General features: G+C 43.9%; 7 protein-coding genes across 8 annotated transcripts in view; 5 read left to right on the plus strand and 2 right to left on the minus strand.

Moving 5' to 3' along the window:
* Positions 1-3323, plus strand: part of LOC147854023 (G-type lectin S-receptor-like serine/threonine-protein kinase SD2-5) — a 3408-nt gene extending 85 nt beyond the window's left edge. The window contains exons 1-2 of the mRNA XM_087332128.1: positions 1-1040; positions 1135-3323. The exon at positions 1-1040 is cut by the window's left edge and continues 85 nt beyond it. Of these exons, the coding sequence (XP_087188254.1) occupies positions 1-1040; positions 1135-3256 (3162 nt within the window). The 3' untranslated portion in view covers positions 3257-3323. The remainder of the gene's footprint in view (positions 1041-1134) is intronic.
* Positions 3324-42500: 39177 nt separating this feature from the next.
* On the plus strand, positions 42501-45551 carry LOC147854024 (G-type lectin S-receptor-like serine/threonine-protein kinase SD2-5). The gene is made up of 2 exons (XM_087331961.1): positions 42501-43186; positions 43289-45551. The coding sequence occupies exons 1-2, from the start codon at positions 42546-42548 to the stop codon at positions 45327-45329; spliced, it is 2682 nt and encodes an 893-aa protein (XP_087188087.1). The 5' UTR covers positions 42501-42545; the 3' UTR covers positions 45330-45551.
* A 14255-nt stretch (positions 45552-59806) lies between these two features.
* LOC147854025 (G-type lectin S-receptor-like serine/threonine-protein kinase SD2-5) lies at positions 59807-63226 on the plus strand. Of its 2 annotated transcripts, none has more exons than XM_087332126.1 (2): positions 59807-60972; positions 61092-63226. In XM_087332126.1, the coding sequence occupies exons 1-2, from the start codon at positions 59807-59809 to the stop codon at positions 63142-63144; spliced, it is 3219 nt and encodes a 1072-aa protein (XP_087188252.1). In that variant the 3' UTR covers positions 63145-63226. The 2 variants fall into 2 exon arrangements, with proteins under 2 accessions (XP_087188252.1, XP_087188253.1); XM_087332127.1 differs by having other exon boundaries at positions 60714-60972; positions 61097-63216.
* Positions 59913-90181, plus strand: LOC147854026 (uncharacterized). The gene is made up of 3 exons (XM_087332132.1): positions 59913-59966; positions 88299-89306; positions 89414-90181. Exons 2-3 carry the CDS (start codon positions 89008-89010, stop codon positions 90045-90047), a joined length of 933 nt encoding a protein of 310 aa, XP_087188258.1. The 5' UTR covers positions 59913-59966; positions 88299-89007; the 3' UTR covers positions 90048-90181.
* Positions 90034-91679, plus strand: LOC147854027 (G-type lectin S-receptor-like serine/threonine-protein kinase SD2-5). Its single transcript, XM_087332130.1, has one exon. It carries the CDS (start codon positions 90173-90175, stop codon positions 91538-91540), a length of 1368 nt encoding a protein of 455 aa, XP_087188256.1. The 5' UTR covers positions 90034-90172; the 3' UTR covers positions 91541-91679.
* Positions 91680-105465: 13786 nt separating this feature from the next.
* On the minus strand, positions 105466-108596 carry LOC147854028 (G-type lectin S-receptor-like serine/threonine-protein kinase SD2-5). The gene is made up of 2 exons (XM_087332428.1): positions 107746-108596; positions 105466-107638 (listed from the first exon to the last, which is right to left on the minus strand). Exons 1-2 carry the CDS (start codon positions 108585-108587, stop codon positions 105619-105621), a joined length of 2862 nt encoding a protein of 953 aa, XP_087188554.1. The 5' UTR covers positions 108588-108596; the 3' UTR covers positions 105466-105618.
* Positions 108597-112924: 4328 nt separating this feature from the next.
* LOC147854029 (uncharacterized) lies at positions 112925-113736 on the minus strand. The gene has a single exon (XM_087331962.1). It carries the CDS (start codon positions 113734-113736, stop codon positions 112984-112986), a length of 753 nt encoding a protein of 250 aa, XP_087188088.1. The 3' UTR covers positions 112925-112983.
* Positions 113737-144179: the final 30443 nt, after the last annotated feature.

Consider the following 144179-nt stretch of genomic DNA (forward strand, 5'->3'; position numbering starts at 1 on the left):
TCTTCTTCTTCTTCTCATTATTATTGTGCAGAGCAGCTCCTGACTTTGATCACCGCAATGTCATGCTTCCTACTTGAGGCTTTTCTAATCACAACTACTCATGTTGCGGCCGACAGCACAGACGACAATTATTACTTCCCTTCCTCGAATGTCAATGGCAATCTCTCCTCTTATTACGAAAACCCAGAATACTATGTCTCCTCTTACAGCGATTTCCAGTTCTGCAACAACCAAACGCTTCTGCAAGCTCTGAATAATGAGAAGAGGCTGTACGGGCGCACCCTCGACATCAACTCAGCCCACCGTTCGGAATACCCTTACATTCTCTACTTTCAGCTCTTCTTCGTCATACCCGCGGACGAGCTCTGCGCAAAAAATAATGGCAGTACCCCATCTTACTACCTGTCTCTCTTGGCATATAAAGGCTATGGAAAGGCGCAAGACCTGAACAAGGGGCAAGTCGTGTGGACCGCCAATGTGGACAACCCAGTCGGCGAGAACGCGTGCCTGGAGCTCAATGCGGGTGACACCAATCTCAAGCTTGTCGACTATGATCGGAACGGGCCGGATCGCATTGTGTGGCAGACCAATACATCCACCTCTGCCAATGCATCCCTCACCATTACCTTTGAGGGGAACCTGGTCCTCTTCACACACGCTACCCTTACTAATGACTCCAAGTTGACCCAAAACATACTTTGGCAATCTTATGAGCATCCCACCGACACGCTCATGGTGCTGCAAGCTCTTCGACCCGGATATAATCTCACGGCATCCAGCGATAGTAACAAAACAGCCAACTACACCCTCATGATTGGACCTGATGGAACCGTTGCCCTATATGCGAAGATCGGGTATCAATCCCTCTATAGCCATACATCTAATAATAGTGCTGTAAATTATACCAGCTATGAATATCGTTATTGGGCTTGGACTCTCAATGGTGCACCCCACACGTCTATTGGAGATACGATGGTGCTGTGCTGGTACCCTACCAACCAAAGCCATCTCCAGTTGGATATGCTTCCATCAGCGAATAGGTTAGTTGATAATGAATGATGAGTTTTGGAATGTGCGCCATATGGTTATCTATATGAATTGCTCACATATGTTTCAAATTCGCTATATATATAGATCTCACGTTTCGATCTACACCCAAATCTCTCCGGATGATTGTGGTTCACTGCCTCAAGAATGGAAAGGATTTGTATTTGAGGATAAAGGAAAGGAGGATGAAGCCAATAACTTGACAATAACATATGGCACATTCCTCAGGCTGGAAAGCGATGGAGACCTTCATGCCTACACACTCAATGACACTAGATATCCGAATAGCACCGCAGTTTGGAGGAACTTCTCCAGTCTCTTCTCGATAAATCCATGCAAATTGCCTCTCTTCTGTGGATTCTACGGTGTGTGCCAAGAAGAGTTCCAAAATTGTTCTTCGGATTGTGGAGGATCACAGACATTTGTGCTTCAGGATCCCACAAACCCTAAATCAGGCTGCAAGCTCAAGGATGATAGTGAATTGATGGAACCCAACAGTACTACTCTGTCTGATTCAACACTATATCATTCGAAGAATTTTTCCGTCATACAAGGGGCCCATTACTTCTCCAACGCTTTCCGGTCACCTGACCAGAGAAACATTTCTGCAGAAAACTGCAAGGAGAGTTGTAAGAACCTTTGCTCTTGCACGGCCGCATTCTGGGAGTCATCATCATCATCAGGTGGTTCTTGCTTCCTCATCCAAGGTCCTGTTGCCACCATTATAGTAGTGAATGCTTCTGCTACTAAAGCATTTCAGGGATTTTTAAAACTCATAGACATCTCTACTCCATCCTCATCCTCATCTCTATTCATCCGAATAGGACTACCAGTATTCGGGGTCATCACAGTTATGGCCATACTGGTAGCTGGATATCTGTGCAGGAGAAGAAGACTGCAAGCCAAGAAACTGGAACATCATAACGACATGGAAGCTGAGCTCCTGGGTGCCTCGCTTCAAGGGTCGAAGCCCCGACGGTTCACATGGAAAGAGATGCATGAAAACACGTGTGGCTTCTCGGACCATCTCGGGAGTGGTGGCTTCGGCAAAGTCTTCCGGGGGGCTATGGACGATGGCACGCCCATAGCCGTGAAGCAGCTCAACGGTGAAAGCCAACAGGGTAACAAAGAGTTCATTGCCGAGGTGTCCATTCTGGGCCGCACTCACCACCTTCACCTTGTCCGCTTGATCGGCTTCTGCCTCGAAGGTACCATGCACAAGTTCCTCGTGTACGAATACATGGAAAATGGATCCTTGGATGCTTGGATCTTCAGTAAACCCCACAAAGCTAGGTCAGAGACCGACGAGAGTAGGGAGAACAACCAGCAACCCATCCTAACTTGGGAGAGGCGGTTCGACATAGCCTTGGGTACTGCCAAAGGCTTGGCATACTTGCACGAGGAGTGTGAGGACAGGGTCATACACATGGATCTCAAGCCACAGAACATACTGCTGGGAGCCGATTTCTTCCCGAAGATTTCCGATTTCGGGCTGTCCCGAAGAGTGGTGAGAGGTGAAGAGAGCGCAGTGGTGACCATGATGAGGGGGACCCCTGGATACTTGGCGCCCGAATGGCTAACCGACGGGGCCGTGACCGAGAAGTGCGATGTGTACAGCTACGGAATCCTGCTCCTCGAGATCGTGAGCGGGAGAAGAGTGAGAGATTGGAGAGCATTGAGGCAGAAGCTGGACATGAGCCGGAATCTGCACGAGGGATTGAGGGAGCTCGTGGACGAGAGGCTCATGAGCTATGGCGTGGGTGTGGCGAAGAAGAAGATGTACGATGAGAAACAAGCCATGAGGATGGTGGAGGTAGCCATGATGTGCTTGCGAACCAATCCTGGGAGCCGGCCGAGCATGAGCAGAGTAGTGCACATGTTGGAAGGGAAGATGGAAGCCATTGCCGTGCATGATGGCCCCAATAGTGAGGATTATCAAGAGATGGGGCTCTTAATTCCTAGCAAGAAGATGAAGGATGGAGTAGAGCTAGAGCAAGAGCAGCAGTACAAGCATCATTTCTCGGAAATCCAATGGCCCAATGAGTCTTGGGGATCGGGATCCGGCACCACCTCCACTACTACGATGGGCAGGACGAGAAAATCGATATTCAGTGGCAAGACATCGTACAAGTATACGGAGATCTCAAAGTCGGAGGAATACATGGATTCACTACATGGGGGTCATACGTACAGAATGAGCAAACAATAAGATGTAAAAAAACGTGTGTCATTATTATATCATGTGCCATTCAATAAGAAAGCTTTCTTTCGTATCTTGTCTTCGCTAATCTCCAGCCATTCGCTAATCTCTTTCTTTCGTATCTTGTCTTCCAGAACTCGTGATTTGCGATCCAATATTTTTGTTACAATCCTCGTGAAATCCTCTAGAGTTGTTCCCACAATGAACACCTGAACATATGGAGCCAAACATTGTCTCCTGCGAAATTAACACGCTTTCATGCCCCAATGCTTCAACTTTTTATCTAAAGATTTCAGGAGGAGCCTTGTTCCATCATGAGGAATAAAAGATCCAATCAAAACCTTTCTTTAAATACACATAATTCAATGTGAAATGAATATAAAAAAAATTAAATAACAATCCTGGAAAACTCAATTATCTTTAATGAAGTTTGAGCCCGTCACCTTATTACTTAACAAAGTACATAGCTCTTGCCACTTAAAGATAACTTTATTGCCTTAACTAGAATTGGGCTTTAAGTACTTTTCTTTCTTCATACGTGATGTGGAAGGAATGAAGGAACAAAAGTTTCCAATAAGTTAAGGTTATGATTAAGGCCATAATTAGATGGCGATGACAAGAGATAAGTATCAAACTAAAATTTTGAGCTTGCTCATGTGACAATAGCTAATCACTTAAACAATAAGGACAAGGGTTTGAACCTTCTTATACAGGGCAATAAAAAGCAGAAAAGTTACAAGGCATCAATCGGAGACTCATAACGTCCACTTCAGGAATTGTTTTTTACCATTTCCTTATTCTTTATGTCTCTCACCCATGCAATGCAGTTTATCCTTATAAAAATTCTCTCTTACAAAAAATCACATTCACACATGTACACAAGCAGAATTATATTTAAGCACAACCATTCCCATCCATACACAAATACATATAGACACAAATACACCCATACAAGCTATAGCACATGTAAAATACAAACACTTACTTACATAGTTATATACAAATATACCTACATATTGACACCAATCTTCATATAGTTATATGAGCATATATGCAAACCTATACACATATGCACATCACCATCAACAAGAACACATCTAGATGCAATTGTAAGTACCTTTTAGGTTACCAACTTTTTGACGTGACGCGGAGGGTTTGAGAGTTGTAAAAGAGAGAAAGGGAGCAAAAGGGATGCCAAAAAACTTGAATGCATCTTAACACGTTCTCATTCACAAGTGGAGGGATAAGAAATATTTGGTTTGATTTTGAGGCTTTTTTGGCTATTTCACAAAATATCTTGATGTGTGTATAAGTTTATAACATGTTCTCACAAACTTGATGAAAAAGCTAAAAATTTCACCATTTGGTAAAATTGAAAATATCAAATGTTTGCCAAACCCTCCCGTTTTTTAAATTCCTTTATTTTCCCCTCTATTTTCTTCTTCATTTTTTCTTCTCTATCCTCATCTTTTTTCTCCCTCTTCTTTAACGTCTAACTTCTTCTAACTTCCAACGTGGCTTTTTGTGTCCGTAGGCTTGCTCTGTTCCTTCTTAACATACATATCCACCTCATGGAGTCTTTCTTCGTCAAGCTCATTACCAAAACTGAGTGATTTTGTTTTTACTCTTCATAGATGATGTTCGTTCCGAAGTTTCCTGAGCAGCCTCTATCTTCTCTTTCTCAAGCTTTGAAACATGCTTCACTAGGATCTGATCTAAGCTCTCGATCAGCATTTCCTTCAGCTGCGTCTTAAAAGAAACACATGGTTCTGGCTCGTCAAGACACTGTCTTCTTGCCTTTGAAGCTTCAATCCCTCGTTGAAGCTTAGAGACATGTTTCACCAGAATGCTGCCTGGATCACTGGCTGTTAACAGAGGATGGAGCACTATCCACGGATTCTTCTTGCTCTAAGCTTTGATCCTTTCGTAGTGCACTTAGACCACATGTCGCTACGATATGTGCAAGTGAAACCTGATGATCAACACTTAGATTTACAAACCTTTCGAGCATCATTGAAGCTATGGTTCGGATCACTGATCTCTTCTTCTTTTGTGTTGTTTTGAGAGGTCCCTAGTGACAGAGTAGTGATCATCTGGTTCCGTGTGATTGATTTGTGGGTGATTCTCATCGGTCAAGGGTTCTCCTACCACAGGGATCGGAGTACTTTGGCAGCTGCTATTGTTTCTTGATCTTGTCATGGTTAGGACAGAATTGAATACAAAGTTAGATATAGAGAAACACCATAGCTAACACAGAGAGAGTAGGGATAGGAAACAAAGGCAGAGACAGATTGGGAGGCAAGAGAGAGAGGGAGGAACTCCTCCTCAAGGGGGGTCTCCAGGAGGAGGGAGTGCGTATTGGGTTGGGGTGGAACGAAGAACGTCTCCCGGAGACGGACACACATAGAGAAAGAGAGGGAAAGTGAAACACAACGTTGAGGTGTAACTTTTCTATTCCTTCCTCTTCTTTTCATCCTCAGTGGGTTGGGTTTATATAGTACAATATCTTTAGGTTACACGACAATACAAAAAGCCAAATGGGGGTAGTTACACCTACTTACCCCATTCTCTCATATTTGTACATGCACACAAAAAGCTAAATGTGCATGTGTACACACTCTTTCTCACACTCACATATTACACATTTCTTGTTTATACAAATTACACCCTTATACATTACACTATTAACCCCCTTGTACATCTATACGAGTAACAAAGGTTTTGAAAGATTTAACATGTCGGAAGCAAAACCTTAATGCACTTCGATGTGCTTGGTCCAAGCATGGAAGTCAGAATTTTTCGCCAACTAGATACTACTAAGGTTATCATACCTCCACCCGCAAATCCTTCAATGGCCGCTTCAGCCAGATGGCTTTGCATGTTGTGACAACCACTCCTCGGTATTCGACCTCAGTCTTCGATAGTGCCACTATCAGCTACTTTTTACTGCTCCAAGCAATCGCCACACTCCCCAAGGAGAACACATAACCTGATGTCGATCGTCGATAATCGGCATTTCCTACCCAGTTGGCATCCGTGTAGCCAACAAGTTGTTTGATAACATCTACTTGATATCGCAACCCTCTATCCTTCGTGTAGCTCCCATATTTCAAGATTTGATGCGCAAACTGAAGCTGGTCGGTTGTCGATTGTGACATAGATTGACTAATCAGACTGACTGGATAGCTGAGGTTTGGCTAGGTGATGGTTAAATATGAAAGGCTTCCGACAATCAGCTAGAACCGTGTCGCGTCACAAGTCGACCCCGACTCGAGACGAAGCTCACATTCTTGTCAAGAGGAGTCGAGACGGATTTACAATCCACCATGCCAAGTTTGAAGAGCATAATTTAGCACTTAATGTCGTTGGTTGATCAATATGCCTTTGGGGGTGCAGATAACTTTGATCCCGAGGAAGTAATGAAGGTCTCCTAGATCATTCATCTCGAATGATGCCACCAATTGAGACTTGATGTGGTTGATTTCCTCTAGGTCTATTTTCCAATTCTACTTCGGTTCTTGTTTGACTAATTGAAATGTCAAAGCAAGATCCAACTATTCAGATTATTCGTATTGAAGATGGTTGTCAAAGCACTGGCTAGAGTGATCCAACTATTCCCACAAATTATGATGTGATGGTAGAGGAGAAGAGAGGAAGAGTTGGATCGTGAACGAGTTTTGAAGAGGGCTGATTTTCGTTGTCCATCCAAAAAGAAAAATTTGGACATACAAAGGGCTGAATCAAAACCTATACAGGCGTCCAGGAAGTCATCTCCAGCATTCCGAATGTGGACTGAATTGGAATAAGAGGTAGATGCTTTCTCTTTCATTGAAGATTATGTTCTAAAGCCACATATCTCGGTTCCATTGGGAGACTTGTTGGCAGTCTCCAAATAGGAAGTATAGGATGATTTATTGCAGAAGGTGTGAAGGAAGAGAATTCCAGTTGATACAACGATGTCTGCAAAAAGGAGGCAGGATGGAAAGAAGGATCTACACAAGTGTTGAAGCATGAATATAATATTCCGAGGAGCCACTTTACTCGGAATCACTGGGCTCAGGCAACTACGACAACGAAAGTATGACTTGGTGGTTTATCGGATGCAGTCATGGCTTTGATTAATAGTGGCTTGGAGATAAACCTCATATCCTTGGAGGTTTACAAGAAAGGAGGGTGATTGATGACCTCTGATCATTGTTAACCGTGGGACAAAAAGGAGATTATAGTGTGAAACGAATCTTGAGGAACGAGTAGGTAAAGTAGATGAAATATCAAACTGAGAATGGGAAAGGTAATGAATTACGTGCAGTCGAGAATGACGGTCGAAAACGAAGACGGACTGGAGTGCACCAAGCAAGAAACAGAAGTTATAAAACAAGGAGCGGAATCAACGAGAAAGGAAGTTAGAAAGGGAGATACCCTGTTCCTAGAAAGAATTTTTGCTATCTATCTGATTGTAACTCCGGCCGTAAGTCGTGTTGTAAGCCGTGTAACCATTGCATATATTAATATATATCTCATTGTGGGTCTAATCTGTTGGAGTATCTACCTGTGTAATTTGGAATTGCTATCTTAATTTCAAGTATAATTTACATGGCTGGTTGTGGTCGACTATTTCTGTAGGTCGGATTGCCGTGCAATCCCTTGTTCTTGCTCACCACTTCGTACCACGATCCCTTGACCCGATTACCTTAGAAGTAATTGAAGGTGTTACCTAAGAGAGAGAGAGAGAGAGAGAGAGAGAGAGAGAGAGAGAGAGAGAGAGATAACACAATTTGGCACGCCTGACTCACGCTATTGTGCATCACAGCGAACAACGTCACTGGAAATGCCCAGCCACCCTTACGACGCCCAACTATCTCACGCGCTCTCGACTCCCATCCCGCCATGCGGAGCCAACTGAGGAAACCACTAACTTCGTGCTCACACAACAATCATTGCTAGAGCCCCTAGAGTTGCACCACTCACCATCAGTGGTCCCAAATACACAATCACACATAGGCCGCGACCTCGTCACTCCTCCAAGTCCTCCTGAAGTTACCCAAACTGAGTTCAACCCCTTTTTTGGCGCTACCAGAAGACCCGGACTTCGACACCATGCCTTACCCATATCCACGTTACACGGGTGGCCCCGATGAAGAAGCTCACATCCGCTCTTTTTAATCCACTTGGTAAGCCAACCATTCGATGGAGCGTCTTACCGCTATAGAGATTGGCACCTCCAAGATCGTCGAGTTCACACTCTCGCTTGATGCTCTTGCCGCATGGTGGTATTCTCACCACGATCGTAGGGAGTCTACAACATTCCAGGACATCCGCAACTGTTCCTTGAATTATTCCATCACGAGATCCCAAAGCGCGAACTGCTCTGGCAGTTCTATATGATTGCCTAGGAACCTAACGAAACGGTTTCCCAGTTCACACTCTGGTTTCAAGATCTCTATCGACAACTCGTAGAAGATGTGTCGGCAAATCATTTGAAAGATACATTCCTTGTCAGCTTCCGGGAACCTCTACGGACAACACAGGCCCTCACGGAGTTTTCACAACAAACCATTGAGTAGTTGGTCACTCACGTTTTAGCTTTAGATAGGGCCCACCTTAACAATTCCTTCTCAATGGGCACTCTCCAAAACAACTTGCCGACACACGAAGAAACCTAGTTTCGGCAACTGTTGTCAGGAATATTACTACTACTGACAGGGAATTAGTACTAAAAGATGAGGATTAGTACTAAGAAGGGTGCAGATCTCTCGGGAGAGAGAGAGAGAGAGAGAGAGAGAGAGAACGATGATAACAAAGATATATATACTATATGAGGAGAATATACAAGAATAGCTAGGAGGCTTAAGACTGGCATTGAACCGATTTGGTTCTTAATAATGCCATGTGCCTCTTTTTATAGTGGCTTAGGAATACTCTTGACATTTCTAGAATGTTCCAGAGAAATCTAGAATATACATGGATTTCTTAAATGAATAAATAAATAGAAATAATGATCTTCGTATTACAATGTATAGCTTAATGGTAAGGCTTCAACCTATGTGACACAAGGTTATGGGTTCAAATCCTTTTGAAGCTATACCATGCTCTATCATGACACTATCGGGATTTGGCTTGTCGGGATATCACTGATGAAAGTCCGTAAAACAAACAGAGCATTTACAACATTCTCAACTCGTTCCCAAGTATGCTTGCTTGGACTATAGCCTAGCCAATCGACCAAATATCGCTTAAAGCTTGTTGCGAACAATCTTGGAATCGAGGATGGCAACTACTTTGTACTCTGGTCCTGATTCAAGCTCGATCGGGGGTGGAGGTGGTGTAATACGATTCGGAATAGTGTTGTCTTGATACGGTTTGAGAAGAGAACTATGAAAAACCGGATGTATCCATAGTTGCAGAGGTAGATCGAGACGAAAAGTGACATCATTAATTTTTCCGATAATACTTAAAGGACCTAATCATCGATAATCCAATTTATCACATGGTTGAGTAGTTTTGATGTGTCGTCGTAATAGCCATACCCGATCTCCAATATTAAAACTGGATGGAAGCCGATGACAATCCACATAATCCTTCTGTGTTTGTTGAGCTTGTTGTAAATGAGGAGATAAGTCTGCATGTATCTTGTGTAGCCGTTCCAAACGATCCTCAGCATAAGGATTTGTGGGTAACTCCAGAGTTTTGAATACACACCATCGAGGATGATAGCTTGTATAAGCATAAAATGGTGTAACCCTAGTCGATGAGTGGACAAAGTTATTATACAAATTCGGGAAAGTGGAGAATATCTGCCCAGTCATTTTGTTGATAGCTTAGAAAACAACGAAGATATTGTTCAAGCGTTTGATTTGTTCGTTCTGCTTGTCTGTCTGTTTGCGGGTGGTAGCCAGAGGAGAGGTTACAAGTGACCTTGAGCATTTTGAAAAGATTCTTCCAAAATTTCGAGAAAAATTGGGGTCCACGGTTGCTGATGCCATGATGCCGACATACCTCACGCATGATAGTTTCGACATTCTCTTCACTAGTGATTTCCTTAGTACAAGGCAGAAAATGTGCCATCTTCGTATATTGATCTACTACTGTTAAGATCACATCCAATCCCTTTGAAACTGGAAGATCTGTGATGGAATCTAGAGAAATGGATTGCCACGACTTTCTCGGAATTGGTAATGGTTCTTGTTTAGAATCAAGCTCAACCTAATCTAGTGTGTGAACACACCCATGAGAGTCCTTGTGCACTCAAAGGTCAAAAGTCACCACTCTTATCTACACATTAACTATGTGTCATAGAATCATATTCTATGACACATAACTAATGAGTTTCCACATTCCCCATGACCCATGAGCTTTGGTAGTTAATGAAGAGAAAGAAAGAAAGAAAGAAAGATATATTAACTTCTTCTAAGGCCAAATTTGGCCCATGAGACAATTGGTTTACAACAAAAATGAGTGTTTATCCAATCATCAAAACTAAAATAAAAGAAAATAGCTTAAGCTAAGAGAGTTCTAGTAGTGTACAAAACTTTGCACTAAGCCTAATCTCATTTCCACCCAAGTCTCTCAAAAAGAAGGGGGAGGTCAAAAGTTTTTGGTGTGGGTGTGACCCATGGTCCCGATGCATAGAGTGCCCTAGCCATGGCTTCTAGGCGGTGTAGTTCACGTTCCCTTATTTTCTTTATTGCTTCTACATCTCGTCGAGTTGCTTTGAAACCCGACATCCAAGGGCGTTTGGTTCTTCTTTGATTTTTTGCTTCATCAAGGAAAAGCCCGAGTGGTGTAGGTGTGTCGACATTCATTGTCTCCCCATGTTCCTGAAAAACTTCATTTGTTACATGTTGGTAAACATTAGCAACATTATTATCAATGTTTTGTAACTTATTCTCTCTGTGTTGTTTCAATTCTAAGATGTATATTCCTAATTTCTTTATATCTAGTGTATCTAATAGTTTAGGGAGGGTGGGAGAGGAACCAAGTATGTCTTGGTATTTTGCCCTTATCTTGACATAGGTGGGGCATTTGCATGTAAAATGGTACTCATCCTCTACCTCTATGTGGCATAACCTACATATCCTTTCCTCCCTAGGGACTGTCAGGAATAGTACTAAAACAGAGATGGAATTAGTACTAAGAAGAGTAGTACTATTAGTACTATTAGTACTAAGAGGACGGGACTGCGTAAGATTCCCGAGAGAGAGGAAGTGAGAAGAGGAGAGAGAGAGAGAAATAGGATGATGACAGCAGCTCTTATATTATATGAAAAATAAGTACAAATCGACTAAGAGGCTTAAGACTGGTGTTGAACCAATTTGGTTCAACATAATGCTTAGTGCCTTCTTTTATAGTGTTCTCAGGAATAATCCTGAAGCTTCTAGAATGTTCCAGAGAAATCTGGAATATACATTACTTTCTTATAATAAAACATAAATGAAAATAATATTCTATGAATTACAACAGATGGTGAGATGGTTAAGAGCTCGACCCATATACCATAAGGTCATGGGTTCGAGTCTTGCCATCTCATGACACTATCTCCCCCTTAAAGACGACGAGTGGAACGAGTCAGCGCTACTTGCGGACCGGGTTTGTCCGGATACTTTCGGTGGAAATCAGCAAGAAGATCTTGTGCATTGGCAACATTCTCGACGGGTTCCCAAGTACGTTCACTCGGACTATAACCGAGCCAATCGACCAAGTAATAGAGTTTGTTGCGAACAAGTTTGGAATCGAGGATGGCAGCAACTTCATACTCCGGGCCGGCGTCCAACTCCAGTGGGGGCGGCGGTGGTGTCACACGATCGGGAATGGTGTTTGCTTTATAAGGTTCAAGAAGAGAACAATGGAAAACCGGATGTATCTGAAGCTGCGGAGGGAGATCAAGGCGGAAGGTGACATCATTAATCTTCCCCGTAATACGGAAAGGACCGAGTCGTCGATAATCCAACTTGTCGCACGGTCGAGTAGTCTTGATGTGACGACGTAAGAGCCATACTCGATCTCCGATGGCAAAAGAGGAGGGAATCCGATGACGATCCGCATAAGTCTTCTGTGTGTGTTGAGCATGACGAAGGTGAGTAGAGAGATCCATCTGGATCTTGCGTAGCCTCTCCAAATGATCCTCGGCACGAGGGTTGGTAGGTAGCTCCGGAGTGTCGATCACCGACCAGCGAGGATGGAAACCGGTATAAGCGAAAAATGGGGAGACCCGAGTCGAGGAGTGAATAGCATTATTATACGCAAACTCCGCAAAGTGGAGAATCTCGGCCCAATCGTCCTGTTGATAACTCAGGAAACACCGGAGATATTGCTCCAGCGTTTGGTTTGTTCGTTCCGCCTGTCCGTCGGTTTGAGGATGGTAGCCGGAGGAGAGGTTGCAGGAGACCTTGAGCATCTTGAAGAGATGCTGCCAAAATTTGGAGACAAATTGCGGGCCTCGGTCACTGATAATACTGTCTGGGAGGCCATGATGCCGAAAAACCTCACGCATAACAAGAGCGGCGGTTTCCTCGCTAGTGATGGCTTTAGTACATGGCACAAAATGTGCCATCTTCGTATATCGATCGACGACGGTTAGGATAGCATCGAACCCTTTCGAGACCGGCAGATCTGTGATAAAATCAAGACAAATAGACTGCCATGGCTTACTTGGAATTGGTAAAGGTTCCAACAAGCCATATGGATGGTGTCGTGGCATCTTTGCTCGGCAGCAAGCATCACAGGTCCGAACGTAGTCGTCGACAAAACGGCGCATGTGGGGCCACCAAAAAGATCGCTGCACTAGCTCCAACGTCTTAGTACTACCGAAATGTCCCGCCGTATGGGTGTCGTGACAATGTTGGACAATTTGAAGGCGACAGGAGCAATCGGGGACATATACGCGCTTTTTAAAGAATAACAAGCCATCATGATATTCGAATTGTCGGTAGTCAATACCTGGTTGTTGAGACTGAGAACAGGATGCCCGAGAAGTATCAATGTGCGCCAGGATGTCTTGAGCAAAACTATCCGTCTTCAAGGTTGCACGTATGTCATCGGTAATCCGTGAATCCATCGGGGTGTGAAAAATCCGCGTCGTGTGCAATCGTGTTGGTCCCAAGATTACTTGCTTTTGATTATCAAATGTTGCTTCACCAGGACGAGGTGCAAGATATGAACGTCGTGATAGTGCATCTGCTTTTCCTTGCTGCTTCCCCGGTCGATATGTGATTTTGAAGTCGAAACGCGTGAGGAATTGCGCCCACCGAGCTTGCCGTCGATTTAGTATGCGAGCGTTCTGAAAATAAGCAAGATTTTTATGATCGCTGAAGACAATGACCTGATGTGGAGAGCCCTCTAAGAAATGCCGCCATTGTATAAATGAATCCACGATGGCTAATAACTCCTTGTCATGTATTTCGTAGTTGATTTCTGCGACATTGAATTTGCGCGAATGAAAAGCCACCGGATGCAACTCTTCTTTATCACCTTGTTGAGAAAGGATGCTACCGAGGGCGAAATCTGATGCGTCGGCCTCCATGATGAATGGTTTGCTTGTATCCACATGAGCTAGAATCGGTGCTGATGTAAAGGCTTTCTTAAGATGCCGAAAAGCCATATCTGCTTCAATGGACCAAAGAAATGCTTGGCCCTTCTTCGTAAGTTGTGTGAGAGGTAAAATAATCTTCGAGTAATCCTGTATAAACTTACGGTAGAAGTTAGCAAAACCTAGAAAACATTGTACATCTCGTACCGACCGTGGAATTTGCCACTCTAGTACAGTTTGGATCTTAGCTGGATCCATGGCGATGCCCTTTGAGGAGATGACGTAGCCTAGAAATTCCACTTGCTTGCAGTCAAAGCTACATTTTTCTAGCTTGGCATAAAGACCATTCTCGCGGAGTCGCTTTAGTACTAATAGTACATGAGAGTCATGCTCTTCCTGGGTCTTCGAATAAATCAACAGATCATCCAGATAAATGATCAAACAGATATCCAAGAGGTCTCTGAATATATCATTTGCCATGTGTTGGAAGACTGCGGGTGCATTGGTTAGGCCAAACGGCATAACAGTATACTCAAAATGCCCATACCGCGTGCGAAAAGCGGTCTTCCACTCATCTCCCGGTCGGATCCGCACGAGATTATACGCTCCGCGTAGGTCGATTTTAGTAAAAAACTTGGCACCATTAACTCGCTCTAAAAGACTTGATATAAGAGGAAGTGCATACCTATTCCGGATGGTGACTTTATTTAATCCGCGGTAATCAACGACAAGACGAAGTGAGCCATCTTTCTTCTTGACAAAGAAGATGGGTGCACCGGCCGGAGATTTCGAATGACGGATGAACCCGCTTGCCAAGTTCTCCTCTATGTAGGCTCGAAGGACTTCTAACTCGGTGGGTGACAGGTTGTAAATTGGTCCCCATGGTGGCTCGGTTCCTGGTTGTAAATCGATGGGACAGTCATAGGGACGGTGATGAGGAAGGGTACCGGCTTTTACCTTGTCAAATACATCGGCATAAGGATGATATTTTGCCGGAAGTTGTACTGAGGAGTCCTTCTTAATAGTGTTGGAAGGATGTACTGATATGGAAAATAGGAACATTGCCTCCTTGGGTCCTTCTTCGCGTAGTTGATGGAGTGAAATGGTCGAAACTCGGCGAGTTGATTCTTGGGGTGGTCGATATCGGACTTCTCTTGTTCTCCAATCTATGGCTGGATTATGTAACTCAAGCCAAGGTAATCCTAGGACAATGGGATGCTCTGGACTACTAATTATATTAAATGATATTATACACACAAAACTACCTAGGACAACTTGAATGGGTTCTGATTCTTCTACAATATTCCCGGAAGCAATGGGACGACCATCAATGACCACTACAGATGCGGGACAAGGAAGTTTTCTTAAGGATATCTGAGAAGCTTGGGCAAAATTTCGATCCATGAAACAGGAATTAGCTCCGGAATCTAAAAGTGCTAGGACGGGTACTGGGGGAGTACTTTTAGTACTAACAATGACTTGGGCTAGGAACACATTGCTAACTTGCTTGGAAGGAATGGAACCACTAATGGGCTGTACAGATCTAGGGCTGTTGTCCAACCAAATGGCTCCTATTTTGGCTGGACTCAATCGTTTAACTCTTCATCTAATTGACTAAGGATTTCAAATTTATTTGAGATACTTGGGCTATTAGTACTATGAATACTATCTGACACTCTATTAGTACTATTACTACTATCAGACACTCCGAAGGGAAGAATTGACTCAGGTTTAGTACAGGCAACAATTTGATTTACCTGTCTTCTTGGCCTATGGGGACAATTGATGGCGATATGTCCTGGTCCACCGCAATAAAGGCATAATCGATTGGCACGTCGTCGTTGCTTTTCTTCTTCCGATAACGGGCCGCGTCGACGCATGGTATCGATCTCCATCGGTGTCGAAGTATTTGCTTGAGGTATGTCTCGTGCAAACGGTTTAGCCGCGACTGCGGCGTAAGTGGGCTCTGGCCTAGAGCGTGGTATCTGTAATTGACGTTCTGAACGCCGTTCAAAAAGGCGGTTGTCACATCGAACTGCTCGACTGATTGCCTCCGTAAGAGACTTTGGTTCTTCGGGGAAAGTTAGAAGTAGATCTTTGACATCGTTTCGCAAGCCATAGCGAAACTGTTCCATTAGTGCTTGATCATCCCAGGGTATATCTGAAGCAAGTAGGCGGAAATCCGCCGCGTAGGCAGAGGCTGGACGATCGCCTTGACGCAATCGCCGGATCTTGTTGATCGCCGTCCTGATGCTGTCGGTGTCTCCAAAGCAGGCTTTAAACTCACCAATAAAATCTTCAAAGTTATTAAGCAAGGGCGATTGTTTTTCTAGAAGCGGAGCGAACCATGCCAAGGCTGAGCCGCTAAGTAGCGTGCCTATTAGGCCGACTCGAGATGCATCAGTGGGATATCGGGAAGGATGCATCTGGATGACTAAGCGTACCTGATTAAGGAATCCCCGAAATTGCGAACGCGTTCCATCAAATTACACAGGAAGTCCAATCTTGGGCTCTTTATGAAATCCTTGGGGACTGGATCCTTGTTGTTGCAACGCTGCTTCGAGTTGTTGTACCCGTAACGCTAACTCCCCATGTTGTTGTTGCGTTTGTTGTTTTTCTAGAGCGATTTGTTGCAGATCCCCTATCAGCCGTTGGTTTTCTTGTTCCAAGGCAACAAACTTTTCTTTTAGGCACTGTAGCTCGGAGAAAACGGATTGGTATTCTTGGGCGCTAACAGTAGCCATAGTATAGGGGAAAGGGTAGGAAGATGAGGGAGAGTGACAAGTAGGCTAGAGGAAGAAATTGGTTCAAACTGTCAGGAATAGTACTAAAACAGAGATGGAATTAGTACTAAGAAGAGTAGTACTATTAGTACTATTAGTACTAAGAGGACGGGACTGCGTAAGACTCCCGAGAGAGAGGAAGTGAGAAGAGGAGAGAGAGAGAGAAATAGGATGATGACAGCAGCTCTTATATTATATGAAAAATAAGTACAAATCGACTAAGAGGCTTAAGACTGGTGTTGAACCAATTTGGTTCAACATAATGCTTAGTGCCTTCTTTTATAGTGTTCTCAGGAATAATCCTGAAGCTTCTAGAATGTTCCAAAGAAATCTGGAATATACATTACTTTCTTATAATAAAACATAAATGAAAATAATATTCTATGAATTACAACAGATGGTGAGATGGTTAAGAGCTCGACCCATATACCATAAGGTCATGGGTTCGAGTCTTGCCATCTCATGACAGGGACTCCGTTAGTACGTCCATTCTCAATCTCAAGTTGGTGAGATGATATTCTAAGTTGACCAATGGCAAACATTAGTGCATGTGGTAAGAATACATCTAGATATCTTGGTTGCGTGATAAAACCTAACTTAGAGAACTGCATAAAGTGTTCCTTATAGTACGACATTTTAGATGGGAGTGGCTCTAGTGGGGTGATCCATTTATACTGAGTATAAATTTTCCATATTTCTTGGCGTATTACTTTATTACGGTCCTCATGAGAGATTAAAGTGTTATCAGTCGTGTGGTCGTACTTAAGGGGGGGGAGGTTATTAATGTCTAGACCGTTGGCAAGAAGCGAACTCACCATCATGCCATACCATCAGCTAGTATAGTTGGACTCATACAATGCTCGAGAAGCCTTAAAGGCTTGATGGGATATTCTATCAAGTGGTTGGTTATGTATCTTGTGGATAAAGACTACAAGTTGAAAAAGTGCTTCTACTAACATAGGGGGTAGAGTGAACTCAACCCTAATAATGTCATGTGGGACCGATGATTTGCTTCGGAGTTGGCGTGATAACATCATCACCAATGGTCTCTCTAATTGTGTCCACATGAAAGATGGTAGTCCTGGAGCCCAAACCGTTGATGCATACATGAGAGAGGGAGTCACTAATGAGTCAAGGAGCCACCCTTTAGTTCGTGGCTCTTGGAAGTATGCTTGGTGGCATTGTCTCTCGAGGAGTGAGAGGGATGCATGTCCTCTTGTAAGTCTATCCTTTGCTGCTTGTGTCATCGAAAATTTACCTGAGCGGGCACTGAAAGTGACTCCGAGAGAGAGAGTGACTATATAAAGCACTCTCCTCCTACTTTGTAATTAGTTCGGTTAATCTCCTTTGTAATATATATCTTTTTGAGTATTCTATTGTCTCTCCAATCTATCTATCTTGTGTTTCTCTCTCTCTCTCTCTCTCTCTCTCATACACACACTCACAACACATATCGCTAATCTATTCCGCTGCACAAGAATCACCATCGATTCTTTCCATGGTATCAGAGCGGTTTGGTAGTTCGATCTATAGCCCATTCACATGTGTTGAGCTCTACGCCGACGTTCAAGAAGAACCGGCTCATCGCAATCGTAGTGCGACTACATAGCTCGTATTCAAGAGAGAAGAAGAAGGAAGAAATCTACATCGAACACCATGAATACTCAAATCGGGAGCACTCTCCCTAGCGAGAAGTTGGACCGAAACAACTTCGCATATTGGGAGTACAAGATGCACCAATACCTTGTCGGTCAAGGTTATTGGGGCTACATCAAAGGAGCACAAGATAACTGGCCCAATCCGAAAGACGCCGACTACGCAACATGGGAGCAAGTGGCGAGTTGAGTAATGTATTTCTTGGCGACATGTGTACACGAGCACATGCTCAGCTACATTCGAGAAGCCGAGACGCCGAAGGAAGCGTGGGAGAATCTACGAAAGATTTTCGCCACCAACACAACCGCGAGGAAGCTTCAACTCCGCCAAGAGTTGAACAACATCCAACAAAGGGATATGTCCATCACAAGCTACACCTTGAAGATCAAGGAGCTTTGTGATGCACTTGGCTCAATAAGCGTCAATGTGGAGGATGACGAAATGGTGCAAATATGCCTCGTCGGCCTTGCACCATGGTTCAGTACGATGCGGACCACCGTACTAGCACGGGAGAATCCGCCCTCCTTCGTCGATCTTTAATCCATGTTATTGGTCGATGAGAATCATGTTCAAACAAAGAGCAACGCCTTGGAAGGCCACATGCTCTACACGCATTCAAATGGAAGAAGAGGACGTGCCCAAGCAAGAGGTCAATTCGGCCAAGGACGAGGCGACGAATGAGGTCCGACTTATGACAAGAACTCCCAATTTTGTCAACAAGATGGAAGCCATTGAGGAACCTTTAGAAGAAGGGGGAGCTCCCATTCCGGTCTGAGTTGACAAAACTCAATCGAATGCAGATATTGCGGAAATATCGGCCACCACGAAGAAGAGTGCCGAAAGAAGATGCGTGAGTCGGCTTCCTCAAGCCGACAACTCACAAATTACGCCACCAATTGTGATTATGAAGACCTTGGCGGAATGTTCGTGATGAGACATAGAGCAAATTCTATGTCGGGCTCTACTTCGACTAATGCCTCCAATCCAGAAGATGTATGGTTTGTCAACTCTGGTGCTTCGAACCATATGACATCCCATCAAGAATGGTTCTAAGACTTGCGGGAGACGGATCGACCTAGTTATGTCGAGACTAGAGATGACACCATTCATTGTATTTGATTTATTGGCAATGTCCCATTTGGGAAAGACGGCGAACAAACTTGCATAAAAAATGTCTTATATGTACCCACCATGACGAATAATTTGGTCTCCGTCGGCCAAATTGTGGAGCAAGGGATGCAAATTTGATTCAACCAAGGTGGTTGCTTCATCGAGAAGGAAGGTTGACTCATCGCTCGGGGTCGAAGGGAAGGTCGAATGTTTATCCTCAAGTCAAACGAGGTGAAATCGGTCATGTATGCAAAGGGCCTCAAATTTGACACCGACATAGAGCTATGGCATAAAAGAATCGGCCATATCAATCTCAACAAACTCAAGGCGATGCAATCGAAAGGAGTCGTCATTGGGCTCCCGACCTTCAAAGAAAAAGAGATTGAAGGAGTATGTGAAGCATGCCGATTCGGCAAGCAACATCAACACTTGTTCCCGAAGGACATGAACGTGAGCAAAAGCCTATTGGATGTAGTCCACTCGAATGTGTCGGGACAGGCACAGACGGGTACGTTTGGAGGATGTCGGTACTATGTTACCTTCATCGACGAATTCTCTAGATACACATGGATCTTTCCCATGAGGATGATGAGCAAAGTGTTTACACACTTCCAAAAATTCAAAAGTGAAGTCGAAAAGACAACTGGGCGCCATGTACGATGTCTTCGATCAGACGGAGGAAAGGAATACTTCTCCGATGCATTCACGGCATACCTTCAAAAAAAAGGAATTCGGCAAGAACTCACTTGCCGACAGACACCGCATTAGAACGGTGTAGCCGAACGAAAGAATCGGCACATCCTCGAGGTAGCACGAGCCATGCTCAACGAGAAGCATATGCCTAAGTCATATTGGGTAGAAGCTGCAAATACCGATGTCTACCTCATGAACCGGTGCACAACATCTGGAGTACACGAGGTCACCTCGCACGAGAAATACCATGGGAAGAAGTCGAATCTGTCACATGTTCGGATATTCGGTTCCATTGCATATGTGCTCATCCCCGACGAGAAGTGGAAAAAGCTCGACCCGAAGTCAGAGAAATGTATCCTCGTAGGATACTCACTAGAGCAAAAGGGGTATAAGTGCTATAACCCCTCTACTTGGAAGGTTCGTGTAAGCCAAGATGTAGTCTTTGACGAATCACCATCATGGTACGAACCCGAGCCGACTATGCTCGAATCATCTACCAACGACCTCGACAACACAGACGATGATCAACTAAGGTCTATAATGGAGGAAAGTCCTATCTCAACTAGATTGAGCGGACTGCAAGAGCCTCCAAGCAATGAAAACACATGTTAGCGAAGTCCAAAGATGGACAAAGGGAAGACCAAAATGCTGTAATATGAAGACGACGGCAATGAATCGACTCACCCACTCGATAGTGAGTTCGATGGCTTTGATATGCCTCTTTTGAGGTCACCCAGAGTTAAGAAGGCACTTACATCGGTAAATGAAAACCTTCGTCGCTCCACCCGTGAGAAGAATCCTGTTAGCCGATTCGGCTACAACGATGATATGGCATACCACTATTCCTTTATGATGAAGGTGGCATCAGTTCAAGAACCGGAGAGCTTTACCGAAGCTGCTAAAGATCTGTGATGGGTCAAAGCGATGAATGAGGAGATGCTAGCTCTCAGCAAAAACAAGACATGGGATCTGTTGGGAGACAAGTCCCTCCGGATGGGAAGGGAGAAGAACAATGCCGACGAACAAACTCGACCTCGGCCGAAACGGTATGAGGAGTACCCGGCTACGGAGAGCCGGATGATACAGGCCCGGTATGAACCGGATGAGGAATACCCGGCTACGGAGAGCCGGAAGGTGCAGGCCCGGTATGAACCGGATGAGGAGTACCCGGCTACGGAGAGCCGGATGTCGGATGAGGAGTACCTGGCTACGGAGAGCCGGATGGTGCTGACCCGGTATGAACCGAAGGAAGAGACATATTCGTAAATATGTTTCTGAGAGCCCATTGTGGCTATATTTGTAAATAGCCGAAAAGTCATATTAGTATAAATATGACTTAGGGCAAAACTAATTATGTGGTTGTTGTTACTTTTCTTGTTGGTGCAAGAAGAAGAGAGAGCACGTAATAGTGTACAGAGAGAGAGAGAGAGAGAAAGAGATCGTTGCCTCTGTTGTAACCGCCGCCTGTGGCGAAGATCGTGAGCACGAGGTCGTTGCCTTTGTGAACTCACTGTTTTGTACATTCCAAGTTAGTGATAGTTTGCAGCCTGTGGGCTGCCGTGGTTTTTCCCTCTTTGGGTTTTCCACGTAAACCTCCTGTGTAGTGTGTGTATATCTTCCTCTCCTTTGTGAAGTGTTTTACTTCCCATTTTCTGTGTATCATTCTACGCTCGGTTGTGGCCGAGCGTCGTGCATAAGGAACGTTAGGTCCCCGACAGGATCTTGTCCCACACTCATCGCAGAAGAAGGCAATTAGCTACAAATGGATATACAAAGTGAAGTATAATGTCGACGGTTCCGTCAATAGCTACAAAGCTTGACTCATAGAAAAGGGCTACGCACAAACACATGGAGTCGACAATGAAGAGACCTTTGCCCCAGTGGCAAAGATGATGACTATGTGGACCGTGATCGCACTTGTAGTGGCGAAAGGGTGGCCCCTCCACCAGATGGACGTCAAGAACACCTTTCTTCAAGTTGAATTAGAAGAGGAGGTGTACATGGTACAACCACCTGACTTTGAATCCAACATTCATCCGAAAGACATCTGCTGACTCAAGAAGCCTCTCTACGGCTTTAAGCAAGAACCACGTGCTTGGCACTCGAAGATAACACAATGTCTTCATTGAATTGGCTTTCGAATGTCAAAATCCGACAATTCTCTCTATGTAAGAAGTGATTTCGAAAGTCCCATTGTCATGATCCTGTACGTGGATGGTCTGGTCATTGGACATCAACAAGGTCAAATCCCTCCCCTCCAACAAATTCGAGATGACGGACATGAAAGAGCTCCATTACCTCCTTGGGATCGAGGTAATTCAGACTCCAGCCGTGATTATGATCTCCCAACGACACTACATTCTCAAGTTGTTATACAAGTTCGGGATGACTAAGTGCAAATATGTGGCAACACCTCTCGACCGAAACCTCAAATTAGATGCCAGTTTTGGCACCACAGAGTGTGAGTCGACTTAGTATCCGTGTTGGCTTCTCATTAGGAGGGTGGACGCTCCACAGGGGGAATCTCCTGCTTGCTCGAGGACCGAAGATAGACTCATTGTATCCTTTGCACATCACACTCAGAGAGGGTGACCTGTTTCTGGTTGACATCCCCATGCCATAGTGATGGCATGGATGACTCGGACACCTCAGCAAGGCCGATATCACACACTTATCTAGAGCCGGATACATCCCCAAACTCTCCTTCTCGGATCATCAGTTCTGCGAGCATTGACAATACGGCAAACAAACAGCTGCGACACACCCGTCATCTGCCCCAAGAGAATCGAGTCCTCTCGACTTGGCCCACTCAGACGTCTGTGGTCCTATGCCATATCAGTCTCTTGGCAGTGCTTTGTATTTTGTTAGCTTCATTGACGACTCAACTTGGAAGATGTGGGCTTATCCGATCAAAACCAAAGATTGAGTGTTCTCGATCTTCTTTGATTAGCTCGCTATGGTTGAGAACCAGTTCGGCAGAAAACTGAAATGCTTTCGGACCGATTATTGAGTGACAAGCTCAACATTGGGTGCGTAACACGGTACGTAACCCAGTGCGTAGATTGGGTGCGTAAAACATTACGCATAGTGTGGCCGTATCGGTGCGTAAATGAAAGGCCGTTAGTATGGTATTCCTCGTAAGGAATAATTTTGGGAGTTAGTGTAGTAGGCTCATTTATGAGCAGTCAAGTACGATCAGTACTTGTGTTAGCCTGATTGTCAGGGCTTGTATAAAAGATGCTCACCGAGCACGAAGTATGTACAGAGTGTCATTATTTTGAAACAAAACTGAGTTGTCTGCTCTATCTGTTTCTCCACCTCCTCCATCTCCATCTCTGCGTTTTTTTGTGTGTTTTACCGAACTGTGTACTCTGTGTTTCACATACGCTTCCGCACACGTATTCTTTCACATGGTATCAGAGCGCGAGGGTTGAAGTCCTCTGTAGCCGACAGAAAATCTTGCGACAAAGACAGAGTTGAGTTGTTCTTTTTGTATTCGGAAAAGATAAGACAGTGACATGGACAAAGGAATGGGAAGCTTGGTACCGACTGAGAAGCTCGATAAGAGAAACTATGCATCTTGGTCGTACAAGATGCACAAGTACCTGCTTGGTCATGGCTACTAGAGTTATGTCGAAGGAGCTAATGATACAACACCCGAATTGACACACAGGGATTTTTTGGCTTGGAAACGAGCGGCAAGCAGAGTTCTCTACTACTTTGCGTCTTGTGTGAGCGACCAACTATTGAGCTATATTCAGGATGCTAAGATGCCAAAGGACGTGTGGGCGAATCTCAAGAAGATTTTAGTTGCTACCACAATGGCCAGGAAGCTGTAGCTCAGACAGGAGCTCAACAATGTCCAGCAGAAAGATCTGTTTGTGGCCGATTACACAACTAGAATCAAGGAAATCAGCGATTCTCTCGCCTCCGTCAACGTGAACATTGAGGAAGATGAAATGGTGCAGGTTTGTCTTGGTGGGATAGCATCAAAGTTCGGAGCATTCCGAACGGCCGTCTGTATGAGGCAGAATAAGCCTTCGTTCTTTGAGCTTCAGTCAATGTTGCTCGTGGAGGAAAATCACATGGGTGCATTGACGAGCACACACGTCGACGGCAAGCTGTTGTACATGGAGGACGATAGGCCCTTGTGGTTGTGGCGGACAAGGCGGATCGGCGTGTAATGGAGGTGGCCGAAAAGAGTAGAATGGACGGCATAATTGAAATGCAAGAAGCAATTTCGAATCCTCCGGAAATAGGGGGAGTCATGGTAGCGCCGGAAGCCGGCAAGAGAAGGTCGTGACGGAATGCTGGTACTGTGGCAAGAAGGGCCACGGAGAGAGCGAGTGTTGGAAGAAATAAGCCAATTCGGACAAAACTGGATCGAGCGGAAGAGACACAGGAAGGCGTCAAAAGTCGCACTACGCTGAGGGCTCCGAACGAGCTAGAAATGGATCGGGCCTTGCCTTCGTAATGAAGCACAAGGCCAATATGATGGCTGTGAACACCTCGAAATCGAGCGAGGTGTGGTATGTCGATTCCAAAGCGTCAAATCATATGACGAGTCATGAGGAATGGTTCTCGTACTTGGAGAAGTCGGAAAAGCAAGGAGTGGTCGAAACCGGAGAAGACACTTCACATACCCTTGAACATGTCGGTGAAGTTCCCCTCAGCCACGTCGGGCAGAAAGGGAATCTCATGAATGTGTTGCACGTCCTGACAATAACCAAGAACCTGTGTCGGTCGGATAGATCGTTGACCAAGGCATGCAAGTTCGATTCACACACCTCGGCTACTTCATAGAAGAGGAAGGCAAAGTAATCGCGCAAGGGCGTCATGAAGGGAGGATGTTCATCCTTGACACTAATCAAGCCGGAACAAAGCTATTCGCGAAAGGACAGAAGGTCGAATTGGATATTGACCTGTGGCATAAGAGGTTGAACCATATTAATTTCTCGCGGCTTCGTGAAATGCAAACGAAGAACATTGTTTTCGGCTTGCCAAAATTTCGAGGCCAGAATGGCCAAGTCTGCGAAGCCTGCCAGATGGGAAAACAACACCAACTTCCATTCCCCAACCAGCGTAATTGTAGTCAAAATCCGCTCGATTTGATCCATTCAGATGTGTGGGGACCGGCACAGAACATGAGTCTCAGTGGAAGCCGTTACTTCGTAACCTTCATTGACGACTTCACTTGACACATGTGGGCATGCACGATCGCGAAGAAGAGCGAAGTTTTTGCGTGTTTCCTGAAGGTGAAGAGCCTTACTGAAAGGGAAACTAGGCGTAAGATCAAATGCCTACGGTCCGATGGCGGGACGGAGTACTTCTCCAACTGGTTCACAAGTTATTAACAAAAGGAGGGAATTCGACGGGAATTCTTGTGTAGATATATGGTAGAGCAGAACGACGTGGCCGAGCGGAAGAATCAGACAATCAAAGAAGCGGCCAATGCAATGCTCGAAGAGAAGCATATGCCAAAATTTTTTTGGGCCGAAGCCATGAGGACAACCATCTACTTGCAAAATCGGACTTCTGCTAATGGAGGAGTGTCGCCACATGAGCTGTATTTCGGAAAGAAGCCGAACTTGGCACACTTGGGGATTTTCAGCAGCATTGCGTATGTACATGTGCTGAACGAGAAGAGGAGGAAGCTGGATGCCAAAGCCAAGAAGTGTATCTTGGTCGGATATTCATACGAGCAGAAGGGGTATAAGTGCTATAACCCCCGCATGAAGGAAGTCCGCGTAAGTCAAGACGTCGTGTTCGATGAGTCCGCTTCATGGTACTTGCCCTCACCTCCAACACCTCTCGACTCCATTCCGAATTCTGAAGAAGAGGTCAGCGAGGCCGAGATTCCTTTGCGTGATGAAGAAATCGGAGCTCTGGAGGAGAATCCGATCTCATTTCGGCTAAGTGGGCCGAATGAGGGGTTAGGTTGAGGTGGCCAACCTATTGAAGAGACGGTGAGTAGTGGAGACTCGACCATATTATACTCGCGTAAAGAACTAAGGAGACGGTTTCCGCACTAGGAGAAGGGGAAGAAAAAGATGTTAGAGTATGATTTCGATAGTGCCGAATCAGATCGGAGTGTATTTGACTTCGAGCCAATCGAGAAAGAACCTCCGCGAAAGAGGTCGAAATTGGCCGAAAAGGCTGTGAAATCGGGTAATCACAAATTACGCCGAGCTACCTGCCAGAAGAACCCCATAAAGAGATGCGAGTATAATGAGTACATGGCGCACCATTATGCGTACATGACGCGAGTGGTGGAAGTGTGTGAGCCGGAGAGCTACGTCGAAGCGGCAAAAGACGCAAATTGGCGTGCCGCAATGGAGGAAGAGATGCGTGCTTTAACCGACAATAAGACTTGGGACGTAGTTGACGCACCGAAGGGTGTAAAGACGATTAGATGTAGGTGGGTATACAAGGTCAAGTACAATACCAACAACTCTGTCAACCGCTACAAGGCCCGATTAGTTGCGAAAGTCTATGTGTAGAAGCACCACGTGGATTACGATGAGACCTTCACGTCTGTCGCTAAGATGACTACTGTGCACGTTTTGCTCGCCGTAGCGGCAACAAAAGGGTGGCACTTAGATCAAATGGATGTAAAGAATGCGTTCCTGTAGGGTGATCTTGAGGAACAAGTGTACATGGTACAACACCCTGGATTTCTATCCGAACAAAACACTTTGACAGTTTGCCGACTGAAGAAGTCACTCTATGGAATTAAGCAAGCCCCGTGAGCCTGGAATGCAAAGATTACGCAACGGTTGCGTAAGATGGGGTTTACGACATCGAAATCAGACTCTTCACTATTTGTTCAGCAAAGTCAACATGGACCGGTTAGCCTTCTACTATATGTTGATGATTTAGTCATCGCCGGTGCCGACCTGGACGAAATCTGCCGTGTAAAGTCTCAACTTGTGGCATCATTCAAAATGAAGGATCTTGGAGACCTTCATTACTTCCTCGGGATCGAAGTGATCCGCGCCCCTGAAGGCATATTAGTCAGCCAGCGTCATTACGCGCTAAATATGCTCTTCAACTTCGGGATGGCAAACTGTAAGCCCATCTCAACCCCTCTGGATAGAAATGTAAAGCTTCGCCAAGATTTGGGAAAGGCGTGCGACCGAACACAGTTCCGACAGATTGTCGAAAGCCTCATTTACTTGACGATTATTAGACTGGATCTCAGTTACCCAGTCGGCTTGATTAGTCAATTTATGTTGCAGCCTACGGCCGAACACTTTTAGTGCGCGCAACGGATATTGCGATATGTCAGCGGCACGAAAGACATGGCGTTGTTGTATCGGGCAGGTGTAGCCGAACAGTTAGTTGGCTACACAGATGCCGATTGGGCCAGAAACGCCAGTGATCGTAGATCCACATCCGGATAGGCCTTCTCATTAGGAAGTGTGGCTATCTCATGGAGCAGTAAGAAGCAGCCGACAGTAGCACTGTCGAGCACGGAGGGCGAATATCGAGGGGTGGTGTCTTATCTGACGATGATATATTGCGACAACCTCAGTAGTATCCACCTTGGAAAAAACCCCGTATTGCACGCCTAGACCAAGCACATTGAGGTGCACTACCATTTTGTCCGTAAGCGGGTCCTTTCTGGTGTAGTCGAACTAGCGTATGTTCCAACGGGTCGGTAGATTTCTGACACTTTCACCAAACCTCTTGGTCTCGACAAGTTGCGGCATTTCTCGGGTGAGCTGGGGTTGTGTCACCTCGACAAGCCGAACTTGAGGGGGAGACAAGAACAAGAAAGTGAAAGGAGCAAAGGTGATTATCGCGGCGGAAGTGACCGTGATGCAACATCGAATGAAGAATTCGATTTCGGGCCGGCTGAAGAAGCCGAAGAAGAGAGCAAGGGCCGTAATCGTAGGGAAGTGCCGAGGATAGCCGAATCACGGGGGGTAAGATGTGGTCTGACATTGTCAAAGGCCTAAAGATTGAAGACAAATTGGAGACAACCAATTTAGATGTAAGTAGAATTGAATCGGAAGAGACCGATTCAATCGAAATGTTCGATTAAGATATTACGAATCGACTGAGGGCCAAGTGGAGGAAAGGGCAGCGGAAGAGGTGCCAACACCGCAACAACAAGGAAGCTGAGAAGGGCCACATGAGCAGACAAGCCAACTGGAAGGGTTGAAGAGTGCGGAATCGAACAGGTCAAGGAGTGCGAGCAAGGCGTGAAGCCAGGAGAAGCCGGAGCGAAGACTCAGAGGAGGATGAGGAACTTCAAGTTGAGCTTGAGGGGGAGTGTTGAGTGACAGGCTGAACATTGGGCGTGTAATACGGTACGTAACCCAGTGCGTAGACTGGGTGCATAAAACAATACGCATAGTGTGGCCGTATCGGTGTGTAAACCGAAAGGCCGTTAGTATGGTATTCCTCGTAAGGAATAATTTCGGGAGTTAGTGTAGTAGGCTCATTTATGAGTAGTCAAGTACGGTCAGTACTTGTGTCAGCCTATTTGTTAGGGCTTGTATAAAAGGTGCTCCCTGAGCACGAAGTATGTATAGAGTGTCATTATTTTGATACAAAACTGAGTTGTCTACTCTATCTGTCTCTCCATCTCCATCTCCATCTTTGCGTTTTTTTCTTTGTTTTACCGAACTGTCGTTCTCTGAACTGTGTACTCTGTGTTTCACATACGCTTCTGTACACATATTATTTCATACCAATAATGGGGGAGAATTCAAATAACAGGAATTCATCAAATTTTGTCGACAACGTGGCATAAGATGTGAATTTACGGCACCCCATAGTCCGGAGGATAATGGAATTGCCGAGGGGATGAATTGGACAATTCAGGAAAGGATAGTGTCCATGCTCCAACACTCCAGACGTCGGATGGCTTTTGGGTAGAGGCCCTACTTATGACAGTACACATAATCAATATGTCGTCGAGTAGGCCTCTAGGACTTTGGATCCCTCAGGAATTATGGACCGGTAGTAAGACGAATTACGACAAGCTGAGGATTTTCGAATGCGATGCGTACTCCCTTATCCTGAAAGATGATCACCGCAAACTTGCACCAAGGTCTAGGAAATGTATTTTCCTCGGTTATGGACCAGATGGCAAAATGGGATACTAACTCTGGGACCCCGAACACAGACAGATCGTCTGAAGTTCGGACGTCGTGTTCAATGAGTCGACCATGCATCAATCGGTCGAAAAACTGATCGAAGTCCGAAGGGTAATTTTCTCCGATGTGCCAACCCTTCACAAAGGCCCATCCCACAACACGTGGTCAGCTTCACATGTGGCTGAACCCTCTAACACCAACTTGACAATGTCCGCCTCAACACAACCGAATGACTCGGCTTTGGACCATCCGGCCATGACACCTGATTTGACTAGTCCAATCATACCTTGACAATCCGAGAGACTGTCACAACCCCCGGAGGGGTACTCTCTTGGTATATTCTATACAGACGTCGGAGAACCGACATCATACGAAGAAGCATCGGTGTCAGTTGACTCGGCCACTTGGCATCTGGCAATGGAGTTCGAAATGAATTCAATTTGTGCAAACAACACTTGGAACTTGGTCGAATTACTGAAGAATCGACATGCTCTTCCGTGCAAATGGGTCCATCGAATTAAGGAGACGTTCGATTCGGCCACCCTAAAATTTAAGGCCAGATTAGTACGAAAGGGTTCTCAACAGGAATACAACATCGACTTCGACAAAATCTTTTCACCAGCGGTAAAAATGACAACCCTTCGATGTATGCTCAACATAGTGACAATTGAGAATTTGGAGTTGATTCAGCTAGATGTCAAAACGACTTTCCTCAATGTTGATCTTGAGGAGGAAATTTATATGAAGCAGTCGAAAGGCTTCGTGATATCCGGCCAAGAACATCTAGTCTGCCAACTCAGGAAGAGTCTCTATAGCCTGAAACAAGCATCGCAACAGTGGTACAAGAAGTTCGACGACTTCATCTAATTGATCGACTTCTTAAAGAGTGATGAGGACCATTGTCTCTTCACGAAAACAACTCGGGATGGATCACCCATCTTCCTCATCATCTACATGGACGCATTGCGCATGTCCGGTCGCCATGCCGGAGAACTCGCCGAACTTATTCGGCAATAGTGGTTGAAGTTTGCCATGAAGGACCTTGGTCCGGCACGACACATTCTTGGTATGAAAATAAGTCGAAATCGAAATCAAAGACAATTGTTTCTGTCTCAATCCGACTACATTGGACGTGTCCTAGAATGCGCGTCAACATGCAATCGGCCAAATCTGCTTCAACCGCACTCCCAATTAGTACTTGACTGTCTCAGCAAGACTGCCCCACATCTGGTCCAGGGGGGTAAATTATGAAGTCGGTCCCATATGCGCCGACAGTTGGCTCCCTGATGTACGTGATGATCGTGACACGGCCTCACATCGCTCACGCCGTCAGAATTGTCAACAAATTTATGTACAATCCTGGCCGATCGCATTGGAATGCAGTCAAGCATGTGTTCAGATATCTGGTGGGCACAAAAGACCTTGGTATTCTATTTGGCCCGAGCAACACCTCAGGCGTAGTCGGATATACCGACTCAGACTTTGTAGGTTGCATTGTCGAGAAAATCCTTGCGGATGCGTGGAAGTTGGGCAGGACCAAGGGGGCTTGAACCAAGGAATCAAAAAGTGAGGAGGAAGAGTCTGTGGCTTACGTAAGCCTTGAGACCGCAGTTAAATGGAGAAGGTTAGTGAAATGAGAGAGAGAGTGTAAGAGGATCGCGTGTTGACACAGGCGCAAACAGAGATGTTGAGAACAACTTGAGCTGTGGGGAATAAGTTTCTATTAATCAAAACATGTGCGTAGCGCTGTGGGGAATTACAACCGGATCAGTGCCGGTGATAGAGCGTAGAGCTCTAGAGTAGTTAGATGCAAAGGTACGTAGGCACACAGAAGGTCGATCCCCCGGTCGGGAGCACTCGGTTATCTAACGCGAGTAGGGGAAGTGCCTTTTGGTGATACCTCGTAGAACTCCTCATCCCTTCTGCTGGTTGTTTCTCTTCTCCTCTCTACTTCACATCCCCCAAAATAGTCAAAGGTCACCCGTTTTATAGCACAAGGAGCGACCATTACAGAGCATTCCTAACCTGTCACTTTCCCTTCCTAGATTCTCCCCCCCTGATTCGCTCTCCTCGTAACTCTCCCTACTTACGTGATGTCTGAATCCCTATTAATCCTTTAACTACCTAGTACACCTTCTTCTACCTATGCCCAACACTTACACTATTTAAGTCACTAGGGGTGAGCACTCGTGCACCCTAGTGGTTCTGAGCATTTCACATTGTTTCCACCTATGGCCCAGAATCTTCACGACAGCGTAGACAGCCGTAAATTGACAACTGGATATTGTTTTAAACTTGACAATGGAGCAATCTCATGGAAATCGAAACTTCAGGAGTGCACTGCCACATCAACGATTGAGGCTGAATATGTAGCGGTGTCCGATGCGGTGAAAGAGGCCTTATGGCTCGATCGGTTGGCCTACATGTTTTGACAAGCCGAAATTGGCTCGGCTCCAATTCCTTACAGTGACACTCAGGATGTTGCTGCTCTATTGAAAAATCCAGTTCATCACAATGCCTCCAAGCATATCGATGTTCGATATCATTTTGTTCGGGAGTGTGTCACTTCAGGGAAAATCGTCCTTGAGAAGGTACCTACAGCCGATAATGTTGCGGATGGATTGACCAAGGGTCTCTCGGCGGATCGATTTTCGATCCCATCGCCATCATATGGGCGTAATGAAGAATCGGTCTGATTAAATCGATCACTCAGGATGTTTCTCAGACAATAAAGCTGGATAGTTCGAACTTCGGCTTCAGTCTCTCCGAACTCAGCCAATCCGGCCTTCTATTCTTCGAAGTTCACTGCCTCGAAAGAATTCTTGATTATTCGGAAACCTTGTATCAATCTATATTGTACATTCATTTCGGTTTACAGATTTAAGATGTATACGCCCATTATGGGGGAGTGTTGAATACGGGTTTCTAATGGACGTATTGACACTGTCTCCTTTGTACACACTAGGCTTAGGCTATTTATGTAAATAGTGAGAAGGGGAGTTGCCCTAAGTCAGTCAATATATAAACTAACTTTGTAACCTAGTTATGTGGTTGTTAGCTTAAGTTGCAATATACTCTTGACATTGTGCCTAACTCTCTCTCTCTCTCTCTCTCTCTCTTTGATGTACTCTTTGTGTTTCTGGTTTTTCTGCCTATGTTGCCATCAAAACTATGATCTTGCATCTATTCTTGATCTTCTCCTAGAAGAGTGTTGATCTTGTTCCGCATTAGATGCCGGCTTTCCCAACAACCATAATAGCTAAATAGTTTCCCCACTTTATACGACTTAGCTAATCAGCAAAGATGTAACAAATTAGCTACACTATGGACACAAGCATCAATTTTACTTGTCAATTTTCTCCACTCATTAGGGAGAGCTGTATTGCAATCCCCCAAACAGAATGCAGCAATGTGACAAGCATATTGAAAACAAATGATATGGTATGTGTGATGGCATGGTTGTAGGTGAACCACTAGAGTAGTAGTTTTGTCCTCTACACGTAATCTGCAAGCGTTGTAATGTGCTTGAACAATCAATATATCGTTTCTTGGTTCTCCTTCATTTGGTAAGGGACCAAGAATGTTCAGGTCCAAATCTTGCCTACTCCTTACCATCCCCTCCACAAAATGTAGTTGCTTCTTGTTGAGCAGCAAGCTCAACCGGATCCGGATCGGCTGAATAAGCCTGAGCCGGATCGGCATTCGGAAGGATGAGCCGTATCGGTGACCCGGTGAGCTGGGGAGCTGTTTAGCCAGGTCCATCAGTAATCGGAAGCCTAGTAGCAGCTAGACTACTAGGCATTTAATAGTCTCGTAGTCAGTGCCAGATGCTCGAGTGAGCATTGAAGTACGCGGTACTTCTGTCAGTCCTCTCAGGACTTGTATAAATAGTGTTGTTGAGCACGTTTCATGTACAGAGAACTACTATTGTTTTGTAAGAGATTTGAACGTTTTGCTCTCTCTCTCTCTCTCTGTCTCTCCCGAGTACTCTTTGTATTCTGTGTACTATTCTCTCTCTCTCTGTTCCTACGCAGCCAAGTTGTTGTCTTCCGCTTCCGCACATACGCTTTCACATGGTATTAGAGAGCGAGGGTTGAAAACCTCTGCAGCTGACATTTGCTTTCGCAAGACAAACCCTACAGGTTGTGAGAATAGAACAGTAGACAGAAAGAAAAAATATGGATAGAGGTATGACGAGTTCACTTCGTACAGAGAAGCTCGACCAGAGCAACTATGCGTCCTGGTCATACAAAATGCACCAATACCTACTGGGGCATGGGTATTGGAGTTTCGTGGAAGGAATGAATGAGGTAGCACCAGAGCCGAGTATTATACTGCCTCGCGTATTGTGTGCATGACCAGGTACTCGGCTACATAAGGGATGCAAAGACGCCGAAGGAGGCCTAGGAAAACCTGCGTAAGATTTTCGCCGCAAGTACCACAACTCGTAAGTTGCAGCTCCACAAGAGCCGAACAACATCTGTCAAAAAGATATGTCAGTTACAGACTACACCACCAAAATAAAGGAGATTTGCGACGCGCTTGGGTCCATCAACGTGAAGGTGGATGAAGATGAAATAGTACAAATCTGCCTTGGTGGTCTAGCGCAAAGGTACGGGCCAATCCGGACAGCGATCTGCACCCGGGAGAAACCACCGACCTTCTTCGACTTGCAATCGATGTTGATGGTTGAAGAAAACCACGCGAGTAGGTCCAGGACCACTCAAACAGACAACCGGATGTTGTACACGGAGGCGGATAGGCCCCATGGGCGTAGGGGACGAGGTGGGTCGACACGCACTGGAGGCGGTCGGCAAGAGTAGGAAAGAAGCCATAGAGAACGGGCCGACAATAGTTCCGAGACTTCCACAAGCAGGGGGAGTCAAGGCGGCGCCGGAGGCCAGCAAGACAAAACCGCCACGGAATGCTGGTACTGTGGCAAAAAGGGCCACAGAGAAAGCGAGTGCTGGAAGAAGCGCGCCGATTTAGACAGATCTGGATCCGGCAAAACTGGTCTGGAGAACCGGCAAAGCTCGCACTACGCACAAGGATCGAAAGGATCCGGAACCAGGAAGACTGGTAAGGGGCCAGCCTTGGTGATGAAGCACGAGGAAAATTCGATGAAGAAGACCACTTCCAAATCGGAGGAAGTATGGTATTTTGATTCCGGTGCGTCGAATCACATGACGAGCCACAAAGAGTGGTTCTCCTTCCTGGAGAAACGGGAAGAACCGGGAGTTGTCGAAACCGGACACGACACTCCTCACCCAATCGTGCATATCGGAGAAGTCCCTTTGAGCCACGTCGGACAAAGGGGGAAGCTGATGAACGTATTACATGTTCCGAATATCACGAAGAACCTGGTGTCTGTTGGACAGATTGTCAACCAGGGGATGCAGGTGCGGTTTATGCACCTCGGGTGCTTCATCGAGGAAGAAGGCCAAATCATTGCGCAAGGGCGCAGAGACAGGAGGATGTTCATCCTCAACACCAATGACGTCGGCATCACGTTGTTCGCCGAAGGACAGAAGATTGAATCGGATATTGATCTCTAGCACAAGCGGATCGGCCACGTCAATTACCGGTGGCTTCAAGACTTGCAAACGAAACAAGTTTTTTTCGGTTTGCCGAAGTTTAGTGGCCGGAAGGCCCATGTATGTGAAGCCTGCCAACTCAGGAAGCAACACCGGCTTCCATTACCCACCGAACAAAACCGTAGCCGTAACAAGCTCGACCTTATTCATTCAGATGTATGGGGACCGGCACAGAACGTGAGTCTTGGCGGGAGTTGATATTATGTCTCCTTCATCGATGACTACAGCCGACACACATGGATCTACCTCATTGAGTCGAAGAGCGAAGTCTTCAAGTGTTTCCGGAACTTGCAAAGCTTGGTTGAGCGGGAAGCGGAGAGGAAGATCAAGTGCCTGCGGTCGGATGGTGGAAAAGAATATTTTTTCGGCCAATTCAATAGTTATCTGCAGCAAACGGGAATTCGACGAGAGTTCAACTGCAGATACACACCGGAATAGAACGGTGTAGCCGAGAGAAAGAACCAATCGCTTATCGACGCGGCAAGGGCGATGTTGGAGGAGAAGAGCATGCCCAAATTCTACTGGGCGGAGGCGGTACGGATGGCCGTCTATATCCAAACCGGATCGGTGACAAGGTGTTCGCACATGAGCTGTATTTCGAGCACAAGCCGAATTTGTGACACCTTCGGATATTCAGCAGCATAGCATCTGTGCATGTGCCGGATGAGAAGCGGAGGAAGTTGGATGCAAAGTCGGAGAAATGCATCCTAGTCGTTTACTCGCATGAGCAAAAGGGGTATAAATGTTATAACCCCTGGACGAAGTAGGACCGAGTTAGCCAGGATGTTGAGTTTGATGAGACGGCATCATGGTATGCCTTACCGGCTCCACTTCTGACCCCGACCCGATACCGGAGGATTAGGCTAGTGAGCCTGAACCGGTCTAGTTAGAAGATGAAGACGTCCGCACTCTAGAAGAGAGTCTGATCTCATTTCGGTTAAGTGGACCGAATGAGCGGCTGAGTCAAGATGACCAGTCGGATGAAGAACCGGCGAGTAGTGGAGACTCGGCCGTGCTCTCCCCGTGCAAGGAACCGAGGAGACGGTTCATGCGCAAGGAGAAGGGGAAGAAGAAGATGGCGGAATACAAAACCGGCAACACTGAGTCGGATCAGTGCGAATCCGACTCTGGAAAAGATGAAGGCGGATCTTCGGGAACGAAGTCCGACCTGGCCAAGAAGGACCCCAAACTGGGTAAGACCAAGTTACGCCGGTCTTCCCGCCAGAAGAACCCCATGATGCGGTACGGGTACAATGAGTACATGGCGGATCACTATGCGTACATGACCAAGGGCATGAGCCGGAGAGCTATGCAGAAGCGGCAAAGGACGCACATTGGCGTGCCGCTATGGAGGAAGAGATGCGGGCACTTGATGCCAACGACACATGGGACCTAGTTGACCCTCCCCGACGCTGTAAACCGATTGGATGTAAGTGGGTGTACAAGATAAAGTACAATGGTGACGGTTCGGTTATCCGGTACAAGGCCCGACTAGTGGTAAAGGAATATGCGCAGACCCACGGAATCGACTACAACGAGACCTTTGCTCCGGTAGAGAAGATGACGACGGTTCGTGTGGTGCTAGCGGTTGCTGCGGCAAGGGGGTGGCATCTTCACCAAATGGACGCGAAGAATGCATTTCTTCAAGGCGATCTTGAAGAGGAGGCCTTTATGACCCAACCCCCCGGTTTTCAGTCGAAGATGAACAAGTCGGCGGTATGCTGGCTGAAGAAGTCACTTTATGGCCTGAAGCAAGCCCCCCGAGCTTGGAATGGGAAGATTACACACCGGTTGCGTAAGATGGGGTTTGCGGCCTCCAAGTCCGACTCTTCGTTGTTCATCCGGCAAGGTTCGGACGGTCCAATTTGCATCTTGTTGTATGTTGATGATCTAGTCATCACCGAACCCAGACTCGATGAAATCAGTCGAGTCAAGTCCTAGCTGTCGGACGCATTTGAGATGAAGGACCTGGGGGACCTTCACTATTTCCTTGGGATTGAGGTGATCCGAACCCCCGATGGCATATTGCTCTCACAAAGACACTATGTGTTGAATATGCTATACAAGATCGGCATGACAGAATGCCGATCTGTCTCAACACCCCTGGACCGGAACCAGAAGCTCTGTCCCAACTCCGGACCGGCCTGCGATGAGAAACGGTTCCGACAAATTGTCATAAGCCTTATATATTTGACCATCACCCGAGCCGACATCAGGTATCCGGTTGGTGTGATTAGGCAATTCATGCAGAAGCCGACCGTACAGCATCTTTAGTGCGCGCACTGAATACTCCAATATGTGAGCGACACGAAGGACCGGGGACTATTATACCAGCGAGGTATAACCGAAGAGCTAGTCGGTTACACGGATGCTGACTGGGCTGGTGATGCATCAGATCGCCGATCAACTTCCGGTTACATGTTTTCCCTAAGTAGCGCGGTTGTTGCGTGGAGCAGCAAAAAGCAGCCAACAGTGGCTCTGTCGAGCACTGAGGCTGAGTATCGGGGTGCTACTGTTGCCACTTGTGAAGCCATTTGGCTTCGGCGACTACTGCAAGACCTACGGATCGGGGTACCAACCCTGATCCTGATCTACTGCGACAATATGAGCAGCATGCAGCTTGCCAAGAACCCCGTATTCCATGCTCGCACAAAGCACATCACTACCACTTCGTGCGTGAGAGTGTCCTGAGCGGTGAAGTCGAACTTCGGTATGTTCATACGGATTGGCGAGTTGCCGACATCTTCACCAAACCGCTCGGATCGGACAAGTTGCAGCACTTCACCGAAATTCTTGGTGTTCAGCATCTCGACGTGCCACACTTGAGGGGGAGAACGGGCAAAGGCAAAGAGACTACTGATTGCGCCGGTGAGGGAAGAACCGACAAAGGGGGAGACAAGAAGAAGAAAGGAGCCAAGTTGACAAAGGAAGTTGACACATCTGAACAAGTCGGAACAAGCGGTAGCGGAGGTAGAGTCAAGAAGGATAGGGCCGACCGGAAGAAGAAGGCCAAGACCCGGACATGGTCCGATGTGGTGAAGGGCCTGGAACTAGAAGATGAATCGGGAGCGACCGATCGGAGAAGAGCTGGAACGAATTGGAGACAGCCAATTCGGTTCTACAGAAGGATTCAGAAGAACCCGATCAATTCAAGGCCAAGAGGACGAGAAGGTAGTGAAAGTCGACGCCAACACGAAGGAATCGGCAAATCGGCAAGAGCCAAAGTCACAACAGGGCGGGAGTTGAATTGGGTCTATTGAGCAGACAAGCCGATCAAGGAGGTCGAGGTGCGCAAGAACAGAAGGGTTGCGGCAAACGGGACCGGACCGGATGAGGAGCACGAGCGAGGCGGAGTGACGCCAGAAGGAGCTAGGTGGAAGGACCGACTACAATACAGACTGACACTACGATCCGACCTCAAGTTGAGCTTCAGGGGGAGTGTTGAGCGGCAAGCTCAACCGGATCCGGATCGGCTAAATAAGCCTGAGCTGGATCTGCATCTGGAAGGATGAGCCGGATCGGTGAGCCAGTGAGCTGGGGAGCCGGTTAGCCGGATCCATCAGTAACCGGAAGCCTAGTAGCAACTAGACTACTAGGGAGTTAATAGTCTCGTAGTCAGTGCCAGACGCTCGAGTGAGCATTGAAGTACGCGGTACTTCTGTCAGTCCTCTCAGGACTTGTTTAAATAGTGTTGTTGAGCACGTTTCATGTACAGAGAACTATTAATGTTTTGTAACAGATTTGAACGTTCTGCTCTCTCTCTCTCTCTCTCTTTGCTGCTACGCAGCCAAGCTGTTGTCTTACGCTTCCACACATACGCTTTCACACTTCTTAAGGCAACTAATTACCTATTCTTGAAGGGAGTATTGTTCCTTCAATGTAGATGAGAAATTTACCGATTTAAATTCCTTAATGAGGAAGATACAACAACTTAGCTCAAGTATCTTTAACTTACTTGTAGCTTGTCCAAATTGTAATCAACGACAATATTTACACTTAGAATGTCCAGGTTCTTTGAAAGAACCTGGATCTCTATCTGCAGTTGAATTTTCCGTTAGGGATCCAACGGACCCTCAATTTCAAGCTCATGTTGAGCAACTTTGTTCTAGATAATGCCTAATTAGCATATTATAATGTACAAGGTATTTATAACAATTGGGAGTCAACACTTGCATCATCAATTCCCTTGCGATTTTTTGTTGCATGCTCCATCTTCTGACATCTTTCTACCAATGCTTCACCATAAATTGCCCAAGCTACCCTGTACATTTCCGGGTTTCGAGATTCTTTCGCTGATTTGCAATACTCATATGCAAAAGCTTCGACAAATGCAACAGACAACTCGTTGTTGGCCGGGATCTCTTGGTGTACTTTCTAGTGTAGCCTCATGCAATCGTCGTATAGGTCTGGTTGTATATGCTTGAGCTTGACCTTGCCTTTCATTCTAGGCACTTTCTAGACTAACAACCAGTCTACATCACTAATTAATTTGTCTGTTAGAACATCAAGGTCAATACCCTCGAGCGACAGACCATATACGTCCTCCTTTGTCTCGCAAAATTTTGCGAACTTAAGCACTCTAGGATACGAAGGAACGAACCACTTGAAATAGAAAATCAGTAATCAGAATTGGTGCAAAAACAAAATTTGTAACGTGAATTTGTGCAAAATTACAATACTTTGCAATAGTAATCTGATATTTATAATCTGTCCTTTTCAACAATAATCAGAAATCAACCACTTAAAAAATCAAAAACCCTAATAAGAATTTGTAACACATTGTGACAATAATCAGAAATTTGTAATAAGAAATTGTAATCTAAAGTCAACCTCTTAAGGAAAACACAAACCCTAATCATCACTATGTATGAAATCAATCCTAATACGAAATTTTGTCAATCAAAGACACACGTACTACTACATCCCGATCTTCGAGACATCCTTGTTTTAGGACTCCAATGACTTCTCCCTATTCGATTTTGGGGAAAGATGAACAAGCACGAAAGTTATAGACAATTATCATAAAGTAAAAAACAAAATTGAGCTAATGTGTAACTGATACATACCTGGATGAGGATCGAATTGGTGGTGTGTTGTAGCTCTGAAGGTGCAATGTCAATCTCAGAGTTTTTATGCTACTGCGAGAGCTTCATCTAAGTTCGTGCTCAGAGTGCTCCATCTGTTTGGATTTTGAACACAAACTCAAGACTAACAGGAAATTAATGACATTCAAGTCTGCCTTAGATGAGGGCACTGTTCCCCAAGTTCCACTATGTCAGAAACCAAAGTTCAAATATTTGAGTATTCTCATAAATTAAATGACATGTATTCAACTAATAAAACATAGAATTTCATAAATGATCCTTATGATTTCCCATAAAAAACTAGCTCAACAAATAGCTAAATAGCTATGGCCATAGTTGTAGCTAATTAGCTATAATAGTGTTTCCACTCGCATGCTTTTACCTAAATTTCTTTGACACGACAACGCTGCTTACCCTTGTGCTATATAATTTAGCAATAGATGAGCTCACAATTATTGTATGATAATTTGATACTTGATTCTTATCACTGGCTTTAAATCTTGGTTTAATCCAATTCATAAGCCAATCATTTCTAAAACCTTGTTTTATAGCTTGCTCTATAAATGTTAGTATCCAATGACGAGTATGTGGCCTTGTCCAAATTGAAAGCTCACTTGAGACATAGGTTATATTTGCAGCTTTCACACTCGCCGTCTTCTTTATTCCCTTATTGACATCATCGATATCGATACATTTATGCATGGTGTTTTCAACGTTAGACGAGGAGAAGGTTGGAAGAGAAGAATGTTCAAGGGCAAGGTTCGATGTTTCATGATAGGCTCACCAAATTTTGTTGCATTTGTTGCAAACGTTGTCGTGAAGATTTTCGGCGATAGTGTGAAACTTGTAAGGAACATACGAAATCGAGTGTGGTTCTTCTCACGAAATATAACACAATAATATTAAAGATACTATTTTAAATAAGTTTAATATCTTGGCATAAAAAGATGGAGGTCTTGAAGAGCTTCAGAATGTACTTTACTACGTAGAAAACAGACATGTAAGTGTCAAGTTATGTGGGTATGAAGTTTGCAAAGAAGAAGAGAAAAATATGTGATATCCCACACAGACAGGACAAATGAGGATCCCACCGTATATAAGGTAGAGCAAAATATATTATCTTTGTGTTTATGTGTGGAGCATAGAAAGGTTAGGTTATATGACTTAACGAATGGATGTAGCCAAATGCATATAACTATGTGTTTTGGACGAATCCGGCGACCGACGGAGCCGGCGAGACGACGACCGGACAGAGAAACGCCTTGTAAAAATACATTAATAATAATAATAATAAACATATATGTATATATATTCAAAAGGGATGCAAGTAAAGATTTGATCCATACACCTCCACATTGAGAGTCTATAGACTTACCACTAAGTTATGTCATTTCTTTAGAAATGTTTTTCCTATCATTATAGTTTTATTTTATATGTAAATTCTCATATTAGAGCTTGATTGAGTGAGATGTGATGCATGGACGCCAAATGGCAAACATGCATCACATGCATTCCATGCATTGTATGCATGTCTTGTACCCTCACATGCATCATATGCATGGGAGCATCTATAAAAGGATGGATGAAAAAGAAAAAAAGGGTTGTGTATGATTCAAGAATTTAAGAAGAAGAAAAATTTGTTCTCCAATTGATGATGTATCTTGTCTCTCAAACCTAAAGTTAAAAGTTCGATCTTATCTCTCTCTCACCATATCAATCTCTCTCAACCTAAAGTAAAGCGTTTAAATCTCATATTAATCTTAATCTCTCTCAATCTAAAGTCAAGCGTTCTATCTTATCTCAATCTCTCTCCCTCAATCTATCTTAAATCCTTTCTTGCTAAAGCTAGTGCGTGCTTCGAGTCCTTCCGGTCCAGAACCCCAGTGGTTCCACCTCACGATCTGCACATAGTGAAGGATCTTCATGACAACGTTATCTCGAATCATCAAGATTTAAATAAAGGGAAGATAGTAGAAGTAAGAGATGGTTGAGGGCTTATGTGGAATAGAGGAACAAGAAGATGAATTGGTGAGTATTTTGAATAATTGATTGTACAATGAGTGTCAACTCGCTTTCCAATCGGTTAGGTGGACTTTGTTCATGTATCAATTGGGTCATCCATAGTTGTTAAAAAAGGTGTATTCTACTTTTATAAGTACATTTTAGAATACTCTAAAAAGTATTCTACACGTATTCTTCAGTTTAGAGCTGCCATTTATAATTTTTCACATTGTTTAAGAATTTGACTTATTGAACATTTTAAAAATGTTTAAAATTTTAAAAATTATTCTTTCCAAGAAAAGCTTTAAAATTTAAGAAGTATTTAACATATTTTACACACCGTAGAATATACGTATTTCCAAGTATTCTGCACATATTCTACCAAAATGCCATGAAAGAAGCATCCAAAATTTAATAGTGACAACCTGGATTCAGAGGTATCGTTCTTTAGAGTTTTTGTCTTTAATTTGGGGGAAATAGTTTTCAAGCATCTTGACCAGATGATTTGGTAGGTAGAATGTCATCTATCCAATGTCTTTATATGTTTTGGGCTAATCATTTTAATCTGTGGAAAAGCAAGTCCTTCGTCTCCTCCCCAAATATTATTCATTCGATCCGTCTAGATAGACACAGACCATTGACTGGGGGTGCTTACACTGCACTCAACCATGGAAACTAAGCATTCGTCTTCTTCTTCTCATTATTATTGTGCAGAGCAGCTGCTGACATTGATCACCGCCATGGCATGCTTATCGCAATGGTCGCCTACAATCCTTACCGCAATGTGACACAGGGTTCGAAAGTCGTGTGGATGGCCAATGCGGGCAACCCGGTGGGCGACAACGCCTGCCTTCACCTCTCTCCCAATGATACCAATCTCAAGCTCGTGGATTATGACAGGAACGGATCCATCGTGTGGCAGACGAATACGTCCGGTCATATCGATGCATTCCTGACCATCACGTATGAGGGAAACATGGTCCTCTTCACTAACGCTACTCTTCCAACCGACTCTACACTCCAACAGCACATACTGTGGCAATCTTTCGACCATCCCACCGACACGCTCATGGTGCTGCAAGCCCTTCGGCCCGGCATGAATCTCTCTGCCTCCGCCATGGAATCAGGCAATAGCACCAAAACGGCCAGCCACACGCTAGCCATGGAGAACGGAACCCTTACACTCTACACCAAGATTCAATACCAAGCCTTCAATAACCATACCTCTACAAGTACTGCAGATTACAGCGGATATGGATCTCCTTATTTGGTTTGGTCCCTCAATGCTACACAGGAAATGGATCATGCAGCAGCGGCGGCATTGTGCTGGTATCAGGAGCAATACAGCAGTCTCCAATTGGATATTGTTCCATCCGAAATCAACGGGTTAGTCTAACATGTTATTTATTCCTTCCCAGAAAGATTCCACATATTAAAAGTTACAGCTAGAATCTTGCTCACATAAAGATTTGCATTTGATGTTTAATCAACCTCATACAGTTCGGACCTAATTTCAAAATACAACCAAATTTCGCCAGATGCTTGTGGCAGGCAAGCTAGACAATCCACACAAACCATATTCGCTAACAGTTTCAACCTAACATTTGCGACATTCCTCAGGCTGGAGAGTGATGGAGACCTTCATGTATACACAAATACTACTCAATTCGCCAGTCTCTCCGAAAGCAGCTCTATAAATCCATGCCAATTCCCTCTCTTCTGCGGATTCTATGGTGTGTGTGACAAAGAAAAGCAGAATTGCACACAGAATTGTGGTGGGTCGAATGAATTAGAGCTTCAGGATTCCAAGAAGAACGCCAAATTAGGCTGCAAGTTCAAGGAGGGCGATGGCAGATGGGAACCGTACCCTTCTTCTTGTGGCGATGGATGGACTAACCATAATCTGAAACCGAATGCTTCAATCATAGCAGGGGCCAGCTACTTCTCCAATGCTTTCCTCCCTCCCAACCACACAGGAATCCATGCTCAAGACTGCTGGGGAAAGCATTGTAAGGACAACTGCTCTTGCACTGCCGCCTTCTGGGAGTCCAAACCCAATGGTTCTGGTTCTTGTTTCCTCATCCAGGGTCCCGTCGCTACCATCATACTCAACGCTTCTGCAACTGAGAACGAATTCATGGGATACTTGAAATTCATGGAGAACGCAACACCACCTTCTCTAACCAAACCCATCGAAATAGGCGTCTCAGTAGGTGTCTTTGTGCTTATCATCGCCTTATTCTTGGGTGGAGGATATATCCATAGGAGACGAAGATTAAAAGCCAGACAACTGGAAGATTATGAGATTGAAAATGAGCTCCTCGTCGTCTCACTTCTGGGCTCGAAGCCCCAACGATTCACATGGAAGGAGATGCACGAATACACGTGTGGTTTCTCGGATACTCTCGGGGGTGGTGGTTTTGGCAATGTCTTCCGAGGGGTTATGGACGATGGCACGCCCATAGCTGTGAAGCAACTCATCGATGGAAGTCACCAGGGTAGAAAAGAGTTCATGACCGAGGTCTCAATTCTGGGCCGAACTCACCATCTTCAACTTGTTCGCTTGCTTGGCTTCTGCCTGGAAGGTGCCACGCACAAGCTCCTCGTGTATGAATACATGGAAAATGGTTCTTTGGATGCTTGGATCTTCAGTAGAACACCCAAATGTACTCCAGAATCCCAGGAGACTAAGGCTGATAAAAAGTGCAGACCGATCTTGTCGTGGGAGTGCAGGTTCAACATAGCCGTGGGTACTGCAAAAGGCTTAGCCTACTTGCACGAAGAGTGTGAGGACAGAATCATACACATGCATCTAAAGCCACAGAATATACTCTTGGGAGCCGATTTCTTCGCCAAGATATCGGATTTCGGGATGTCCCGGAGGGTGGTACGCGACCAACAGAGTGCGGTGGTGATGATGATGAGGGGAACCCCCGGGTACTTGGCGCCCGAGTGGCTAACTGAGGGGGCCATCACTGAGAAGTGTGATGTGTACAGCTACGGGATTATGTTGCTGGAGATTGTGAGTGGGAGTAGAGTGAGAGATTGGAGGGCATTCAGGCGGAGGCTGGAGATGAGACCGAATGGTGGCGAGGGTGTGATGGAGCTGGTGGATGAGAGACTCATGAACTACGGAATGGGTGCGAAGATATATGATGAGGAGCAAGCTATGAGGATGGTGGATGTGGCCATGTTGTGTGTGCAAAACAATCCGAGGAGGCGGCCAAGCATGAGTAGTGTGGTGCAGATGCTAGAAGGGAAGGTGGGGGTCATACCCCATGCCCCCATTCATTACTATGAACAGATGGGGCTCTTTCCAAGTGAGAAGATCATGACGAGGAGGAAGCTTGAGCTAGAAGAGCTAGAGCTAGAGCAGGACAGCCATCAATGGGCCGCCTATGGAGAGTCTTGGAAATCCGGAGGCAACTCGACAGTGACGAGTAAGTCGAGGGAATCGATTTTGGGTAGCAAGACATCATATAAATATATGGAAATGTCGAGGTCAGAGGAATACATGGACACTCGCTAGCTCACTCATCATTTATGTCAAAAGAACAAGAAGAAAAACATATGATTCTGATGGACTATTCAATAACACTCCTGGTATTTGTCATGTGTAATAATAATTGTAAAAAGCTTGTTCCAATATTTTATCCATCAAAACGCTTTGATCTATTTGCACCCTCTAAGAAACATTGAATTGAATCTCCTTCCTCTTGTACAAAGCGTTTGTATACAGAAGTATTCTAACTATTTTTTGCCTTTCAATATAAGCGTGTGTGGCACTTTCAATATCAACGACTTTGTGTCTTCTTTATCCCTTTCCACTACCACCGTCATCAACCCTTTTGGACAACGCTTGGGATGGTGGTATAGCCAAGAGTCTGCACGCACGTGTATTAGATCAGGGATTCATTGAAATCAATGGAATTCATTATATTAAAGATCAAGTGTAAGACTAAAACAAAGGGAAATTTTTTGTGTTAACTCTAGAGGTTTAATCCAAATGGACACCCTAATGTGAAAGGGGATAATGTCTTTGTAAAAGAACCATAAAAGTAACTTTTGGACCTCTTTTGTTTGTCTTCTTGAACCTTGATTCCTCTCTTCTTCTTGTAATCTATGTTAGAGCTAGTTCTCCTCTTTCTCATACTTTTTTATCAGGTGCCACTCTCTTATATATGTGTTGTAGGCATCTATTGCTAGAGCTTACTAACCCATTCATGAGATTCTTAGTATTAACATTAATATTAACAAGACATGAATGAGTGTTTGTGAGATTAGGGTAAACCAAGTCCGTATCCTTGAACTTATGATAATAGCATAGGGATACAACTTCGTCGGTATAAAGACTTGCACTTGCGCTCTCTGAGATCACCCTCTTACACATATTACACAAACACAAACACATTTCTTGACATTCACATATACTATTACACTAAAAAACTGATATGAACACTCACAAAACCACATACAAACACAATAATATATACACATGTATATATATTTAGACATGACTACATACACTTACTGACATAAAATAATAAGTAAAACAATAAACGCGTATACATATATATACATACATGTATCATATTATATGAACATTTGTTTTCACTTGAACAACTAAACACACATTTGCACATAAGCATTATACCCATGTACGTGTGCACATAAATGAAAAATAAAACAAGCTAGTGTATAAATGGGCTCTAAAATCCATAATAAGGGCTATCATTCACCTAAACCCCACATTCTCAAGAAGGGTGGAACTGCGAGTGCTCCAAGTGGGATTTTATTCACCCCCAACCATTTTTCAAGAATGCCATTGTCTCTAGTTCAAGTTCTTAGTGGTTCAACTCAACATTCACACACGCACACACACAAATTTTAGCGACATCTCTGGTAGTCTATCAAGGAAAGAATCATAGGAGAAGATGAATGGAGTACAAAATGGAGAATTTTTTGATGATGATCGAGCATGTGCTTCAGGAAAGACCCTATACGAGAAAAGTCCGTTAGTCTATAGAGAGAATGGTGGTGGTGTCTCTTGCTATTTAGTTGCATTTAAGGAAGAAATGTACATGCAATGTATACTTGAAGGAAGACAATTGGCAAGCTTCGTAACAATGGTGACGAAAAGAATCCAAAATTGAATTCTTAAAATACATGCTGGAAGATGGCACTGTCAGAGTGCATGCTAACCTATAAAAAGGGCATGAGTCCTGTATAAAGTCTTGTGTAGATTGAACGTTAATATATAAGAGTTTATGTATACAATACCCTTTTTGCTATTGATCAATGTTTCTTAATTCGTAACAAGTTTTGAATAGTTGTGATTATAAGCCGATTAGCACTATAGCCGAACCAAACTGTTTGTGTTTTGATTGACTCAGTTGTAGTGATCTATGTGTGATTAGAAAATACTATTTGTTAAGTGTGATTTGTATGTTATTCCCATCCCTCCTACCATGATCTTTGCTAAAGGGTACTCAATGATTGAGTATTTGACCCGTGCTTTCTAGGGAGTAGTAGTGTAAAAAATATTGAATGGTGAACTCAATCAATAGACAAAGAACAATTTTTATTAAAAAACCAGGGATAACCCAATATTACATCAGTGGGTCAAAGATTCAATACATAGAAATCTACTTGTTCTACATAAGTATCAATCTAAATAGGCAATGCATGAATCGCCTCGTTGATGTATTGAAGTCTTTGATCAAAACCAAATGCACTTTATAAGCGAGATCACTTATGGTGGGTTGGATTCCAAATATCTAAACGAAACGATCATTCACAGAGTTATGTGAGCTTCCCGAATCAAATAAGAACTGTATTAGAGATCCATTGATATACCCGTATGCATGTAGTAAATTATTAGGTCCCAATACATAGTGAGGGAAAGAACATTTATAACTACTTAAATGATGTGTATAGACCTCAAGGACATCAATAATTTGACCTTTATGGTTTGCACCTTTTGTTTTGTTGTCATGCTCTTTGCATTGGAGCTTCCAACATTGCTCTTTTGTGTGACCCTTCTTTCTTTGCAAAACACGCAAAAAGGATTTTGTCGCATAAAATCGTGATCCATGAATTCATTGGGTATCTTGCATTTCCAAGCAAATTGTGACTGCTAAGTTCCGAACACTTCGGGTTTGTGATGATCCTTCTTCAAAGTGCATTGATAATGAAGGACTATTTCAACAGCCTCTTTGAAGGATTTTGGGTCCTTATCAAGCACCATCCAATGATAGTCCAAATTGGGGAAGCCACTAACAAAACAAGCTATTAATTAATTGTCACCTTCTAGTTCCTATTTTTGAATTTGGGTATGGTGAACATAATCTTCCGGTGAGGAAAATTCCATCTAGAGAGGTTCATTAATGCTTGTGCTACCTCGGTGCGATATGGAGGTTGCAGAAATTGACCCTTGAAGACCTTAACAAAGTCTATCCAAGTATCTGGCAAATTCCCCATAGTGCGGAGCCCACGCCCCCAGGCAATGGCCTTATCCCCTAGTTCTTGACCGACATATTCAATGTTCGTACTATTTATCGTAGGATAGAGCTCAAAATGAGACTCCCTTAAGCCAAGCCATGTGTAGATTGCTTCTTCGGTTCTAACCTTTTTTGCTTAGACATGTAAATGGCTAAGTTGATGAAAAACAATGGTTCACCTTGATGCTCAGTTGGTTTATTAGTATCGCATTGCATATTAATAAACCATGTTTCTAGAGCACTACAAGATTCTCATAGTTTGGAAATCTCGTTAAGGAAATTTTGTATTTTTAAAAAATACGACTCAAGTGGGATTTCCTTAAGAGTATTTCCTTGAATTGCCTCCACTTGGGAGGAAGTCATCGGGTCATTATTATGAGCCATAAGAATATAATGCCAGGCACAGAAATAGGATAGGGTTAGATAAATAGCTATAACATTATTTCATGATGTAAAACTATCACAAGCAAAAATTAACAGATATCATTATCTCATGTCTATACCCCTTTGGACATATGAGATGAAGTTCAAGATCAGGTAACTATGATAACACAAAGGTGTTTTAAAAACCATGGGGGTGACAAATGGATGTCTTTCCGTGATCTTTATACCGATTTTTACATGGAAGCTCCTCGAGGCTCGACCATATTTGTTCACGTCATGAATAGTTTATACACGAAAAAGGTTAACATGAAACTGTCTTTGTGCCCACCCATGTGGTTTCAGCTATTTAAGTCCTATTATGAGTACCCCGAAGTGCACTTAGACCTAAAGTCTAAACATGTTTTATAGTAATAAGCATCCATAATGTCGTTGAGAATCAAACTTAACTTCCCTAATGTGGGAACACCTTAGGAATACCCAAGTGTGTGAACTTCCCTAACTAATGTGTCATAGAAGTTAAGTCCTATGACATATATGTAATTGTAGGTAGGTAATTCCCCAACTTTTTCTCAGGAGGCAGTTGCAATGAGAGAACATAGAGAGAAGGTGACTACATAAGCACCTTCTCATCCTCTTTGTATTTGTTGGAGCATTTTGCTATTCTTGTTAATACAGTTTTACTATTCTTTGTATACTCTATGTTGTCTCTCTCTCTGTCTCTCTCTTTCTCTCTCTACTACACACACACACACACACACACACACACACACACACACACACACACACATCTCTTCCACTGCATAGAATCACACCTGATTCTTTACATGGTATCAGAGCGATTGGTAGCTTGATCCAAGTCCATCTGCGTGTGTTGTGCCTATATCGATGTTCACGAAGAACCAACTGATCACTGTAGTAGAGATCATGCATAGTTTGTATCGTAGAGAAGAAGAAGAAGAAAACTCGCTCCAAACAAGTTTACAATCATGAATACTCAGATGGGAAATGCTCTTCCTACTAAGAAACTCAATACAATGTTTATCCTAGGATGGACTTAGCCACAAACACAAGGTATCCCTTTCTGGAATATGTATCCAAAGGGGTGGTCGGAGAGATGGATTTAACGTTCCTCGCTTATGCACTTATCTGGTTACGACCGGAATACATGTATCGTATTTGACACTCAATTACACACGTAAGATAAGAAGATATAGGCAAAGACGGAAAGTACACAAGATAGACAACAAGATAGACAATCAACAACTATATTACTCGCATTCCTTCTGTAATTCTTACATCAATCCGGATCCACAATTTGGCCCAGTGAGACAAAATTCTCCGTGATCGTCGGTACATGCAAGGCGCTTTTGATACAAGTTTGTTCGCCATCTTTCCCGAATGGGACATTGCCGACATGCGGAATGGAGTAAGTGGTATCTTCTCTAGTCTCGACATACCTGGGTTGATCTTGCTTTCATAGGTCTTAGAACTATTCTTGATGAAACATCATATGGTTTGACACGCCAAAGTCGACAAACCACACGTCTTCGGAATTAGAGGTTTGGTCGAGCCGGGGGCCGACATAGAGTTCGCTCTATATCTCATTATGAACAATCAACCATAGTTGTCCTATTCAGAGTTAGTGGCATAATTTGTGATTTGCCAGCTTCTTTCAACACTCCTCTTCTTCTTTCAACACTCCTCTTCATGGTGGCCGATTTTGCCACAATATCCGCATTTGATGAGGTTGTTTTGGTGGCTTGGTTCGGCATGGAAGCTCCCACTTCTTTCAAACATTCCTCTTGAGTTTCCATTGTCTTCTAGATAACGGGAGTTGTTTTCATAGATCAAACCTCGTTCGCCTTGTCCTTGGCCGAATCAGCCTCTTCTTGCACAGTCACGCCCTCTTCCTCCATCTGAGTGTGAGTAGAGCACATGGCCTTCAAAGGTGTTGCTCTTGGTTCGAACATGGTTTTCTTCAACCAACAACATTGATTGAAGATCGAAGAAAGTGGAAGGATTCTCTCTTGCTAGGATGCCGGTTCTCATCGCGTTGAACCGTGGTGGGAGGCCGCCTACAAATATTTGCACCATCTCATCATCCTCCACATTCACGGTTATTGAGCCAAGTGAATCATAAAGTTCCTTGATCTTAAATGTGTAGCTTGTGATACATATGTCAACTCTTGGCGGAGTTGAAGCTTTCATGTCATCGTATTAGCGGCGAATATTTTCTTGCGATTCTCCCAAGCTTCTTTCAGTGTCTTGGCTTCTCAAATGTAGCTACACATGTGGTCATGGACACACGTCGCCAAGCAATACGTCATTCGGCATACGTTGGGTTGGTTTTATTTTCTTGTGCTCCTTTGATGTAGCTCCAATAACCTTGGCTAACAAAGTAAATTGGTGCATCTTGTATTCACAAGATGAAAAGTTGTTTCGGTCCAACATCTCATGAGTGTTCATGATGTCAATAAAGATTTTCTTCTTCTTCTTCTTCCTTAGATACAAGCTAGGTAGCAGCACTACGATAACGATGAGCCAATTCTTCTTGAACGTCGACGTAGAACACAACACACGTGGATGGGCTAGATCGAACTACCAACATGCTCTGATACCCTGTGAATAATTAACTAGAGTAATTATGTTATGCAGAATAGATTAGATGTGTGTTTGTGAGTGTGACGAAGAGAGACAAGATAGATAGGAGATAATGGCTGAAATGTATATGAACAAGGAATAAGAAAATAAACTAGTAACAACCAAGTAAAAAGGAAGGAGGGGAGTGTTTTATATAAAGTCGCCCTCTATCTATATTCTCTCTCTATGTTCTCTGTCTAAAACACCCACTCTCTCTTCTAGCAACTATAGAACCTCATGTGTCATGGGGAATGTGGGAAGTCATTAGTTATGTGACATAGAATATGATCATGACACATAATTAATGTTAGAAGGTAACGGTGACCTTTGACTCTTGAGTGTACATATATTCTCAAAAAAGATATGCTCACACAATAGAATTAGGTTCAATTTGATTCTCACAAATTCGATAAAATGTTGTCGAAATCTTTTACATATCGTTGTAGAAAATATACATTCAAGAGTTATTTGCATCAATGTGATCACTCCTTTCCTAAGAATCACAACTATAGCTAATATACCATTATGACTCTTTCTCCTCATTTTCAATGTACCAATCAAAGAATTGTCTTCATCTAAAACCAAATGATGTATCCAAATTATGTGCACTAAATCTTGTTCTCCTTTAATTTGACACACCATCTAGACTTGGTAATTTCTCTTTTATTATGTCTATCGTTGTTTTCCTTAAACCTCCAACTTTTGTCAATGTAACATCATACACAATGATATCCCCCTAAGTTCAGCTTGTTTTGCCATCCTTGGTCCTAGATAAAATTTTCTTTGTTGTCAATGGACCACCACGAGGATATTGTGTAGACAATGTAAACGATATTTGCAACTTCCAATTACCATTAGTACAATTCCATACAATGTAACGAATTCATGTTTAAAGTTTTTTTTTTGGGAATAAACACTTTAAACATGAACTCTATTTTATTTTTCCCCCCACCAAAAAATCTTTAAACATGAATTCATTACATTGTATCGAATTGTGATGAAAACTCCTATTTTTAATATCAACTTTATATAATGTATCGAGTTCATGTTTAACTTTTTTTTTACCCCACAAAAAAAGAACTTTAAACATGAATTCGATACATTGTATTGAATTATACTAAAATCTCTGTTTTTAACATCAACTTGATACATTATATTGAATTGTTCTGAAATCTCTATTTCTAACATCAACTCGATATATTGTATCACATTCTACAACGAAGTCTTTGTTTTAAATTGAAATTCGATACAATGTATCAAGTTGGACCACAACATTATAGTTTTAAATTGAAACTTGATACAAAGTATCGAGCTGGAAAAAAAAAACTTTAAACATAAACTCGATACAAAGTATCGAGTTGTACTGCAAAAATTTCTGTTTTAAATGGAAACTTGATACAAAGTATCGAGTTCAAATACTTTGTATACTTTGTATCGAGTTGGTTATTAAAATTATTGTTTTTTGAGGCAACTAAATACTTTGTATCTAGTTACACAAGGATAACAACTTTTTATACTATTTTAAATGAAAGCAAGATACTTTGTATTGACTTTTTGTAAAACACATCTCCCTCATCATGTGCATGTGGTACTTTATAAAGATAAAAGAATAAATTGTGTACTTTCACAAATAATCTCTATTTTTGTGATGAATTGCTAGTTTTTTCCAAGATTTTCTATCAGAATCGCTTTCTCTCAGTGTTTTTACTACACTATTTAGTGTTTGTTTCACATATTATTTGCCAAAAATTCATTAATTTTTGGCACGTTTCACATCTTCGAGCCCCTTTTTGGCATTTAAAACCATTTTTTGGAGTTAATCTATTTTTAAACATATAAGTTATTAGAAATTACTTGTTGACTCATATAATTGAGTTTCTCTGTATTTTTCGATCTTGCCACTACAAGGTGAACTGAAAATTAGGATGAGCATACAACCAAGAAAATACGTTTGAAATATCAAGACTCGCCTTTAGAATCTACTCAATATCAAGAAGCCAGAGAGCAACAAAATATTTTTCAACAATGATATACCGAGACATTGATAGTAAGAAACCAAGAGAAGTTAAAGATATTCATGATTTTCCTACATCATTTCTTGCACATCTTCAAAGAGCTCGGAAAGAAAAGGACCAACGTTTAATGAAGACATATGGTGTAGACGATGATGCCACTTTTACAAAATATAGCCACAAAAAGGATATTACCCGAGATTTATACTATAATGTCTATTGTGGTGATGTGGTTGAGATGATACACATATTGCTCACGAAGGAATACATATTATTGATTGATGACATACCATACTGATTTCGCATGGTTGGATTAATTTCAAACAACTTAAGAAGATGGTGAAAGATTTCACACAATTGATAACAACATCCTTATGGAGAATTGTCATATTCTATAGCATGGACCAAGGATACTCTGTAGCACAAGCCTTGAGATCTCGTTGCCATGGGATAGAAAATGTTGGTTGGTAAGGAATATTGATCTTACATGGAGAATTTTGATTTGCCCATCAATACATTCTAGTTAATATTGATATTTCTCATTTGAAATGTTCTCCAACGAAGGAGATTGGATACTAGATTTGTTGTCCGGCTCAGGAAATTTATTATTATAACTTTGTTTCCTATGCCTTTAGAAATCAATATAGTTTATGTTTCGATAAAGCAATTAATAGGTTCTAGATCTGCATCTCCATTGAAGCTATTCAAAAATACTGTTGCACTTGAAAATAATGATGAGCAAATGAGTTTCATTAACATGAGGATTAAAGTTTTAACGTTTTCAACCTACATCTCATCAACTTGTTCCTCCATTAGTTGGTGAACCTAGGGAGCTTATTGATTTGACAACTAACTAGTAGAGGACTTAACCATTGCTAGCTTATGTAGATTAGAATCTACTACTGCATAAATTTTGGAGGAGAGTTCTCAAAAAGAAGAAGAGAAGACCAATGTGGATACCCTGATAACTATGTGATATGTTCCAATTGTATATTAATGTTCACGTCTAGGTTTGACAGTTTTGATAGTTTATGAATATTGTCTACATTTTTGGTGTGAATTTATGGATGTTGATGAGCATTAAATTTATATATGTTGATGACATTAACCATTATGATTTTCTTTAAGTTAACGACATTTCATATTTGCAAACCATCAATTTTGAAACATTTATAGTAAAACTATTCAATTTTAGAATTATGATACTAGTGTATCAAGTTTCTCAAAATTGCCTAAAATTGCTTGATTATAAAAGTAATCTACAAGTGGAATGCGCGATCCTTCCACTTGTGAACACGAACGTGTTTATAAGTAAACATAAAAAAATTAATAATAATAAGGTAAATGGCCTAATGGTTAAGGGCCAAGATTATGGATTGTGGAAGAAAAATTGAAACCTTTGAAGCCTCACATGTGTATATGTGGGAATTATCTACCTTTTTTGCATTTTAATGAAGAGTGGGGTAGGTGTGTATTTAGTATAGAGGGCGGGTATCCCATCTCAGTTTAAAAAGGGAGGATTGGGCTTATTTTGGGGTTCGATTATTGTGTTGGTTTTGGTTATTTTGGGAGAGCTTGTGAGCTACTTCTTCTTCTACTACTTTCTCTTGGATTGTAGGATTTGGATAGTCTCTTTACCCACTCTAGGGTTTTCTTCTCTCCCCTTCCTTTTAGAGTTTTTGGAGGTGTTATGTGTTAGAGTGGATAGTGGGCCACTTCTCTTCTCCTTCTACTTAGTTATTTTGTGGGGGTTGGGCTAGTTCGTGAAAAAGGGATCTCACAATGGGGAATATTTTTGAAAAGATTTGTTGAGCGCTAGTTGGAATCCATATGCGCCCATTGATAGTCTCAATCCAAAAAGTTTTCACTTGGCGTAAAAGGTCTCAATCCCTAGGATCAAAAGTAATCCTCCCTTCTTTATATTCTCGATTAGCCCTCATACATTTATCCTCTTGTGTAGAAAAGATTGTTCAAACTACCATGGGTTAAGTTATGATTATATACACAATTGACCCTTGTTTAGTAACTCCATCAAGGAAAAATACCAAAAAGACATTGGCACTGAAATACATATGAAACTCTAAACTGGTATGCACACATAATGGTGTTGTGAAGAAATTGCTTCACAATCAGAAAATAAACTTGAATATTGTATTGAGTAAGATTTGAGAGACTTGAACCCATAACCTTACACACCAAGTACTAAGTATATACCATTAGAATAAGTTATATTCTATAATTAAATTTTTATTATCATACTTACAACATGAGCTTAGAGGAGCATGATGGCTATCATGCATCACATGTAACGCATGTGCGCCACATGGCAATCATGCATCACATGCACCCTCATATCATCATATGCATGATAGAACCTATAAAGAGAGGCAAGGAATCAAGATAAAATAAAAAAATTATAGATCTACGATCCTTTTTTGAACACCTTTAACCTTAGTCCCTATGACCTCGCCGTATGAACCACAACTACCCTGACAACATAGGTGAGGGTAGGTCACTAATATTTAAATAATTGAAGGATATGTTCACTAATGTAGCAAGGGACTAATGTGATTGGATAGAAGGAATGATAGGTTTATGCACAATCATGACCTTGAAATGAATGCAAAGTCTTTTAGAAAGGCACATCCATTCAAGGGGCCTGGGAAGAGGTAAAAATATTATGCATAGCTACCCTCATAGAAGAATACATTAGAAGGTTTCCATCTTAAGACATCGGTGATGAGGGCTAGGCTTTTGTCACTACAATCATGTTATCTCTTCCATCGTATTAGTCATCCTAATATCCGTCAGTACGAAACGTCGGTGGTAGGTTGGCTATGCCTTGATCATAGCTCGGGGGTGGTTGGATGGAACTAGTTCTTCTATCCAATATATTTACCTTTCTTTTACTTTAATTGGTCTATTGTTTATTAATAGACTCTTAACAATGGTATGAGAGCGTTTACAAACAAATTGTTTTGTGTTTTTTGATGTTTTTTGTGTGAGGGATGAGGATTTAACATGGCTAGTCATGCTCTTCTCAACATTAAAACAACATTCCAAGCCCGATATTTTTTCTTTCTCAAACTCTCTCTTCTTTCCTATGATGCGTTATTCTTGGTCGACTGAAATTTGTATAACGATTTCTTTACTTCTTTATACTTTGCATTTACATGTCATGTTTTGTATTGTGTATGATGATACCTAGAATAATAATTATTGTTATGCATGGGGTCAAGTGTGTTTGCACTAATTGCACATGCTCAACTAATGGCCCTTTTGCTTATTGCGTTGTGTATGCCACTCTTCTATCTATTGAGCCAATTCTATAGGATGTAATGGTCTTGACGAGGTGCATGTAGACTACCATGAGGCTTCTTATCTTAGGGCATGCTTAATGTTTCATACACCTATTTTATTATTATTATTATTTTCTAATTACTCAATTCCACTTTCTTAAGCTTTTCTTGTAATTGCCATCTACCCATCCAGACTAAACTCTCTTTCATTTTGACCCTTAATTTTCATGTTTCATCTACACTACTCACGTGTGTTTACCTAGGGTGTAACAATTCGTGTAGACTATTTTATTTGTATTTAGTGGGCATCATACCACTTTTTAAACACATTTTCCAAATTGTCATCTAGGTGAACTCAAGTAATCGAGCCTTAGAACTCGATTCAAAAAACATGAGTTCACCTATAATGTTTTTTCCCATATAATTGAGTATTCCATCATTGTGCACAAAAACACCACCATTCGTATCAATTTGTGTACATAATTATGTACATCACCATCAAATATATGGATGGATATCTGCATACATCTTATCCTGAATTGATTTATGGCATATTTTTTAGTAGCTACCACATGGTATTTTAAAAATATTTTTCGTCATTTCTTGTCTCAGATAGGTAGTGACTTATTTTTACCTCCTTATTCATAAAAAACATTTTTGTTTAACTCTCATAACTACAATATTACATGAGAGCTCACTTGTTTTTGCATGTAATACGCTTTCTCGATGATACCCATACATGATGGGTTTGCAATTTAAAATAAGGCTAACTAGAAAATTATGTTGATGCTAGAACCATGGTTGAGCTTCAGGGAGCCACAATGATTATTCTATATAAAGATCCGGGAAAAACATCTAAGTAGTTATGTTTTCCCCCATGGTTTATAAAACTTCATAATGTTATCATAGTTATCGGATCTCGAATCACATATTGTATGTTTACCAGAGCCAAACCTGGACCTCCAAGCCAACATTTTTTTTGCAGCTTTTGATGGTTCTCCTTGACTTTGCTCCATTCTCGGCACCCGAGTTTTGATGCCGCCGACAATGGGGAAGAGTTCAAATCTGAAGATTTCGTTAGATTTTGCCGACAACGTGGCATACAACGTCAATATACCGTACGCTGAATCGAACTATTCAAGAAAGGATAGTTTCCATCCTCCAACACTTCGGACTATCAGACGGCTTCTGGTTGGAGGCCCTACTAACGGCAGTACACATAATCAATATGTCACTGAGTAGGCCTCTAGGACTTAAGCTACCTCAGGAATTATGGACCCGTAGTAAACCGAATTACGACAAGCTGAGGATCTTCAGGTGCAAGGCATACACACTCATACTGAAATATGATCGCCGCAAACTTGCACCAAGGTTTAAGAAATGTATTTTCCTCGATTATGGACTAGATGGTGAAATCGGATAGCGACTCTGGGACCCCCTAGCATAGACAAATCGTCCGAAGTTCGGATGTAGAGTTCAATGAGTCAGTCATGCATTAATCGGCTAAAAAGCCGATCAAAGTTTGAAGGGTAATTTTCTCGGATGTGCCAACCCTTCACGACGGCCCAATACACAACACAAGGTCGGATTCACGGGTAGCCGAAACCTCTAGTACCGACTCAATAGCGTTTGACACGACACAACCGAACCACTTGGGTTTAGACCATCCGACATCGATACCCGACGCAGCCAGTCCAATTATACGTCTAAGATCCGAGCGACTATCACAACCCCCAGAGAGATACTCTCATGGTATCTTCTCTACGGACGCCGGAGAACCGATGTCATACGAAGAAGCATCAACATCTACCGATTCGGCCACCTTGCATCTAGCAATGGAGTCTAAGATGAACTCCATTCGAGCAAACCAAACTTGGGACTTGGTCGAGCTCCCGAAGAATCGTCGGGCTCTATTGAGTCAAAGAGACGTTTGAATCGGCCACCCCAAAATTCAAGGCCAGACTAGTAGCTAAGGGTTTTTGCTAGGAATATGATGTTGATTTCGACGAAATCATTTCACCAATGGTGAAAATGACAACCCTTAGACTGATGCTCAGCGTTGTGGCAGCCGAGGACTTTGAGCTGATTTACCTAGATGTCAAAACGACATTCCTCCATGGTGACCTAGAGGAGGAAATTTGTATGAAGTAGTCAAAAGGCTTCGTGGCACTGGACCAGGAACATCTAGTCTGTCGACTCAAGAAGAGTCTATCCGGCCTAAAACAGGGACCAAGATAGTGGAATAAGAAGTTCGATGAATATTTCCTTCTAAGAAAGCATTTTCGTGACACATTACGGCCCTACATACTCATATTATTATTTTATTCTCTATCTAGATGTTGGTGGAGGAGAACACTGGACGAAGAGAAGGGTGGTAGGGAAAAATGTTTGAGGGGAAGGTTTGGGTTCACCAAATTTTGTTGCATCGGTTGCTAACGTTACACCGAATAACCAAGATTTAAATGAAGGGTAGATAGTAGAAGTAAAGTGATGGTTCAAGGTATTACGTGGAATAGAGGACGAAGAAGATGAATTGGTCATTGTTTTGAATAATTGATTGTACAATGAGTGTCAACTCACTTTCCAATAAGTTAGGTACAGTTTGTTCCTGTATCAATTGGGTCATCCACAGTTGTTAAAAAAGGCGTATTCTACTCTTAGAAATACGTTTTAGAATACTCTAAATTATTCTACACGTATTCTTCATTTTCGAGCTGCCATTTTATAAATTTTCACGTTGTCTAAGAATTTCAGGTACATATTTAACAATTCAAAAATGTTTAAAGTTTTTTAAAATTATTTTTTCTGAAAAGAAAACTTTAAAATTCAAGAAGTATTTTACACATGTAGAATATTCAAAGTATTTGAAGTTTTCTGCACATATTCTAAGTATTTATCGTATTCTATGTGAGTAAATTTTTAACAAAAGGTTGAGTACTTTGCATTCGTACTCTAAATGCATTGATTAGCATTACCTAAATGCCATGAAAGAAGCCTCCAAAATTTAAGAGTGACAACCTGAACTCACATTTTCGGTTCGTTAGAATTTATAGTGTTTTTGTCTTTAATTTGGGGGAAATGGTTTTCAAGCATCTTCACCAGATGATCTGGTAAGTAGAATGTCATCCACCCAATGTCTTTTATCTGTTTTGGGCTAATGATTTCTACCGCATGTGCTTGCTTAATCTATGGGAGAGCAAGTCCTTCTTCTCCTCCCCAAGTATGTATTTATCCGATCCGTCAAGACAGACACACACCATTGATAGGGGATTACTACCTCTGCACTCAGCCATGGAAACTAAGCATTCTTCTTCTTCTTCTCATTGGCGTTGTGCAGAGCAGCTCCTATCTTTGATCACCGGCATGACATGCTTACTACTTGAGGCTTCCCTAATCACAAGAATTCATGTTGCAGCCAACACCGCAAGCGAGAATGATTACTTCCCCTCCTCGAATGTCGATGACAATCTCTTTTCTTACTACGGGCACACCTTTTCCGAGAGCGAGTTCCAACACTCGACATCCACGATTCTGTCCTGCAACAACGGATCCCTTCCGGATGCATTGAGTAGCCAGGACAGGCTGTACGGTCGCCCAACGTCCATTTATTCGGGACATTATTTGCTCGAGAACTACGCTTTATTCTTCGAGCTCTTCTTCGTCATCTCTGCGGATGACATCTGCAATGCCAGCACCCCTTCCTACTACCTCTCCCTCGTCGCCAACAATCCTTTCCAGTATCCGGGTCAGGACTCGAAAGTCGTGTGGACGGCCAACATTGGCAACCCTGTGGGCGAGAATGCCTGCCTCCAACTCAGTCCCGATGATAGCAATCTCAAGCTCGTGGATTACGACAGGAACGCATCTGTCGTGTGGGAGACGAACACGTCGGGTCATGCCAATGCATCCCTGACCATCACGTATGAGGGAAACCTGGTCCTCTTCACTAACGCCTCTACTACACTACTTCAACAACAGCACATACTCTGGCAATCTTTCGACCATCCCACCGACACGCTCATGGTGCTGCAAGCTCTTCGGCCCCGGATGAACCTCACCACCTCCACCTCCGAATCCGTCAATAGCACCAAAACGGCCAGCCACACGCTTGCCATGGAGAACGGAACCCTTACACTCTACACCAAGATTCAATACCAAGCCTTCAATAACCATACCTCTACAAGTACTGCAGATTACAGCGGATATGGATCTCCTTATTTGGTTTGGTCCCTCCATGCTACACAGGAAATGGATCATGCAGCAGCGGCGGCATTGTGCTGGTATCAGGAGCAATACAGCAGTCTCCAATTGGATATTGTTCCATCAGCAATCAACGGGTTAGTATTGGAAAAATTTGTGCTGAATTACGTCAACATTCCACATATTTATAATAGTATAGCTAGAATCTCTTTCACATAAAGATTTTTGGACATGATGTTTAATCAACCTCATACAGTTCAGACATCATTTCAAAATACAACCAACTCTCGCCAGATGCTTGCAGTACGCGAGCCAACCAATCGACACAAGTCATATTCAGTTACAGCTTCAACCTAACATTTGCCACATTCCTCAGGCTGGAGAGTGATGGAGACCTTCATGCGTACACGACCAATGTATCCTTAGAGGAAAACACTGGGGTTTGGAGTGAATTCGCCAGTCTATCTAAGAGAAGCTCTATGAATCCATGCCAATTTCCTCTCTTTTGCGGATTCTATGGTGTGTGTGACATAGAGAAGCAGAATTGCACACAGAATTGTGGTGGGTCGAATGAATTAGAGCTTCAGGATTCCAAGAAGAACGCCAAATTAGGCTGCAAGTTCAAGGAGGGCGATGGCAGATGGGAACCATACCCTTCTTCTTGTGGCGATGGATGGACTAACCATAAGAAACCGAATGCTTCAATCATAGCAGGGGCCAGCTACTTCTCCAATGCTTTCCTCCCTCCCAACCACACCGGAATCCATGCTCAAGACTGTTGGGGAAAGCATTGTAAGGACAACTGCTCTTGCACTGCCGCCTTCTGGGAGTCAAAACCCAATGGTTCTGGTTCTTGTTTCCTCATCCAGGGTCCCGTCGCTACCATCATACTCAACGCTTCTGCAACTGAGGAAGAATTCATCGGATACTTGAAATTCATGGAGAACGCAACACCACCTTCTCTAACCAAACCCATCGAAATAGGCGTATCAGTGGGTGTCTTTGTGCTTATCATCGCCTTATTCTTGGGTGGAGGATATATCCATAGGAGACGAAGACTAAAAGCCAGGCAACTGGAAGATTACCAGATTGAGAATGAGCTCCTCGGCGTCTCACTTCTGGGGTCGAAGCCACGACGATTCACATGGAAGGAGATGCACGAATACACATGTGGTTTCTCGGACCCTCTCGGGGGTGGTGGTTTCGGCAATGTCTTCCGAGGAGCTATGGACGATGGCACACCCATAGCTGTGAAGCAACTCATCGATGGAGGTCAACAGGGTAATAAAGAGTTCATTGCCGAGGTCTCAATTCTGGGCCGGACTCACCATCTTCAACTTGTTCGCTTGCTTGGCTTCTGCCTGGAAGGTGCCACGCACAAGCTCCTCGTGTATGAATACATGGAAAATGGTTCTTTGGATGCTTGGATCTTCAGTAAAACACCCAAATGTACTCCAGAATTCACAAAGATTAAGGCTGATAGAAACTGTAGACCGGTCTTGTCGTGGGGAAGCAGGTTCAACATAGCGCTGGGTACCGCAAAAGGCTTGGCCTACTTGCACGAAGAGTGTGAGGACCGAATCATACACATGGATCTCAAGCCACAGAATATACTCTTGGGAGCCGATTTCTTTGCTAAGATATCGGATTTCGGGATGTCGCGGAGGGTGGTACGCGACCAACAGAGTGCGGTGGTGACGATGATGAGGGGAACCCCAGGGTACTTGGCACCCGAGTGGCTAACAGAGGGGGCCATCACCGAGAAGTGTGATGTGTACAGCTATGGGATTATGTTGCTGGAGATTGTGAGTGGGAATAGAGTGAAAGATTGGAGGGCATTGAGGCAGAGGCTGGAGATGAGACCCAATCGTGGAGAGGGTGTGATGGAGCTAGTGGATGAGAGGCTCATGAACTACGGAATGGGTGCGAAGATATACGATGAGGAGCAAGCTATGAGGATGGTGGAGGTGGCCATGTTGTGTGTGCAAAGCAATCCGAGGAGGCGGCCGAGCATGAGCAGTGTGGTGCAGATGCTGGAAGGGAAGGTGGGGGTCATACCCCATGCCCCCATTGATGGTTATGAACAGATGGGGCTCTTTCCAAGTGAGAAGATCATGACGAGGCGGAAGCTAGAGCTAGAGCTAGAGCTAGAGCAGGACAGCCATCAATGGGCCACCGATGCAGAGTCTTGGAAATCTGGAGTCAACTCGACAATGAGGAGTAAGTCGAGGAAATCGATTTTGAGTAGCAAGCCATCATATAAATATATGGAAATCTCGAGGTCCGAGCAATACATGGGCAAACTCTAGCTAGTGTCGGGCAAAGTTTCTAGTCCTTACTATAAAATTTCCTACTGCTTATGATCCAAACCGGAAATTAAATGTTTTAACCGGCCACTTTCCTATGAGTGATAATGTCAACCGGAACATGTTCAAATTTTTTTGTTTGGCGCATACCAAATTTTCTTTGCCACATCCAATTATATCAAACTAATGAAACATCTTAATCAAAGGCACAAGCTTTTATCACGTTATGTTTTCTTAATGAACCATTTACCATCATGATGGCCAAAGACTTGATTTTGAGGCTCGATATGGATGTCATTGGCAACGCACAAATATTTCAAGCTTCAATACTATTCATATCTTGTCTATATCTAAGTTGTTTACAATGTACAAATACATTTCTAGGAAATTTGCCTCTCCTATCCAAGCAAAAAATCATGGCATTTGGTACTTTGGTTATCCATACTTAAAATCACAATGGTTGAAAAACTTTTGTTTATCCAATAATGGGTGTTTCCTGGCCTTATCTGGTTTGTCTATCAATCATTTTGGCTTTGTGAATTCATTGAGCTCTACAATGGGAAAAAGGTAGCAATCGGCACGGTTTCGGCTCAAACTGAACCAAACCGTTAAGTCATGGCTTAACAGTTTATTGGCTCAAAGATAAATAAACCGTTTGGTTTGGTTTCAAATATTATGATCCGGTTTGGTTTCGGTTCGGTTCGGTTTTGAATATCATAGTTTAGCGGTTTATCGGTTTCGGTTCAATTTGGTTTCGAGTTTCATAGTTTAGCGGTTTAGTAGTTTTAGCTTATGTGGTTTGGTTTAAAGGTTTAAAAGTTTTGAAGGTTTAATGGTTTATAGGTTTATAAAATTGGTTTGGCTTTGATTTATGATAAACCGATTTGGTTTTGTTCTAAATTTTTCATAAACGGTTCGGCTCTAAACGGTTCGGTTAACATGGCTTCATAAAATTTAAATTGTTTGGTTTGGTTTTTAATATAAATAAATGGTTTGGTTTCAAGGCCAGAAAACCGAACCATGCCCATTGCTAGAAAAAAGAACAAACCATACTTTTATATAGCTTTGAGCAACCACCAACATTGGCAATTAGCATATGTTTTGTATCCATAAAACCAGAAAGTATTACAACCATACATTGTTTTGGATGAACTTAGCCCGTTGTGCAAATTTCAATCTGCTCATGTCTCATTGACGCACCTGTAATAAAGAGAGGTTACCAATGTTAGCCCGCTTACAACAAATCAACATGTGTGAGGTTTGAGGTTTGAGGTTGGTAATAACCAGCAACAGGTTACTATGTGAGTTTCTAAGGCTGAACAAAATTGTTAAACAGGATTTCCTGCTAGACTTATGAGATAAACGGGTTCACTGTAGGAATCTTGTATTAAACATCTCTCTTTGAATTATCATCAACTACAATTTTTCATGTCATGATAATCTAGGTAGACTTAGATAGTGACTTACTTGAAGTAAGAATGTGAGTTTGGAATCTCAGTAGGGTACATGATGTTGTTCTCCATGTGCAATGTCCACCAACACCATGATCACTAAACTGGAATGACAATTATATTTGATGACTTACTTATGAAACAAAGTGCACATTTAATATAACACCATAGAATAAGAGATTTCCTTACCCAAGTGTGGAAAGAAATTTATTAATGCTTGTGGCCTCTCTCAATCGCTCACCTTTTGCCCTAGCGCTCTTTTGTCTGCCAAATAGATTTCCATTATCAATTAACTGATTATTTGTGCTTCTTATATCTTTACAAGAGAGTAAGCGAGAACCAACCAACCTCTCTGAACCAGCAAGAGACGAAGGACACTAACATGCCATGGGAATTGCTCCTCAGCTTGCAAGTAATGTGGTCCATTGAACATAGACTCTAGATCTTGTCAGATGCCTCCAATAAGTCTTCATAACTTGCACAAGAGCTATGAAGCCAAATACTGTGGAATATACATAAACAATGGAAATCATAATGCGGGCTTCCAAATAACAAATCGTAAAATATCACGGATGTAAGTGCATATATGATTAAAGTTGAGCGGACAAGCTTAACTGGATCTGGAATGGTTGAATAAGCCAGAGCCAGATTGGTGTCCGGATCAATATCCAGAACCAAGACCCGAATCATAATCCGAATTGGTATGAGCTAGGATCATAATCTGAATTGGTATGAACCGATAGGCAGTTAGAGGTAAAGAAAATATAGACAGAGGTAAAGAAAATATAGACGGAGGGATTCTTCGGCGGCGGCATCCGGCAAACCGGCGTCATCCGACGACCAAATTAATAAATATATATATATCACATATATATACACAAGGAGGGCAAGTGAGGATTCAAACCTTGCACCTCCTAGTTAAGAATCAATAGGCTTACCCCTAAGCCATGACATTTAGTTGAAGTTATATTTCTATCATTGTACTTTTACATGGAAATTCTCATACATGAGAGCTAAAATGAGTGACACGGTTATCATGCTCCACATGTAATACATGAGTGCAAAATGGCAAACATGCATTTAATGCATGTCTTGTACCCTCACATGCATCATATGCATGAGAGCATCTATAAAAGAAGGGATGAAATACATGGAAATTCTCATACATGAGAGCTAAAATGAGTGATATGGTTATCATGCTCCACATGTAATACATGAGCGCCAAATGGCAAACATGCATTTTATGCATGTCTTGTACCCTCACATGCATCATATGCATGAGAGCATCTATAAAAGAAGGGATGAAAAAGAAGAAGGGTTAGGCTTTTTCTTGTTATGAAATTAAGAAGAAGATAATTTGTTATCGAAGGGATCGTGTAACTTGTTTCTTAAAATCTAAAATCAAGAGTTCAATCTTAATCTCTCTCAATCTAAAGTCTAAAGTCAAGCATTCTATTCTATCTCAAGCTCTCTCTCTCTTTAAATCTAGCTTAAGTACTTTCTCGCTAAAGCTTGCGCCAAATTCAAGTCCTTCCGGTCCAGAACCCCGGCGGTTCCGCCTCACGATCCGCGCATAGTGACGGATCTTCACGACATAATAAAGTGGTGAACCCGACGTGAAAGAGGCGATAGGAAGGATCAAGCCGAGATTAATACTTGGAGATGGCATCCTCAAGTAATCAAGCGGGAGAGCTCGAAAGGATGATGCTAATCGTCGAGCAAAGGATGAGATCTCAGGACAACAATGCGAGCGTGGAGAAGGTTGTCGATCGTGTCGTAGAGCTCGAGGGACAATTCGATGGAAGGAACGTTACAAAGTTCCTGGACACATATTGAAGGGAGATGAATAAGAGGGACATGTCTGAAGCACGTCAAATCGCAAGCTTCAAGAGAGTTGTTGCCAACAACGTCCAAAGACTCGTCATCGAATTTCAAAAAGGTAATACAACATGGTCTGAGTTCGAGAAAACGATACTAGTGGAGTTCATGACTTAAGACTCAACGAGGATGACTCTACATGCCCTGATGAAGTGGATAGAGAAGAAGAATAAGAAGATGAGCGCCCCGACGGTGTACGACGAATTCGACCAGATGTTTAGTCGTCTCCCCAATACGGACCAACTTTTGCTTGAAGAGGACAAGACTTTGTACTTCTTGAAAGCTGTGGACATGAAGGATAGATGAGAATCGGGGACTCTTCTCGAAGACGATACCCAAGCAAATGGGCTTGTAGCGGACTTGTAGTGAAGCGGGCGTGCAATAGGCTTGACAAGCGTTGCCAATGGGTTGACGACACCGACTTGATGGAATCGACTGTCACGGAGAAAGCAAGACCGCCGAAAGTAGCTAAGCCACCAAAACAAAGTAACGTTGAAGAAAAGAAGATTGGTGATGACGTCATCGAAGAATTGGTGAAGAAGTTCGAGAAGGTCACACTAGCTAACATGAATCGTCGGGGGCCCAAAGGAAAAGAACCCTTTAGATGCGTGTGGTGCAATAGCATGGACCACATGAGAAGGGATTGCACGAGCCTTTGAGAGGCGATCCGACAAAATATCGTGTACATAGATGACAACATGATTTGCTCGAGCGAGACTAGAAGACCCCTACGGGTGAATTTCGGAAGAGGAGGAATGAAGAAAGCTATGGAGGATGCCGATGCGACTCATGTGGATGTGATGCACTATGCTGCGTCGGCCGGAATAAGAGTCGGGAAAGATAGAAATGAAGCTATGAAAGTGGGAGCCAAGTTTTGGTCTTCCGTTCTCAAGTATGAGAAGATGGGGAAGGTCACATCGAACGAGGTAGAGATTGCGGACCGAAGCGTGCAAAGCATAACCGGGTGGTCGGATCCGGTGGATGACAACACCATACTTGCGGAGGTGATGTGCGACAGCCACGAGGTGTTCGTCGAAGAAAAGAGAAAAAGAATAGAAGAGCAAGGACCATCAAAAAGACATGAAACAAGGAACGCGAAAAAGAAGGACGATGCGGAGACGAGTCGACCTTTACAAACAGAGGAACGAGAATCAAGCCGAAATGGGGAGATGAGCATACGAGTTGAAGAAACGGTTCGGCCCGTGAAGGTTGGTGTCGAAGACCCCCAACATTGAGCAATTAGCATATGTTTTGTATCCATAAAACCAGAAAGTATTACAACCATACATTGTTTTGGATGAACTTAGCCCGTTGTGCAAATTTCAATCTGCTCATGTCTCATTGACACACCTGTAATAAAGAGAGGTTACCAATGTTAGCCCGCTTACAACAAATCAACATGTGTGAGGTTTGAGGTTCGAGGTTGGTAATAACCAGCAACAGGTTACTATGTGAGTTTCTAAGGCTGAACAAAATTGTTAAACAGGATTTCTTGCTAGACTTATGAGATAGAGGGGTTCACTGTAGGAATCTTGTATTAAACATCTCTCTTTGAATTATCATCAACTACAATTTTTCATGTCATGATAATCTAGGTAGACTTAGATAGTGACTTACTTGAAGTAAGAATGTGAGTTTGGAATCTCAGTAGGGTACATGATGTTGTTCTCCATGTGCAATGTCCACCAACACCATGATCACTAAACTGGAATGACAATTATATTTGATGACTTACTTATGAAACAAAGTGCACATTTAATATAACACCGTAGAATAAGAGATTTCCTTACCCAAGTGTGGAAAGAAATTTATTAATGCTTGTGGCCTCTCTCAATCGCTCACCTTTTGCCCTAGCGCTCTTTTGTCTGCCAAATAGATTTCCATTATCAATTAACTGATTATTTGTGCTTCTTATATCTTTACAAGAGAGTGAGCGAGAACCAACCAACCTCTCTGAACCAGCAAGAGATGAAGGACACTAACATGCCACGGGAATTGCTCCTCAACTTGCAAGTAATGTGGTCCATTGAACATAGACTCTGGATCTTGTCAGATGCCTCCAATAAGTCTTCATAACTTGCACAAGAGCTATGAAGCCAAATACTATGGAATATACATAAACAATGGAAATCATAATGCGGGCTTCCAAATAACAAATCGTAAAATATCACGGATGTAAGTGCATATATGATTAAAGTTGAGCGGACAAGCTTAACTGGATCTGGAACGGTTGAATAAGCCAGAGCCAGATTGGTGTCCGGATCAATATCCAGAACCAAGACCCGAATCATAATCCGAATTGATATGAGCTGGATCATAATCTGAATTGGTATGAACCGATAGGCACTTAGAGGTAAAGAAAATATAGATGGAGGGATGGCAAGCTCGCTTCTGACTTAGAAGCTCGACAAGAGCAACTATGCGTCTTGGTTGTACAAGATGCACTAGTACCTGCTGGGGCATGGTTACTGGAGTTATTTCGAGGGAACTAATGAAGTAGCGCTGGAGCCGGCACACAAGGACTTCCTGGCATGGGAGCAAGGAGCGAGAAGAGTGTTGTACTACCTCGTGTCCTATGTGCACAACTACATGCTCAACTACATGAAAGACGCAAAATCGTCGAACGAGGCATGGGAAAATCTGAAGAAGATTTTCGCCGCGAGTACCACAACCTAGAAGTTGCAACTCTGGTAAGAGCTCAACAACATCCGGCAAAGGGACATGTTGGTTACCAACTACATCACCAAGATTAAGGACATCTACGATGCACTGGGTTCCATCAACGTGATGGTGGAAGAAGACGAGATGGTCCAGATCTACCTCGGTGGTCTACCACAACGGTATGGGCCAATCCGAACAACAATTTGCACCTAGGAGAAGCTATCATCCTTCTTCGACCTGTAATCGATGTTGATGGTTTAAGAAAACCACACGAGTGGGTGAAGGACCATTCAACCAGTTAGCCAAATGATGTACACCGACGCAAATCGGTCCCGTGGGCCTGCAGGACAATGTGGGTCAACACGTAATAGAGGTGATCGGCAATAGTAGAACGAAAGGCACAGAGATAGTGTTGACAATAGTTCCGGACCCTCCACGAGCAGGGGAAGTCAAGATGGCGCCGGAAGCCGGCAATCTAAAACCGATACAGAATGTTGGTACTATGGCAAGAAAGGCTACCAGGAGAGCAAGTGCTGGAAGAAGCGAGCCGATTCGGATAAATCCAGATCTGGCAAGACCAGACAAGGGAACCGACAAAGCTCGCATTATACCGAAGGATTCGGAACCGGGAAGACAAGAAAAGGGCCAGCCTTCGTGATGAAGCACAAGGCAAACTCGATGAAGAAGACCACTTCCGAATTGGAGGAAGTGTGGTACGTTGACTCTGGAGCGTCTAACCATACCATGAGCCACGAAGAGTGGTTCTCATATTGGAAAAACCGGAACAACCTGGATAGTCGAAATCGGAGACGACACTACACACCCGATCGAGCATGTCGAACAAGTCCCTTTAAGCCATGTCGAACAAAAGGGAAAGTTGATGAATGTACTACATGTTTTGACAATTGCGAAGAACTTGGTGTCGGTTGCATAGATCGTTGACCAGGGGATGAAAGTACGGTTTACACATCTCGGGTGCTTCATCAAAGAAGAAGGCCACATAATCACGCATGGAAGAATATTTATTGTCGACACCAATGATGTCGGCACCGCTCTATTCGCCAACGGGCAAAAGGTCGAGTCGGACATCGACTTATGGCACAAGGGAATTGGCCACATCAACTATCAAAGACTTCAAGATCTATGTTGAGAATCAAGCTCAACATAGAGCAACATGTGAACACACCTTTTGAGAATCTATGATTACTCAAAGGTAAAGAGTCACACCACCAATCTCTACACATTAAACTATGTGTCATAGATTCATATTCTATGACACGTAACTAATGATTCCACATTCCTCATGACTGTAAGACTTCACATTCCTCAAGGCTCTAGTGAGAGAGTGAACGTTGTAGTGAGTAAATGAAGAGAGAGGGTGACTCTATATAAAGCACCCTCCTCCTACTCCATATTAGGTTTGTTGTGACTCCTTGTAACGCTATTTTGTATCTCATATTCTACTTGTTAATATACATCTCCTTCTTCTTCTTGAGTACTTCATATTGTCTCTTATCTATCTTGTGTTTCTCTCCTCTCCTCTCTTCTCTCACACATACACACATAACTCACATCTCTTCCACTTCACCAGAATCATCATTGATTCTTTACATGGTATCAGAGCAATTTGGTAGCTCCATCTAGCCCACTCGCCTCATCGTGATCGTGTGTTGTGCTCTACGCCGACATTCCAGAAGAACCGGCTCATCACTATCGTAGTGCAACTACACAGCTCGTGTTCGAGAGAGAAGGAAAAGAAAAGAAGGAAGAAATCTACATCGACAATGAATACTGTAATGGGGAGCGCTCTCCCTAGCGAGAAGTTGGATCGCAACAACTTTGCATCTTGGGAGTACATGTAAAGAATGAAGAGATGGATTCTTTGCAGCAGAATAGATATGAACTGTGTGTGTGTGTATGAGAGAGAGAGAGAGAGTGAGAGAGACAAGGAGTAAGACACAGAGAATACGCAAGGTAAAGTATATTAACAAAGGAGAAAGACTCAACATTTTACAAGGTGGGAGGAGGGTGCTTTATATAGTCACTCTCTCTCTTCATTAACTACAAGACTCATGGAACATGGGGAATGTGAAAGCTCATAAGTTATGTGTCATAGAATCATATTCTATGACTCATACTAAATGCTAGAATACAAAGTGGTGACATAATGGTGACTCTTGACCGTTTGAATGTCTATTCACTCTCAAGGTGAGTTCACACACTAGACCAAGTTGAGCTTGATTCTCAACACACCCCCTCAAGCTCAAGTTGGGTCAGTTTCAGACGATATCTGAAATCCCCTTCGACTCGCATTCCAGAGTCCTCGTTGACTCGCGTCGACTCGCATGTATGCGGAGTTGCGGAATCTATGCTCCAGCTTGCGTTGTGCGTAGTTGCAAAGTTCGTGCTTCGGCTTGCGTCTTTCTTCGCGGCTTTGCACGGTAGATCGACTCTTTGCGACTTCGTTCTGCGGTTGTGGAATACACGCGTTACCGCATACTGTATTGCGTAATGTCTTTAGTACTCCCCCTCAAGCTTGGTAAGTCAAGGATCGTCAATCCAAGATCGGTCATGAATTGCCATAGCTTGTCGGCTCCTAAGGCTTTAGTGAAGATGTCGACCTTTTGAAGATTTGTGCTAATGTGTTGTAGGTCGACATCGCTAGCTAGAACGCGCTCTCGGATGAAGTGATAGTGCACTTCGATGTGTTTTGTCCACATTGTCGTGAAGATTTTCGCCAATAGTGTGAAAATCACATGAAACGCACAAAATTGAGTATGAATCACATAAAACAATAATAGTGAAGTATCTAAGTACAAAATGATGGAGGTCTTCAAGAGCTTTCGAATGCTCTTTATTACACGAGAAACGGACAACTAGATGTTAAGATATGAGGGTATAAGTTTGTGAAAGGAAAAGAGAAAAAACTGTGAGATATCCCACATACGCACGACAAATACGACTCTCATCATATATCAGGTAGAGCAAAAGCTATTATCTTTGTGTCTATGTGTTGAGCATAGAAAGTTCAAGGTAACTTGAACTAAGAGTGGAGGTGGCCTAGCCACTCGTGAAGGTTTCAGCCAACCAAAACGGAATTGGACGATAACCGGTGGAATCGGCATCCGATGGAGCTGGTGATCCAGTGGTATCGACATCCGATGGGCCGACGGTGGCGGCGGCATCCGGCAAACCGGCGTCATTTGACGACCAAATTAATAAATATATATATATCACATATATATACATAAGGAGGGCAAGTGAGGATTCGAACCTTGCACCTCCTAATTAAGAATCAATAGGCTTACCACTAAGCCATGACATTTAGTTAAAGTTATATTTCTATCATTGTACTTTTACATGGAAATTCTCATACATGAGAGCTAAAATGAGTGACACGGTTATCATGCTCCACATGTAATACATGAGTGCCAAATGGCAAACATGCATTTAATGCATGTCTTGTACCCTCACATGCATCATATGCATGAGAGCATCTATAAAAGAAGAGATAAAATACATGGAAATTCTCATACATGAGAGCTAAAATGAGTGATATGGTTATCATGCTCCACATGTAATACATGAGCGCCAAATGGCAAACATGCATTTTATGCATGTCTTGTACCCTCACATGCATCATATGCATGAGAGCATCTATAAAAGAAGGGATGAAAAAGAAGAAGGGTTAGGCATTTTTTTGTTATGAAATTAAGAAGAAGATAATTCGTTATCGAATGGATCGTGTAACTTGTTTCTTAAAATCTAAAATCAAGAGTTCAATCTTAATCTCTCTCAATCTAAAGTCTAAAGTCAAGCATTCTATTCTATCTCAAGCTCTCTCTCTCTTTAAATCTAGCTTAAGTACTTTCTCCCTAAAGCTTGCGCCAACTTCAAGTCCTTCCGGTCTAGAACCCCGACGGTTCCGCCTCACGATCCGCGCATAGTGACGGATCTTCACGACATAATAAAGTGGTGAACCCGACGTGAAAGAGGCGATAGGAAGGATCAAGCTGAGATTAATACTTGGAGATGGCATCCTCAAGTAATCAAGCGGGAGAGCTCGAAAGGATGATGCTAATTGTCGAGCAAAGGATGAGATCTCAGAACAACGACGCGAGCGTGGAGAAGGTTGTTGATCGTGTCATAGAGCTCGAGGGACAATTCGATGGAAGGAACGTTACAAAGTTCCTGGACACATATTGAAGGGAGATGAATCAGAGGGACATGTCTGAAGCACGTCAAATCGCAAGCTTCAAGAGAGTTGTTGCCAACAACGTCCAAAGACTCGTCATCGAATTTCAAGAAGGTAAGACAACATGGTCTGAGTTCAAGAAAACGATACTAGTGGAGTTCATGACTGAAGACTCAACGAGGATGACTCGACATGCCCTGATGAAGTGGATAGAGAAGAAGAATAGGAAGATGAGCGCCTCGACAGTGTACGACGAATTCGACCAGATGTTTAGTCGTCTCCCCAACACGGACCAACTGTTGCTTGAAGAGCAGAAGACTTTGTACTTCTTGAAAGCTGTGGACATGAAGGATAGATGAGAATTGGGGACTCTTCTCGAAGACGATACCCAAGCAAATGGGCTTGTAGCGGACTTGTAGTGAAGCGAGCGTGCAATAGGCTTGACAAGCGTCGCCAATGGGTTGACGACACCGACTTGACGGGATCGACTGTCACGAAGAAAGCAAGACCGCCGAAAGTAGCTAAGCCACCAAAACAAAGTAACGTGGAAGAAAAGAAGATTGGTGATGACATCATCGAAGAACTGGTGAAGAAGTTCGAGAAGGTCACGCTAGCTAACATGAATCATCGGGGGCCCAAAGGAAAAGAACCCTTTAGATGCGTATGGTGCAATAGCATGGACCACATGAGAAGGGATTGCACGAGCCTTTGAGAGGCGATCCGACAAAATATCGTGTACATAGATGACAACATGATTTGCTCGAGCGAGACTAGAAGACCCCTACGGGTGAATTTCGGAAGAGGAGGAATGAAGAAAGCTATGGAGGATGCCGATGCTTGATAGCCACGTAACTTTGTCCTTGAGGGAATTACTCGGCATTACGAAGGAGTTCCATGACACGATCGTGGACCTTGTAAAGAGAAAAAGACAACAATCGGACGAGGAAGAAGAAAGTCCGCTAAAAGCAAAACCAAATGCCATAACGATGGCGAGGGACGAAGTTGATGAAGAAATAGTGGACAGCCACTATACTCGACTTCATTGGGCACGTGCGACAACGGAGACGCCGGTGAAGATCGGGGAGAAGAAAGAGACCATGGTAGCTTTGATCGACCAAGGCTCGGAGATCAACCTCATGTCAACCGACTTCTACAAAAAAGGAAGATGGCCAATCAATACAAACCATGGATGGAAGATTCGCGCAACAACAAAGTCTACGGAGGACTTGTACGGGGCTTGTCCTAATGTCAAAGTCACAATCGGGGATGTGGAGATGGATCACCACTTCTTCGTACAAGAATCGGCGTCGCATCCTGTCATCCTAGGGCAACCTTATATCACATCATCTCGGATGGAGACCAAAGTGTTCGATAATGGAGCAGCCTTCGCACGAATAAAGAATCTTGACAACCAAAGATCGGTCCAACTCCTAACGGTGCAAGCCAATCATGAAAGGAATCGAGATAGTCTCAGAGGCGAATCCTTGGATTTTTAGAGCGGACTATTGAAGCATGGGGCACAAATAGTCTGAGCAATGACAAGACCCCACAAGTAAGAAGAGTGCGTGGATTGCGAGGAGAAGTAACATGTGTCACACCTAGTGGCGCATGTAAACTAGTACTACCCGACAAGAAGGACAAGCGTCGGATACAAGAATTCGAGAAGATGTTGAAAGAAGAAAACATAATAGAAGAAGGAGAGTTCATGACTCATATTATGGAAGAAGCCTCATTTAACGACACCATCGGTGAAATCGAGGACGTCATGGACTTGAGCTATCTTCAGGATCAACGCGTGATTTCGGTTAACTCCGTCAACATGTACGCTATCATCGATGAATACCTTCGTGGCATCTCGATGAAAGAAGCTGACATCAATGTGAAATATAAAACGGTGGATAAGAAGATCAAGCCAATTGCGGTTCTGCTACCGGAAGATAGCTAGCAAAAGATGAAGGAAGTCGCTAACGATCCAAGCTTAAGAGATCCGAAGACGATAAGTCATGTCTTCACCAAAGAGACGAAGGGGAAGCTACGAGTTGGAAAGGAGGATTTCCTTCTCCTTGAAAAGGAGCGAATGTTTCGCGATATGCTTGAGAGACATGGGAAGGTTTTTGCATTCTTCCCACGGGAAATCGGATGTGCCGACCCAAAGGTTATAGAGCCGATGGTGATCTTCACGGTGCCTCATGTGCCTTGGAATTTGAAACCGATACCGGTTCCGAGAGCACACCTTCCGAAGCTGATCGAACTCTTAAAGGAGAAGGTGAGTATGGGAATTCTAGAACCGTCAAATGCTCTTTATTCCAATAGGTGGTTCACGGTGCCGAAGAAGAATAGATCATTGCAATTCATCCAAGATCTTCAACCCGTCAACAGGGTGACAATTCGAAATGCCGGAATCGGTCCGAGCGTGGACGAATTTGCCGAAGCGTTTGCAGGCCAGTCCATCTACTCCATTAGCGATCTCTACTCCGGATATGACCAATTCCAATTGGCGATCAACAATCAGGACATTACAACCAAGAGGACTCCGATCGGTCTTGTGCGGATGTGTACCTTACCCCAAGGCGCAATGAACTTGGTGGCTCATATGGTGAATGCCATGAATAAAGTCTTGAAGGATTGCATCCCAGACATCACGATGCCATTCTTGGATGATATTGGTGGTAGGTCACTTATGTGGGGCATACGGCCGGAAGCCTTCGCCATACAAAGTGAACGCGATCCAAGACATGAAAGAAGAATCCGAAAATCAAACGGAGGTTAGAAGGTTCCTTGGAGCATGCACATTTTATCATATCTGGATTCCGCACTACGCTCATGTCGCCGAACCGTTATTTGGACTACTAAAGAAAAGAATGAAGTTTGAATGGCAAGACGAGCACACAAATGCGATGCGAAGATTGAAGAAACTGCTACTTGAAGCTCCAACACTAAGGAAGGCAGACTATGCCGAAGGGAAGCCGATTTACGTGACCGTAGATACGAGCCCAACCGGAATCGGGTGGGTCATCAACCAAGAAGGAGAAGATAATGCGCGATATGCCGTCCTGTTTGGAGCAAAGATTCTCAGTGAACGGAAACAAAGATATGCCCAAGTCAAGCGGGAACTTTGGGGTATTGTATCGGTAGTGAAGACGGACAAAGATTACCTGATCGGGTCGGAAGTGATAATAGAGACAGATTGTCTCCCAATTCTCGGAATGGTCTCGGGATGTACGACCCCAGATCTTTCTATGCTAAGGTGGATTGCCTACATCAAGTCTTTAAACCCAGAGATCCATCACATTGCAGGGAAGAAGAATGCCATGGCTGACATGCTGTCCAGGGCAAGATTTGAAAATGGAAGCGATATGGTTTCGGAAGATGAAGATGTCGCCCTCGACTTCTTCAAGATGGCTCGATTATTGGCGGAAGACTAGGACACGCAAACCCACCACGCCTTCAATGAGAACGAGTACGAAGGAGAGTGGTTACTGATCGGTAGATTCCTAAGAACATTGACGGGATGCTTCGTTGACAAAGGAGGAGGCCCTACGAATCTGGAAGAAAGCTTACCGATACTTCCTGAAGGGAGGATTCCTCTGGCGACATCCACAAAGAAGGACAAGAATACCACGTCGAGTGGTGGTGAAGAAAGAAGAGCAAGAGACGCTGATGACCGAATTCCACGAGAGTGCTTGGGAGGTCATAGAGGAACATGGGCGACGTTCGAAAAGTTGAAGGAGAAGTACTAGTGGCCAAGCATGTACAAAGATGTACTCCATTTTGTGTCCACATGCGAAACTTGCCAAATATATTCAAATATATGTCATCGCGATGAGTTACAACCAACATATACACTCACCATACACTTCAAATGGATGGTGGATCTGGTCTCAATGCCAATGGGAGTGGGACAAATGAAGTACTTAGCGCTGGCAAGGGAAGACTTGACAAATCAAGTGGACGGACGAGCCTTGACAAATAAGACGACTTCAGCCGTTTGTAAATTTCTGGTTGAAGAGGTTGTTTGCCGATACGGATGTGTGGGGAAGAGAGTGGCCGATCGAGGGGAGTTGGATGCGCATGAAGCTACGGAGCTCTTCGAACGACTAGGCGTAAAGCTCTCCCTCACGACTGCCTACAATTCAGAAGCGAATGGGAAGATCGAGCGAGGGCATGGACTATCGTTAAAGGCATCGTACGGGCATGCAACGGTCGAGTCGGGAATTGGCCACGACTATTACCCTATGCCTTGTGGGCCGATAGAGCGACACACAGCTCGGTGACAGGGTATATGCCGACGGAGCTTATGTATGGACAAAAGCCAGTTATGCCCATCGAAAGGGCGATCGCCTCATGGGTGCAATACCGTGGGAAAAGAGAAAACTGTGAGATATCCCACATAGGCACGACAAATACGGCTCTCATCATATATAAGGTAGAGCAAAAGCTATTATCTTTGTGTCTATGTGTTGAGCATAGAGAGTTCAAGGTAACTTGAACTAATAGTGGAGGTGGCCTAGCCACTGTTTATTAAAAACATAGGACTCTGCTAAGTGGTAACACGACGTATAGAGTCTGACACCTACCCGGTGCTGGAAGGTAAAAAGGAGAAGTGTTATAAGCTTTGAATGGAAGCCCCGGTAAACGGTGGCAGTAACTCTAACTGTCCTAAGGTAGCGAAATTCCTTGTCGCACAACCAAAACGGAACTGGACGGTAACCGGCGATCGGTGATTCGGCGGTTTCGGCATCCGACGGGCCGACGATAGCGGCGGCGGAGCCGATATTCGGCGACCGACGGTAACCGGCATCCGGTGACCAAATTAATAAATAAATATATATCACATATATATAGACAAGGGGGGCAAGTGAGGATTCAAACCTTGCACCTCCTAGTTAAGAGTCAATAGGCTTACCACTAAGCAATGACATTTAGTTAAATTTATATTTCTATCATTGTACTTTTACACGGAAATTCTCAGACATGACAGCTAAAATGAGTGACATGGTTATCATGCTCCACATGTAATACATGAGCGTCAAATGGCAAACACACATTTTATGCATGTGTTATACTCTCACATGCATCATATGCATGAGAGCATCTATAAAAGAAGGGATGAAAAAGAAGAAGGGTTGGGCTTTTTTTGGTTATGAAATTAAGAAGAAGAGAATTCGTTATCGAATGGATCGCGTAACTTGTTTCTTAAAATCTAAAATCAAGAGTTCAATCTTAATCTCTCTCAATCTAAAGTCTAAAGTCAAGCGTTCTATTCTATCTTAAGCTCTCTCTATCTTTCAATCTAGCTTAAGTACTTTCTCGCTAAAGCTTGCACCAACTTCAAGTCCTTCCGGTCCAGAACCCCGGCGGTTCTGCCTCACGATCCACGTGTAGTGACGGATCTTCACGACAATGCGTGGAACACCGGGTTCCGAGCCAGATAGATACTGCTCATGTTGTCGTATTAAAGGGAAGTGGGATCCTTGATGGGTGCGCCCAGATCCTTGAGTATCATTTTGAGCCATACTGCTTCACATGCGGCCACTACCGCGCCCCCGTATTCCGCCTCTGTGCTTGGAAGAGCGACGGTTGGTTGGATTTTGCTGCTCCAGGATATTGGTTCGCTGCCGAGGGAAAAAAACAAATCCGGAGGTTGATCTTCTATCGGCTTTGTAGCCAGCCCAATCGGCGTCTGTGTACCCCTCCGGTCGTATTGGCATTGCGGTCTTGTAGAGGATGCCGCAATCGATTGTGCCGCTCACGTATCGTAGAACTCGCTTAGCGCAATCCAAGTGAGTATCACGTGGTGCTTGCATGAATTGGCTAAGGAGACCGACCGGAGAACTGAGATCGGGTCGTGTGATCGTGAAATAGGTGAGACTCCCGATGAGTTGTCGATACTGAGTCGGCTCACACGCTTTGGTGTCCGTGTTCACATCTAGTTTGAGATTTCGATCGAGCGGGGTTGCCGCGGATTTCACTCAACCATACCGAACTTGTATATCAAGTTCAGGATGTAGTGCCGTTGAGAGATCATGATTCCGGCCGGGGTTCGAATTACCTCGATGCTGAGAAAGTAGTAGAGCTCCTTCATGTTCGTCATCTCTAACTTGTCAAAAAGGAGGGATTTGAGCTTATTGACTTCGACGAGATTCTCACCTCCAATGACTAGGTCATCCACGTATAAGATGATGACGATCGGACTTGTGGAATTGCTTCGTATGTAGAGGGATTTGTCCAATTTTGTCATACCGAAGCCGATTTCATGAAGATATGGCGTTATCTTCGAATGCCAAGCATGCGGTGCTTGCTTGAGCCCGTAGAGTGGCTTCTTGATTCGGCATACAGCTTTCGGATGGGTGCTCGAGTTGACGCCGGGTGGTTATATCATGTGCACCTCCTCTTCTAATTCGCCTTGTAGAAAGGGGTTCTTGACATCCATTTGATGGAGGTGCCACCCTTTCGCCGCGGCAAGCGCAATTACGGTCCGTACCATCGTCATCTTTGCCACCGGGGCAAAGGTCTCTTCATAGTCAACTTTGTGCGTTTATACGTAGCCTTTCGCTACGAGTCGTGCTTTGTAGTGGTTGACGGAACCGTCGGCGTTGTACCTCACTTTGTAAATCCATTTGAATACGATCACCTTTTTGTGTGGTGAGGTGGGAACGAGATCCCACGTCTCGTTCTTGCGTAGTGCCTGCATCTCCTCGTTCATGGCTTCGATCCATTGCGGATCCTTGGCTGCTTCGGAAAATGTTTCCGGCTCGCGTACTATCGCTACCTTCATCATAAAGGCATAGTAATATGCCATGTAGTCGTTGTAGCCAAATCGGCTAACCGAATTCTTTTCACGGGTGGAGCGACGGAGCTTTTCATTTGCATAGATGAGAGCTTTCTTAGCTCCAATTGGTACATCGAAGCGGCCGAACTCACTATCAAGTGCGTGAGTTGACTCAGTGTCGTCGAAGCGATCGTCTTCGTACTCCAACATTTTCGCCTTGCCTTTGTCCATCTTCGGGCTAGGCCCTGATGTGCTTTGATCCCTCAAAGTCTCTTGTGGTCTGCTCAGTCGAGTCGTGATCGGACTTTCTTCGAGCATGTGCGTAAGGCAATCATCATCCTCTATCTCTTGTTCTGCGGATTCCGGGTCAAGCGGAGTCAGAGTCGAAGTTGTCTCTGGTGCGTACCAAGATGCGGACTCGTCAAACACGACGTCTCGACTTACTTGAACTTTTCAGATAGATGGCTTGTAGCATTTGTACCCCTTTTGTTCGAGTGAGTATCCTACGAGGATACATTTCTCCAACCTTGGATCTAGCTTTTGCCGCTATCCGTCAGGTATGTGCATGTATGCTATCGTGCCAAATATCCGGGTGTGCGATAAGTCCGGCTTCTTTCCAAAGTATTTTTCATGCGGAGTGACCTCATGCACTCCGGATGTTGTGCATCGGTTCATTAGGTAGACGGCCGTATTTGCAGCTTCGGCCCAATATGACTTGGGCATATGCTTCTCATTCATCATGGCCTGCGCTACTTCGAGGATGTGCCGATTTTTCCACTCGGCTACTCCGTTTTGTTGCAGAGTGTGTCAGCAAGTGAATTCTCGCCGTATTCCTTCCTTTCAGAGATACGCCGTGAAATCGTCCGAGAAGTACTCCTTGCCGCCATCTAATCGAAGGCATCGTACATGACGGCCCATGGCTTTCTCGACTTCATTCTTGAATTTTTGGAAGTGTCCGAACACTTCGCTCTTTTGCCGCATCAGGTAGATCCACGTGTGCCTGGAGAAGTCGTCGATGAAGAGCAAGTAATATCGGCATTTGTCGAATGTAGCTGTTTGCGCCGGTCCCCATATCGAGTAGACCTTTGCTCATGTTTCGCTCTTTCGAGAATGGGTGTCGGTGTTGCTTGCCGAATTGGCACGCTTCACATACACCTTCAATCTCCTTCTCTTTGAATGTCGGGAGTCTGATAACGACTCCTTTCGATTTCATTACTTTGAGTTTGTTGAGATTGATGTGGCTGATTCTCTTGTGCCATAGCTCTATGTCGAAGTCGGCTTTCGTGCTTTTTGCGAACATGGCGGATTTCATCTCGTGTGAATCGAGAATGAACATCCAGCCCTCTCTTCTTCCACGCACGATGATTCAACCCTCTTTTTCGATGACGTACCCTTCTTGCATCCCTTGCTCAACCATTTGGCCGACCAAGAACAAATTCTTCGTGATAGTGGGAACATGCAAGACATTTTTAATGTATGTTTGCTTACCTCTTTCGTCGAACGGAACATTGCTGTTGTGCCGAATCGGGTGTGTAGTGTCATCTCCGGTTTCGACATACCGTCGCTCCGGCTCTCGAAGTTCGAGAAACCATTCATTATGAGATGTCATATGGTTTGAGGCTCCAGAGTCAACAAACCATACGTCCTCCAGATTGAGGGCACTAGTTGAGGTAGAGGCTGACATAGAGTTTGCTATATATGTTTCATCATGAACATTCCACCATGGTCGGAGTTGTGTACATACATTCCACCACAATCTTAGTAGTCGGAGTTGTGCCCGTACATTCCGCTATACTCTTCGTAGTCGGAATTGTGCGCGTAATTCGTGAGTTGTCGGCTTGTGGAAGCTGATTCGCGCATCTTCTTTCGACACTCTTCTTCGTGGTGGCCGAGCTTTCCACAATATCCGCATTCGGTTGCGTTTTGACGGCTCGGGACAGAGTGGAAGCTCCCACTTCTTGCGAAGGTTCCTCGTTGGCTTCCATTTTGCGGCCGAAATTGGGAGTTGTTGTCATAGGTCGGACCTTGTCCGCCTTGTCTTTGGCCGAAACGGCCTCTCGCTCATCAGCGTCCTCTTCCTCCGTTCGAGTGCATGTAGAGCATGTGGCCTTCCGACAAATTTCTCCTTGTACGCACGTGGTTTTCGTCGACCAATAGCATTGATTGGAGCTCGAATGAGGGAGATTTCTCCCTTGCTACAACGGTGGTTCACATCGCACCGAACCGTGGTGTGAGGCGGCCGAGGCATGTTTGTACCATCTTATCATCATCAATATTTACACTTATCGAGCCAAGCGAGTCACAAAGCTCCTTGATCTTCAAGGTGTATTCAAGGTGTATGTTGTGATTGACATGTCCCTTTGTTGAATGTTGTTCAACTCTTGGCGGAGTTGAAGCCTTCTTGCGGTTGTGTTCGACGCAAAAATCTTTCGTAGATTTTCCCATGCCTCCTTCGGCGTCTTGGCTTCGCGAATGTAGCCGAGCATGTGATCGTGAACACATGTTGCCAAGCAATACATCACGCGGCTTGCGGCTTGCTCCCATGTCGCGTATCCGGGAGCCGTTTCGATGGGTCGGTCTTCGTGCCCTCCTTTGATGTAGCTCCAATAGCCTTGTCTGACCAGGTAATTGTGCATCTTGTATTCCCAAGATGCGAAGTTGTTTCGATCCAACTTCTCGGTAGGGAGATCGCTCCCCATTTGAGTATTCATTTTGTCGATTCTTTTTCTTCTTCTCTCTTCGAATGCGAGCTATGTAGCGAAGCTACGATAGCGATGAGCTGGTTCTTGGTCGTCGGCGTAGGACACAACACACGATCACGATGAGGCGAGTGGGCTAGATCGAGCTACCAAATCGCTTTGATTCCATGTAAAGAATCAAGAGATGGATTCTGTGCAGTGGAATAGATATGAACTGTGTGTGTGTGTATGAGAGAGAGAGAGAGTGAGAGAGAGACAAGGAGTAAGACACAGAGAATACGGAAGGTAAAGTATATTAACAAAGGATAAAGACTCAATATTTTACAAGGTGGGAGGAGGGTGCTTTATATAGTCACCCTCTCTCTTCATTAACTACAAGACTCATGGAGCATGGGGAATGTGAAAGCTGATAAGTTATGTGTCATAGAATATGATTCTATGACTCATACTAAATGCTAGAATACAAAGTGGTGACATAATGGTGACTCTTGACCGTTTGAGTGTCTATTCACCCTCAAGGTGAGTTCACACACTAGAACAAGCTGAGCTTGATTCTCAACAGTACAAGATGCACCAATACCTTGTGGGCCAAGGCTATTGGAGCTACATCAAAGGAGCACACGAAAATCGGCCCAACCCAGAAGACGCCGACTATGCAACATGGGAGCAAGCGGCAGGCCGAGTGATGTATTTCTTGGCGACATGTGTTCATGACCACATGCTCGGGTAAATTTGAGAAGCCAAGACGCCGAAGGAAGCGTGGGAGAATCTACGAAAGATTTTCGCCGCCAATACTACCATGAGAAAACTTCAACTCCGCCAAGAGTTGAATAATATCCAACAAAGGGATATGTCCATCACGAGCTACACCTTGAAGATCAAGGAGCTTTGTGATTCTCTTGGCTCGATAAGCATAAACGTGGAGGATGACGAGATGGTGCAAATATGCCTCGGCGGCCTTGCACCAAGATTCGGCGCGATGCAGACCGCCGTAGTAGCACGGGAGAATCCGCCCTCGTTCTTCGATCATCAATCCATGTTTTTGGTCGAAGAAAACCATGTTCGAACAAGGAGTAGTGCTTCTGATGGCCAAATGCTCTACACGCATTTGGACGGAGGAAGAGGATGCAACCATGCAAGAAGAGGCCGATTCGGCCAAGGACGAGGCGGATGAGGCAGACGATTTACGAAAACAACTGTCAATTACGGCAACAAGATGGAGGCCATCGGGGAACCTTCGGAAGAAGGGGGAGCCACCATTCTGGTCCGAGCCGACAAACCTCAATCGAATGCGAATATTGCGGGAAAGTTGGCCACCACAAAGAAGAATGCCATAAGAAGATACGCGAGTCGGCTTCCACTAGCTCACAACTCACCAACTACGCCATCAACTCCGACTATGATGATCGCGGCGGAATGTTCGTGATGAGACATAGCGAATTCTATGTTGGCCTCTACTTCTACTAATGCCTCCAGTTTGGAAGACGTATGGTTCGTCGATTTCGATGCCTCGAACCATATGACATTGCATCAAGAATTGTTCCAAGAACTTCGAGAGTCGAACCGACCCGACTATGTCGAAACCGGAGATGATACTATGCACCCGATTTAGCACATCGACAATGTTCCGTTCGGAGAAGAAGGTAAGCAAACTTATATTCAAAATGTCTTGCATGTACCAACTATCATGAAGAATTTGGTCTCCGTCGGCCAAATTGTAGAGCCAGGAATGCAAGTACGATTTAATCCAGGCGGTTGCTTCATCGAAAAAGAGGGTTGCCTCATTGCATGCGGATGAAGAGAGGGCCGAATGTTCATTCTCGACTCAGACGAGATGAAATCGGCCATGTTCACAAAGGGCATGAATGCCGATTCCGACATAGAGTTATGGCACAAGCGGATTGGCCATATCAACCTCCAAAAGCTCAAGTCAATGCAATCGAAAGGAGTCGTCATTGGGCTCCCGACATTCACGGAGAAAGAGATTGAAGGCGTGTGTGCCGCTTGCCAATTCGGCAAGCAACATCGGCACCCATTTCCGAAGGAGCGGAACGTGAGCAAAGGCATACTCAACGTAATTCATTCTGATGTATGGGGTTTGGCTCAAACGGCGACATTCTGCGGATGCCAATACTACATGACCTTCATCGACGACTTCTCTAGGCACACTTGGATCTACCCGATCAGACAAAAGAGCGAAGTGTTCAGACCCTTCCAAAAATTTAAGAATGAAGTCAAGAAAGCCACGGGCCAACATGTACGATGTCTTCGGTCGAATGGAGGCAAGGAGTACTTCTTTGACGAATTTTCGGCGTTTCTACGGAATGAAGGAATACGGCGAGAGTTTTCATGCCGACATACGCCACAACAAAATGGAGTGGCCGAACGCAAGAATCGGCACATCCTCGAAGTGGCACGGGCTATGCTTAACGAAAAGCACATGCCGAAATCGTATTGGGCGGAAACAGCTAACACGGCCGTCTATCTCATGAATCAGTGTACGACATCGGGTGTGCACGAACTTACTCCGCACGAGTAGTTCTTCAGAAAAGAAGCCAGACCTATCACATGTTCGGATATTCGGCTCCTTTGCGTACGTGCACATCCCCGATCAGAAGTATCAAAAGCTTGACCTGAAATCTCGAGTAAGTCGAGACGTCGTTTTTGACGAGTCCGCATCTTGGTATGCACCAGAGATAACTTCGACTCTGATTCCACTCGACCCGGAATCCGCCGAACAAGAGATAGAGGATGAAGATCGCCTTATGCACATGTTCGAAGAAAGTCCGATCACGAACCGACTGAGCGAACCACAAGAGCCTTTGAGCGATCAAAGCACATCTCGACCAATTCTGAAGTTGGACAAAGGGAAGGCCAAAATGCCGGAGTATGAAGACGCTCATTTCGATGACAACAAATCGACTCACTCCCTCGATCGTGAGTTCAAAGGCCTTGACCTCCTGACAAATGCAGTGAAGAAAGCCTTAGAATCTACAAACGAGAAGCTATGCCGATCCACCCGTGAATAGAACCCCGTAAACTTCTTTGGCTACGATGAGTATATGGTGTACCATGACGCCTTTATGATGAAGGTCGCAACTATACGGGAGTCGGAAACGTTTTCCGAAGCCGCGAAAGACCCGCAATGGATCGAAGCAATGAACAAGGAGATGCATGCACTATGCAAGAATGACACATGGGATATCGTTCCCCAGTCACCGCATAGGAAGGCGATCGGATGTAGATGGATCTATAAGGTGAAGTATAATGCCGACGGCTTCGTCAACCGCTACAAAGCTCGACTCGTAGCGAAAGGATACCCACAAACACATGGTGTCGACTACGAAGAGACCTTTGCCCCAGTGACAAAGATGACGATGGTGCGGACCATGATCGCACTTGCCGTGGCGGAAGGGTGGCACCTCCACCAAATGGACGTAAAGAACGCCTTTCTTCAAGGTGAATTGGAAGAGCAGGTGTACATGGTTCAACCACCCAACTTCGAATCCAACATCCATCCGAACGTTGTATGTCAACTCAAGAAGCCTCTCTATGGCCTCAAGCAAGCACCACGTGCTTGGCATTCGAAGATTACGCAATATCTTCATCAAATTGGCTTTCGAATGTCGAAATCCGACAACTCCCTCTATGTACGAAATGAGTCTAAAAGCCCAATTTTCATCATTCTATACATGGATGATCTTGTTATTGGAGGTGAGAATTTAGTCGACATCAACAAGGTGAAGTCTCTCCTCCCAACAAATTCAAGATGACGGACATGAAGGAGCTACACTACTTCCTCAGCATCACAAGAGGGTTGTAGGCTTTTGCTTAAATTTCCAAATGCAAATATACATGGTGCAGAACAAATGCCATATGATGACCATAAAACATTGGCTCCACGTGGTTCAAAGGATGAGCAAAAGTTATATTAGATGTGATGCCTTGAAGAGAAAAAGAAAAATATTGAGTGCACCAAGAAGTATGATGGTGATCAGAATGTTGAATGGTGGGGTGCGTTTTTCAGCCATCAACATAATCTCTTGGATAACTACATTGCCGGATATTGGCCCCTCCAATAGCTGTTTACGTGGAATATTGGTTCACCATCAACGATGTCCATGAATCCTCATTTGTCAGCATATCATTCTGAACTCAATAATCTAGTTCACCCACGGCAAAGAGATATTTACGTGGGCCCAAGAATATCGCGTACAACAGAGGCAAGATGGCAAGGTAATTTGCATGAGCTAGAAGTGGGGATGTTCGTTGCAACTTTGGCTAAGGATGATGAGTTGAATCATCCTTTTCACACTACTAAAATCATAGAAATAAAGAAGGATGACCAAGGCAATAAAGTTAAGTCTATTGTGTTTAATTGGTTTCACACATCATCCCCTAATGCATTTGTTGGTAAGTACTCTTTAGAGATGGTGAAGGATGTTGGAAGCACGAGTAAAAAGCGAAGAAGAAAGAATCTGCAAAGTATGTCTACTCTCACGCTGGATAACGTTGACATACTAGTGTATGACTTTTCCTTGACTAAAATAGGCCATCTAAGGCAGACCACCATCAAGATAATAAAAGAGAAGATTCCAAGTGCAGGTGCTGAAACGGCAAAAGGACAAGCAAGGAGCATGTATGATAACCATGGAGAGGTTGGATTGCAATTGGATGAAGACAATGCATTTGTTGCAAGTAATGATGAGGATGAGACCTCAGAGAGCGTATGTAGTTCACCAAAAGGGTCTCCAGATGATGGCATAGACTAGGAAAGTGACGGTTTTTATACACTATTTGTAAACATTGTATTTTGATCAATATGTCGGATGAAGTATATATATAAATATAGGGGTTAATCATTTTGTACATTATTTTGTAAAATTGGCATATATAAATTACTTACATATATTTATATGACAATATGTGGCATATATATTATATATGACATGGAAAATATTTTAATCACTTAGAATATTCTTCGTATTTAAAATAATCTGCAGATAATCGAAGTATTTTTAAAAAGGTAGAGTACTTTGCATACGTATTCTACATGGATTGTTTCCCATTACCAAAATTCCATGAAAGAAGCATCCAAATTTAATAGTGACAACCAGGATTCAGAGTTATCGTTCTTTAGGATTTACAGAGTTTTTTTCTTTAATTTGGGGGGAAAAGTTTTGAAGCATCTTGACCAGATGATCTGTTCGAATGTCATTCATCCAATGTGTTCATTTCTATAATTTGGGGGAAATAATTTTGAAGCATCTTGACCAGATGATCTGTTAGAATGTCATTCATCCAATGTCTCTATTTGTTTTGGGCCAATGATTTGTACTGCATGAGAGATAATGTGACCTAGCCCTTCTCCTCCCCAAATATTCATTCGATCCGTCTAGACAGACACACACCATTGATTGGGGATGCTTACTCTGAATCAGCCATGGAAACTAAGCATTCTTCTTCTTCTTCTTCTGCTTCTTGTCATTACTATTGCACAGAGAAGCTCCTGACATTGATCACAGCCATGGCATGCTTACTAGTTGAGGCTTTCCTAATCACAACAATTCATGTTGCAGCCAACAGCACAGTCGGGAATTATTACTTCCCCTCCTCGAACTCCGATGGCAATCTCTTCTCTTACTACAGAGACCCAGAATACAACTCCGACATTTCTGTATACAGCGATTTCCAGATATGTAACAATATATCACTTCTGCAAGCTCTGAATAATGAGAAGAGGCTGTACAGACGCGCCACCGACATCTACTCGGCCCACCGTCATGAATACCCTTACATTCTCTACTTTCAGCTCTTCTTGGTCATCTCCACGGCCGAGTTCGGCACAAAAATAATGCCAGTACCCCATCTTACTACCTGTCTCTCTTGGCATATAAAGGCTACGGAAAGGCACAAGACCCAAACAAGGGGCCAGTCGTGTGGATGGCCAATGTGGACAACCCAGTCGGCGAGAACGCATGCCTGGAGCTCAATGCAGGCGACACCAATCTCAAGCTTGTGGACTACGATAGGAACGGGTTGGATCGCATGGTTTGGCAGACCAATACATCCACCCCTGCCAATAATGCATCCCTCACCATTACATTTGAGGGAAACCTGGTCCTCTTCACGAATACTACCCTTACTAATGCCTCCATGTTGACACAAAACATACTGTAGCAATCTTATGAGCATCCCAGTGACACGCTCATGGTGCTGCAAGCTCTTCGGCCCGGGAATAATCTCACAGCATCCAGCGATAGTAACAAAACAGCCAACTACACGCTCGTGATTGGGCCTGCTGGAAATTTTTCCCTCCATGTGAAGATCGGGTATCAATCCCTCTATAGCCATACATCTAATAATAGTACTGTAAATTACACCAGCTATGAATATCCTTATTGGGTTTGGACTCCTAATGACATGTCCATCGGAGATACTGTGGTGCTGTGCTGGTACCTGAGCATCAAAAGCCGTCTTCAATTGGATATCCTTCCATCCGCGAATGGGTTAGTTAATAATGAATAATAATGAGTTCTGGAATGTGCACCATATAATTATCTACATGAATTGCTGACACATGTTTCAAATTCGCAATATATATATATGTATATAGATCCCTAGTTTTGAACTACACCCAAATCTCTCCGGATGATTGCCGTTCGCAATCTCAACAATCCAAAGCATTTGTATTCAAGGATGAAGGAAGTGAGGATGAAGCCAATAGCTTGAACATAACATATGCCACATTCCTCAGGCTGGAAAGTGATGGAGACCTTCATGCCTACACACTCAATGACACCAGATATCCGAATAGCACCGCGGTTTGGAGGAACTTCTCCAGTCTCTTCTCGATGAATCCATGCAAATTGCCTTTCTTCTGCGGATTCTACGGTGTGTGCCAAGAAGAGTTCCAAAATTGCTCTTGGGATTGTGGAGGATCACATACATTTGTGCTACAGGATTCCACAAACCCTAAATCAGGATGTAAGCTCAAGGATGATAGTAAATTGATGGAACCCAACAGTACTACCCTGTCTGATGCACCAGTACATTATTCTACGAATTTTTCAGTCATACATGGGGCCCATTACTTCTCCAACACTTTCCGGTCACCTTACCAGAGCAGTATTTCTGCAGAAAACTGCAGGGAGATCTGTAAGGGCCGTGGCTCTTGCACGGCCGCATTCTGGCAGTCAGCAACAGGAGTTCTTGCTTCCTCATTCAAGGTCCTGTTGCCACCATTATAGTAGTGAATGCTTCTGCAAGTAAAGAATTTCAGGCATTCTTGAAAGTCATAGACATCCCTACTCCAACCTCACCCTCATCTCTATTCATCCGAGTAGGACTACCAGTATTAGGCGCCATCACAGTTATGGCCATACTGGTGGCTGGATATCTGTGCAGGAGAAGAAGACAACAAGCCAGGAAACTGGAAGATCATAACGACATGGAAGCTGAGCTGCTGGGTGCCTCGCTTCAAGGGTCGAAGCCCCGTCGGTTCACATGGAAAGAGATGGATGAAAACACGTGTGGCTTCTCAGACCAGCTGGGGCGTGGTGGCTTCGGCAAAGTCTTCCAGGGGACTATAGCCGATGGCACGCCCATAGCCGTGAAGGAACTCAATAATGAAGGCCAACAGGGTAACAAAGAGTTCATCGCCGAGGTCTCGATTCTCGGCCGGACTCACCACCTTCACCTTGTTCGGTTGATCGGCTTCTGTTTCGAAGGTACAATGCACAAGCTCCTCGTATATGAATACATGGAAAAGGGATCCTTGGATGCTTGGATCTTCAGTAAGACCCCCAAAGATAGGTCAGAGAGCGGCGAGATTAAGGAGAATAACCGGCGGCCCGTCTTGACTTGGGAGAGGCGATTCGACATTGCCTTGGGTACTGCCAAAGGCTTGGCATACTTGCACGAAGAGTGTGAGGACAGGGTCATACACATGGATCTCAAGCCGGAGAACATACTGCTAGGAGCTGATTTCTTCCTAAAGATTTCGGATTTTGGGTTGTCCCGAAGAGTGGTAAGGGGGAAAGAGAGCGCGGTCATGACCATGGCGAAAGGGACCTGGGGATACTTGGCACCCGAGTGGCTAACCGAGGGGGGGGTGACTGTGAAGTGCGATGTGTACAGTTATGGGATCGTGCTCCTCGAGATCGTGAACAGGAGAAGAGTGACAGATTGGAGAGCATTGAGGCATACGCTGGACATGAGCCGGAATCTGTGCGAGGGAGTGATGGAGCTCGTGGACGAGAGGCTCATGAGCTATGGCGTGGGTGGGGCGAAGAAGAAGACGTACGATGAGAAGCAAGCCGTGAGGATGGTGGAGGTAGCCATGATGTGCGTGCGAACTGATCCTGGGAGCCGGCCGAGCATGAGGAGAGTGATGCACATGTTGGAAAGGAAGGTGGAGGCTATAGCCCTGCATCAGGCCCCCATTAGTAAGGATTATCAAGAGATGGGGCTCTTAATTCCTAGCAAGAAGATGAAGGATGGAGTAGAGCTAGAGCAAGAGCAGTACAGGCATCATTTCTCCAAAATTCAATGGCTCAATGAGTCTTCGGGTTCCGGATCAGGCACCACCTCCATTACTATGATGGGCAGGACGAGGAAATCGATATTCAGTGGCAAGACCTCATACAGTTATACGGAGATCTCGACTTCCAGACGAATTCCTGGATTCACTAGATCCAGGTCATACATAGAGAATGAGCAAACAATAAGATGTAAAACATGAGTGTCATTATCAGCATGGGCCATTCAATAAAAAGCTAGTGGTGCCCGTTCCACTCCAGCCACTAGCTAATCTCTTTCTTTCATAGCTTCTCTTCTAGAATGTTGTAATAAATGCACGTCCTGACATTGATGACCCCCCAAATGCACTTGGTGTGATTTAAAGGCTCGCTTGGAACTCTTGCTTCATATTGAGGACACATTTAAGCATGTTAGAACATTATTAATGTAAGCATATACATATATATTAGGATATTAGAAAATACTTTGCCATGAATAAAGAACCATGAAGGTTCACATGTATCTGTTTTATTTCCAAAACCATAGTATGTAAAACGAATGCGTGTTCATCTGCCATAACATTCATTTTCCTACGTTGGAAAACGAATGCGAATGTTATTTAGACATTCTTGTGTTTTTTTTTGTTTTTTTCCATTTTTTAGGCTTATTTACCTCATAATAAATAGTTAATCCAAAAGTATGTTATTTATCATTCTTTGAGGGTGTTTTTCTTACGCGAATGATTGAAACATTCGTGAATGGGAATGCAAGTATGGTACGCATGGTTCATACTATGTCGACTAGAACCATGAAGGTTCACATGTAACTATTTTATTTCAATAACCGTGAAGGTTTATATGTAACTGTTTTCCCAAGATTGTACCAGTATATATACCATCAATAAGAATCATCATGTTAGGACGTTTTTATGCATACAAGCTTTGTTATCTAAAGTACTTACATGGTATTAGAGCCAAAACAATCCTTGATATCACATATATATATATATATATATATTAGGATATTCGAAAATTTATGATAAGTATGATGATCAAATTTATAATCAGTATGATCACAAAATTTATGATAAGTATAATGACAAAGTTTATAATAAGTATGATGATTTTCTCACACAAATTTATAATAAGTATGATGATTAATATCAATAAAAAATGGTTTGGTTTGGTTTAGTTTTGATTTATGATAAACTGGATTGGTTTGGTTTTAATTTTTTCATAAACGGTTTGGTTTCTCCTATTCGTTAAACGATTTGGTTTAATGGTTTATAGCTCTAAACGATTCGGTTTAAATGGCTTCATAAATTTTAAATTGTTTGGTTCGGTTTTTATTATTAATAAATGGTTTGGTTTGGTTTGGTTTCAATGCCAAGAAACCAAACCGAATCGGACCCCATTGCTAATATCACTTTTCTCTCCAAGCATTCTATACAAGTCGATCCGGAAGGTTTGAAGAAATGGCTTCAAGTGAAGGAACATCAATGGCCTCAACAGCAACATCGACAACATCTACCACCAGAAAGTATTTAATCGAAAACTTAAACAAAAACAACTACAAGATGAGGAAATTAAAGATGGAAATCATCATACAACGAGTAGACCTACATAGAATACTCAAAGGTTAGATCAAACAACCAACCACAAAACCTAAAGTAACAGAATGGAAGATGGAAGATGAAAGATGTGGATGCAAGGATTGAAATCATCATGCATCTAACAGATAGACAAGTCTATCTTGTCAAACACCTTGAGTCATCGAAAGAAATGTGGGATCTTCTTAAAGAACACCATGAACCATCAGATTGAACTACAAAAGTCCTTTCATTTCGTTACCACGTCACTTTGGAAATGAATGAAGATGACTCACTTGACACTTTCATTAGATAATATCAATTTGCATATGATAGAGCAATTTCAATGGGCAACAAGATTGATGAAGAAATAAAGGTAGATATCATGTTTGGAGCCTTACAACTTCATGAGGCCCATTTATAGGGATCCATGGGGCTAATTCAACACTTTCTCCATAAAATCTTATCTCGAAGATGAAGCAAGAAGGTCTTCGAAGAAGAAAGCCTAAAAATGTCTTAGACAATCCACACATGGTAATGATTGTTGTGATGAAGTATCAGAGAGTTAATTTTAATAGAAACAAATTCCAAAACAATAATAAGTACACAAAGAACATGGTACCAATTATACATGATGAAAGCAAGATCCAGAATAAAAAATCAAGTGCCCTTAGTGTAAATAATCAAGAGTGATTCTATACAGCGAAAGGACTATGTGTGTGTGTGTATGTGCACGTGAGACAAGAGAGAGAGAATGAGAGAGAGAACTATAACAAGAAACTGTATATTACATCCAATAGAAACTAAGTTACAAAAAGGTTGGTTTAAGTACCAACTAGGCTAGGCCAAATGCCCTTTCAACTATTTACAAAACTAGCTTGGTATGTCCATGAGCTTGTGTGAAACCTATTTCTATGGGAAGTTGAGTTCGACTCTCAGCACGCTCCTTCGAGCACAACTTCCATCTGTCAAAAAGTTGTTTTGGTTCGGTCTTCGGAGTCTGGCTTCCGGCTTTCGTAATCCTCGAACTGGATTGTTTCGTTTTTTGGCTTTGTGCCATCATGCTTCGACTAGTCTGGTCGGCTTCGATCAACTGATCGGCTACTTCCATGTCAGCTGCTTATCGGTTTCTTCCGTATCAGTTGTTGTACTCCCCCTCAAGCTTTGCAATGTAGAGATTGTGAGTCTGACCGAGGTCTGATGCAAATTGCCCAAGCTTATCAACTCCCAAGACCTTCGTAAAGTTGTCAGCAATTTGAAGGTTTGTACTGATGTGTTCGAGATCTATTTCGTCGGCCTGAATGCACTCACGAATGAAGTGGTAGTGCACTTCGATGTGTTTAGTCCGCGCGTGGAATACGGGGTTCCGAGCAAGGTAGATGTTGCTCATGTTGTCGTAGAAGAGGTGAATTGGACCTGTAATGGGAACACCTAGGTCCTTCAAGGTGCATTTGAGCGAGATAGCTTTGCATGCGGTGACTACCGCGCCCCTGTATTCGGCCTCCGTGCTTGACAATGCGACTATCGGTTGTTTCTTGCTATTCTAGGAGATCTCTCCGCTGCCCAATGAGAAGACAAATCCAAAAGTGGATCATCTATCGGCCATATAACCGGCCCAGTCTACGTATGTGTACCCTTCGAGTCGAATAAGCGTATCCGACTTATACATGATGCCATAATCCATCGTCGTACTAACATACCGAAATATCCTCTTAGTGCAATCAATATGATCATTTTGTGGGTTCTGCATGAATTGGCTAAGTAGGCTGACTGAATAGCATAGATCAGATCGTGTGATGGTTAGATAAATTAGGTTGCCTATCAGTTGTTGATACTGAGTTGGATCGCACTCGGTTGTGCCCGAATCGACATGAAGCTTGAGATTTCGGTCAAGAGGAGTAGCCACAGGTTTGCACTCGGTCATTCTGAACTTGTATTGTAAGTTGAGAATGTAGTGCCATTGAGAGATCAATATCTCGACTGGTGTTCGAATTACTTCGATACCAAGAAAGTAATGGAACTCGTGCAGGTCCTTCATTTCGAATCTGTCAGATCAGAGGGATTTGACCTTAATGATCCCGGCTAGATCTTTTCATCCGATTACTAAATCATCCACGTAAAGGATAATGACAATTAGGTTGTGCGGTTCGTTTCGGATGTACAAGGAGTTGTCAGATTTCGACATTGGAAAGCCAATTTGGTGAAGATACTGAGTGATCTTGGAATGCCAAGCACACGGTGCTTGCTTGAGGCCGTAGATCGGCTTCTTGAGTCAGCACACGACTTTCGGTTGAGTACGCGATTCGAAGCCAGGCGGTTGTATCATGTACACCTCCTCTTCTAATTCACCTCGTACAAAGGCGTTCTTTACGTCCATCTGGTGGAGACGCCACACCTTCGCAGCTACGAGTGCAATTACAGTCCGCACAGTTGTCATCTTTGCCACCAGGGCAATGGTCTCCTCCTAATTGACTCTGTGCGTTTGTGCATATCCTTTGGCGATGAGTCGTGCTTTGAAGCGATTTACGATGCCATCGGCATTGTATTTGACCTTATAGATCCATCTGCAACCAATCGCTTTCCTGTGAGGTGAATGGGGAACAAGATCCCATGTCTCATTTTTGCACAAGGCTTGCATTTCTTCGTTCATCACGTCGACCCATCGCAGGTCCTTCACGGCTTCAGAAAGTGTTTCCGGCTCCCGTGCAGTCGCCACCTTCATCATAAACGCGTAATGGTACGCCATGTACCCATTGTAGCCAAATCGGCTTATGGGGTTCTTTTCACGGGTGGACCGGCATAGATTCTCGTTCGCGGAGAGGAATGATTTCTTCACTCCATTCGTCTAGAAGGTAGGGATGTCTAGGTCTTCAAACTCACTATCAAGGGAGTGAGTTGACGCAATGTCGATTGGATCTTCGTATTCAAACATCTTGGCCTTCCCTTTGTCGAGTTTCGGACTCGGCCGAAATGTGCTTTGGTCACTCGGGGGCTCCTGTGGTCCACTAAACCATGTCGTAATCGGGCTTTCTTCGAACATGGGCGTGAGCCAATGTTCTTCTTCTATCTCCATTTCGGCGGATTCCGGGTCGAGCGGAGTCAAAGTCGAAGTTGTTTCAGGTGCGTACCAGGATGCGGACTCGTCGAAAACGACATCTCGACTTATTCGAGCTTTTCGGTAGATGGGTTGCAGCATTTGTACCCCTTCTGTTCGAGCGAGTACCCTACGAGGATACATTTCTCCGACTTCGGGTTGAGCTTTTGTCGCGTTTCATCGGGAATATGCACGTAGTCGATTGAGCCGAAAATCTAGACATGTGATAAATCTGGCTTCTTTCCAAAAAACCTCTCATGAGCGGTTACGTCGTGTACCCCAGAGGTTCTACACATGCTCATAAGATATACGGCCATGTTCACCACTTCTACCCAGTACGATTTCGGTAGGTCCTTCGCATTCATCATTGCCCGTGCAACTTCTACGATGTGCCAATTCTTCTGTTCGACTACACCATTTTGCTGAGGTGTATGGCGACACGAAAATTCTCGTCATATTCCTTCCTTTCGGAGATATGCCGTAAACTCGTCCGAGAAATATTCTTTGCCTCCATCAGATCGGAGGCATCATACGTGCCGGCCCATGGTTTTTTCGACTTCGTTTTTGAACCTTTGGAAGTGGCCGAACACTTCCCTCTTCTGTTTCATCGGGTAGAGCCAGGTATGCTTGGAGAAGTCGTCGATGAACGTGACATAATATTGGCAACCACCGACTATTATTGTTGGGCTGGTCCCCACACATCTAAATGTACTACATCCAAGATCCTTTTGCTCACATTCCTCTCTTTCGGGAATGGATGTTGGCATTGTTTTCCGAACTGGCATGCCTCGCATATGCCCGTAATCTCCTTCTCAGTAAATGTCGGCAGTCCGATTACGACTCCTTTTGACTGCATGGTCTGGAGCTTTTGAAGTATGATGTCACCGATTCTCTTGTGCCATAGTTTCAAATCGGTTTCGACTTTAAGACCTTTCGCGAACATAGCCGATTTCACCTCGGCTTATTCGAGGATGAACATTCCGCCTTCTCCATAATCATGCACTATGATTTGATCGTCCTTTTCGATGAAGCACCCTTCATTATTGAATCGTACTTGCATACCTTGTTCGACGATCTGGACGACCAAGACTAGGTTTTTCGTGATGGTTGGGACATGCAAGACGTTCTTGAGGTAGTTTTGTTTGCCGTCATTTCCGAATGGAACATTTCCGAAATGTTGAATTGGGTGAGTCATATCATCTCCGGTTTCGACATACTCAAGACGATCAGGCTTTTGTAATTCTCGGAACCAATCTTCATGGGACGTCATGTGATTGGATGCTCCGGAGTCGACAAACCATAGGCTATATGAAGAAGAGGTGCTAGTCGAGGCCTATGCCGTCATCGGATGTGCTTCATGCCTCATTACGAACATCCCGCCATGATAGTCGTAGTCGGAATTCGAAACATAGTTCGTGAATTGTCAGCTAGTCGACACCGAATCTCGTACCTTTTTCCGGCACTCCTCTTCATAGTGGTCGTGTTTTCCAGAGTACCCGCATTCGATCGGGTTGTTACGATAGCTCGGTCCGGCAGGGTGGCTCTCCCTTCTGCCGAACTCTCTGCGATTGTTTCTGCCCTCTTGCCATTGATAGAAGTTACACTCTTGGGTCGGTTGATTGTGTCGGCCTCGTTCGAGCCGACCTCGTCAGGAATAATTTTGGGAGTTAGTGTAGTAGGCTCATATATGAGTGGTCAAGTACTGTCAATACTTATGTCAGCCCTATTGTCAGGGCTTGTATAAAAGGTGCTCACTGAGCACGGTATATGTACAGATTGAGTATTATTTTGAATTGTGTTTCAGTGTGTTCTCTCTCTCTGTCTCTCTGTCTCTCCCGTGTACTATGTATATTCAAGTTCTCCATTAAACCTGCGTTTCTCTTGTGTTTGGTTTTCTACTTGCTTCCGCACTCTATTCTTTACAAAAAGATATATATAATGTGAAGAGAGTATACAATAGTAGCTAGGAGTCTTAAAACTGGCATTGAACTGATTTGGTTCAAAATAATGCCTTGTGCCTCCTTTTATAGTGTTCTCAGGAGTAGTCTTGAAGTTTCTAGAATGTTCCAGAGAATTCTGGAATATACATTAATTTTCTATAATAAAACATAAATGAAAATAATATTTTATGTATTACAATGTATGGTCTAATGGTCAAGAGCTCGACCCATGTAGCATAAGGTCATGGGTTCGAGTCTTGCCATATCATGACACTATCCTCCCTTTAAAATGACGAGTGTCACGAGTCGTTTTGGATTGAGGATCTAGTTTGTTTGGATATTGACGATGGAAGTCTTCAATAAGAGCACGAGCATTGGTCACATTCTCTATCGGTTCCCAAGCATGTTCACTAGGACTATATCCTAACCAATCGAATAGATAGTAGAGCTTGTTGCGAACAATCTTGGAATAAAGGATGGCGGCAACCTCGCACTCAGGTCCATCTTCAAGCTCGATTGAGGGTGGAGGCTATGTAATATGTCCGGGGATGGTGCTCTCTTGATAGGGTTCGAGGAGAGAAATATGAAACACCGGATGTATCCGAAGTTGTAGAGGTAGATCAAGACGAAAAGCGACATCATTAATCTTTCCTATAATACGGAAAGGACCTAATCGCCGATAATCCAACTTCTCGCATGGGCGAGTCTTGATGTGTCGTCGTGGTAACCATACCCGATCTCCAATGTTAAAACTAGATGGATGTCGATGACGATCCGCGCATACCTTGTGTGTTTGTTGAGCTTGTTGGAGATGAGTAGATAAATCGGCTTGTATCTTGCATAACTGCTCTAAACGATCCTTTGCGCAAGGATTTGTGGACAACTCTGGGGTTTCAAATACACATCATCGGGGGTGACAACCCGTATAAGCATAAAATGGCGTAACTTTAGTCGATGCGTGGACAGAGTTATTATAGGAAAATTCGGCGAACTGGAGAATATCTGCCTAGTCATCCTGATGATAGCTTAGAAAGCACCGAAGATACTGCTCCAACGTTTGATTTGTTCGTTGTGCTTGGCCATCGGTTTGTGGGTGGTAGCCGGAGGAGAGGTTACAAGTGACCTTGAGCATTTTAAAAAGGTGCTTCCAGAATTTCGATACGAAATGGGGTCCACGGTCCCTGATGATACTATCGGGAAGGCCATGATGTTGACATACTTCACGCATGACAATTTTAGCGGTTTCTTCACTAGAGATTTCCTTAGTACATGGAAAGAAACGAGGCATCTTCATATATCGATCTATGACTATTAGAATCACATTGAACCCCTTAGAGACTGGAAGATCTGTGATGAAGTCTAGAGCAATGGATTGCCATGGCTTGCTTGGAATTGGTAATGGTTCTAATAAACCATATGGATGATGCCTTGGCATTTTTGCTCTACAGCATGTATCACAAGTCCAAACAAAATCTTCGACAAATTGTCGCATACGGGACCACCAAAATGATCATTGTACTAAATCTAATGTTTTAGTACTACCAAAATTCCTAGTTGTATATGTGTCATGACAGTTTTGGACTACTCGAAGGTGGCAAGAACCATTAGGAGCATACAAGAGTTCATTAAAGAATAGTAATCCATCATGGTATTTGAATTGTCGATAGTCCGTACCTGGTGGTTGCGACTGTGAACAAGATGCTCGAGAGGGATCAATTTGTGCTAGAATGTCTTGGGCGAAAGCATCGGTCTTCAAGTCCTCACGTATAGTATCGATAACGTGGGAATCCAAGGGCATGCCAAAGACATGTGTTGCTTGCAGTCGTGTTGGTCCCAAGATTACTTGCTTCTGGTTATCAAAAGTTGGCTCACCGGGACGCGGTGCTAGGTACGAACATCGTGATAATGCATCTGCCTTCCCTTGGTGCTTCCCCGGACGATATGTAATTTTGAAGTCGAAACGCGTGAGGAAGTGGGCCCACCGAGCTTGACGTCAATTTAACACACGAGCGTACTGAAAGTAGGCAAGGTTTTTGTTGTCACTGAATACGGTAACTTGATGAGAGGATCCATCTAGAAAATGCCTCCATTGCTTAAAAAAGTCCACTATTGCCAATAGCTCCTTATCATGAATTTCGTAGTTGATTTCGGCGGCGTCAAACTTGCGTGAGTGAAAAGCCACAGGATGTAGCTTCTCATCATTACCCTGTTGTGACAGAATGCTCCCCAATGCGAAATCTGATGCGTCTGCTTTGATAATGAATGGTTTTTCTGGATCGACATGAGCTAGAATTGGTGCCGATGTAAATGCCTTTTTAAGACTCTCGAAAGCCATGTCCGCTTCTTCAGACCAAACGAATGATTGTCCCTTCCTGGTAAGCTGTGTGAGAGGCAGAACGAGCTTTGAGTAATCCTATATGAACTTCCGATAAAAATTGGCAAAGCCTAAAAAGCATTGCACATCTCCCACCGAACGCGGAGTCTGCCACTTTACCACAGTTTTGACCTTAGTTGGGTCCATGGAGATGCCTTCCGAGGAAATTACATAGCCAAGAAATTCCACCTGGTTGCACCCAAAACTACATTTTTCTAGCTTTGCATAAAGACCATGTTCTCGAAGTCGTCTTAGTACTAACAGTACATGAGAATCATGCTCTTGTTGGGTCTTCGAATAAACCAATAGATCATCTAAATAGATGATCAAACAAACATCCAAGAGATCTCGGAATATATCATTTGCCATGTGCTGGAAGACTGTTGGCGCATTAGTGAGGCCGAACGACATGACCGTATACTCGAAGTGCCCATATCTGGTCCGAAACGCGGTCTTCCATTCATCTCCTGGTCAGATCCGTACGAGGTTATAGGCTCCTCGTAAGTCGATCTTTGTGAAGAAGCTTGCACCATTGATTCGTTCTAAAAGACTTGAGATAAGGGGAAGTGCATACCTATTTCTGATTGTAACCTTATTCAAGCCACGGTAATCTACAATGAGACGAAGTGATCCATCCTTTTCCTTGACGAAGAAAATGGGTGCACCCGTTGGAGATTTCGAATGCCGAATGAAACCATTTTCCAAATTCTCGTCTATATAGGCTCACAAGACTTCTAGCTCGGTTGGTGACAAATTATAGATTGGTCCCGATGGTGGCTCGTCCCCTGGTTGTAAATCGATGGGGCAATCATACGGTCGATGGTGAGGAACCGTATTGGCTTGTACTTTATCGAACTCATCGGCATAATGATGATACTTTTTTGGAAGTTGAACGGTGGACTCCTTTTTAATGGTGCCTGAGGGCTTTACTGATATTGTGAAGAGAAACATTTCTTCCTTGCGACCTTCTTCCCGCAACTGATGTAGTGAAATGGTTGCAATCTCATGAGTAGACCCTTGGGCTTTTCGATACCGGATTTCTCTTGTTCTCCAATCTATGTTTGGGTTATGTAATTCGAACCATGGTAATCCTAAAACAATGGGGTGTTCTGGGATGCTAATTATATTAAATGATATTGCACATGCTAGATTATCTAGGAAAATATTAACGGGCTCTGACTCTTCTATGATATTTCCGGAAGCAATGGGATGACCATCAATGACTACTACAGAGGCTGAACACGGGAGTTTTCTGAGTGATATCTGATGAGCTTGGACAAAGTTCCTATCCATGAAGCAAGACTTAGCTCTGGAATCTAGAAGTGCTAAGACATGTACTGGAGGGGTACTTTTAGTATTAACTGTTACTTGGGCTACGAACACATTACTAACTTGCTTAGAGGGAATGGAACCACTAATGGGTTGCACAGATCTGGGGTTGTCCAACCAAACGGCTCCTATTTTGGCTGGACTTAGTCGTTTAACTCTTCTTCTAACTAACTAAGGACATCAAATTTGTTCGCTAGATTTGGGCTATTAGTACTATTAGGACTATCAGATATCCCTACTGAAATCAGAACTATAAACTATTTGGTTTACTTGCCTTCTTGGCCTATGGGGACAGTTTACCGCGATATACCCTGGTCCACCGCTATAAAGACATAGTCGGTTTGCTCGGTGTCGTTGCTTTTCTTCATCCGATAGCAGTCCACGAGGACGTGTAGTGTCAATTTCCATCGGAGTTGGAGTACTTACTGGAAGCGCATTATCAGACTCCCTTGAAAAAGGTTTCGCTACCACTGAGGCATAGGTAGGCTCAGATCTTGCCCTTGGCATCTGGAACTGATGTTCCGAACACCGTTCGAATAGGCGATTATCGCATCTCACTCCGCAACTGATTCCTTCTGTTAATGACTTTGGTTCTTCGGGAAAGGTCAAGAGTAAATCTTTGACATTGTTACGTAGACCATAATGAAATTGCTCCATTAAAGCTTGACCATCCTAGGGGATATCGGAGGTGAGTAGACGAAAATCTGCAGCGTCTGCAGAGGCTGGACGATCGCCTTGACGTAGTCATCGGATTTTGTTGATTGTTGTCCTTATGCTGTCAGTATCTCCAAAATAGGCTTTAAACTCACTTATAAGTTCTTCAAAATTGTTTAGTAATGGAGATTCTTTTTCTAACAGCAAAGCGAACCATCCCAACGTTGAGCCACTTAACAACGTGCCTACAAAACCCACTCGTGATGCATCGGTGGGATATCGGGAAGGATGCATTTGAATAACTAGTCATACCTGATTAAGGAACCCTCTAAACTGTGATCGCGTTCCATCAAATTTCATGGGAAGGCCCATCTTCGGTTCTTTATGAATCCCTTGTGTTCCGAGTCCTTGTTGTTGCATCGCTATGATGGTTGCTTCGAGTTGTTGCACACGTAACGTGAGCTCCCTGTATTGTTGTTTTTCCAACGCTATTTGTTGAAGATCCCCCAACAAACGGTGATTTTCTTGTTCTAGTGCTACAAATTTCTCTTTTAACCACTGGAGGTCCGAGAAAACAGATTGGTATTCCTAAGCGGTAATAGTTTCCATTTTACTAGGGAGGATAAGAGGATTAGTATGAAAGGAAGAAAGGGGTAAGAAGATGAGGGAAACCGAAAAGAAGACCGGAAAAAGGGAATATGTAAGAAGATAAAAGGAAGAGGAGGAAACAAAAGGAGGACGGGAAATCGGTTCAAACGGTCAGGATCAGTACTAAGACAATGAAGGAATTAGTACTAAAAGATGAGGATTAGTACTAAGAGAGGTGTAGAACTCTCGAGAGAAGGAAAGAGTGAGCGAGAGAGAGAGATAGAGAGAGAGAAAGGGTGAGAGAATGATGATAAAAGATATATATATATTATGTGAAGAGAGTATACAATAGTAGCTAGGAGGCTTAAGATTGGGGTTGAACCGATTTGGTTCGAAATAATGCCTTGTGCCTCCTTTTATAGTGTTCTCAGGAGTACTCCTGAAGTTTCTAGAGAAATCTGGAATATACATCAATTTTCTATAATAAAACATAAATGAAAATAATATTTTACGTATTACAATGTATGGTTTAATGGTTAAGAGCTCGACCCATGTAGCATAAGGTCATGGGCTCGAGTCTTGTCATATCATGACAGGTTTTTGTTTTTGGAGAAACCGGGAGAACCGGGAATTGTCGAAACTGGAGACGACACCCCTCACCCAATTGTGCATGTCGGAGAAATCCATTTAAGCCATGTTGGACCAAAGGGAAAGCTTATGAACGTACTACACGTTTCGACAGTCACAAAGAACCTGGTGTCAGTCAGATAAATCATCCACCAAAGAATGCAGGTGTGGTTTACACACCTCGGGTGCTTCATCGAGGAAGAAGGCGAAATAATTGGGCAAGGGTGCAAAGAAAGGAGGATGTTCATCTCAATACTAATGACATCGGCACCTCCATGTTTGCCAAAGGATAGAAGATTGAATTGGACATCGATCTCTAGCATAAGCGGATCGACCACCTCAACTACCGAAAGGCTTCAAGATCTGCAATCAAAACAAGTTGTGTTTGGATTGCCGAAGTTTAGTGGCCAGAAGGACCAAATATGTGAAGCCTGCCAACTTCGGAAGCAACACTGGCACCAAGTGAAACCGGAGTCGGACCAAGGTCGATGTAATCCATTCGGATGTATGAGAACCGACACAATACGTTAGTCTTGGCGGGAGTTGGTATTCCGTCTCCTTAATCAACAACTATAGCCAGCACACATGGATCTACCTCGTTTAGAGGAAAAGTGAGATCTTCGACTATTTCTAGAACCTTCAAAGCTTACTCGAAAGGGAAATGTAGAGGAAGATCAAGTGCATGTGGTCGAATGGCAGAAAGGAATATGTTTCTAGCCAATTCAACAGTTATTTGCAGCAGAAAGGAATTCAGAGAGAATTCAGCTGTAGATACACACTAGAACAAAACAGTGTGGCTAAAAAGAAGAACCGGTCGATTGTTGACGCGGCAAGGGCAATGCTAGAGGAGAAGAGCATTCCCAAATTCTACTAGGCTGAGGCGGTCCAGATGGCCGTCTACATTGAAAACCGGATCAGGGACAAGGTGTCAACACATGAGCTGTATTTTGGGCGGAAGCCGAATTTGAGACAGCTTCGAATATTCGGTAGCATAGCGTATGTGCATGTACCGGATGAGAAGTGGAGGAAGCTAGATCAGAAGTTAGAAAAGTGCATACTTGTCAGCTACTCCCATGAATAGAAGGGGTATAAGTGTTATAACCCTTGAACTAAACAGGTCTGAGTAAGTCAAGATGTCGAGTTTGATGAGTCGGCATTATGGTATTCTCTACAAGCTCTAACTCCTAATGAAGACCTGATCCCGGAGGATGAGGCTAGTGAACCTGGAGAGGTTCAAGTAGAAGACGACAAATTTGGAACTCTAGATGAGAGTCTGATCTCATTCCGGCTAAGTGGGCCGAATGAGTGGTTGGGTCGAAATGACCAGTCGAATGAAGAACCAGTGAGTAGTGGAGACTCTGTCGTGCTCTCCCCGCGAAAGGTACCAAGGAGACGGTTCACGCACAAAGAGACGGGGAAGAAAAGATGTCGGAATACGACCATAAGTTCTCGATTCTTGGTTGGAAGTTAGGTATCATACATATGTGCACTAGGCGATGGCATTGTTACTACCATAAATAGAAATATTTCCTTTGCATTGGTGAACCAACCCCCTCTTCGTTTTGGACATTGTTTTCCCACTTACGTCATATTGAAAACCTATCGTATTAAGGAGGTGTTGCAGTTATATCGAGTTAGACTTTTGGCGTATTTAGAATTGCTCAAATTTTCAAAATTTAACATTTTCTTGGTTAAGTATTCGTTGGTTTCATTATTTGTGTGTGCGTTTCTATGTTTTTATTGAATATTCGTTCAGAACTCATAGATGTACATCCTGCCTGCTTTATTAAAAGGCACCAACAAGTTGATATTCAAAGTGCCACATACATTTATATTGAAAGGCAAAAAATTGTTACAATAGTTTTGTATGCAAACGCTTTGTACATGAAGAAGGAGATTGAATTCAATGTTTCTTAGACGAAGGAGATTCAATTCTATGATTTTTAGGTTGTGGAAATATGTAGGACAAAGGAGTTTTGCTGGATGAATATTGCAGCAAGCTTTTTACAATTTTTATTACACATGAGAAATAGCATGAGTGTTATTGAATAGTCTATCAGAATCATATGTTTTTCCTCTTGTTCTTTTTATATAAATGATGAGTGAGCTAGCGTGTGTCCATGTATTCCTCTGACCTCGAGATTTCCATATATTTATATGATGTCTTTGTACTCAAAATTGATTTCCTCGACTTACTCGTCACTGTCGAGTTGCCTCTGGATTTCCAAGACTCTGCATCGGCTGCCCATTGATGGCTGTCCTGTTCTAGCTCTTCTAGCCCAAGCTTCCTCCTTGTAATGATCTTCTCACTTGGAAAGAGCCCCATCTGTTCATAATCATCGATGGGAGCATGGGGTATGACCCCCACCTTCCCTTCCAGCATCTGCACCACACTGCTCATGCTCGGCCGCCTCCTCGGATTGCTTTGCACACACAACATGGCCACATCCACCATCCTCATGGCTTGCTCCTCATCGTACATCTTTGCACCCATTCCGTAGTTCATGAGCCTTTCATCCACCAGCTCCATCACACCCTCTCCACGATTGGGTCTCATCTCCAGCCTCTGCCTCAATGCCCTCCAATCTCTCACTCTACTCCCACTCACAATCTCCAGCAACATAATCCCGTAGCTGTACACATCACACTTCTCCGTGATGGCCTCCTCTGTTAGCCACTCTGGCGCCAAGTACCCTGGGGTTCCCCTCATCATCGTCACCACTGCACTCTGTTGGTCCCTTAGCACCCTTCGAGACATCCCGAAATCCGATATCTTAGGGAAGTAATCGGCTCCTAAGAGTATATTCTGTGGCTTGAGATCCATGTGTATGATTCTGTCCTCACACTCTTCGTGCAAGTAGGCTAAGCCTTTTGCAGTACCCACGGCTATGGTGAACCTGCACTCCCACGACAAGATCGGTCTGCACTTTTTATCAGCCTTAATCTCCTGGGATTCTGGAGTACATTTGGGTGTTTTGCTGAAGATCCAACCATCCAAAGAACCATTTTCCATGTATTCATACACGAGGAGCTTGTGTGTGGCACCTTCCAGGCAGAAGCCAACCAATCGAACAAGTTGAAGATGGTGAGTCCGGCCCAGAATTGAGACCTCGGCCATGAACTCTTTTCTACCCTGGTGACTTCCATCGATGAGTTGCTTCACGGCTATGGGCGTGCCATCGTCCATAGCTCCTCGGAAGACATTGCCGAAACCACCCCCCCCAAGAGGGTCCGAGAAACCACACGTGTATTCGTACATCTCCTTCCATGTGAATCGACGGGGCTTCGAGCCCAGAAGTGAGACACCGAGAAGCTCATTTTCGATCTCATAATCTTCCAGTTGTCTGGCCTTTAACCTTTGTGTCCTGTGCACATATCCTACACCCACGAATACGACGATGATAAGCACAAAGACACCTAATGATACTCGTATTGCGATGGGTTTGGTTAGAGAAGGTTTTGTTGCGTTCTCCATGAATTTCAAGTATCCCATGAATTCGTCCTTAGTTGCAGAAGCGTTGAATATGATGGTAGCTACGGGACCCTGGATGAGGAAACAAGAACCAGAACCATTCGGTTTTGACTCCCAGAATGCCGCTGTGCAAGCACAGTTGTCCTTACAATAATTTTTCCAGCAGCCTTGAGCATCGATTCCAGTGTGGTTGGGAGTGAGGAAAGCATTGGAGAAGTAGCTGGCCCCTGCTATCATTGAAGCATTCGGTTTCTTATGATTAGATCCATGGCCACAAGAAGAAGGGTACGGTTCCCATCTGCCATCGCCCACCTTGAACCTGCAGCCTAATTTGGCGTTCTTTTTGGAATCCTGAAGCTCTAATTCATTCGACCCGCCACAATTCTGTGTGCAATTTTGCTTCTCTTTGTCACATACACCATAGAATCCGCAGAAGAGAGGGAATTGGCATGGATTTTTATGGCTGGTTCTGGAGAGAATTGCGAATTGTCCAGTCTCTGCGTATGCATGAAGATCCCCATCACTCTCCAGCCTGAGGAATGTGGCATATGTTATGTTGATGCTGTGACCCTCGAATTTAATAGATGCGGATTGTTTGGCTTGCCTACTGCAAGCATCTGCCGAGATTTGGTTGTATATGGAAATTACGTCTGAACTGTATGAGGTTGATTAAACATCATGTCCAAATCTTTATAGGAATGAGATTGTACCTACTATAAATATTTGGAATCTGGAAGGAACTGAATACAAATTATGACTAACCCGTTGATTGCTGATGGAACAATATCCAATTGGAGGCTGCTGTTATGATCCGGATACCAGCACAATGCCGCTGCTGCTGCATGATCCATGTCCTGTGTACCATTGAGAGACGAAACCAAATAAGGATACCCATATCCGCTGTAATCTGCAGTACTCTTAGAGGTATTGTTATTTAAGGTTTCGTATTGAATCTTGGTGTAGAGTGTAAGGGTCCCGTTTTCAATGGCTAGCGTGTGGCGGGCCGTTTTGTTGGTATTGCCTGATTCCGAGGTGGAGGCGGCTGTGAGTTTCATCCCGGGTCGAAGGGCTTGCAGCACCATGAGCGTGTCGGTGGGATGGTCGAACGATTGCCAGAGTATGTGCTGTTTCAGAGTAGAGTCGCTAGGACCTGTGGTGTTAGTGAAGAGGACGAGGTTTCCCTCATACGTGATGGTAAGGGATGCATTGGTAAAACCGGGCGTATTCGTCTGCCACACGACAGATCCGTTCCTGTCGTAATCCACGAGCTTGAGATTGCTATCGTCAGGACTGAGTTGGAGGCAAGCGTTCTCGCCCACAGGGTTGCCCACGTTGGCCGTCCACACGACTTTGGAGTCCATATTGGGGTAACGATTAACGAGGACGAGGGAGAGGTAGTAGAAAGGGGTGCTCGCATTGCAGAGCTCATCCGCGTTGATAACGAAGAAGAGCTCGAAGAAGGTATACATGTAGTCAAGGTATGCATGTCCCGAATAGACGCCAGCTGGGCGACCGTAAAGCCTTTCCTGCCTACTCAATGCTTCTAGAAGGGAGTCATTGTTGCAGGAGAGAATCGTGGATGTGGAGGATTCCACCTGAGCCATATGGAAATCGCTGTCGGAGAAGAGATTTCCATCGACGTTAGAGGAAGGGAGGTAATAATTCTCGTCTGTGCTGTCGGCAGCAACATGAATAGTTGTGAGTAGGAAGCATGCTATGGCGGTGATGAAAGTCAGAAGCTGCTCTCCACAATAAAAGTAAGAAGAAGAAGAAGAAGAAGAATGCTTAGTTTCCATGGCTGAGTGCAGTGTAAGCATCCCCTATCAATGGTGTGTGTCTGTCTAGACGGATCCAATGAATACTTGGGGAGAAGAGCAAGGACTTGCTTTTCCACAGATTAAAATGATTAGCCCAAAACAGATAAAGACATTGAGTGGATGACATTCTACCTACTAGATCATCTGGTCAAGATGCTTGAAAACTATTTCCCCCAAATTAACGACAAAAACTCTAAAAACTCTAAAGAAGAAAGAAAGAAAGAAAGATATATTAACGTCTTCTAAGGCCAAAATTGGCCCATGAGACAAATGGTGTACAACAAAAATGGGATATTTACCCATTCATCGAAAGTAAAAATAAAAATAAGATAAAATAGAGTTTAAGCTAAATAGTTCTAAGAAAACAACAAACATGTTCTATATAAAAAACATGTTCTACAATGAGAATGATTCTATACTAGGCCTAATTTCATTTCCATCCAAGTTTCTCGAAGAGAAGCGGGGGGTCAAAGGGTTGCCATGATGTGGATGTGGCCCGTGGTCCCCATGTAAGAGGTACCCCAACCATAGCTTCGAGTCGACGTAGCTCACGTTCCCTTATCTTCTTAATCTTTTCTACTCCACGTTGACTTGTGTTGAAGCCCAACATCCGAGGACGTTTGGTTGCTCTTTGTATTTCTGCTTCCTCAAGGGAGAGGCCGAGCGGCATAAGTGTATCCACATTCATCGTCTCCCCATGTTCCTGAAAAATTACACTAGGTACATGTTGATGAGTAGTAAAAGGGTTATGATTAACACTTTGTAATTTATCCTCCCTATGTTGTTTTAGCTCTAAGATATACCTACCTAGTCTCTTTACACTCGGGGTATCTAATAGTTTGGAGAGGGTGGGAGAGGGTCCTAGTATGTCTTGGTATTCCGCCCGTATCTCGGCATAAGTTGGGCACTTGCATGTGAAGTGATACTCATCCTCTATCTCTATGTGGCATAACCTACATAGCCTTTCCTCTCTAGGGACTCTATTAGCTCGACCATTCTCAATCTCAAGTTGGTGAGATGATATCCTAAGTTGTCCAATGGCCACCCTTAGTGCATTTGATAAGAAAGTATCTAGGTATCTTGGTCGTGTAATAAACCCTAACTTAGAGAAGTGCAAGAAGTGTTCCTTATAGTACACCATTTTAGATGGGAGTGGCTCTCGTGGGGTGATCCATTTGTATCGAGTGTAGATTTGCCATATTTCTTGGCGTATCACTTTATTACGATCTTCACGAGAGATTAAAGTTTGATTAGTCCCATGGTTGTACTTAAGGGGAGGTAGGTTATTAATGTCTATGCCATTTGCAAATAACCAACTCACCACAATGCTATACCAAGAGTTGGTGTCTCCAGACACATGTAAGGATCGGGATGCCTCAAAGGCTCGACGGGATATCCTATCTTGTGGTTGACTATGTATCCGATGAATAAAAGCTACCACTTGAAAGAGTGCTTCTACTAACATCGGGGGTAGGCTAAACTCCGCTCTAATAATGTCATGTGGTACTGTCGATTTGCTTCGGAGTTGACGTGATAACATCACCACTAAAGGTCTCTCCAATTGCGTCCACATGAAAGATGGTAGACCTGGAGCCCATACTATTGATGCATACATGAGGGACGGGGTCACTAATGAGTCGAAAAGCCATCCCTTAGTCCGTGGCTCTTGAAAGTATGCTTGGTGGCATTGTCTCTCTAAGAGTGAGAGGGATGCATATCCTCTCGTTAGCCTATCTTTGGCTGCCTGGGTCATCGAGAATTTACCTGAGCGAGCACTAAAAGTGACTCCCAAGTATACATAAGATCCCACCACCTCAACTAGTTTATGAGAGAGGATGAGGTGACATTTACTCCTAACTCTGGACGATGTATGAAAGATAAGGACTTTAGTTTTCGCTAGATTCACTACCAGTCCTCGTTGTGTACAAAAGTCATCTAGGGCATTAAGATGCTTTTGTAGGTCGTGTTCCGACTCCGAGAGCAAGACAATGTCGTCTGCGTAGAGTAAGAGACTAACTTGCATATCCCCAATAGCCATTCCTTTGCCTCCCTTATGAGCAATAAAATCAGTGATCTCATCAATGTAGATCCCAAAAAGAGTCGGTGATAGGGGGCAACCCTGTTTTACACCAATGGTGCTAGTGAAACAATCGGATAGGCCACCTGGGCATCTTACGCGCCCATAGACTTGCTCATATAGGGCATAAATGGCCCAAATCATGTCATTTGGTATCTCCAAGCTCTTAAGTCTATCAAACAACCTCTCCCTAGGTACTGTATCAAAGGCTTTGCGAAAGTCCACAAAGCAACAATATAGTTTCTTCTTACGAGCCTTTGTTTGGTCAATTAAGCACCTAAGTGTGAAGATGTGGTCAATAGTGGAGAAGGCTCGTCTAAAGCCAGCCTGCTCAGGTGCTCGAAGACTTAATGTTTCCATATAATCACTGAGCTCCGCGTCCATTACTGCACCATATAGTTTAGCAAGCGTATGACCTATCATAATGGTCCTATATGTATTTGGGTCCATTGGGTCCCCTCCTTTATGTATAGGGGCCACAGTGTTCATGGCCCATTGTGGTGGAAAACCCTCGGCGAGGGCGCGGTTGAAGATTAGAGTGAGAAGGGGAGCTAGGCACTCTCGAGCATATATGATGTGCTCGGCTCGCAATCCTGTGTGGTCCATGGATTTCCTATGTTGTAATTTTTTTATGACCTTCGTGACCCTAGAGGTCGTGAAAAGTGTCCCCATGGTAGGTCGAGGTGTGGAGGGCATTGTAATGGGTGGTTGGTTCGGGACATGGTAGAGTCTCTCGGTATATGTGTGCCAAATATTGGGATCCTCGATGGGTGTTTGTGGTCTCGGTTCCCGTAGTCTCTTCCATGCAAGGGCACAATCCCTACTCATGAGCATATGGTAGAGTTCCCAATATTGAGATGCTTCCCAAGCTCGTCTTTTACGACGTGTCATCTTGCGCATCTCTTTGCGAGCCTGTACTAAGGAGATAGTACCACTGAGTCGCGATACTTTAAGTTGTCTATACAACTCTCTACAATCCTCGTCATACCACTTGTTTTGTGGCATAGACCCTATTCTACTATGATTGGAGTCTTTCGTGTATGGGAAGCTACTAGTGGCGGCTGAGTGAAGGATGTGTGTGAGTTCTGTAGTGAGGTTCTCTAAAGGCAAGGAAGAATCAAACGAGGAAAGATGGGCTTGAACATGTCGAGAGTAGATGTCCGCGAGCTCATGCGTGAAATGTATTATAGTGTGATGGGTTGGTTTACTAGAGTTGGTGGTGTGGGAGGTGTCACATTTTAGCTCAAAGTATAGGAAGGTATGGTCTGCCCCAATGGGGCATGGGGCCACCCGGAAGGAGCTAACCATGTGGGTAGCTTCAGGGCGTCCTATTAGATAATCAACGGTGCTTTCCCCTCCTCCATGTGGGAAACATGTGAGCTCTTCCGAGCCCGGCCACTTGGCTAAGCCATTATATATGATCATCTGGTGTCGGCTTCCAAGTTCAAGCAGATGATGGCCAAAGCTTGTGGCATCCGCACCTTGATCCTTCGATGTACGTGTTATGCCTAAGGCTAAAGGGTCGACATTCACCATTTCTAGGTTTCTATCCATCTGAAATATTGTGCATTGTCGGGACTGGGTTCTCGCATTGAAATCTCCTACCAGGAAGACTTCCCCTTGAGAAGAATATCGGATTATGTCATCCGACAAAGGTTCGTATGGAGAAGGCCCATGTGGCGTTCCTTCATCAACTATACTCGCCTCTCCAGCCATATTGTAGCGGGACCCTTTCGGGGGGAAGTAACAAACTGCGATAAATATCACCTGATCCTTACTGGTGAGGACTTTCACCCACATAAAATGGGCTTCTGGGTCTGACTTTAGTATTTCTATCCTATTATTTATCTCTTTCCGAAATAATATCGCAACCCCCCCAGACCCTCTAGTAGTGTGTCGACGTGAGGTTTGTCTAAAGACAGATTCCCAACGAAAACCGTCAACTCGTGGCAGTCCTCGATTTGGGCTTTGATGTGTTTCTACTACAAAAAGTATATCAGATACTTTCAAAATCTCCTCTAGACGGCAAGGATGTGTCCAAAGTGCGCCGTTACAGTTCCATAAAGTGATCCTAAGTTTATTATCTGTCACATGGGCCACACGCCGTCAATTGGCGGCACGATCATTTATTATGACACGTCCGTCCCGGTAGAAAGCACGATGCCCCTCTTTACGAGCTTGTATGACTCGCGGCATACAAGTTTTACGATGCTCAATTTGCATCTTGGTCAAGTCTTCATCGAGGTAGATAGGCTCCCCACCCAAGCCTCGAAGAATTGGTCTCTTTTTAAAAAAGGCGATTCTAGATTCTGAGTCCTTAAACTGAAGGACTAAAGCTCTTTTCCTAGTTGTGTCACGCCCTACCCTCCAGGTTTTAGTGATTGGTAGGGCTTCGTACCCTAACATTTTCCCTAATGTTTGTGCATCTTCATCCAGAGATGCCCCTTCCTTGAGCCCAGTAACTCGTACATTTAGGCGTCGAGGTTGACGCATTTTTTCTTCCTCGAGGGTGGTGTTTACAATGTTTTCATCCTTTAGTTCTTTTTTAATATTACGTTTTACTACATCAACCCACCCAGTTTTAGCTAATTCCATATCACTTTTAACCTCTTCTTTAACCTTTTTTATCTCGTCCTTAATATCCTCTAGGGAAGATATTTCACCATCTTCCCTAGATATCTCGAGGTCTTTAACTTGTTTTCGAAGGTTCACATTGTCTACCTTAAGTTTCGCTATTTCCGCAAAAAGTAGTTCTTTTTCTTCCTTATCTTTTTGTTTTTCAGCTTCAATTTCTTTCGCCCATTTTTCAAATTTTACTAACCGGTTAAGGACATCTAAAAATTCTTCCTTACTTATCATTTCGTCGTGTGTTTCCTTATGGTTTCGTCGAGAAGTCATGTTGTAATTCAAAGAATAAACGAAAGAAAAAGTCAAAAAGGGCAGAAAAAACTTAGCCGAGCATCGATGTCTTGCGCGCTAGGTACAAGTGTAGAAGCACATTTGTACTCTCTCGTCACGACGCCGTAAGAGGTGTAGGTGATAGCGACGGTCGACACCGATGACAACAACGACGGCGACAAGGGCATCGATTTCCCACAACAGCGACGGGTGACGACGATGGCCAAGAACCGACGACGACGGCGACGGCGGCTGACGTTAGACGTCAGACGACGGCGGACGGCGACAGTCGGCAGCGGCAGCAGACGGCGGCTGACAGCGGTTGCAGACGACGACGGCAGCAGACAGCAGTTGCAGACGACGGCGGCAGCAGACAGTAGTTGCAGACGACGGCGGCAGTCTGCAGACATCAGCGGCAGAAAACGGAGGCAGCAGCAGGCAACAGTCGGCAGACGGCAGACGGCAGACGGCGGCACCAGACGACGACGACCGTCGACAGACGACGGCGACGACGGCAGGAGGCGACGGCGGCGTCAGCAGCAGCAGCGACAACAGGCGGCGTCGTCGGCAGCACCAGACGGCGGCGACAGCAGGCGACGCGGCTGCAGACGACGGCGGCAGCAGATGAATCCAGGTTGTCACTATTAAATTTTCGATGCTTCTTTCATGGCATTTTGGTAGAATATGTGCAGAATACTTAAAATACGTATATTCTACGGTGTGTAAAATATGTTAAATACTTCTTAAATTTTAAAGCTTTTTTCAGAAAGAATAATTTTTAAAATTTCAAACATTTTTAAAATGTTTAATAAGTCAAATTCTTAAACAATGTGAAAAATTATAAATGGCAGCTCTAAAATGAAGAATACGTGTAGAATACTTTAGAGTATTCTAAAATGTATTTCTAAAAGTAGAATAGACCTTTTTTAACAACTATGGATGACCCAATTGATACAATAACAAAGTCTACCTAACCGATTGGAAAGTGAGTTGACAGTCATTGTAGAATCAAATTATTCAAAATACTCCCCAATTCATCTTCTTCTTCCTTTATTCCACATAATGCCCTCAACCATCTTTTACTTCTACTATCTTCCCTTTATTTAAATCTTGCTGATTTGAGATAACGTTTGCAACTAATGCAACAAAATTTGGTGAGCGATAACGTTTGCAAGTGATGCAACAAAATTTGGTGAGCCTAACGTGAAACATCAAACCTTCCCCTTGAACTTCTTCTCTACCAACCTTCTCCTTGTCCAATGTTGAAAACACCATGCACTAAAATGTATCGATATTGATGATGTCAGTAAGGGAATAAAGACGATGGCAAGTATGAAAGCAACAAATGTAACCCATGTCTCAAGTGAGCTTTTAAAATGGAGAAGGCCACATACTCGTCGTCATTGGATACTGACATTTATAGAGCAAGCTATAAAACAAGGTTTTCCAAATGATTGGCTTATGAATTGGCTTAAACCAATATTTAAAGCCGGTGATAAGAATCAAGTATCAAATTATCGTACAATAATGGTGAGCTCAACTATTGCTAAATTATATAGCACAAGGGTAAGCAGTGTTGTCGTGTCAAAGAAATTTGTGTGTTCAGGCAGAACTGTTCAAGAGTGAAAATAAGAGAACATTGGGGTTCTGAACTAGGAGATTGAAAATAAGAGAAAGAAAGGAAAGAGTAGGAAGTCGAGCCGAAAGTATCCCAATAGCTGCATGTAGCTTGCAGCCCTACCCGTGAAGATGAAAATCGTTGTTGTGTTAAAGAAATTTGCGTTCTCGTAGTTTAATTCGCACACTATGTGAAAAATTACATTTTGGGTTTCTTCGGATAGGATATGGAGTACCCAATGAGAACCGGATGAAGCAGAACCGGCAAGAGCCGGATGAAGAAGGCCGGTGAGAGTCTCTCACCAGATGAAGAGACATATTTGTAAATAGGAGAAAGTATAAAATTATATATTACATGCATAGGGCAAGATTCGAACCTTGCACCTCCATGTTAATAATGTTAAGCCTTATCATTATACTAGCGTATTATGAATTTTAAAGTTATACTAAACTTTATCCCATGTAAAATTTCTAGACATGCATGGTACAAAAAGTTATTCATGCATAGACAATCGAGTTAGAAGAAAAGATGAGATAGAAAGCTAATCATGCACATGCAGTGTGCATGAAAACTAAAGATAGGAAAAGCATGATGCTTGCATGTGATAAACTTAGACTCTTCCAACACTATATAAGGAAGAGAGAAAGATGTATGGAGGTTGTTGATTATTTTACAAGGATTTTTTATCAATCTAATATATTCGTGGGATTCACGATTTTTTTCCATATATTTCTCTCTTACATTCTTAGTATCAATTAATACACTATACTCGTGGGATTCACGATTTTCATATCTTCTTTCAAATATATTCTCTTTCTTGCAATCGATACATAAGGAGCCTTATCTCATATTTTTCTTTCTCCTAGTCCAAAACCTCAACGGTTCCCACCCGACTCACGCAATGATCTGGAGCTGAAAGGCACAACACAAGTGGTGAACCCGACGTGAACACGGGTGGCAAGGAGATGGAAAATCAACCGGAGGCTAACAACATGATGATGATGTTCGAGCGGATGCTTCAGGAACAACGTGTGATGTCGGATATAGCGGCGGCAGTAGAGCGGCTCGTGCAACGGATTGGGCAATTCAACGGAAAGGACATATCACGCTATCTTCGGGACTACAAGGCGGAAATGCTACAGTGCGGGATTTCCGAAGGACTGCAAGTGGCATCCTTCAACCGGGTGGCTACTGACGGGCTTCAAGCAAGTATCCATGAGCTACGACAACAAAATCTGACGTGGGAAGCGTCGATTCCGAAACCGAGATTCGGATCGAAAGATTATCAACCACGGGCTCGGGAAGCTACGATTGAGAAGGGAATCGACGCAACTCCCACAAGTTCCAAGTATATGGACCGTCGACGCATATGGTGCGATAGCACCAAACATAATCGGAGGGATTGCGACGAGCACAAGGAAGTGCTATGACAGGATCTTATCTACTACGAGGGAAATCAGATTCATTCGATGGACTCTCGGAAGCCGCTCCGACCGAACTTTCGAAAAGGCGGCCTAAAGAAGGTCCTAGAGGAGGAAATAACGGCGAAGAACAATTACGCGACAACCGCGGGAATACGTGTCGAGGAGTCATCGGGAGCTAAGGTGTCTTTTTGGCCAGAAGTGCTAGAAAACACCAAGAAAACCGACTCTAATGAGATTTGAAGCACCGCGGAAGGCATCCGGGAAGCTACGGGATGGGAGTGCCCCGTCGATAAGAATAGCGTGTTTGCTTTATGCCAATTGCATGAAGAGTATGTAGATGAGAAGCGACGGTGCACAGATGAGGCGGCCGGTCCATTGAAGACACCGGGAAGTTGGAACTCCGGAGGTAAGGGAAAAGAAAAGATGATTCCGGCATTCAAGCTCAGCTCGGACATCGAACAACAAACGAACTTGAAAAAGGTGTTCGAGGAGCGAATCCTCGATAGCCGGGTAGATTTTTGGCTTCGAGAATTACTCGGAATAGTGAAGGAGTTCCACGATCTTCTTGTGGATCTCATGAAGAGAAAAAGGCAAAGTACGGAGGAGAACACTCCAAGGGTGAATGCAAATACCATTCTAATGAATAACACCGAATTGGAGGACGAAATACCGAATTCTCACTACACAAAGCCACACTGGGCACGCGCAACTACAGAGACTCCGATCCGAATTGGTAACATCAAAGAACCCGTGCTAGCATTGATTGATCACGGATCGGAGATCAACTTGATGTCCAAGGAATTCTACCGGAAGGGCAAGTGGCCTATTAACACGAATCATGGGTGGAAGATCTGGGCGGCCACTAAAGCAACGGAAGATCTATTTGCGGCTTGTCCGGATGTGACCGTGAAGATCAGGGATGTCGAGATCGACCAAAATTTCTTCATACAAGACGAGGTCTCACACTCCATGATCCTCGGGCAACATTTTATCACACCATCACAGATGGAGACGACGGTGCTTGATAGTGGTGCGGCTTTTGTGCGAATTCGGAGCCAAAACGGAGGGAAATCCGTCCAATTCCTAATGGTGCCGGCAAATCATGAAAGGAACAAGAGAGAGTTGTTGTCCCAAACAAGAATGGATTTTTAGAGAGGATTGTTGCGGAGTGGGGAAGTGATAGTCCGAGAAGCCCTAATACCCCACACAGGAAGAAACCTCTTGGTGCAAAACAAGTACGAATCGGTCCGGATGGGGCATCCACGTACATGGCCGTAACCGGAGGAATGAAGAAAGAATATCGAAAAGTGGAGGATAAGTTACGGTCAGCATCAATAATAAAAGAAGACGAAGAAATCGTGGGAATAGTCAAAGAGGTGTTCTATGGGAGCACACTACAATGGCTTGAAGAGCTCGTGGAAGATACAAGCCAGGAAAACCGGGTAATTCCGGTGGAGTCGGTCGAGATATACGAGATCATTGTGAAAATGGGGCCGGATGCGCTCCGCAAAGAAGAAGCAATGGTAAGTATGAAATACAAGACCGTGGAGAAGAAAGTGAAACCGGCCGCGGGACCGTTACCCGCAGATAGCGAACAAAAGAGGAAAGAAGTTTCGGGGGATCCGACACTTAGGAAGTCCATGGATATTGGACATGCCTTCATGGATGAGACCGGGAAGAAACTTCAGATCGGTGGAGGTGGGTTCCTATTAAAGAATGAAGAAGAACGATTCCGTGGGATGCTAGAGCGACATGGGAGAGCATTTGCATTTACATCGAAAGAAATAGGATGCGTTGACCCGAAGATAGTGGAGCCGATGGTGATCTTCACGATTGACCATGTGCCTTGGAACCTGAAGCCGATTCCGGTGCCACGGGCGCATATTCCGAAAATCATCGACTTGCTCAAGGAGAAGGTGGCGATGGGGATTCTAGAGCCATCAAATGCTCCGTACTCAAATCGATGGTTTACGGTTCCGAAGAAGAATGGGTCACTCCAATTTATTCAAGATTTGCAACCGGTGAACAAGGTCACGATCCGGAACTCCGAAGTCGGTTCGATAGTGGACAAATTTGCGGAAGCATTTGCCGGTCGCGCGATATACTCCATCAGAGACCTATACTCCGGATATGACTAGTTCCAACTAGTTGTGAAGAGCCGAGACATCACTACCATGCGGACACCGATAGGATTAGCCCGGATGTGTACGCTACCACAAGGCGTGACGAACTCAGTCGCACATATGATGAATGCGATGAACAAGGTGCTCCGGGATTGCATACCGGAGATAACGATGCCGTTCCTAGATGACATTCCGATGAAAGGGTGTGCGGTGGAAGAAAAAGATGAAGCTATGGATGAATGGGGATGTCGAAGGTTTGTAGTCAACCATATCCGTGATTGTGAGAAAGTGTTATGGAAGTTAGAAGATGTGCATCTAACACTTTTCGGAGAGAAATCGGCATTCGGACAAGAAGAAATATTGGTAGTCGGACATCTATGTGGGCCCTACGGCCGAAGACCGTCACCAACCAAGATCGATGCGATTCAAGCTATGAAAGAAGTATGCGAGTCACAATCCGAAGTTTGAAGGTTTCTTGGAGCATGTGCATTCTACCACATATGGATTCCGCACTATGCACATATAGTGGACCCACTCTATCACTTGTTGCGGAAGGGTAAGAAGTTTGAATGGAAACCGGAGCATACCAAAGCCGTGAAGAAGCTCAAGAAATAACTACGGAGGGTAGAAGCCCTAAAGAAGCCAAACTATGACCAACCGATCATAGTAACGGTTGACACAAGTCCAACCGGAATCGGATGGGTCATTAATCAAGCCGATCCGGAAGGTTCGCGAAATCCGATCCGATTTGGAGTGCAAAGGTTCTGAACGAAAGGCAACGCGAATATGCACAAGTTAAAAGAGAATTATGGGGAGTCATGTCGGCAATCAAATCGGATCGAGATTATTTGATCGGAGCCAAAGTAGTGATCGAAACGGATTGTTTTCCGATACTCGGGATGATGCGGTGTTGCACGATACCGGATGTGGCTATGCGAAGATGGATTGCATATGTTAAGTCACTTAATCCGGAGGTAAGACATATCTCCGGAAAAGAAAATGTTGTGGCGGATATGCTATCAAGGGCGTGGTTCGGAGATGACATAACCAAATCTGATAATGTAGAAGTTTCCGAAGACTACTTTGCTTCGGAGCACATATGCCGGGTGGACGTAATCCAAGAATTCTGGGAAGAAGAATACGAGGGAGAAAGCATGTTGATCGAGAAAATGCTACGAGAAATCGAGGAATCATCGGACAATAAAGAGAAGAGAGCTGAGATCCGAAGTAAGAAACGGCAAGTCCGAAAGTTCTTCTTGAAAAATGGATTTTTATGGAGGGATCCGAAAAGACCGGGTGGCATACCACTTCGAGTAGTCGGGACAAAAGAGCAATGAAACCAGGTAATGTCCAAATTTCACGAATCTGATTGGGCTGGACATCAGGGAACATGGGCAACATTTGGGAAGATCAAGCAAAGATATTGGTGGAAAAATATATCCAAAGATGTCATGGAGTTCACGGAAAGCTGCGAGAAGTGTCAAATCTACTCCGGAGTTCGACACCGAGATGAGTTACATTCGACATTCTCACCGACAATCAACTTCAAATGGATGGTCGACATTGTAGCCATGCCAACCGGGATCGGACAAAAGAAGTACTTGGTGTTAGCTTGGGAAGATCTCATAAACCAAGTAGAAGGTCGAGTGCTACGGAGGAAAACGTGTTCTACGGTATGCCAATTCCTTTTGGGAGAAGTGTTTTGCAGGTACGGGTGCGTAGGACAAGTGATTGCGGATCGGGGAGAACTCGACTCTGATAAAGCTAAAGAATTCTTTACTAAACATGGAGTTCGGTTAACACTGACAACGGCATACAATCCGGAAGCCAACGGGAAGATCGAACGAGGACATAGTCCAATTGTCAAAGTACTTGCGAAGGCATGTGATGGAAGGCTGATGGATTGGCCGCAGATGCTCCCGTATGCACTATGGGCGGATCATACGACACATAGCTCTGTAACCGGTTACATGCCGGCAGAACTTATGACCGGACAAGCACCGGTAATGCCGACGGAAACCGCAATCGCGACATGGACAATGCTACCATGGAAGGAAGAGATGAGCCGGGAAGAACTACTAGCGGTCCGGATACAACAACTGGAGGGAAGACCGAAAGATGTAGCGGAAGCGTCACGCTGACAACAAGAAGCGCGACTCCGGAACAAAAGCCGATTCGACACCAAGCACCGAGTACGACCACGGAAGATTGAAGAAGGAGATTGGGTGATTGTCTATGAAAGTAGTTTGGATCATCAACATACAACGGTACGGAAATTCGCAAAAAGGTGGTTCAGCCCATATGAGGTTCGGAAAGTTTTCGACAACGAAACTTACCGACTATGCGAGTTGGATGGAACGATGCGACGAGTGCCTATAGCCGGGAAACGGGTGAAGATTTTCAAGAAGCGGACTGAAGAAGAACCCTATGTGATCCTAGACAAGACCAACAAGAAGGAGCAATCGGACGAAGATCGCGGTGATGTGGAAAGCGAGGAAAGTGGATTACAACTCATAGTCGACTTAAGGGGAGAATTGGTTGAAGCTTCGGATGAAGGTGAATAGCAAGCATCGGGGACTTTGGCACATACCGGAGGATATGCGGGTTCGGAGGGGGCGAGTGTCGTAGTGTAATTCGCACACTACGTGAAAAATTACATTTTGGGTTTCTTCGGATAGGATATGGAGTACCCAATGAGAACCGGATGAAGCAGAACCGGCAAGAGCCGGATGAAGCAGAACCGGCAAGAGCCGGATGAAGAAGGCCGGTGAGAGTCTCTCACCAGATGAAGTGACATATTTGTAAATAGGAGAAAGTATAAAATTATATATTACATGCATAGGGCAAGATTCGAACCTTGCACCTCCATGTTAATAATGTTAAGCCTTATCATTATACTAGCGTATTATGAATTTTAAAGTTATACTAAACTTTATCCCATGTAAAATTTCTAGACATGCATGGTACAAAAAGTTATTCATGCATAGACAATCGAGTTAGAAGAAAAGATGAGATAGAAAGCTAATCATGCACATGCAGTGTGCATGAAAACTAAAGATAGGAAAAGCATGATGCTTGCATGTGATAAACTTAGACTCTTCCAGCACTATATAAGGAAGACAGAAAGATGTATAGAGGTTGTTGATTATTTTACAAGGATTTTTTATCAATCTAATATATTCGTGGGATTCACAATTTTTTTTCCATCTATTTCTCTCTTACATTCTTAGTATCAATTAATACACTATACTCGTGGGATTCACGATTTTCATATCTTCTTTTAAATATTTCTCTTTCTTGCAATCGATTCATAAGGAGCCTTATGTCATATTTTTCTTTCTTCTAGTCCAAAACCTCAGCGGTTCCCACCCGACTCACGCAACGATCCGGAGCCGAAAGGCACGACACAAGTGTTCAGGCGGAACCGTTGGGGTTCTGAACCAGGAGAGTGAAAATAAGAGAACACAAGGGTTTTGAACTAGGAGATTGAAAATAAGAGAAAGAAAGGAAAGAGTAGGAAGTTGAGCCGAAAGTATCCCAATAGCTGAGTGTAGCTTGCAGCCCTACCCGTGAAGACGAAAATCCTTGTATCGTTTCCCTGATATACCCAAATTAAGCATGCAGACATAGGTTGAAAAGCTCTGAGAACGAGCTTTCCAATAAGCTATAGAATTCAGAGTTATGAACAAAACACTTCTTCGAGAAGGAAAAGAAACCCTTTACAAAAGAAACTTGACTCTAGAATGTAAATCAATTCCAATGGGTCGAATCAAGTGGATTCCAAGGAGTGTTGGGTCATCGAACCAAATCGAGATGTGTGGTTGTAGTTGAGGCAAGTGTGGAATTGCGGTGGTACCCATCGATCGCATCCCTTTACGACATGCACCCTCTCCTAATCTGTATATCCTCCAGTATGTGCCAAGTGGAGAAAATTCAACCAAATTCCTCATTGCCTTCACTTGAATATCTGATGCACACCAATCATCTTCATTCAATTCCAGAATCGACACAACAGTCATCTTCACCCCCTTTGATTGAAAAGCTAGCTCCTCATTTACATTCTCTTCTAGACCAGTATCTTGTGATGAAACTGTCGTCACCACTTATAATTGGATACTTGTAACTACCACTTCACGGACCATCTCTTCTTCAACATCTTCTTCCCAATTCAAATTAGCTTCCACTGATTCTTCATCCTGCAAAATGTCTGGAACAAGAGAGGCTCTTTGTTTAAAGAGTTTAATCCTTTTACCACCAACCGGAATTCGAAGAAGAGTTCCATAAAATTTTGATAAAATATATGTTCCATTTCGTCGCACTTCTACCATTTGATATGATCCAAACCATCAATGAGAGAATTTTCGAATAGATTTGTGTTGATGTTTGAGACTACTATCAAACACCAAAAACCAATCTTCTTTTTTAATGGGAATATTCCAAAATTGATGTCTCTTGACAGATTGATCCTTATTCTTCAATCTAACTTCTTGTTGTTTCCTAACGGCTTCAACTATATCCTCTAGCCTATTTTCTAATTGAAGAATTTGAATAGCCAACAAATCTGCGCATTCCATCTGATCTTCCCAAGGTAAAACTCCCCAAGTGGGAACATCCACTCCGTAGGCATAATAAGCTTCTGACCAAAAAGTAGTTCTAATGGCATAAATCCTGTAATAGAGTTGTGAGTGCATCTATCCGCCCAAAGAGCATAAGGTAGTATGTTAGGCCACACAAAAATTCAACCATCACATGCTTTGACCAAAGCTTTCACAATTGGACCATGTCCCCTTTCCACTTCAATCTAACTTCTTGTTGTTTCCTAACGGCTTCAACTATATCCTCTAGCCTATTTTCTAATTGAAGAATTTGAATAGCCAACAAATCTGCCCGTTCCATCTGATCTTCCCAAGGTAAAACTCCCCAAGTGGGAACATCCGCTCCGTAGGTAGAATAAGCTTCTGACCAAAAAGTAGTTCTGATGGCATAAATCCTGTAATAGAGTTGTGAGTGCATCTATTCGCCCAAAGAGCATAAGGTAGTATGTTAGGCCACACAAAAATTCAACCATCACATGCTTTGACCAAAGCTTTCACAATTGGACCATGTCCCCTTTCCACTTTACCATTTCCCTCCGGATTATATGCAGTAGTCAGAATCAATTGGAACTCGAATGTTTGGAAGAACATTTGAGCCTCATCCGAATCAAGCTCCCCTTGATCTGTTATAATTTGCCCAACCTTAGCATATCTACAAATTACATTCTCTAATAAAAACTTTAGAACGGCCGATGCAGACTTATTTCGGAGAGATCTTCCGTCCACTTGGTTGGACAAATCCTCTCGATCAAGAACCAAGTATTTCATTTGATTTCGACCAGTGGGCATATGAACTATATCCACCATCCACTTATAATGTAATATAGGTGAGTATGTAGGTTGTAGCCCATCTCTCACCCTGGAATCAAAATACATTTGTCATTCAATGCATGATTCCACATATCTTTGAATATCCACATATATTCTTTCCACCAATACCGATCCTTAATCTTCAAAAATGTGTTTACCACTCCTTTATGTCCATCCCAATGACTATTATGAAAATCTAAAACAATCTTATCTTTCTAAACCTGTACATCGATAGCTCGAGTTGGAGGATCCTTAACTTTCTTTGCAAGTCTCCAAAGATATCCATCCCTCAAGTAAAACCTATAAGCCTTCTCCCTAAATAGCTGAAAATCCTTTGGCGTCCAATCAGAGCTTCTTTCTTGTGCTTGTAGGAATTTCCCGATTTGCAATAACTCCCCTTCATATTCCTCCTCTCTAAATTCAAGCACCTATACACCAATCTCATTACAAAAGAATCTATTATCAAAGTCATCCTCTTCCTCTAGAGAGGATGGCTCTAGAATAGTTCATGCTCGGAAAAGCATATCAGCCATAGCATTGTTTTTCCTTGTAATGTGTTGGATCTCTGGGTTAAATGTTTTAATATAGGCAATCCATCTCAACATGGATATATTTGTAGAAGAGCATCCTAAAATCATTCCAAGGATTGGCAGACAAACTGTCTCTATAACCACTTATGATCCAATCAAATAATCCTTGTCTGCTTTAATCGTAGAAATTATACCCCACGACTCTCTCTTTATTTGAGCATACCTTCTTTGTTGATCATGTAAAATTTTTGCTCCAAACTGAATAGCATATTGATCTCCATTTTCATCCTCCTAATTAAAAACCCATCCAAATCTATTCGGACTTGCATCTACAGCCACAAAAATAGGTTCTTCATGGCGAGAGTATGCTCCTCCTCCCATATAAACCTTTTTCCTTTCCGTAAGAGCTTATATAAAGGATCAGAAATATGTGCAAAATGTGGAATCCAAATGTGGTAAAAAACACATGCACCTAAAAATCTTCTTGCTTCCATTGTTGACTTGTAGATATCCTCCATTGCATTGATCCTATCCAGCTTGGCTAGATCAGGTTTCCAACCATAGGGGCCACACAAGTGTCCCGCAATCCGAACTTCAGATATTCCAAAACTTGATTTGTCTCCAGAAATTGTCAAATGCACCTCTAAATTCTTCAATATGGTCTTCACAATCTGCTTATGGTTTGAGACAAATTTCTGGCATCCATCCCACCCAACTTCTTCATCCTTCTCCTCTTCTAGACATCCTTTATTCGAAATGTCATCCAAGAAAGGCATTGTTGGATGAGGAATATGATCCTTGAGCACCTTATTCATTGCGTTCATCATATGAATGACGGAATTAGTTGCGCCTTATGGTAAAGTACACATTTGAACCAACCCAATAAGTGAACCCATTGTAGTAATATCCCTACTATCCATAGCAAGGTCAAATTGATCATATTTAAAATACAAATCAACCATGGAGTAGATAGTTGTACCTGCAAAAGATTTTGCAAGGGAATCCACGATTGGACCAACTCCTGAATTCTGAATTGTTACTATGTTAACTGGTTGGAGATCTTGAATAAACCTAAGAGATTCATTCTTCTTTAGCACTGTAAACTACCAATTAGAATACGGAGCAATAGAAGGCTCTAAAATACCCATTTGAACCTTCTCTTTCAGCAACTCAATTCGCGTCATAATATGAGCTCTCAGACCAAGAATTGGTTTCAAGTTCCAAGGCATATGCGGGATAGTAAAAATAATCATTGGTTGCACCAGTTGTGGGTCTACACAACCTATCTCTAAAAGTGAAAAAGCGAAGACTTTACCATGTCGAGATAACATCTTCCGAAATTGTTTTTCTTTAGCTCGATTGAGGAAGTCACCCCCTCCTATTTGAAGTTTCCCTTGTGAAGACTCTGAAAACACATGACCAATCTTCCTCGGATCCCATAACATTGGTTCTTGCTTCACTCTTTTGAGCTGATCTATGATATCAGCTAGTAATGGTTCCGGTATAGGTTGAACTTTCCAATCCACTATCTTATAGTTTTTTATGGACGCGAGCAACCATATCCATCCAATTCCGAAATGTTGCAATTTCAACATACATATCTAGTGAATTGGCCGAAATAAAAAATGTCTGACCTTCATATGAATATAAAGAATTTTCCAACTCCACAATGGTATCCACAAAGGAAAGTTCCTCCATAACTCCTAACATCTAATCATCCGGTTCCAAAATCTAATATTTAAGAAACATCACCCAAATGTCGTCCACATTTCCCTGGCTTTTACGATTTAAATCATCAATAGAAGAAATTGAGATTGCTCCGGTATAAGAAACATAATCTTTATTATTGCCAGAATAATTATTCTCATATAGGGACTTTTGTTGTCCTGGACTATTATAGCCCTATTTACAATAGTCCTATCAACAAATCCTAATAAGAGGATACATCTATACTATCCTTATTTCTTTCATGACTACGTCAAATTGTCTGAAACTGTATTGTCCTTCCACCGTCCATATCTTTGATCCGAGCATAGGTTGTTCCATCATCCAACATCTTTGTCTTCATGCAAACAACAACCATGAAGGGTTGACCCAATATAACTAGATATGTGGCTGAATCCTGAATAAATAATCAGTAACACCACCAATTGATACCTCCACCACATCTTGGCAAGCTCCCGATAACTTCTCTGATGATTGTGTTATTGCTCGAATCCTCCAATGATGATCAGAAGTCATTGGTCACCCTCCTTTCTTGTAAACCTCCAAGGACATGAGGTTTATCTCCGAGCCACTATCAATCAAAGCCATGACTACATCTAATAAACCACCAAGTCATACTTTCGTTTCTGTAGTTGTTCGAGCCTAGTGATTCTGAGTAAAGTGGCTCCTCGAAATATTATCTTCATGCTTCAACACTTGTGTAGATCCTCCTTTCCATCCTGTCTCCTTTGTAGACATTGCTATATCAATTGGAATTCTCTTCCTTCACACCTCCTCTAGTAAATCATCTTGTACTTCCTTTTTGGAGACCGCCAACAAGTCTCCCAATGGAACCGAGATATGTTACTTTAGAACATAATGTTCAATGAAAGAGAAAGCATCTACCTCTTGTTCCAATTCAACACGCATCCAAAATGCTCGAAATGACTTCCTCGACGCTTGTACAAGTTTTGATTCAGTCCTTTGTATGTCCAAATTTTGCTTTTCAAATGGAGATAGAAAATCAACCCTCTTCAGAACTTGTGCATGATCCAGCTCTTCCTCTCTTCTCCTTTTCTCCTCTATCATCACATCATAATTTGTGGGAATAGTTGGATCACTCTAGCCAGTGCTTTGACAACCATCTTCAATACGAATAGTTTGAATAGTTGGAGCTTGCTTTGTCATTTCAATTAGTCGAACAACAACCGAAGTAGAGTTGGAAAATAGACCTAGAGGAAATCAATCACGTCAAGTCTCAATTGATGGAATCATTCGAGATGAAGGATCTAGGAGAACTTCATTACTTCCTCGGGATCGAAGAGATTTGCACCCCCGAAGGCATATTGATCAACCAACGACATTATGTGCTGAATATGGTCTTCAAACTTGGCATGGCAGATTGTAAATATTTCTTGACTCCTCTTGACAAGAATGTGAAGCTTCGTCTCAGGTCGGGGTCAACATGTGACGTGACACGGTTCTGGTTGATTGTCGAGTGCCTTTTGTTGAGCGGCAAGCTCAACTGGATCCTACTTGGCTAAATAAGCCTGAGCCGGATTGGCATCCGGAAGGATGAGCCGGATCAGTGAGCCAGTGAGCAAGTGAGTCGGTGAGCTGGGGAGTTGGTTAGCCGGATCGAGTAGTAACCGGAAGCCTAGTAGCAGCTTAGACTACTAGGTAGTTAATGTCTCGTAGTTAGTGTCAGATGCTCGTGTGAGCATTGAAGGACTTCTATCAGTCCTCTTAGGACTTGTATAAATATTGTTATTGAGCACGTTGTATGTACAGAGAATTTTACAGAGTGGTTGATAATAGATTTAAGTGTTCTGCTCTTTCTCTATCTCTCTTGCGTACCTTTTGTGTGTTAATCTCTCTCTCTCTCTGTTGCTATCCGGCTAAGCCGGTTGTCTAACACTTCCGAACCTTCATTTTTACATGGTATCAGAGTGCAAGGGTTGAGAACCTCTACAGCCAACATCAGCATCTGAAGAAAAACCCTAAGACCCGGTAAGAACAGAAAGAGAAGTGATGGACAAAGGAATGACTAGCTTGCTCTCGGTGGAGAAGCTCAACAGATCCAACTATGCATCTTGGTCATATAAGATGCACCAGTACTTGCTTGGGCAGTGTTACTGGAGCTATGTCGACGGAGCTAATGACACAACACCTGATGCGGCACACAAGGACTTCCTAGTGTGGGAACAAGCGATAAGTAGAGTGATGTACTCCTTTGCATCCAGTGTCGAAGACCAGCTGCTGAGCCATGTCTGAGATGCCAAAACGCCAAAAGAAGCTTGGGGAAACCTAAAGAAGGTTTTCGCGGCAAGCACTACGGTCCGGAAGCTGCAACTCCGACAGGAGTTGAGCAATGTCCGACAGAAGGACATGTCGGTAGCCGATTACATGGACCGAATCCAAGAGATCTGTGACTCACTTGCCTCTATCAACGTCACTGTAGAGGAAGATGAGATGGTGCAGATCTGTCTTGGGGGCCTAACATCTAAGTTTAGTATGTACAAGGGATAATACGCCGTCATTTTTCGACTGTAAGTCGATGCTCTTTGTTGAGGAGAACCATGTCGGTGTGTCAACAAGTGCACCCACTGACAGTCGGATGTTGTACACAGAGGCGGATCGGCCCCATGGGCGTGGTGGACGAGGAGGGTCGGCTCGCAATGGTAGCGGCTGGCAAGAGTAGGACCGAAGGCACAGAGAACGTGCTGACACCAGTTCCAGACCCTCCACAAGCAAGGGGAGTCAAGGCGGCGCCGGAGGCCAGCAAGCAAAGGCCGACACAGAATGTTGGTACAGTGGTAAAAAGGGCCATAGAGTGCTAAGTGGCAAGCTCAACTGGAGCCGGATCGGCTGAATAAGCCTGAGCTAGCAAGCGAGACGGATCGGTAAGCTGTGAGCAACCGAGCCGGCAAGCAACAAAGCCGGTGAGCTAGGGAGCCGGTTAGCCGGATCCAATCAGTAACCGGAAGCCTAGTATTAGTGTAGACTACTAGGCAATTATAGTCTCGTAGTAAGTGTCAGATGCTCGTGTGAGCATTGAAGTACGCGGTACTTCTGTCAGTCCCACGGGGACTTGTATAAATGATGCTACTGAGCATAGTTGTATGTACAGAGTGTTTTATATATTTTTGAATATAGCTTTGAGGTTTTGCTTCTTCTCTCCCTCTAGGGTACTTTGTGTATTCCCTAATTTCTCTGTTTTTCTAACGCTTCCACAAGTAATCGTTTACATGGTATCAGAGCGCGAGGGTTGAGAACCTCTGCAGCCGACAAACGCTTGAAAACAAATCCTAACAGGTCGTCAGAACAACAGACAGAGAAGTGATGGATAGAGGAATGGCTGGTTCGCTCCCTATGGAGAAACTCGAGAGATCCAACTATGCATCTTGGTCGTATAAGATGCACTAGTACCTGCTTGGGCATGGCTACTGGAGTTTCGTTGAAGGATCCAACGAAACAACACCTGATGCGGCACATAAGGACTTCCCAGTGTGGGAACAATCGGCAAGCAAAGTGATGTACTGCTTCGCATCCAGTGTCGGAGACCAGCTGCTGAGCCACATCCGAGATGCCAAGACGCTGAAGGAGGCTTGGGGGAACCTGAAGAAGGTTTTCACCGCGAGCACTACAACCTGGAAGCTGCAACTCCGACAAGAGTTGAGCAATGTCCGACAGAAGGACATGTCGGTGGCGGATTACACAGCCCGGATCAAAGAGATCTATGACTCGCTTGCCTCTATCAACGTTACCGTAGAGGAAGATGAGATGTTACAGGTCTGTCTTGGGGGCCTGGCGTCTAAGTTCAGAGTGTTCCGAATGGCGGTGTGTACAAGGGAGAATACCCCGTCATTTTTCGACTTACAGTCGATGCTCCTTGTAGAGGAGAACCACGCCAGTGCGTCAACTAGCGCACCCACTGACAGCCGGATGTTGTAAACGGAGGCGGATCGGTCCCGTGGGCGTGGTGGATGAGGCGGGTCGGCACGCAATGGAGGCGGCCGGCAAGAGCAAGAACGAAGGCAGAGAGAATGTGCCGACAGTAGTTTCGGGACCTCCACAGGTAGGGGGAGTCAAGGCAGTGCCGTAGGCCAGCAACACAAATCTGCAACAAAATGTTGGTACTGTGGCAAAAAGGGCCACAGAGAAAGCGAGTGTTGGAGAAAACGCGCCGATTCGGACAAATCTGGATCCGGCAAGGCCGACAAGGATGGCCATCAAAGCTCGCACTACGCGAAGGGATCAGGAGGATCCAAGAACGGTAATGGGCCAGCCTTGGTGATGAAGCACGAGGCGAACTCGATGAAGAAGAACACTTCCAAATCAAAGGATGTGTGGTATGTTGATTCCGGTGTGTCAAACCACATGATGAACCACAAAGAGTGGCTCTCCTTTTTGGAGAAACCGGATCAACTAGGAGTAGTCGAAACCGGAGACGACACTGCTCACCCAATTGTGCACGTCGGAGAAGTCCCTTTCAGCCACGTCGGACAGAAGGGGAAGCTGATGAACGTATTACACGTTCTGACAATCACGAAGAACCTAGTGTCGGTCAGATAGATCATCGACCAAGGGATGCAGGTGTCATGAACAGTACTGAGACAGAGAAGGAATTAGTACTAAACGAAGGACTAGTACTATGAGAGGTGTGGAACTTCTGAGAGAGAAGGAAGAAGTGAGCGAGACAGAGAGAAAGAGAGAGATTGAGAGAGAGAGAGAATGATGATAAGAAAGATATGTATTATATGAAGAGAATATACAATGGTGGCTAAAAGGCTTAAGACTGGCGTTGAACCAATTTGGTTCAACATAATGCCTAGTGCCCTCTTTTATAGTGTTTTCAGGAGTAATCCTGAAGCTTCTAGAATGTTCCAGAGAAATCTGGAATATACACTAATTTCCTATAATAAAATGTATCAAGAGCTCAACCCATATAACCTAAGGTCATGGGTTCGAGTCTTGCCATATCATGACACTATCCCCCCTTTAAAACGACGAGTGTCACGAGTCGTCTTGGATTGAGGACCTGGTTTGTGTGGATATTGACAATGGAAGTCTTCAAGAAGAGCACGAGCATTGGTCACATTCTCGATCGGTTCCCAAGTACGTTCGCTGGGGCTATAGCCTAGCCAATCGACTAGATAGTAGAGCTTGTTGCGAACAATCTTGGAATCAAGGATTGCGGCAACCTCGTACTCCGGCCCATCTTCAAGCTCGATCGGGGGTGGAGGTTGGATAAGACATCCTGGGATAGTGCTCTCGTGGTAGGGTTCGAGGAGAGAACTATGAAACACGGGATGTATCCGAAGTTGAGGAGGTAGATCGAGACGAAAAGCGACATCATTAATCTGTCCAATAATACGGAAAGGACCTAATCGCCGATAATCTAACTTCTCACATGGACGAGTAGTCTTGATGTGTTGTCGTAGCAGCCACACCCGATCTCCAATATTAAAACTGGATGGAAGTCGATGACGATCCGTGTAGACCTTGTGTGTTTGTTGAGCTTGCTGGAGATGAGTAGATAAATGCGCTTGTATCTTGCATAATTGCTCCAAACGATCCTCCGCGCATGGATTTGTGGACACCTCTGGGGTTTCAAGTACACTCCACCGGGGGTGACATCCTGTATAAGCATAAAATGGCGTAACTTTAGTGGATGCGTGAATAGAGTGGTTATAGGCAAATTCCGCGAAGTGGAGAATATCTGCCCAGTCATCTTGATGATAACTGAGAAAGCACTGCAGATACTGCTCCAACGTTTGATTTGTTCATTCAGGTTGGCTGTCGGTTTGTGGGTGGTAGCCGGAGGAGAGGTTACAAGTGACCTTGAGCATGTTAAAAAGGTGCTTCCAGAATTTTGACACGAACTGGGGTCCACGGTCGCTTATGATACTATCAGGAAGTCCATGATGCCGACATACTTCACGCATGACAATTTCAGCAGTGTCTTCACTGGAGATCTCCTTAGTACATGAAAAGAAATGAGCCATCTTCCTATATCGATCGACCACTGTTAGAATCGCATTGAACCCCGTAGAGACTGGAAGATCTGTGATGAAGTCTAGAGCAATGGATTGCCACGGCTTGCTTGGAATTGGTAATGGTTCTAATAAACCATATGGATGATGCCTTGGCATTTTCGCTCTGCAACATGTATCACAAGTCCGAACAAAATCCTCGACAAATTGTCGCATACAGGGCCACCAGAATGATCGTTGTACTAAATGTAATGTTTTAGTACTACCAAAATGCCCAGTTGAATATGTGTCATGATAGTTTTGTACTACTCGAAGGCGGCAAGAACCATTAGGAACATGCCAGTATAGCTTAGGCGAACGCATCTGTCTTCAAGTCTTCACGTATGGTATCGATAACGCGGGAATCCATAGGCATGTCAAAGATCTGTGTTGCTTGTAGTCGTGCCGGTCCCAAGATGACTTGTTTTTGGTTATCGAAAGCTGGCTCGCCGGGACGGGGTGCTAGATACGAATGTCGTGATAATGCATCTACCTTCCCTTGGTGCCTCCCTGGACGATATGTAACTTTGAAGTCGAAACGCGTGAGGAAATGGGCCCACCGAGCTTGACGTCGATTCAACACACGAGCACCCTGAAAGTAGGCTAGATTCTTGTGGTCACTAAATACGGTGACTGGATAAGAGGATCCCTCTAGAAAATGCCTCCATTGCATAAAAGAATCCACTATTGCCAATAGCTCCTTATCATGAATTTCGTAGTTCATTTCGGCGGCGTCACACTTGCGTGAGTGAAAAGCCACAGGATGTAGCTTCTCATCATTCCCCTGTTGTGATAGAATGCTCCCCAATGCAAAATCCGATGCGTCAGCTTCGATAATGAATGGTTTTTCCGGATCGACATGAGCTAGAATTGGAGCTGATGTAAATGCCTTTTTAAGACTCTCGAAATCCATGTCCGTTTCTTCAGACCAGATGAACGGTTGTCCCTTCCTGGTAAGTTGTGTGAGAGGTAGAACGATCTTTGAGTAATCTTGTATGAACTTCCAGTAAAAATTGGCAAAGCCTAAGAAGCATTGCACATCCCGCACCGAACGCGGAGTCTGCCATTCTACCACCGTTTTGACCTTACCTGGGTCCATGGAGATGCCTTCTGACGAAATGATGTAGCCGAGAAATTACACTTGGTTGCACCCGAAACTACATTTTTCCAGCTTTGCATACAGACCATGTTCTCGAAGTTGTTTTAGTACTAATAGTACATGAGAATCATGTTCTTCTTGGGTCTTTGAATAAACCAGTAGATCATCCAAATAGATGATCAAACAATCATCCAATAGATCTCGGAATATATCATTAGCCATGTGCTGGAAGACTTCCGGCGCATTAGTGAGGCCGAACGGTATGACCGTATACTCGAAGTGCCCATATCTGGTGCGAAACGCGGTCTTCCATTCGTCTCCTGGTCGGATCCATACGAGGTTATATGCTCCCCGTAAGTCGATCTTCGTGAAGAACCTGGCACCATTGATCCGTTCTAAAAGACTTGAGATAAGGGGAAGAGCATACCTATTCCTGATTGTAACCTTATTCAAGCCACGGTAATCTACAACGAGACGAAGCGATCCATCTTTTTTTTTGACGAAGAAAATGGGCGCGCCGGCTGGAGATTTCGAATGCCGAATGAAACCATTTTCCAAATTCTCCTCTATATAGGCCCGAAGGACTTCCAGCTCGGTTGGTGAAAAATTGTAGATCGGTCCCCATGGCGGCTCTTTTCCCGGTTGTAAATCGATGGGGCAATCGTACGGTCGATGATGAGGAAGTGTGTTAGCTTGTACTTTATCGAACACATCGGCCTAATGACGATACTTCTCGGGAAGTTGAACGGTGGATTCTTCTTTAGTGGTTCTGGAGGGGTTTACTGATATTGCAAAGAGGAACATTTCCTCCTTGCGCCCTTCTTTACGCAACTGACGTAGCGAAATGGTTGCCATCTTCTGAGTTGACCCTTGGGTTTGTCGACACCGGATTTCTCTTGTTCTCCAATCTATGTCTGGGTTATATAACTCGAACCACGGTAATCCTAAAACTATAGGATGTTCTGGGATACTAATAATATTAAATGATACTACACATGCTAAGTTATCTAGGACAATATTAATGGGCTCTGACTCTTCTATGATATTTCCGGAAGCAGTGGAACGTCCATCAATGACTACTACAGAAGCTGGACATTGGAGTTTTCTTAGGGATATCTTATGAGCTTGAGCCAATTTCTTATCCATAAAGCAAGAGTTAGCTCCGGAATTTAGGAGTGCTAGGACATGTACTGGAGGGGTACTTTTAGTACTAACTATTACTTGGGCTACGAACACATTACTAACTTGCCTAGAGGGAATGGAACCACTAATGGGCTGCATAGATCTAGGGTTGTCCAACCAAACGACTCCTATTTTGGCTGGACTTCGTCATTTAACTCTTCTTCTAACTGTCTAAGGACATCAAATTTGTTTGCTAGATCTGGGATATTAGTACTATTAGTACTATTAGGACTATCAGATATCCCTACTAAAATAGGCTCGGATTTAGTACAATTAGAACTAGCGACTATTTGGTTTACCTGTCTTCTTGGCCTATGGGGGCAATTTATTGTGATATGTCCTGGTTCACCGCAGTAAAGACATAGTCGATTTGTACGGCGTCGCTGCTTTTCTTCTTCAAATAATGGCCCTCGACGACGTGTAGTGTCAATCTCCATCGGAGTCGGAGTATTCGCTGGAGGCGCATTATATGACTCCCTCGAAAAAGGTCTTGCTACCATTGAGGCGTAGGTGTGCTCTGATCTTGCCCTCAGCATCTGTAGCTGTCGTTCCGAACGCCGCTCAAAGAGGTGGTTGTCACATGTCACCGCTCGACTGATTGCTTCTGTTAAGGACATTGGCTCGTCGGGGAAGGTCAATAGTAAATCCTTGACGTCGTTGCGTAAACCATAATGGAATTGCTCCATCAACTCTTGATCATCCCAAGGGATATCGGCGGCGAGTAGGTGAAAATCTGTAGCGTATGCGGAGGCTGGACGGTCACCTTGGCGTAATCGCTGGATTTTGTTGATTGCGGTCCTGATGCTATCAGTATCTCCGAAACATGCTTTAAACTCACCTAGAAACTCTTCAAAATTGTTGAGTAACGGAGATTCCTTTTCTAATAGTGGAGCGAACCATGACAACGCTGAGCCACTTAACAAAGTGCCTACTAAACCCACTCATGATGCATCGGTGGGATATCGGGAAGGATGCATTTGAATAACTAATCGTACCTGGTTAAGGAACCCTCTAAACTGCGATCGCGTTCCATCGAACTTCGTGGGAAGGTCAATCTTGGGTTCTTTATGAATCCCTTGTGTTCCGGGCCCTTGTTGTTGCATCGCTACGATGGTTGCTTCGAGTTGTTGCATGCGTAACGCAAGTTCCCCATGTTGTTGTTGCGTTTGCTGCTTTTCTAAGGAGATTTGCTGAAGATCCCCCAGCAACCTTTGGTTTTCTTGTTCCAAAGCATGGAACTTCTCCTTCAAGCATTGAAATTCCGAGAAAACATATTGATATTCTTCAGCGCTAACAATGGCCATGGGATGAAAGAAAAGAGGAATAAAAGATTAGTAGGAATTGAGAGAGACAGAAGGTAGGGAAAATTGGTTCAAACTGTCATGAACAGTACTGAGACAGAGAAGGAATTAGTACTAAACGAAGGACTAGTACTATGAGAGGTGTGGAACTTCTTCGAGAGAGAAGGAAGAAGTGAGCGAGACAGAGAGAAAGAGAGAGATTGAGAGAGAGAGAGAGTGATGATAAGAAAGATATGTATTATATGAAGAGAATATACAATGGTGGCTAAAAGGCTTAAGACTGGCGTTGAACCAATTTGGTTCAGTGCCCTCTTTTATAGTGTTTTCAGGAGTAATCCTGAAGCTTCTAGAATGTTCCAGAGAAATCTGGAATATACACTAATTTCCTATAATAAAATGTAAATGAAAATAATATCCTACGTATTACAATAGATGATCTAATGGTCAAGAGCTCAACCCATATAACCTAAGGTCATGGGTTCGAGTCTTGCCATATCGTGACAGGAGGTGCGGTTTACGCACCTCGGGTGCTTCATTGAGGAAGAGGGCCAGATTATTGCGCAAGGGCGTAGAGACGAGAGGATGTTTATCCTCGACACTAGTGACGTCGGAACTGCTCTATTTGCAAAAGGGCAGAAGGTCGAATCGGACATCGACCTATGGCACAAGAGGATAGGCCACGTGAATTATCGGAGGATTCAAGACCTGCAAACGAAACAAGTTGTTTTTGGTTTGCCAAAGTTTAGCGGCCGAGGCAGTCCGAATAGCTGTCTACATCCAGAATCGGATCAGTGACAAGGTGTCAGCTCACGAGCTATATTTCGGACGCAAGCCGAATTTGAGACACCTTAAGATCTTCGGTAGCATTGCATATGTGCATGTACCGGAATAGAAGTGGAGGAAGTTGGATGTAAAATCGGAAAAATGCATCCTAATCGGCTATGCTCAAGAGCAGAAGGGTTACAAGTGTTATAACCCCCGGACAAAGCAGGTCGAGTTAGTCAAGATGTCGAGTTCGATGAATCGGCATCGTGGTACTCCTTAACGGCTCCGACTTCCGAATCTGACCCGGTGCTGGTGGATGAGGCTAGTGAGCCTGAACCGGCCCAGGTAGAGGATGATGAAGCGTGGACTCAGGATGAGAGTCCGGAATCGTTCCGGTTGAGCGGGCCAAACGAGAGACTGAGTCAATCTGACCAGTCCGATGAGGAACCGACGAGTAGTGGAGACTCTGCTGTGCACTCCCCGCACAAGGAACCGAGGCAACGGTTCACGCGCAAAGAGAGGGGGAAGAAGAAGATGCCAGAATTCGAAACCGGCAACGATGAGTCGGATTAGTGTGCATCTGACTCCGGCAAGGAGAAAGGCAGATCTTCGGGAATGAAGACCGAACCGGCCAAGAAGGGCCCCAAACTGGGTAACGTTAAGTTACGTCGGTCTTCCCACCAGAAGAACCCCGTGAAGCAGTTTGGGCACAATGAGTACATGGCGCATCACTATGCGTACATGACCAAGGTGGCAGAAGTGCGTGAGTCGGAGAGCTACGCAGAAGCAGAAAATGACGCAAATTGGCGTGCCGCTATGGAGGAAGAAATGCGGGCACTTGATGCCAACAACACATGGGACCTAGTTGACCCTCCCCGATAGTGTAAACCAATCGGATGTAAGTGGGTGTACAAGGTAAAGTACAATACCGATGGTTCGGTTAACCGGTACAAGGCCCGGTTAGTGGCGAAGGGATACGCGCAGACCCACAGAATCGACTATGATGAGACCTTCGCTCTGGTAGCGAAGATGATGACGTTTCGTGTGGTGCTGGTGGTTGTTGTGGCAAGGGGGTGGCATCTTCACCATATGGACGTGAAGAATGCATTTCTTCAAGGAAATCTTGAAGAAGAGGTTTTTATGACCCAACCCCCCGGTTTCCAGTCGGAGATGAACAAGTCGGTGGTATGCCGGCTAAAGAAGTCACTTTATGTCCTGAAGCAAGCCCCCCGAGCTTGGAATGCGAAGATCACGCATCGGTTGCATAAGATGGGGTTTGCGGCCTCCAAGTCTGACTCCTCGTTGTTCATCCGGCAAGGTTCGGATGGTCCAGTTTGCATCTTGCTGTATGTTGATGATCTAGTCATCACTGGACCCGGACTCGATGAAATCAGCCGAGTCAAGTCCTTCACTATTTTGTTGGGATCGAGGTGATCCGAACCCCCAATGGCATATTGCTCTCACAAAGACACTATGTGTTGAATATGTTGTACAAGTTCGGCATGATGGAATGCCGACCGATCTCCATAGACCTGGACCGGAACCAGAAGCTCCGTCTCGACTCCGGACCGGCCTGCGCTAAGAAGCGGTTGCGACAAATCGTCGAAAGCCTTATATATTTGACAATCATCCAACCCAACATCAGTTATTCGGTCGGTGTGATCAGCCAATATATGTAGAAGACGACTATGGAGCACCTTCTGTGCACGTATCAAATTTTGCGATATGTGAGCAGCACGAAGGACCGGGGACTATACCGGCATGGTATAACCGAAGAGCTAGTCGACTACACCGATGCCCACTGGGCCGGGGATGCATCGCATCGCCGATCCAACTCCGGCTATATGTTTTCCCTTGGTAGCGCAACTATTGCGTGGAGTAGCAAAAAGCAGCCAACAGTGGCCCTTTCGAGCACTGAGGCTGAATACCGGGGTGCTATTGTTGCCACCTATGAAGCCATTTGGCTTCGGTGACTGCTACAAGACCTGCGGATCGAGGTGTCGATCCCGATCTTGATCTACTGTGACAAAATAAGCAACATGAAGCTCGCCAAGAATCCCGTATTCCATGATCGCACCAAGCACATAGAAGTGCACTACCACTTCGTGCGTGAGCGTGTACTGAGCGGTGAAGTCAAACTTCGGTATGTTCATACGGATCGGCAAGTTGCTGACATCTTCACCAAACCGCTCGGATCAGACAAGTTGCAGCACTTCACCAAAATGCTTGGTGTTCAACATCTCGACGTGCCACACTTGAGGGGGAGAACAGGCAAAGACACTGGAACGGGCATAGGCAAAAAAAATGCCGATTGCATCGGTGAGGGAAGAACTGATAAAGGCAGAGACAAGAAGAAGAAAGGAAGTTGACACATCCGAACAAGTCGGAACAAGCAGCAGCGGCGGTAGAGTTGAGAAGGACAGAGCCGACTGGAAGAAGAAGGCCAAGACCCAAACATGGTTCGATGTGGTGAGGGGCCTGGAATCGGAAGACGAATTGCGAGCGATCGATTCGGTTCAAGAGACGGATTCGGAGGAATCGGATCAATTCAAGACCAAGAGGACGAGAAGGGGCCGAATGTCGATGCCGACATGAAGGAATCGGCGAATCGGCAAGCGCTGAAGTCACAGCAGCGAGGGAGCTGAATTAGGCCTGTTGAGTAGACAAGCCGACCGAGGAGATCGAGGTGCGCAGAATTAGAAGGGTCGCGGCAAATAGGACTGTACTGGACGAGGAGTGCGAGCAAGGTGGAGCGACGCCAGAAGGAGCTGAGTGGAAGGACCGGCACCCATGGAGACTAACACTAAGATCCGACCTCATGTTGAGCTTGAGGGGGAGTGTTGAGCGGCAAGCTCAACCGGATCCGGATCGGCTGAATAAACCTGAGCCGGATCGGTGAGCCAATGAGCAAGTGAGCCAGTAAGTTGGGGAGCCGGTTAGTCGGATCCAATAGTAACCAGAAGCCTAGTAGCAACTTAGACTACTAGGTAGTTAATGTCTCGTAGTTAGTGTCAGACGCTTGTGTGAGCATTGAAGTACACCGTACTTCTGTCAGTCCTCTTCGGACTTGTATAAATAGTGTTGTTGAGCACGTTGTATGTACAAAGAATTTTACAGAGTGGTTGATAATAGATTTAAGTGTTCTGCTCTTTCTCTATATCTCATGCGTACCTTCTGTGTGTTAATCTCTCTCTCCCTCTCTCTCTCTCTGTTGCTATCCGACTAAGCCGGTTGTCTAACACTTCTGCACTTTCGTTTTTATACCTTTCATATTTGACCATCACCCGGCCAAATCTCAACTATTTGGTCCGTCTAATCAGTTACTTCCTCGGGATCAAAGTGATCTGCACCCCCGAAGCCATATTGATCAACCAACGACATTATGTGCTGAATATGGTCTTCAAACTTGGCATGGCAGATTGTAAACCTGTCTTGACTCCTCTTGACAAGAATGTGAAGCTTCATCTCAGGTTGACATGTGACGCGACACGGTTCTAGTTGATTTTCAGAAGCCTTTCATATTTGACCATCACCCGACCAAACCTCAGTTATTTGGTCCGTCTAATTAGTTAATTTATGTCGCAATCGAGGACCGATCACCTTCAGTCCGCACATCGAATCTTGCAATATGTGAGCGGCACGAAGGATAGAGGGTTGCGATATCAAGCAGATGTAGTCAAACAACTTGTCGGCTACACGGATGCCAACTAGGTAGGAAATGCTGGTTATTGACGATTGACATCAGGTTATGCATTCTCCTTGGGGAGTGTGGCGATTGCTTGGAGTTGTAAAAAGTAGTCGATAGTGGCACTATCGAGCACTGAGGCCGAATACCGACGAGCGGTTGTCGCAACATACAAAGCCATCTGGCTGAAGTGGCTATTGAAGTATCTGTGGGTGGAGGTATGATAACCTTAGTAATATCTAGTTGGTGAAAAACCCCGACTTCCATGCTTGGATGAAGCACATCGAAGTGCATTAAGGTTTTTGCTTCCGACATGTTAAATATTTCAAAACCTTTGTTACCCGTTGTCGGGCCTTTTGCTCCGGATCGTTGCGTGAGTCAGGTGGGAACCATTGAGGTTTTGGACTAGGAGAAAGAAGAATATGAGATAAGGTTTGTTGCGATTAGATTGCAAGATGAAGTTATGGAACTCGTGAATCCCATGAGTATAGTGTATTAATTGATACTTAGATTGTAAGAGAGAAATAGATGGCAAAATTGTGAATCCCACTAGGGATCGGCAACGGCTCGGCTCAAGCCTAAACCGTTTGGCTTAGCCGGCTTGAAAACGGCTTAGCGGCTTAGCGGCTCGGCTCGGCTCGGTTTAGGCTTGAACTTGCCTTAACGGTTTGAGCTCGGCTTGGCTTGGCTTGAGCCTCGCTAAACCGGCTAAGCCGGATAAACCGTTTAAGCTGTTTATAAACTTTAGAGAGGGGGAGAGAGACAACAGACAAGGGGAAAGAGAGAGAGAGAGTAAGGGAGGGAGAACTACATAGACGAGGAGAGAGAGAGGGAGGGAGGGAGACAACATATAAGGAGAGAGAGAGACTACACAAACGAGGAGAGAGAGAGAGAGGGAGGGAGACAACATATAAGGAGAGAGAGAGAGAGAGGAACTACATAGAGGGGAGAGACAGAGATACTACACAGAGGGGAGAGAGAGAGAGAGAGAGAGAGAGAGGAACTACATAGAGGGGAGAGAGAGAGAGACTACACAGAGGGGAGAGAGAGAGAGAGAGAGAGGAACTACATAGAGGGGAGAGAGAGAGAGACTACACAGAGGGGAGAGAGAGAGAGAGATGAACTACATAGAGGGGAGACAGAGAGAGAGGGAGGGAGAGTCGAGACCATAGACGTGAGAGAGAGAGAGAGAGAGGAACTACATAGAGGGGAGAGAGAGAGGATTTACATAGAGGGGAGAGAGAGGGAGAGGGAGAGAGAGTCGAGACCACAGACGTGAGAGAGAGTGGGAGGGATCATCTGAGAGAGAGGGGGAGGTAGGGAGAGAGAGAGAGAGAGAGAGAGAGAGAGACGGAGGTTTCTAAACCGGTTTCCAAGCCGGTTTGGAAACCGGTTTACAAGCCGTTTACCAAGCCGGTTCACAAACCGGTTTTGCCTAAACTGGTTTGTGAACCGGCTCGGCTTGGCTCGGCTCAGGTTTGAGATCCTGTAAACGGTTTAGGCTTAGCCGGTTTGGCTTGGATCAGGCCAAACCGGCTAAGCCTAAACCAAACCGTTGCCGATCCCTAAATCCCACGAATAGTTTATATTAATCAGCCTTTATAAAAAATCAACAACCATATACATCTTTTCTCTCTTCCTTATATAGCGATGGAAGAGGCTAATCATAGCATCAAGCTTTTTCCTAAAGGGTTCTTGCACACTAGATGTGCATGAGTTGCCTTCTTCAACCATGCTTTGTTATTTCCTAAATATAGTGCTCATGCACACAAGATGTGCATGAGTAATTGGCTTGCGTTTTTCTTCCAAATGAAGTTTTCGTGCACTCTAAAAGTGCATGATTTACTTTTTTGTAAAAATAGGCGTAAATATAACTCTTATACCTATTAAATCTATATTTAGATCACTTATGATAAGTTAGTACAATGGTAAGTACAGGGTTCCAATTCTGCCCTATGCATGTAACAATATTTTTAATATTTTCTTTTATTTATTTATGTGTACTTAAATCAGATATATTTTTTACATATTTCGCGTAGTGTGCGAATTACACTACGACACTCACCCCCTCCAAACCCGCACATCCTCCGGTATGTGTAGAAGTTCCCGATGCTTGTTATTCGTCTTCATCCGTAGCACACTCTGATTCTCCCCTTATGTTGATTATCAATTGTAGTCCACTTTCTTCGCTTTCTGCATCACCGCGATCTTTGTCTGATTGCTCCTCATTGTCGGTCTTGACTAAGCTTACATAAGGTTCGTTGTTAGTTCGCTTCTTGAAAATCTTCACTCGTTTCCCCGCTATAGGCACCCGTAGTACTGTTCCATCCAACTCGCATAGTCCGTAAGTTCCGTTGTTGAAAACTTTCCGAACCTCGTATGGCCCGAACCACTTTTTAGCAAACTTCCATATCGTTGTATGTTGATGATCCGAACTACTGTCATAGATAATCACCCAATCTCCTACTTCAATCTTCCGTGGTCGTAGTCGATGCTTTGTGTCGTATCAACTTTTGTTCCGGAATCGCGCTTCCTGTTGTCGGCGTGTTGCTTTTGCTATGTCTTCTGGTCTTCCCTCTAGTTGTCGTATTCGGACCGCTAGTAGTTCTTCCCGGCTCATTTCTTCCTTGCACAGTAGTACTGTCCATATTGTAATTGCGGTTTCCATCGGCATTACCGGTGCTTGTCCGGTCATAAGTTTGGCTGGCATATAACTGGTCACGGAACTATGAGTCGTGTGATCCGCCCATAGTGCATACGGTTCACCCTTTCGTCGCATGCTTTTGCAAGTGCTTTAACGATTGGACCATGTCCTCGCTCGATCTTTCCGTTGGCTTCCGGATTGTATGACGTGGTTAGTGTTGAGAAGCAAGCTCAACATGGTATGCGATGCTTATTGGGAAATAAGCTATAGTAGTTATTTAGCTACTTGTGAACATAAAGGAGAAACAGCTAATTAGCTACTGACAGCTATTTAGCTACTGACAGCTATTTAGCGACTGACAGCTAATTAGCTACAGGCAGCTAATTAGCTGCATACGTAAGTAACTTATTACTTACGAAGATATACAGGAAGTAGAACTCTGAGAGAGAGAGATAGAGAGTATAGAGAGAAAGAACTCAGAGAGTGAGAGCAAGAGAGAGAAACAAACGAGAGCAAGTAGAGCTCTGCGCATAATGAAATAGAAGAAGTTTTTGGCTGCTACAGAGGTAAGTCTCCTTCCCCCTTCCCTTCTGTGTTTGAGCACTAAACGATCTAGCACACCACGATCCGCCGCGCACATAAGAAGAGCCCGAGTGCCTTCTTCACGTTTTCTTAACAGTTAGTGTTAACCCTACTCCATGTCTGATGAATAATTCCCTAGCTTTATCTGAGTCAAGTTCTCCTCGATCCGCAATCACTTGTCCTACGCACTCGTACCTGCAGAACACTTCTTCCAAGAGAAATTGGTTGCATGCTATGGAACATGTTTTCCTCCATAGTGCCCGTCCTTCTACTTGGTTTGTTAGATCTTCCCGGGCTAACACCAAGT

The sequence above is a fragment of the Azolla caroliniana genome, unplaced genomic scaffold (assembly GCF_043228905.1).
Source record: "Azolla caroliniana isolate FFs.n. ecotype wild unplaced genomic scaffold, voAzoCaro1.0.p SCAF_16, whole genome shotgun sequence".
Lineage (NCBI taxonomy): Eukaryota > Viridiplantae > Streptophyta > Polypodiopsida > Salviniales > Salviniaceae > Azolla > Azolla caroliniana.

Coding starts and splice junctions, on each gene's coding strand:
- LOC147854024 (XM_087331961.1), top strand. CDS start 42,546: ATGCTTATCGCAATGGTCGCCTACAATCCTTACCGCAATGTGACACAG. Junction 43,187..43,288: donor GTTCCATCCGAAATCAACGG/GTTAGTCTAACA, acceptor TGATGTTTAATC/AACCTCATACAGTTCGGACC.
- LOC147854025 (XM_087332126.1), top strand. CDS start 59,807: ATGTGCTTGCTTAATCTATGGGAGAGCAAGTCCTTCTTCTCCTCCCCA. Junction 60,973..61,091: donor GTTCCATCAGCAATCAACGG/GTTAGTATTGGA, acceptor AACCTCATACAG/TTCAGACATCATTTCAAAAT.
- LOC147854026 (XM_087332132.1), top strand. CDS start 89,008: ATGGTGCTGCAAGCTCTTCGGCCCGGGAATAATCTCACAGCATCCAGC. Junction 89,307..89,413: donor ATCCTTCCATCCGCGAATGG/GTTAGTTAATAA, acceptor ATATGTATATAG/ATCCCTAGTTTTGAACTACA.
- LOC147854027 (XM_087332130.1), top strand. CDS start 90,173: ATGGCCATACTGGTGGCTGGATATCTGTGCAGGAGAAGAAGACAACAA.
- LOC147854028 (XM_087332428.1), bottom strand. CDS start 108,587: ATGGCTCAGGTGGAATCCTCCACATCCACGATTCTCTCCTGCAACAAT. Junction 107,639..107,745: donor GTTCCATCAGCAATCAACGG/GTTAGTCATAAT, acceptor AACCTCATACAG/TTCAGACGTAATTTCCATAT.
- LOC147854029 (XM_087331962.1), bottom strand. CDS start 113,736: ATGATAAGTAAGGAAGAATTTTTAGATGTCCTTAACCGGTTAGTAAAA.